Source organism: Nyctereutes procyonoides, unplaced genomic scaffold, assembly GCF_905146905.1.
Source record: "Nyctereutes procyonoides isolate TBG_1078 unplaced genomic scaffold, NYPRO_anot_genome, whole genome shotgun sequence".
NCBI lineage: Eukaryota > Metazoa > Chordata > Mammalia > Carnivora > Canidae > Nyctereutes > Nyctereutes procyonoides.
Window position 1 is genome coordinate 15,217,508 of NW_026575139.1, and position 144,179 is coordinate 15,361,686.

At 40.2% G+C, this 144,179-nt stretch overlaps 1 protein-coding gene across 4 annotated transcripts; it reads right to left on the reverse strand.

The window, feature by feature from the left end:
* Nucleotides 1-4,323: 4,323 nt before the first annotated feature.
* On the reverse strand, nt 4,324-103,233 carry FLRT2 (fibronectin leucine rich transmembrane protein 2). Of its 4 annotated transcripts, none has more exons than XM_055304031.1 (4): nt 102,598-103,233; nt 91,845-91,942; nt 91,538-91,667; nt 4,324-11,825 (listed from the first exon to the last, which is right to left on the reverse strand). In XM_055304031.1, the coding sequence occupies exon 4, from the start codon at nt 11,397-11,399 to the stop codon at nt 9,417-9,419; it is 1,983 nt and encodes a 660-aa protein (XP_055160006.1). In that variant the 5' UTR covers nt 11,400-11,825; nt 91,538-91,667; nt 91,845-91,942; nt 102,598-103,233; the 3' UTR covers nt 4,324-9,416. The 4 variants fall into 4 exon arrangements, with proteins under 4 accessions (XP_055160006.1, XP_055160005.1, XP_055160003.1 ...); XM_055304030.1 differs by lacking the exon at nt 102,598-103,233 and adding an exon at nt 99,039-99,296; XM_055304028.1 differs by lacking the exons at nt 91,538-91,667; nt 91,845-91,942.
* Between the last annotated feature and the right edge of the window lie 40,946 nt (nt 103,234-144,179).

Sequence of the window (144,179 nt, forward strand, 5' to 3'; positions counted from 1 at the left end):
CATTAATACGTTCTTCGATTTGGAAGATCCTAGATCCATAGATCCTATGGTTGGTCATATAGTAAAATGAAACAAAACTATGCCATTTCACACTACACACTTTTTAATAGAGTTATTATCTTGATTTTTAAAATGTTTTAATTTTCTAATGTTTTCCTGAATACTCCATTCTAGGGCACATTAGATACTCTTGAATTAATTTTCGGCAATAATCACACATATACATGTTCAGAAGATCCAATAGGAAATATGCTAGCTACACTACTAAGAAGTTTATTCTTTCTCCATTCACCAGTGCTGGTCAGTGGTCCCATCCATCATGCGACAGAGGACCTGGTATGGTTCTGTGCTACCTTATGGCACTCTTCCTTACCCCAATTTTTCCAGGAAAAAAAGAGAAAAGAATAGGGGGAAATGGAAAAACCCCGTCAGACTTGTATCGATAATGGTCGTACACAGTTACGTGGAATTTGGGATGCTAATTACCTTTAAATAGATGACTCTTACATATAATTCTGATCTTAATACTCACATAGTCTGGTTTCTTCATATAAAGTTGGCAGTGTGTCACCCTGTGCTTGCAAATGAGGTTTGTCTCAAATATACGTGGTGCTCAATGCCATTTATTCAATGCTCCCTTGAATCTGAGACACTGCCAACTGCTTTCCATGCCTGCACTTCTGACAATCTCCATATGTGTCAACCTTCACTATCTCTATTTCAGGTAAAAGAAACTAATGACCATAAAGTGTAACTTATTAACAAAGAGAATTGGCAGAGACAGGTTTCCAAAGTAAGTCAGTCTGTTTCAATTCTGAGTTCTTAATAACTACCACCTCTACTGCCTTCTTCTTTATGGGAATATCATTTCTAGATGAAAACTACTTATTCTTGTAGCAAATAACCAAGACAATACAATGTGAACCTCTAAATGATACGTGTCATATTTTAGATATAAGATATGACACAGTGAATAATGAATGTCCCATTTGATACTGCTGATGGAAACAAAAAAAATATAAAATAACGTATTTCTGGTTTTTACATGTGAAAAATTCATCTTGACTAGCAAACTGTCAAAATGTTTTACTTTGACTTTATGTCTATCCATACTTTGGGTACGTCTCATGATGATGACATTTTGTTGTAAGACAATTCTTCAAGATATCTTTGTATGTCTTTCTGCAAGTTGGCCCAGAGCTTTGAGATTGTAAAATATTTAAAAAAAAATGTTCTTCAAATCATTTGAATAGTTCTCTCAGCCCTCCTTGTGGGTATAGACATATCCTAATTTCATAGTAAAGCTTCCAAGTCAGGTAAATGTGTGGTCATCAAATAATCATGAAAACAAAAATTTCTGTAAAAGCTGTCATGGGTAAACAAGACATTTTTTTTTTTAGAAAATGTATGCTTTATTTATTCTTATAAAGTGCATATTGTGGCATTTGAGCAAGGCTAATTCTACATATCCAGAATTCTACAAATCATTCTGAGGCTTTTAAAAAAATCATCCAGCCATAGAGGATTGACTAAGCAGCTATTGTTTGAGCTGCTGCTGTTCAGGGAAGCCTGACCCCAGAAGGAGCCTGATATCATGGCAGAGTCCCATGTGCTCTGTTCACATTTTACCTAAAATCATGTCCTGAACACCTGCCAAAGGCTGGGCGCTGTACTCAGCACTGGACATGACACAACATTGACAGGGTATGTCCTCTGTCTCCAGGGGGCTCAGAGTATAGGCATGTAACAGATCCATGAAAAACCACAACATACAGATCCCATAAATACAGGTATTTTAAAGTTCTATTAACTGCACACAGAGGGGTCAGATAATTGACATATGTGATTTAAGAGGCTTCCTAAAGGTGGGGACACTTGAGTTGTATCTTGAGGAAGGAACAGGTCACTAAACTAAAGAGAAAGTGAATGTCATAGGATAAAAGATGAACAAAATTACAGCAGTCTGAAGGAGCTTGAGGTCTCTTGGAGATAGACTCTGTTCCTAGCCAGTCTGTGTCTAGTCTAGAGCAGGTAATGAATGAGGAAGACAGACTGGGAAGGAATGTCAGAGAGCAACGTATATATGACATATGTGTCATACAAAGAGTTTGAATTCTCTCTTCAGGTCATGGTAATGGAATATTTTGAAACCAAGACAGTGTCACAATCAGGCTTTCTTTATAGATTATTATCCTTTGTCCCACGGTGTGTAGGAAAGGTGGAAGTGGACTAGAGACGACAGGAAGGGTTTTCACCATGTCAGAGTTCGGAAACTGAGAAAAGAAAACACATTTGAGAAATCTTACAAGTCTTGGAAGTGGAAACACTACCTGATTATGTAAATGTAGGAGTGTGAGCCAGCTCAAAGAAGGCAAAGAAGCAGGAAAAGCCTTGCCCCATGTGTTAAACGCCAGTAACTTCCAGGAAAGATTTTCAATGATGCAAAGTTTACCATCCTGGAAAATAGCCTCATTCAGCACCAAAACTTAGCAGGCCTCAGCAAATATTTGTGGAATAAGAACAAAATGAAACTAAAAGAGGTTCTTACTGCCCAAATCAGCGGACTCTCAACCAGCAGATTTTATATTTGATTAGGAATACATTGGCCCAATATGGAAGTTGATGATGTCACTGAGATGATAAGAATCTCCTCAAGGACGTAATTTATTTTTCGTTTAGTTTAGACTTCATACCAAGAAAATGGACAAATGGGCTCATCAGTTGGAGTGTGCACTAAAAAAGCATCTGTTTTAGAGTGTACCAATTCTTTATCTGTAACTGTCAGTATAACTGCTGAAAATAAAGCTCCTATAATATCCTCTAAAGCACACATTTTCTATTTGTGCTATGAAAAAAAAATAAAAAGCATAAATTCAGAAGCCCGTTTGCTAAGGCCCTAATAGATTGTGACATATGAGCATCTTCAACAGGATCTACAAAATACTTCGAGCAACCTTTCAAGTATGAAACAAATTCATTACTAAAAATAATCTGACTCAAGTCCTTTTAATAGTCCTTTCAGCTCACCCTGTGGGTTTACGCATATCTTGATTCCATCTGAAGCTTTCAAATCAGATAAATGTGCAGCCACCCGATAATAACAAACACAGAATTTCTATTAAAAAAATAAGGATGGGTAACCAAGAGATTTAAAAGTATTTTGGGGATTTTTAGAATGTTCCCTTATTGTGAACAATAATCAGTATATTTCATCCATTGAGTGAAGTTGTGATATCTCCATCATCACAAATTTTAACCACTGATAAAGAAGTTGTCCTGAAGGCTAGTTAGTCTTAAAGCTAGTCAATTTATTAAGAGACAAGAAATAGTTAAGAGTCTTAAGAGTCATATTTAGGATTAATTCCCTGTAATTACTCTTGTCATTTACAGGTTTTGTGATCATGGACCAATCACCATACTTCTTGGGAAGCAGAGTTTTACAATCTGAGAAATAAAGATAAAGTACCTTATATGGTTAAAGACAAAATGTGACCACGTGTATTAAAGCATCCTAAATATGGTCTTACATAGGTGCTCAATAATTGTCAGGTGCTATTTATTATTGTTTTTGATTTATATTCAAGTCCAAATGGAAATTTAAGGTTGCATGTCTAATTACCAAACACAATTCCTAAATGTTCAAGTACGTAGTATATGTTTGAAACTTTAATTCAAATTTAATCCTAATTTTATCAATGCAGTATCACTTTGTGTCATCTATTAAACATCAAGATCATCTAATATATACAACAAATGCATCATCAAATTTACCATGAAGTACATATGTTTCTTTTGTCACCTTAGTTACTCTGCTTAGTTTGAGAGAATGTAAAGTCATTACATGGTCTCTGAGACTCTGGAATGTATTAGAAAATGAGCTTAACGCACCTATGAGCTCCTTAGCAGGAGAGTCATAGTTTTCTCTGAATTCCCAGAAGAACCTAACATAGTACTCTGTAGAAAATACATGAGGAGTAAATACTTTGGGTGGATAGATTTCTTTAGGAACATAGGGAAGTAGAAGATATGCTTAATTTGCCCAAGACTGTATTTTATTCTTCTCTGAAACTTCTGAACTCAGCCAAGAGCCTGGAACAAAGTAGAAGGATTTCAATAAACTTTTTTTTTTTTTTTTTTAATGAATTGTATTCCTTAAATAAGGGTCTGGTCTTCACAGAGTAAGGTCTGTAATTCTTGGTAAAAGTAACTAAGAGTTGCCTGGACATTTCTCGATGTAAAATCACCCAAATGTAATATGAATCACCTGTTACCATTGCTTTTCATCTTAATTTTCCAACAGAGTCTACAAATAATTAACACTAGTTAACTGAAGTGTTGTGATTTTATTTCCTGATTTAATCTATGTCAAGTACATTATTAGTGAGAGTTAAAGAGGGGCTCTGGCAAACCTTGAGATAAATCTGAGTTGCACTGGAGCATATGAATAGATAACATTTTCCATGAGTGCTCATTGGAAGTATGGGTGGATGAACTATAAACAAATCATAAGTAGAAATGTACCATAAGAATTCTAAAGGAAAAGTGACATTTAAAAGCAATAGCGCATGTTATGAAATAGGGGCAAAGACTATTCCGATTGGATAACTACATTGGTATTTATCTCTATGCCAAATAACACAGATTTCACAAATACAAAACAACATGCTTAATGTGTGTGTGTATACTAAAAAGATATTCATAGGAACACACAATCTAGTGGAGAAATAGAAAAGAACATGAAGATGTCATGTAAACCCCTCCCACAAAAAAGGGTCCAATGGCCTTAAAAAATACAAGTTGTCTTCAAAGTAGGAGAAAAGGAAAAATCCTACTACTTCCTTCACCCCTGCCACCCTCTTACATCATCAGGAATCATCCCACATTTCTTTTTAACATTAACAACGCAAGTATTGGTTGTAACCCAATGAACTTAAACACAGTGTGGTTTTCTTTTAAAATAAGCCTTTACTGAATATATCAACAAGGTACTGTATAGTGTAGAGTGAAGTTTGTAGTTAACAAAGTGTGTGACATGGTAGGTCTCAGAGGATGTGTAATGAATGCAAAATCTTCCAGCCCCTTGCAGTTCCTTGTAGTGAGGACACACTAAACATAAACCAGAAGCAAATCAACATATGGTTCGAACAATAACAACTCATCGGGATTAACTTTCAGTGAATATATACTGGTCCTAGGAGGGACAGACGGTGGAGACACCTTCACCTTGCCTCAAAAAGGTCATAAATTTTACATCCCATGGTTATCTTTATAAATACCTCGGTGTGTGTTTGTGTGTGTGTGTGCAAGCATGTGTGGGTTTCATACTAGTTTAAAAATTCCTGTTGCGATGGCCTTGCTTTGTGCTCTTCTGATACATGTGCCACTAGAAGAAGAAAAAAATGAAAACTATAGCACAAGAATCCGATTAGTTTGTTATAACAGCAGTATCATACATGTATAAATCTTTCTCCCCACAATCTGTGACAAGCATCCCTTGTTGCCAGCAATTGTCTTTTGTCTTTTGACCCTGCTGAAGAAGAAATCAGAGAAGGATGTAAACAATAGCTTTCTTCATTTGTATTTTGGGGAAAAAAAAAAAAAAAAAAAAAAGGACATCAGGCCAGTTTTGACAAAGACTAAGAACTAGTAGTTTTTGTGTTGTTCTGTTTTTGTATCTCTTTCCCTTTGGGGCACAAGGAAACTGTTCTGCTTTCCCATTAAGCAGGAAAGGTAAATCACGGGCAAAACCATTCTTCTCATGTTCTAATGTCTCCTCATGGTGGGTTTTAAAGAAAAAATGCTATAAACAAAGATGTCAGTGGAAATTAACCACTTCACTGTCAAAAGTTGCACTGGGCCTTCCAGTTGATGTTCTCTGAACTAGGGCAGCCCTAGTAATTTATGTTCAGATTGGATGTCCGGCTGGCTGCACACAGAGCTGGTTCTCCACAGAGGGGAAGTAAGCTGTGATCTTGTGAAATGACGAAGACCATAGTGATTTGCACTGATAGGAAATGGAGCCTCAAAATGAGCTCCGTCATCAATACTTTTGCCAGATTGGTCACATTACAGGTTTTTTTTTTTGTTTTTGTTTTTGTTTTTACTTCAGGGAATGCATCTAACATATTTTCAACAAACATCCAGATATTTAGAAATTGCATTATTTCTAATGGGATAGAATGTTTCCCACTTCTCACACAAGGAAACTAAGCAGGGAAATGCACTTTTGGTCTCTGCTTGTGGTGTCCATTGCGACGAGCTGTTAATGCATTTGACAGTTTTGAGGGAAACACAGAGCCTCTCCCTATTCAAACACATCTCCCCAAACAAATAAGTATTAATGAAAACCATGGGTGTGAATAATGATCAATAATATCTGTGTGATCATGGTTGTGCCTTTTCCTTTAGACTTTCCTCTGCACAGTGATAGTTACCTAGCTCTGAATGTAGCTCTGTATGATCTGATCACCTTGTTTGGTCAAACAGCATCAAGTTCTTTATAAGCCAGTCGGTATGTATGGCTTTGTTTATGGACTTGGTCTGTGACTGATTCAACTGTGACTCCTGACTCATCTCAAAATAAACAATGACAGCAAAGGAGGCTCAATACAGAGCAGATGTATCAGCAAAACACACCACCATGACTGAAAATGCCAGTCAAAGCCCAACCCAACATCGATGGTTGGCTATTCAGCAGTCTTCTTAAGACATACAAAACATTACAAATCCCATGATGTGCTTTCTGTCCTGGTGTAGGCGAGAGCCCTAGCTTATGCTACGACAAGTGGGAGTTTGATCTCAATTTTAGTAGTCTCTGTCACACTGTGTGCAAGATCGAAGTGAAGCCTATAACTACCTTCTATCTCGTCATAATTCTGTGAATCCCATAAGACGTCATAGAAACCCTTCCAACATTGATCTTCTTGGCCCAAAGCAAAAACATTTCAGCTGCCAAATATCGTGCTGGGGGTTATACGCACAATAGAAATACATGAGAATGATTATTTCGTGGATGGAAGAGAAAAAAACCCTCAAAAGTCAAAGTGCCATCATTTGAACATATAGTTTTATCTACACAGCCAAGGGGAAGAGGACAGTGGAAGGGAATTATCCAGTAAAATACACAAAACCCCATGTCATTGTCCTGAATGTTACATGGCTTACTATTACACTGATCACCTTCACAGACTGTCTTGTCCCTTCGCTGTGTGGAATTAGCTTTAAAAAAGCAACAGCCAAAATTCACTAGCTAATAGACTAAAATGGAAACCTAAGTCACTTTAGGATTAATTCAAATTAATTCGTAGCTAATTTCAGCTCAACTGACTGCAGTTTCGATTCTTGCTTCTACAACATTATAACTTGAGTTATATTTGCTGCTTATTGTGAGGGACAAGGGAGATTAAAACATATAAGTTGGGGGTACATTATTAAAGAAAATAAAGCTCTTACTATAAAGAAAAACTTGCATAGCATTTTATACCTAAACTCTTACAAAGAAGACACATCACAGTTCTATTTTGTTAAGAGAGAGAGAGAGAGAGAGAGAGAGAGAAACAAAATGATTGTGACATTAACTTCATAGGTCCCTAAGAAGTGGCCCGTGGTAAAGGAAATATGCAACACAGGGTAAAAATTGACTTTAAAAGGAATTTTTCCAAGGGTGTGTATTTTTTAGATAATGTATGCGATCGATAGCCCTTCTACATCTAAGGGATGAAAAGGAGTAAGTTATACATACTTTGTGAAGATGGGCATTACTTTGAAAATATGTAAGCACAGACATCCCTCCCTTCTCTAAGCCCTCTGCTCTATGTCCCACTCTGCCAAGGTTGGGGGAACAAGCCTGCACTCTGACTTTGTTCATTTCTCGTGTTATCCGGTTAATAAAAGGTAGATTATCCCTCCACAATTCCCAAAGAAGAGGGGCACTCAAGACTGAAAAGGAATAAACGAAAATTCAAAAATGGAATTCAAGTTCAGTCCAAGGTGGAAACTCCGTATTGCTTTAAAATAAAAAAAATAAAAAGCAAACAAACATTATTTCAGCCAGTTTTGATGTATCTTTACAGAATTATTAGCACTGAAAATCAGTATACATTTTATAGTGTGTAAGTATATATGGATATTTGTGCAACCAAGACTGGCATCTAAAATTTTCTTTCAAATTTTAAGCAGAGTGGGGGAAAAAACCAAACAAATGTAGCATAAATAGCTAATTACGAAAATATATGTGAGGTGATTGGAAGACAAATTTGCAAGGGGATAAAGGTATTAATTCAAGCTATTTCAACATGATACTAATACAGTCATTTGATAAAGTAGAGCAGAACCACTGATCACTTGTTTTTGTCTAAATGGTATCGACGGTTTTCAAATATCAACTTTAGTATATTCCAAACACTCATCTCTTGTTGGTCTACATATCATGTTGACATAGCCTCAGTGAATCTACCGAAATAAGTCTCATTATCAAAAATAATTCCATTCAATATAATTCTTCCCGTTATTTTATTAGCCTCTTCTACAAAAGTATTCTAGAATATATCTCTGTTGAATGTGATTCAACCTGACATATAATTTGAATAGTAACACTTGTAAAGGGAGTTTTCTCGCTGGAACATCCTACGTGTCCCTGCAGATGACCGAAATCACACTCAAGTCTCTAACTCTGTTATCGCATAGGGCCAGGGGAGCATGAGGAGTGATTTTTTAAGCTCCCAATCAGAAAGCCAACCCCTCCCCCACCCCTGGGGTTTGAAGTTCTTTTCCAAACGTGTCGATTTCTGGGTTTTGCCAAGTTGGGTTAACTTATCTTACGGGAACGGGCTTCCTCGTGATGCTTTCTATACATTTCCTGCTCTGGGTCAAATCGGGGTAACTACCTCCTTTCTTGTATTTCGAAATGTTATACTTTTCTTCCAGGTCAGGAAGTGCAGAAATAGCACGGAGGTATCTGGGCCATTTCTTGTTTTACCCACATTATTTAGCCTGCCCTGATGAGGCCACTGTAATCTGCCCTCTCATCTGACCACCGACCGTAAGAAGGGAATTTATTCTGACAGCTTCTACGGCAAAATGGGTAGTGTGCATCATGAGGAAGAATCACTCCTTCTTTTGCCTTGGCATTGGGTTCTCATTGTACAACCCTGTACAGTACTTCAGCAACTATTTTTTTTTAAGATTTAAAAAGCAAAGAGTTACAAAACTGTTTGTAATTAACTTGAAATAGAAAAGATAGCACTTTTTTTTTTAAATCCCATTATATAGTACACCGTATAAATTACAGAGTATTCAAATGCACAAATGCATCTGGGTAACATTTATCAAATGTAATTCGCGTGTCTCTATGTGCACACACGTGTGTGTTCTCGGGAGTCCTAGTGTCCGCCTTCCTGACGCCGGGCCCCTGGCCGTCACGTGTGGCAGTGCTCCAGGTCTGGCACACTGCTGTTGCAGTATCGCATGTTGTTGGAGATATGACAGTCTGTATAATTAATGCCCCCATTCGGGGTGTAAATGGGCTGCAGTCTGAAATCTCCTTTAAGGAGCTGATCGTTATTTAAGGAGACGATCTGAAAGCTGGTCTCTGTCATCTCCAGGATGGAATTGTCCTTCTTGGTGCCGGCCTCACAATAGTCATCTTTCCGCCGGCCTCGGTTGTACTTCCACTTCTGGGACGTGTAGCGCCCCTTTTTGTGCATGTGCCAGCAAAAGACACTCAGCAAGACCACGAGCACAAATATCACGGCGCCCCCGATCAGGCCCGCCAGCAGAAAAGGGGAGCCCATGCTGTGGGACGTCGTCTGCTCGTGGCTGGAGGCCGTGTTGCTGCCATTGTTCAAATAGGAGGCGTGCGTGGTGGCCTCGGAACAAACGGTATCTTCCACCGCTCGGTAGTTAAAAGCATCCAGTGGCACTAGGCAAATCCGATAGGTGGATCTGGGCTCCAAGTTCACCAGGCTCAAGTGCTGCTTCTCGCCGCTGACGATGCGTTCCTGAACGATGCCCCCTACTAAGCTGTGGCCCATTTTCACCCACGTGAGTTTGTACGCCATCACCGTGAAGAGGGACAGCCAGCTGACTTGAATGGACGTGTCATTCACGAAATGGACAGACAGTTGGATCCGTTCGGAAACAGGCGGGGTCACTCTTTCCCTGCCATCCCAGGCCGGGACGGTGGGCAGCCTGGCTGTGGTGGGAGTCTGCGGTGTGTGGCTCCGGCCGGGGGTCGGGACAGACAGCGTGGGGGGCTGAGTCGTCGGGGGGGCCGTACTCGGGGCCGGGGTAAAGACGGGCAGCCCAGGGGTCGTGGTGGGGCACGACAACAGATTCATATTCAGCTCCCTGACAGCCATGCCCCGGACTTGCTCAGGCCCTTGGCACATGAAACCTCGCACGTTGAGAGAGGAGGGGATGTACTTGAGCCACTCCGTGACCCACTTAATGCTGCAGTCGCAGAACCAGGGGTTATTCCGAGCCGTGAGCTGCTTCAGGTTGGCGAGGTTATCGAAGACCCCCTGGGTCAACATGCGCAGCTGGTTGTTGGATATATCCAGCCGTTCCAGCTTGCGCAGGTTTGAGAAGGCCGTCAGAGGGATGTGGTTGATCTGGTTGTCCTGCAGGTAGAGCCTGATCAGATGTGTACCGGGGAGATCGGGGGGCGGGTGGGAGAGGGAATTCCGAACAATGGAGAACTCCTTGAGCTTGGTGAGATGGCTGAAGGTGCCGTCGGCGATGCCCTTGTTGGTCAGGAGGTTGCCGTCCACGATCAGACGCTCTAAGCTCGTGAGGTTCTGAAAGGCCATGTCCGATATGATGGCAATTCGATTTTCGTCCACTCGCAGCTCTTGCAAATCCACAGGAAGCCCCACAGGCACACTGCTCAGGTGATTCTTGGACAGAAACAACAGTTTGAGGCTGATGGCCTCCCGGAAGGCCCCGTCTTCCACCCCCACTGTGGATATCGAGTTGTCATCCAGGTGAAGCTCCTCGAGCTTCAAGAGCTGGGCAAGAGCAGCCCGGGAAATGGTCTGAATGTTGTTTTCCTGCAAATGGAGAACTCGGACGTTCTTGGGAAGGTTCATGGGGAATTCATCCAGCTGGTTGCCATAAAGGTAGACCGTGTGCACCGACCGTACGTTGTGCAGTTCCGCAGGAAATCCAGCATTATTAATTTGGTTGTTGTGGAGGTAGAGTACGGTTACGCCCTCCGGGATCCCAAGAGGCACTGAGGTCAAGCTTCGCTCATTACAGTAGACAAAGTTCCTATCGCAGCGGCACACGCTAGGGCATGCCAAGATTTTTGACACTTGTGAGTAGAGCCCCAGGGAAATGAGAAGCCAAGATTTCAGGAAAAAAGCCCCATGGCTGGGCCACTGTGTGGTCTGCAGGCCCATTTCTGAAGTACAGAAACAAAATACAAGGTGGTGGGGAAAGTAAAAAGGAAGAAAAAAAAATATATATATATATAGCAAAACCAAAATGACTAGATGGGGTTCTGTTAAAGTCCAGAACTCCAAGTGGAGGAAAAGTCTCGAAGGCCTGCGGTAAAAGAATTCTCCTGTGGTCTCTGGTCTTATCAGCCTGTGTTGCCTTCTTTGTTACTGTCCTCCATGTGCAAAAATAATAATAATAATTATAACAATAATAATAATAATAATTTCAATAGGGAGAATTTTCCACACAGGCGATGAGTGAAGCCAAGTTATCAGCGGTCAACAGGGACCCAACGAGGCAGGCAGAACTAGAACTCCCTTCTCGTGCTGGAGATCAGGTCAGCGTTGATGAGACTCTGAACTTCTTGGTTAAGCTCAATCTGCAATCTGTTGTAGGAAAGTAAAGAGAAAAAAGTCATTTAAGGGGAGAGTAATGGATGAAGTGCTGACCTGACTCTATGTCCTTCAAGAACAATGTTATCTGACAAATAACACCAGAGACAAGGGAGCTGACATTAAGTGATGTTTTAAGGAACAATAATTTAGTTGAAAAGGTACTGAGAAAGGATCATGATTTGATTATCATATATTCATTCAAAAGAAAACCAGACAGTTCCCCCTCACCATCAGTGAGTGTACTGTGAATTTTACATCCCAATCAGTATATTCTCTTAAATATCTATTCGCGTATCCAATAGAAAAGCCCACCAGACACACTGTTGAACCCACTGAATCAATAACGATGATCACCTACAAATCTGACTGGCCACACCTTGTTTCAAGATGAAATGACTGACTGACTAATACAACTGGAGGAGAAAAAAATGGGAAGTCCTTTCTAGTTATAAATAAACAAATGCAAGATAGGGGCTGATAAAGTTGTTTAAAAAGATGAGTCCATTTGGTATGATGCTAAGCGAAAATAAGTGGGAGAGAGAAAGACAAATACCGTATGATTTCATTCAGATGTGGAATTTAAGAAACAAAACAGAAGAACATAGGAGAAGGGAAGGAAAAATAAAATAAGAGGAAAATTGAGAGAGAGGCAAACTGTAAGAAACTCTTAATTATAGGGAACAAACCAAGGGTCGCTGGAGGGGAAGAGTTGGGGGGGACAGGGTAACTGGGTAATGGGCATTAAGGAGAGCATATGATGGAATGAGCACTGGGTGTGATATGCAACTGATGAATCACTAAATTCTACCTCTGAAACGAATAAAAATAAATTCAATTAAAAAAAAAAAGATGTGTCCTTTTGATCTGATCCTGCAAGGGAGATGAATAAATGTAATGCAGAGGAGCACGCATGAAGGCAGAGAGACGATTTCTCTTTTCTTCCCCACTTTCCCCTCTTCACATCTTTGTCTTTCTCCAAAATAGCTTATGCTCGAGTTACCAAGAACGACGAAACTCCAGTCCATGATACATTTCTATTGATTCCTTCTTTCCGGGTTTCCAGGTACAGATGAGATCACCATTGTGATCTCGTTGAGAACTGCCAAGCTCATGATTGGGAATAAGTTATTTTTCAACATCACCACCTTCCTCCCATCCGTGAGGATTTTTTTTTCCTGCTTTTAAAGAAGGACCTTCAGCTGACTTTGAAATGACAGAGGACCCAGTTGAGGAAGTAAAGGCAATCCACAGATAGTAATCATGCCTTCATGCTCTACAACATGTTCTATCTGTTTTTAGATCAGAGAGGTAAAGCAGTTAATTGAAAGGTGCCAGATTTGATTTCCTTACAAAATAAGCTAACATGACAGGACATGGCAAGCTATGAATTTCTTAATTCTCACCAACAGACAAAAACTAAAACAACTTATATATCTAGAGCACGGAGGAAGTATTTGAAATTGTTTCCTCAGCTATCCTTAGAAATATAATTAAAAAAAGAAAACAAAGCATTGTAAATGCTATTTAAGTGTCAAGGATATTGTAAATTTGTTCCACGACTTAAAAAAAAAAATTGCGAACCACCTAAAAAAAATGCCTCTGATGACCTGAAACAGTAAAATTCATGTTTTATTGTTCAGAGACCTCAAAAAGGGGAGAGGAGAGATAGGGAATCTTTCTCCAGGCAAACCAGATTGAGATATGATACTTTTAATTTGTTAAAACTTACAAATATACGTTTTACTACTAGACAGGAGCCTTCCCCCCACCCCAGCAAAAACCCTCCTATCTGCTTAAAGAATGATTTATAATACAACCGGGATAGAATAGGAAAAATGAGTTTAGTGTCATCAGCCTGATGTCATCCTTAGCACAGATTTCAAATTTTTAGACCATCTCAGTGTTCCCTAATAGTTTGATTTTCAAGGGTGATCCTGGTCCAGTAGCCTGAGCTTGAGCTGGGAAGTTGTTGGAAAGTAGCAAGAACCTAGGGTGTCCTGTTAAAATTTGAGAGTCATTGCCCTAAACACAGTAACATCTTATTTAATCATTCAAACGTTTTCATTTATTCAATACAAAACAAATTCAAGAGCATGTCAAAGGACTCAAGTAAGAGTAAAAGCATACTGATCCCTTTTGTCCCTAGAAGATAGTCTCAAATTACATCTTACACATAAATGACATCTTGTAGGTGGAGTAGGGGAATGACTATAACATACACTTGGCCTCAACAGACCCTTGGAAATCTATGTCTGAATGACAAGCACTAATGCTCAGTAGGAGTGCAAAAGTTATTTGTAATCATGAGATCCCACTTTATGAAGCAGGATTTACTTAAGAACAAACATTTGTTTGGTGCTATTAGCATTTACTCTTCATAGGAGGTAGGAAAGAGAGACCGGAAGAATGGAACCCAACACAGTTTTGAGTATTCCGCAGGAATCTTCCACATGCAATAGTAACACACAATAAATAGACTTTCCTAAGAGAGAAAAACAGCTGCTCCAGGGCTCTAAGTTCCTAAATAAAAAGGATAGATGTTTCTTGACTGTGTTTACAAGCCAAGTATTAAGGCCTTGGAAACAATGAGCCAATACTTGAGGATGACAGAAATTACTTAGAAAGTTCATCAACCAGAAATCTCAAAGCAATAATTACTGGGAGCTAACAAAGCACTCAGGTTTTGGGACCTGGAGACTATCATTGCTTCCCAATGGCACATTTTCCACTTGCCTGTGCTGTGTCTTTGTTAGGAGGAGGAAAGCCCCATCAGCCAGTCCTTTGCCCCAGGCCTTGCTCTCTAGCCGAGGTACTGGACTTATGAGTGCTTCTTTCGTAATTATGTAAGAAGAGGATGTTGTCCTGAAGAAATCCTCTAATGCGATTACATGGGGCAAACTGTCACTGTTTATCCACCTTAACAGAAGAAAAGTCTCATCGAGATTACAATGTGTTGATCAGCTATGACAAGCTCAATTCTGAATTGGAAACAAACTCTTGTTGTTTTGTTGTTGTTGTTGTTTTTGAGCTTCTTGAAAGTCCCACAAAATTAGAGCAAATAGCAAATCTGTTGTAATCCTTGGATCAATGGTAGCCTAAATATGTCAGCCAATATACAGTATCTTTGTTGAAATTAGTACAAGTGGAAAATTACAAACACGTAGGCAATAATAACATTGTTTTTTTCATTTAAATACGCTAAAATTTCCTCTATATTTTCAGTGCTAATTCCTACTGCATCCTAAGAGCAGTAATCCTTTCAGATTTTAAGTGGGAGACTCTGTTCATAGAGAAAATAGTACAGTATAATAGTCAAAAGCACAGCCCCCGAGTTCTCATCCCACCTCTGACACAGAGTAGCCGCAGGATTTTGACCTTTTACGCCTTCCTTTCCTCACCTGAAAAATGAAGATGAAAATAGTTCCTAACTCATAGTATTCTGGAGAGAATTGAATAGGATAGTATTTGTGGAAAGCCTTCATGATGCCTGACTCACGCAAGAACATAATAAACTGTGATTCTCTACCTAATTATTATGATTTACGTAGTCCAAAGAGGTAAACTCCGATGTATACAGCAAAATAAAACCACCTTGAACCTACCAAGTTCTATGTATTGTAATATACTCCAGAATTTCTCAACCTCAGTGCTACTGGCATTTTGGGCTGGATAATTCTGTATGGGGCTCCCATGAGCATCCAAAAATATTTCCAGGGACACCTGGGTGACTCATTGGTTGTGTCTCTGCCTTCGGCTCAGGGCATGATCCCAGGTCTGGGTATGGAGTCCTGCATGGGGCTCCATGTGAAGAGCCCACTTCTCCCTCTGCCTATGTCTCAGCTTCTCTCTCTGTGTCTCTCATGAATACATAAATAAAATCTTTAAAAACAAAAACGTTTCCAGACACTGTCATGGGCATGTCCCTTGGGATCACAAAATCGCCCCCAGTTATGAACCACTGACCCACACCATCTTATAAGTACCTTAGAAGGTTAGCATTATTATTCTAATTTTGTAGAAGAAATCGAACATAGGTTTCTAAAAAACAGAACCTAAAAGTACTTCTTGCCATGGACACCAAAAAAGCATGAAAATGTAACATGCTTTTATTCAAGCAATATTTATTGGGCACTAAAATGAGGATACAGTCTGAGGCAGAGCTGATATGGATTTTGGCTTCACTGGCTTGACCAGTCAGTGAAGGGAGAGAAATGGAAGCATGGAATTACGTTACTATGTAAAGAGTTCTAAGCTTAACGTATCTGAGAATTACAGTAGTGCGTAAAGAGCTCTAACCTACCTAGTCCCTGGGGTATCAGGAAAAACACTGCAGGACAAAGATTGTCCCTCTGATGATCTGAAGGCTAAGAAGGTGCAAGCAAGAGAAGAGATTCCAGAAGTGTTGCACCTGGACCCAAGCTGGTGATAATAAAGATCAGGAGGTGAAACTCAGCTCCACTGAGAGAAGAAATAAAACTTGGACAGCACAGCACATTCCCCCAAATCTGCCCGCTTCCCACGTCAGGGAGTCCTGTTTCCAGAAGGTAATAAACAAACCCATGTTTCAAGTTCACTAGCCATTTCCATTTACAAGTCGCTAAATATTGGGAATAAAAGATTTTGCTTTACAAGATGATTTCAAATATTGAGAGCAAAAGTTGCCCCCTCCCCTTTTCCTATTTGTTTGAATACGGCACTGAGTACGCTTCCTTTCCAGGAAGCTAGAGATTATGAAGAACGGTTTCATGGAAGGTGCTAAGGAAAAACAGGAATTTTCACTGAAAGTAGAAAACACAGTTTCAAAAGGTTGAGTATAAATCAACACGGAACAAATGCTCTTTGGAGACACCAAGAACCTGGCCCTGCCGGTCTGTGAAAGCTGCCTGTAAGCAGCAGTTACTCAGACTACTTTACCCTAATTTAACTCTTTTCATAGGAACTGAGACTCAAAGCACATAAATCATGTAAAAGCTTTCAGCAAAGTGTTTCTCTCGCAGTGCTGCCTAAGAAGAATTTTTTAAAAAATTAATTCCAGGAGCCTGTATTCCAGGAGCGCTTAATAAACTCAGACTATAAAAATCATAGTACAGAAAAGAAGAATTGTCAATAAGCACTGCCGATTGCATAATATAATGACACCAGGACAGACCTAATAAAATCTTAATGGTCTCAGCATTGGCTGGACTGTGACAAGACAGCACAGCGCATGAAATGCTACGAATGAGAAAGCCAACCTGAAGAGGAAATCTCTACGTAAAGTTTCCCTGGGTACCTGGGACTTAGCACTTCTGGAGTTAGACAATTTGTGCTTAAAATCAGACACGCAGGTGCAGAATTCAGAGGTCCTACTACACTACAAATGTCTCTGTTACAATCTGGAAACACTAAAACAATTTATAGATCTTGTGCACATTTCCACATTCCTGAAGATAGGTTATAAATACTGTTCTTACAACAGTCAGGAGAGTTCTATAGTTAGCTGGCCAAGATGTGGGGATTAGCAGAGGAATTTGGGGAAAAATAAAACAATAGTCAGCCCCTCACTTGAAATCATTTTTCCATCTCATTCGTTGACCCTCAACCAAACCCCTTGAAGTTTCTCATTAGACAAATATTTTTCTTTGCTAAAACAAAGAGAATGAAAGAAGGGAAGAGGGAGAAAAGGAGGAAAAGAGGGAAGGGAAGAAGGGAAACACTTTATATAAACGGTTGACAATTTCCTGGCTCCAGTCAGTCTAGAATTGAAAACATTAAAATTGGACCAAAAAAAAAAAAATTAAAAAGGAGCTATTCTCCTGGCAAACATAAAATTCTCTAACACATTTGAAGAGTTGTTCCCACATGGTTTCCAGTGTAGTTGGTTCATATAATAAGTTTAGAACAAGCAAACAATGTCAAAAACTCAAGAGCATAAACTTTGAGGACATATTCATTACTGTCACTGGCTGTTCTTCATCCACTAGGGAGCTGCCACTGACCGACCATTCTTTGGTTCCATTAAAATCTGCGTATCTGGAGGCAAGACTGGGACTTCATGGTTTTTAAACTCAGTGGTGAGCAGACATGCAGAGAGAAGAATTTTCTTGAGACAACACTGATAGGATTAAAGAAAAGAAATAAGTCTACACAGTGCATAAAGGATGGGTCCCCTTCAGCCCATATCTATATGCTTTTCAACCAATTTCCAAAAGAGAGTTCACTTATTTAGACATCCGTTCACTTGGTCAAACAAACATATACTGAACAGCGCATGTTTCAGGCATAGAAAATAGTGGGTTTCCTTGGCTTTTATCTCTGAGAGAGACTTTTTCCCATCATCTGATTCAGAGATTCTCCAACCCCAAAGGTCATCAAAAACACTAGGGGAAGATGAAAAAAGAGGGTTTCTAGGCGCCACCCTGCATACAGAGTTTTGGTTTGATAGGTCTTTTTTTTTTTTAAGATTTTATTTATTTATTCATGAGAGATACGCAGAGAGAGGGAGAGACATAGGCAGAGGGAGAAGCAGTCTCCGTGTGGGGAGCCTGATGTGAGACTCGATCCTAGAACCCTGGTTTGATAGGTCTTTGAAGAAGGCTGTGCATTTTGTCAATACTTTCCAGGTGGTTCTGATGATCGACCATTTGGGCCACTTTAGGGCTCAATCACCCAGACACCCACCATCAGGATGGAGGCAACTGGTCTTTCTCTTTTTTTTTTGGGGGGGGGGATCAAATTGATTTGTGAGAGGTGGAGCAGTACATGTGGTGGTGTGGCAAGAGGAAAGGGTTTGGGGTAAGGTAGAATTTGGTTTTGACCTCAGCTCAGCTACTCTTCAAAATCATGACAATGGGCATTTGACTCAACATCGCTCAAACTCTTTGTTCATCTCAAGAGGGGAGAATAAGCCATGCTCACAAAATTATTGGGAGCACTAGAGATAGTGGATGTAAAGTAACTAAGAATACCACGTAGGCTCCCAATAAACTGTGCTGGACTCTGGCGACAGGTGACCTGGATAGCTTTCTGACTTGCCAGCTATGCTAACTTGGGTACATCATTTCGCCTCCCTTGGCCCCAGTTAACTCATTTGTCCATTGAAGAAAATGGTAATATGAATCTCTCACAGTTGTTGTAGGGCTGTAAATCATTTCAAGTGTTATCGAACATGTGGAGAACATACACCCCTTATGTGTTGGCCGTTCCCATTTTTAGCTTTAAAAAACAGCAACAATAACAAAACCCTCTTCCACAGGGAGCTTTTGTCCCATATTAGTAGAGAGTTGGATCTCTTGAATTCATCAAATTTTACTTTCCTCTTTCATTTACTGATCATAGTTATTTTCCTTTGGAGATATACACATACATCTTCCCATCAATCAACACTGTGACTATGTGGACACATTTACTGGGTCTCTCAGATCTTCTCCTTTCCTATGTAAATATCCCATATCTTTCATTTGCTTCACAATCTCAGCAATGCTGATGCCTTCATTTCTCAATATGTGCTGCCCGGAATGGAAAACAAGACTCATGTGCACGACCAGCACCAAGTACGACCCAGCAAACAGTGGAGAGTGCCCACTCCCTGCCAGGTGTAGGGCTGATTACTAGAAAGATATCTACGGCACAGACTCCATGTCTGAGTATCAGTTCATGTCAGATAAAATAACTCTTTGCATAAAGCTCTTTGCAATTTCAAAAGCATTTTAATATGTTTCATTTAATGTAATCCCACAACAACCCATAGGAGATATGTATATCAACCTCAGATGAAGTCTACAGAGATGAAGTAATCTGCTTGAAGCCATATTGGTGGTGTGAACAGAGGATGGTATAAATTTTCCATAAGAAAATACTAGCTACTGGGAATCCCTGGGTGGCTCCAGCGGTTTAGCCCCTGCCTTTGGACCAGGGTGTGATCCTGGAGTCCCGGGATCAAGTCCCACATCGGGCTCCCTGCATGGAGCCTGCTTCTCCCTCTGCCTGTGTCTCTGCCTCTCTCTCTCTCTCTCTGTCTCTCATGAATAAAAAAATAAAATCTTAAAAAGAAAAAAAAAGAAAATACTAGCTACTGGTATGATTTTATGAATGGTGTCAGTTATGATGGTATTAAAACCAACATGCACTTCCCTGTAAAAACTAAAGCCTCTCTCCACTGCTTAAATATACAAAACCATCAGTAGTAGCCTGGCACCTGAAGTGAGTAAAATGTCCAAGCTGGACTGGTACATAAATAAAGAATAATTATTCCAGGGAACCCATTATCTGTTCTCCCCCATGTGACTTCAGGGCTCAGCAGGAGTGAGAAACCAAGCAGTTCAGCTTATGGGCAGCATTAAGGTGCCAAGTATTGAAGGAATCTGAAGGACTTGATGGCCACTGACAGGCTGCTAGCAAAACAGACAGCAAAGCTTCCTTGCCTACTTCATCTCAAAGAACCCCAAGGTGGCTGTCACCACATTTTACAGCTTGGGAAACTCTTTATGTGGGGCCACTATGGGAAAAGCTGTTGAAGTAGTAAAGCTAGTCACAACTGCCCAACACATGGCCACCTTGTGTATACAAGTAGCTTGAGATGAGATGCCTTAGGTATCAAGAATTTCTTGAATTATAAGGGAAAAAATCTGTAGAAAGTGAGATCAGTAATATAACAAACAGTAATCTTAAGAAAGATCTTGCTAGATCTGCCCCCCCCAATCCCTCCCTGACCCCTGGCAAGGGACTGTTTCTAAGCAATCCCATAAGAACACTTGACTCCAGAAAGTCTGAAAGATTTCTTCTATTTTTTGCCCTACAACCCAAACATGCAATGCTCACTCTGAATACTTGTATCCCTTTCCATGCTGTCTCCCAGTCCATTATGCCCCCCAAGACATTCTTCCAGCATTCACCTAGAGTGCAGAAGGAAGGAATGAGAAATCATCTTCTTTTCTTTCCTCCTTCCTTTCCTTTTTTGGGGGGGAGGGAGCAAACTATGTTGGGATAGAACCAGAGATTTGAACTTGCTGTTTATACTGTCCTTGATTATTCAGCAGAAGAAATAAGCAGGTGAGTATGACCAGTGTATGCACCCCTAGGCTCTGATATATTTTTAACTTGAGTTCAAATTCCGCCAAATAGTCAAATACCTCTTGAGTGCCGACCACTGCTAGTGACAGTGCCATACTCACAGAGCCATGAGAAAGAAGTCATTATTATCTTGAATTTGCAAATGAGGAGATAAGCTTGGAGAAATCTGTGACTTACTCAAGTTCAAATTGTCGTAAATCCTAGCCACAGAATGCCAGCTCAGTTTTTCTGATGAGAAAGGAAAGAAAAAGAAAGAAAAATGTGGTGCTCTTCCCACCTCATTCTCCTCCTTGAATTATTGGTTTAGGGTGTGCAATCTAGTATATCAAAAATTCTTCTGCCAAGACCCCAGGTTCCCTTGCCCTGTTTTTATCATTGCACCAATCAAGCAAACAAACAAACCCCATCTCCCCTGTACCTACCTGAGTTTCAGATTCTTACCAGAGAAAGTCATGTAATAGCATAGATAAAGCCTACCTTTTTTTTTAAGGTTTTATTTATTTATTCATGAGAGACACAGAGAGAGAGAGAGAGAGAGAGGCAGAGACACAGGCAGAGGGAGAAGCAGGCTCCATGCAGGGAGCCTGATGTGGGACTCGATCCCGGGTCTCCAGGATTGTGCCCCGGGCCGAAGGCAGCGCTAAACCGCTGAGCCACCTGAGCTGCCCCCAGATAAGGCCTACCTTAACTAGGGAATCACCAACTTGCAATAAGCCTGCACTCTGCCTAGCAACTCTGTTCTACTTCTCTGGAATACTTCTTTCTCAGTCTCCTCAAAGATGGAGTCGGTCTTCACTCTCCTTAGGTTCCCTAACTTCTTTCACTTTCAGTAGACAGCATGACTTCAATGTGAAGATAAGCAGAAGACATCAGACAGGATCTCCCCTGTCTTCCTGCTGCCAGAAACCTCAGCCCACCTACATCTGCATCCACTTTCTTTCCCTTAGAGCTGGACCAATCCATCACCTCTGTGGAGCTCTGGCCCTACAGGCCTCTCTAGAATAACACCCTCTATGTTCTCCTTCCCTGTGTACGCAATCTCTCTGTTTCAAAGTGCATCTACTTTTAAACATTCTCTGGGGGCACCTGGGTGGTTCAGTTGGTTTGGCATCCGACTCTTGGTTTCAGCTTAGGTCATGATCTCAGGATCCTTAGACGGAGCTCCATGTGCAGCCTCACCCTCAGTGCAGAGTCTGCTTGTCCCTCTCTCTCTGGGCATCCCTCGCTTGCACTCTCTCTCTGAAATAATTAATTGTTTGATTAATATCATTAAAAATAATAAACATTCTCTGGTATTTTCCATTTAAAAAAAAAATCCCCCCTCCTGATGCTGCTGTTTTCTCCCAACATTTAGCCAAACTTCTCAAAAGAATGGTTCACAATCTACATCTCTGTTTTCTCACCTCTCACCCATCTCCCTCCACCAATCTCTACACTGGTTCCTGCCCCTGCTTTCACACAAGCATGTCTCACTGAGGTCAGCAATCATCCCTGGGTTGGTAAATCCAAAGGGCTTTTGTCTGTCTTCTTTCTTTATCTCCCAGCATCAGTTAGACCTGCTGTGCATGCCCTTTCTGAAACCTTCTCATTCTCTGATCGCTCTGACATCACAGTCTGCTGGTTTTCCTCTTGCTCCTCCTATTTCCTATTTGCAGGCTCCCCTTCCTCAATCTAGGCATTCAGTGTGAGTCCAGTAAGCTTGGATCCAGGTGCTTTTCTCATTCTTCTGCAGGACATGGCATCCAAGCCCCAAGTTTAAATTATCATCTGTGTATGCAAATATTTTTTTAATAATTTATTTATTTATTTATGATAGTCACACCCACAGAGAGAGAGAGGCAGAGACACAGGCAGAGGGAGAAGCAGGCTCCATGCACCAGGAGCCCGACGTGGGATTAGATCCCGGGTCCCCAGGATCGTGCCCTGGGCCAAAGACAGGCGCTAAACCGCTGCGCCACCCAGGGATCCCTGTGTATGCAAATAAAGCATAATCCACAATCTCCATCCTAGCCTCTCCTCTTAGCTCATTACCTGTACAGCGAAACACCCACTTGACTTATGCACTGCAACGTCTTAAGAGAATTTCTGGCTTAGCATGTGCAGGTTCAGGTACCTTTTAAGAACCTTCCATGTGCTGACTCAATATAAAGCAATACATCTGATACTGTTATTACCCCAACAGAGAGAATGGAGCCCTGAGTTATATAGCTTCTCCAAAGCCGATCAGCAGCTCGGGGACAGCAACAGAATTTGAACTCATGCACGAGCCGCAAGGCCTTGCTCCTGACCCCTATCTTTGTCCCCTGTAAGCTCCACATAGGCAGAGGTTGGACTGCTTTTGCTCACTACTGTTTTCCCAGAGCCTAAAATAGCAAATGGCAGATATTCAAGATGTGTTTATAGAATAAATAGATGAATCAAAAATGACCTTCAGATGGATTACTTTGCTTGAAGAGGCAGTCTGTAAAAACTCTTCGACATCTTCAACCTGAGGTCCCATAAGGAACCACCAAGCCAATATTTCGGAAAAGGCTTCAAAGGTTTTAAGCAACACTAACCTACCCAGAGAGATGGAGGGATAGATAGAGAGATAGATGAACAGTCATCAAAGACCAAGAAACTAGGTAACCTTAGGAAAGGGCATAAAACATGCAACGAGAGAACAATTGTAATTGCCACAGCACTGTACTTGTTTTGCAAAATAACATCAAATTCGGTGCTTTTATGAACTGAAATGGGGTCAGTCTGACCCATTATTACAAACTTGGTTTGATGAAAGGCACGTCTGATCACCCTAGATACCTAACTTTTTAGTTCTATGATGATTTTGACCGAAATTCAGGCAAGTCCTTATGGTCTACTACAAAAACTCTGTAAATAAATAAATACATAAATAACAAAACAAACAAAAAAACCTCAAAGCAACAACAAATCTCAAGTGTTTCTTCCCATACAATGCCAATAACTTATCTATATTTATACAAATTTCAGGGTGACAGCTCAACTGTGCTTTAATTGCATACTCCTTTACCATTCTGCAGAGATAGAATCCATACAAAACAGGCCGGGAACTTTGAGAGCTATAAAAAAGCTCATAGAAAAAAATCAACTGAATCCAAAAATATAAACATGACCCATTTTCCCACCAAAATATTGCACCACATATGTAATATGCATAATGAAACAGAAAATCTCGTTGTCTCCCTCACAAGGAGAATACATTTCAGTCAGTGATATTGATCAGCACATGAAATGAAATTACATAGTGTGTATTTGCAGGTGAGTTATCTGGTTTTGAGTTTAAAAAATGAAAAATTCATTGCGCAAGCCTCTTTTGGTATCATAGGGATGGCTCTGAATGTAAATGGTACAAAATTTCCTCACTGAATAAACAGGTTTCACAGTGCGCTTCCTCATCTTCAGAACACCTGTCACGTTGAAGTGTCAGGCTATGTTCAGGGGACTATTTCGGGATTTGAGGGATGGGAGGGAAAAAAGAAACAAAAGAAAGATGATTATTTCCTATCCTTGACCTTTCCTTTTTCTCAAGGGCATCTGCTCCAGCATGCAGAAATAGGGTAAAATAAAATCGAGTTTTTTTTTCAAGACTTAAAATCAAACCCCAGAGGAGAGCCATTAGTATCGTGCCCAGGGTAAGCTTCACATTGCACAAAAGGAATCATTCAAAGCAAAATTTTAAAAATACACAACAGATTTTAAAAGCTATCTTGAAAAGAATCTACACTGGCAGCTTTTCTTATTTGAACGAAATGTTAAGTGATATTTCCCAAACAAAAGAGAATTTAAACATACAAGCAGATCCTTTTACAGGTTTATACACAGTCAGAGCACTCCTTTCAGTTATGAACACTGTGGGCTTCAAACTTTATCCTCAATGCAGAAAGTTTGTGTTTTTTTAATTATATGTTGTCAATCAACTTTAACCACTTAATTCTTTGTTTAAAAAAAAAATGCTTCCCCCACACCCCTGACAAGCATATACATACACACACACCAGAACAGGATCATGATGACTTTTTTTTTTTTTTTTCCTTTCTTTCTTTTCATTAGGGAACGCAAACTATAGGACTCACTGCCACCTGGGGCCATGTACACAAAGCCGCCACAAGAGGGCAACAACACAGCTGAAGGTTTCCCAATCACACACACACACACACACACACACACACACACACACACACACACCTCAGGCAAGAAGATAGTTTGGACTGTTTTTTTCATCTTTGTCTCAGCTACCTAATAGTTGTCCAGAAAATAGTTCCATTCTTCGCTACTAAATAAAATTAAAAACTCAAGTATTCAAGGGTAAACATGATGTTTGGGATGATAAAGCAGATTAAAACATTGAGATTGATCATCTGTAGGAAGTGAGATCAGATTACTTGCTGCTTGCTTAGCTACATTCTCACGCTTGACTAAAAAACACACTTCTCAGGCCTTAGGGAGTATCAGGATTGGTCTGACAAGGTTTATCTTCTAAGGGATTACATCTAAATGGCAGGTCTGCTGTCTGAGACAAAACATTCGAGAAATAGGTCAAGGGAAAACGCACTTTGAGTGGGTAGCCACTTAACATGATACAGTTTCCTCAAAAACCTTTCCTTGCAAGTCCCTGATGCCTAAAATGTCATAATTATAAACCAATTCCTTTGGATTAGAATGCTACTCTCTCTAGAAACCCAAACATTCTTGGCAGACCTTCTAAATCAAGTGAAGTGGATCCCACCTTTGCCTAGGGCTAGTATTTCTCACTCATGCATTCATCAAACAATTGTTGAGAGGCTACTTACCATGTGCCTGGGACAGTGTGCGGTCTTTGTGATGCAAAGGTGAAAAAGATAAATAAAGTCTTTACAATTAAGAAAGTGGCATGTTTAGAAAGCAAGACAGAAAAGAAAAAAAAAACTATACACATGAGACGAGAATGATAAAACTGTGAGCAATGTCATGAAGGAAATAAAGGTGACAGGTGTGGGTTTAGCTATGGCCATCACAGATGACATCTTGGAACACGGGATTCCCAAAAAATGAGGAGTTGTAATGAATGAGGGATCTGGGACAAGGGAGGGCAGTGCATGAGAAGAGAGAGGCCAACAGAACGTCTGGGCATAATAAGAGCAGGTGCAAAGGCCCAAGGGAGGAAGAGCCTAACCTCGTTCTAGAACTAAAAGACCAATGTGGCTATAGCATTTAGTGAGGAGTGTAGCGAACAGAGGGCCACTGATGGGCCTGGTCACACAAAACATCATGACTTGGGCAAGCCATCTGGATTTTATTCTAAGGGCAATGGGAAGCCCAAGATTAAATGGACTAGAGCAGGGAGGGTTTGATGAGAGAAGGTAAGGATCGAAAGAGACAATCTGAATCTGTAAAGCAAAGAGCTGAAAGAAGTTTTAGGGGAAAAAGGATAGAGTAGAACAGAAAATGTTATGGAAAGAGGAGCTTGGGGAGGAAAAGTAAGCTCCATGCTTCTAGCAGAATTTTCTCCTTCAGTGTCCTGTTTTGGGATAAATAAGCCCCACATTTTTCAGCTGTCTCAAATTCTCTTTGGAAATAGATGGAGTATAAATAATAAATAAATAAAAGAAATACAACTTTGACTAAATAAGAACTTTAAAGACAAAGTGAGGTACCCATGCTGGGTAAAGAGAGCCACATAATTAATTAGAAGGGTCTCTCCCCTTCTATCCTGAGCACTGAAGCCAGCCACCCTGTTTAGCATAATGTCCCTTTCACTGGGAAAGGCACAGACCACCCGCTGTTCCCTAGCAAGTAAATTGGTCCCTACTATAAATTATTCTATGTGGTGAGGAAAAGCACTGACTCTTTAAATTTTTTTTTTATTTTTTATTTTTTCCTGAAGCTATGAGCATGGCGTAGCAAACAACCTTAGATAATTTTAAAAAGCAGCTTTTAGTGTTCCTAGTGACAAAAAATTTGCCAGTTCTATCCAGGGTTGGGCAGGGGTACATCCTTCCAGAGAGGCTGTTCTCGCTCACCTGAGAAGGGTGGGCACTGAGGCCTGGCTTCTTGCTGTGGGTGGGCACCACACCAGGTGGGCAGGAACCTGGGTATTTTCTGCTTCCACCTGAAAGCTCATATGCTTCTACAGCCAAATTGTTTCTTTTTTGTTTCCCAAGGGATGAGGGACCCTTTTGTGGGACCTCTGGGGCCAGAAAATGGAGATTTAGGGTCAAGACTTAATGGAGAGAGTCTCAGGTGAAACAACCACCTCTGTTAGCTTCCTTTGGTTGTTGCTAAGCCCTGACCATAATGTTTCCTCAGAATGTTCTGTGCCCTGACTCTCTTGCTCACTCTTCAGGGGAGTCAGAGTATGGGAATAATCTCAAAATCAGTGAGAGTTCCTGAAAGAACTGTGACTGACCACAGTACCACCATCAGATTTGTGACCTGCACCCTCCCACCAGGGCAAGATGTGCACAGGCCCAAAGGCCGTGACCATCTGAAGCCTATATGGCCCCTTCCAGGCTATACTCTGAGTAGCCAGGATGCAGAAACCTTCTCCTAGGGCCTTGGCTGGCTGCTCAGAAGGGTCTGTCTTCCCAAGGTTACAGCACTTCTAGGCCTGTTTATCTGGGTGGAGGGAGTGCAGGGCTGGTGTGTGTGTGTGTGTGTGTGTGTGTGTGTGTGTGCAAGGCCCTTTTCAGGATGGAATCCCTAAGAGCAGAGAAGATGCTTGGTACCAGTTCTCTCCATAGTATCACTTTCCATGCAGAATGTGGTGGAGTTTGAGAATTCTAAATCAGGACATTCTAAGAGGCAGCTCAGTCACATAGGAGAACTGTACACACTTTTTTAAACAATTTGTTAATAAGATTTACAAAAGTCTGGGGCAGGCCTGCTTGTGTCGGTGGCTCTTCGGGTGATTAGGGGACCAGCTTCCATGGAGGGAGCAACTCTGCATAGCCAATGAATAAACACAAATACTGCCATGGAATGTTATCTCTCTTAGTGTGAAAGAAATATACAAGTTTTAAGAAACTTGTTAATAACTCACAAGTATTGATAGAATTACCAATTCAAACTTGACAATAAATAAATAAATAAATAAATAAATAAATAAATAAATAAATAAAAATCCATTCAGTCATTCATCCATTCACTGTGGAATCCACACATGACATGTAGTGGATTGTCATGGACACAGTTGTGCCCGGCTAAGCCCATGTGTTAAAGTCCTACCTTCTTGAACCTCAGAATGTGACCATATGTGGAGGCAGAGTCTTTAACTGAGTAACTAGGTTTGTAGTAGGTCATTAGAGTGGCCCTAATCCAATCCAGCTGGTGCCTTCTAAGAAGAGGAGATCAGGACACAGTTACACAGCAAAGAACCATGTGAAGACACAGAAAGAAGATGGCCATGTACAAGCCGAGGAGAGAAGAGGCCACAGAACCCCACTGACATCTTGATTTCAGATGTCCAGCCTCCAGGATTGTGAGAAAATAAATGTCAGTGGTTGAAACCATCCAGTCTGCAGTGTTTTGCTATGGCAGCCCATGCAGACTGACAGAGATAGCTCACTTCAATAGTTCACAATACAGTGGAAAAGAAAGCTATGCCAGAGTCAATCATAAAACAAGATGATGAAGAAACAGCTCACTTATGCCCCACTCTAAGAGCAGGACTGTAAAGTGATTTATTTGTGTACCACTCAAAAGTCCTCCCTCTGGACCTCCACTCTGAACTGAATCCAGCTCCTAGGCCTTATGCATTTCCTACTTTTGGAATGAAAATCTTTTTTTCTCAAGTGCCATGGTCATATCCCCAGAAGTTCCAAGAATCCATCCACTCCCTATTTTTCAGGCCAGTGAATAAGGACTTTGTACTTTTGATGATAATCATTAATAAAAAATGAAAATTGCTAAGCGGTTATTAAGAAAAGTATATTGTCTATCTCTAATTGGTCTCTCAGGCTCTAAAATTCATTGATATGCTTCAACTGTTTACTGGGTTCTCCGCATCAACAGCTGCCAAATCTAAAGTGTTGGTCTCAGAGTCAGAGCATCCAGAAGGGAAGGGAGCATGACTCCCACATTCACTTGCTCAGTCACATAAGGAGCTGGCCCCACTCTCATGCAGTGCCCAGAGCCTTGGGTGGAGGGAGGCATGATCACTCAACATACAATAGACCATGCATTCTCTAGAAGGGTGATATAATCCCCAAGGTGAGTAAAACCTGGGTCTTGGGAAAAAGAGAAGAAAATCTTAGATACTATGACAGCTTACGGCCTTTCAAGTGACCACAGCATACAAACAGACATACTGTATATCCGCAGTAGTAAAACAGCACAAGGGAAGAGGAGCTTTAGGAAAATATTTGGGCAACCTCCTTAACGGGGGCAATTAAAAAAATGTTGAGTGATACTTTCATAGACTGGAGGTAAGAATACCAAGCATGGAAGTACAAAGAATAAGAGGTAACGTGCTGAGTGGCATGCAAAACTGTGAAATGCACACCACATGCTAGAGATTTGTCAACTCATTTAGTTCTCATGGCAACCTAAGAAGTAACTATTATTATTGCCATTCTAGTGATATAGATTGGAGGCATTAAGTGTTTAATTTTGTGAAGGTTACACATCTTAGATATATAATGGCTGGGATGTACACAGCAGAAAACTCCTTACCAATATTCCACTTAATCAATATACTCAAAAATACTATCTTAACGTACCCTCACTCGCTGTACCAGTGGCATCTTGGGTGTTAGTGGCTGCTCAGATATTCTTGTAGCACCTCTACACCTACTCTTGACTTGTTAGGAGTTCTATGCCTACCAAGAGTTCCGAACCACACTATGTTAGTTATGCTTTTGTACTGTAATTATAGAGTTAGAATAAAGATTTTTTATTTAATAAAGCAACAAAACAGAAGTACAAAAAGGGAGTTACTCATATGAAAACATGGTTGAATAGTCTAGAAAAACTAGTTTGTTTGTTTTAATGGCAAGTCAGTTAAAGTTGTCAGCACATTATGGAAGGCAAAAATGGAGAAAGCAGGTTCTTAAAATCTGTTACGGTTCCATAATCAGATTACTCTCCTAGTGCCTAGACACCTTAATTCCCATATAAGAAAGGAACCTGGAAATCAGAGTTGATGCATTTGGGGAAGAAAACAATATTAATCCAATCAGGTTCCATATGCAGCTGAAACTCTGGACCCTACATCAAAAGCTTGGCAAATTATTGTCCACTTACATGGTTTTGTTTTGTGTGCATATAAGTTATGATTAAATATTTTTACAATTTTTTAAATTAAAATGAAATACCTGTCCTGATTGTGCCTGATTTAGATAAATAACATGTACACTATATACATTTTCAAAAGCATATCATCCTTCTATCAGCCCTAAAACCTAGGAAACCTGTAAGTCATTATTGAGGCAAAAACTTAAGCAAACTTGATAAGCACTATCCAGTGGAGACAGCTACCATAGCCAAAGTAAATACTGCTCCCTATTTCCAACTAGAGTTGTGAGTTCTCGAAAGGCAAATGTAGCTAAAGGAAAACAAAACAGTGGGTTCCCTAAATGACCTTTCTTTTTTTTTCTAAATGATCTTTCTTGATGAAAAAGAGAAAAAAGAGAAAGAGAGGGAGAAGGAGGAGGAAGAGAAGGAGAAGAAGAAGGAGGGAGGGGAAAAGAAAGAAAGAAAAAGAAAGAAAGAAGAAAGAAAGAAAGAAAGAAAGAAAGAGAAGAAAGAAAGAAAGAAAGAAAGAAAGAAAGAAAGAAAGAAAGAAAGAGAAAAAGAAGGAAAGAAAGAAAGAAAGAAAGAAAGAGGAAGAAAAAGAAAGAGAAGAAAGAAAGAAAGAAAGAAAGAAAGAAAGAAAGAAAGAAAAAAAAGAAAGGAAGAAAGAAAGAAAGAAAGAGAAAGAAAGAAAGAAAGAAAGAAAGAAAGAAAGAAAGAAAGAAAGAAAGAAAGAAAGACAACTGAAAGCGGGGAGTGTAAATTTAATTAAATCAGATGGAAACCTGGGATGTTATTAAAGGAAAAGATGAAAAAGCACACTTAAAGTCCGCCCTACCAAGCACTTCTGACTACCTGAATTATTTATCAGGTGCACTGCAGTTATGCACCAAAAGGGCTATGAATCCTTACTGGTGTTTTTGTGATCTGTGATGATTCTGAACCCTTTGTGTCAAAGCGTCCCGTCCTCGCTAACCAGCATTGACAGCCAGACCTAGGCTAAGAGGGCTACTGTGGTCTTCCCATTCTCTTTCCTAACCACTCTCCGCCACGGTCCACCCCTCTGCACACACACACAGCAGGAAAGACTAATTTTGTTCCCATTCACTAAGCCCTCTTTGAAGGTATTTCTCTAGCACTGCTCTGAGCTGCAGTGATTTAGAGCAATTTATTTTATCTGCATCTTTTTATTTCCTCTGCCATTAGTCCAATTTCAAAAACAATAAGAACAAAAAGAAATCCTTCTCTGTTTTTTTTTTTTAAACAATCCTTAGGTTTCTTTATCTTGCATGTAATTATTTTTTCCCTTTTGTTGTTTTCCAACTCTCCCTCAATTTCTTCATCCGTGGCAATTTGTGCAAACAAATGCTGTCCACAGCCACCATTAATCCTTGAAGGGTGACCTACTGTGAATAATAATGTTCAAAAGCTCAGGCTTGCTTGTGCAAGGTCAAAAGAGGTCAAAGATATGATCCGAGTCCTTGAAAAGTTCACAACTTTTGGTTGGGTAAATAAATATGCATGTTAGAGAAGAGTACCAGGCAACAGAAAACCGCAGTGGAGAGAGCATTAAATAAGGTAAAACTAAAGGAAGACCTGGGAGAGTTTTTGGAGATCCTGATTTTACTTCTGCATGTTCTGCTAACACAGGCATGTCACTTAACTTTCCTAGGTATTGTGTCACACATATGAAAGGAACTGGACTTGCTTCTACTTCAAGCTCCTTTCCAATGTTAAAATAAGTGACAATTTTTTCAACCCATTTCACCCCTCAAAGTCAACAACAAAAATTCCACAATTTTTTTTTTAAAAACAGTAAAACAGGGTGGCATTAATTGAGGTAAGATAGCTTTTAAAGTTCTTGAGTTCATAGAAATAATATTAAAGAAAGCAATAATGTGAGCTTGAACAAAAGCAGTGGGCTAGAACAAAGTCAAAATGGTCCCATCAAAAACAGTGGGGGTACTCTTTTTGTTACCCAGAAATCTGTACAATGTACATCTCTGACCTTTTCTCCATTCTTAATCCAGGTCTCAATTACCTGCCAAGATCTGACAAAAAGACAAGAGAAGAAAAATAAAAAGGAACTCCTTCATCTTCTATCAGAAGTTATTTATCTGGCCACAACGTGTCCTCAAGCAGAGGGCTTCAGTCATCAATGAACAATAAGACAGGGTCACTCTTTATATGCTGGCTTTGAGCTTATCAGTTATTCAGTCAATGCCATTATTCTAGAAAGCATTATGACACAAGTCTTTTTTTTTCCCTCTTAATAATAATTGATGCCCAGAACCTCGACTTTCGTCTTTCCTACAGACACAAGCAAAGAGGCCTCTATCTACTGTTCTCTGGGGCTTACCTCATTGGAACAGCTGCAGCAGCTACCAAGTGAGCGAGAGCTAAGTGGAGGGCTCTATACTAAGTGCCTTCAGGGAATTCAGAAATAAATCAGTTCAAGTTCTTGCCTGCACGTTACTTAGGAGAGAAGATGGATAAATGAATAATTGAAGGCAGAAGGTCATAACTGCCATAAATAGAGACATCAACAAAATTATATACAGGCTGAAAAGAAAGAGGGATATTTGGGAATATCTGAAGGACTTGGAAAGAAAGTGTCATTTGAGACCAGTTTCATTTCCAACTCCCTATCTAGTTGTAAAGAAGAAAATCACCTCAAGACTCCCCTCAACATAAACCAAAGAACAGAGATGATCATTCATCTAGGGTTATGGCATATATATCTTCCAAATGGTTATTAGTTTCATTTTCAACAGGAATGAAGGATCTCTACACAGAATTCTCACACATTGAAGGGTATGCCATCCATTTATGACACTGTAGCAACTTGTTTCCTAATAAATAAATTGCCAGATACATTCCGCCACAGGGCAAATGAAGTCATTGATGTGAAGGTATGGTTCTTAAAGCAAAATTACACTCAACTTTTCTATTTCGCTTCTCATAATAATTGGAGCTCTTATCAAATCACAATCTTCTGTACTGAATGTAGAGCCCCCTTAAGCTACTCTCACTTTGAAAACTCTAACTTGTCTTTGAACAATCCCTGATGAAGACAAAGAGAGCACAGAAATGTAATCAATCCTGATTTCTCCAATTTGTTCTCTGAGCTACAGGGTGCTTTGATTAAATTGGGAGCGCCATCTTGCCTTCCAATAGAGGAGCTGGGGCGGGAGAAGAGCCAGGAACATAACAGGAATGATTCTGTAGCAGTGACTCCAAATCTGAGCACAGGGACTATTCCAAAGTTGTTACAGCAAGATGCTTACTTTGAGAAACTGGAAAAAAAATGTATCATCATTTCAAAAGACAGCTTTGTAGGCTAGGGCAAAGAAAATCGGGTAGGTATATTTTGTGTAGCATACATGTAAATTTTTATATGCATTTATACAGTATGTGTGCATATATATGCAAATATATTTATACCCAGAAAATAGACTTCTCTACCCCCTACTATACATAAAGAGAGAGAGAGAGAGAGTGAGAGAGAGCACACAAGTGGGAGGGGTAGAAGGAGAAGGAGAGAGAATCTCAAGCAGATTCCATGCTGAGCACAGAGCCTGACTCAGGGCTCAGCATCACCACCATGAGATCACGTCCTGAGCTGAAACCAAGAGTTAGACGTTTAACCAACTGCACCAGCCAGGCGCACCTAGAAATTAGTATTTAATGATAGATTTTAGATATGGTTAAAAAAATCAAATGTCTATTGTGAAAGATTTTCCTCCATATAGACCAAGAAGCACTATTCGTCATAGACACTAAAGTCTTCTACTTGACTTCTAGGAACAACTGTTTGTATAGCCTCATATTCAGAACATTCCATGGTGGACATAAAAACAAATACTGCATGCCAGATACAGTACTCAGATACAGGGTACTCCTCCTGCTAGTACTGTTTGTTAGCCATCCACATCTCTGTGGCTTTACAAATAATAATGATACTTAGGAAAGAAATAATATTCACATAGAATTTGCAATTTACAATGTAGTCCCCCATACATCTCATTTGATCCTCCCATTTCTATAAGCCAAGTCTTATGGCTGGGCCATTTTATAAATGGCAAAACTGAGGCTCAGGCAGTTCCAGGGATTTGTTCAATCTCATGTAGGTAGTGGGTTGTACAGTTTGGGTTTAAACCCAAGTGTTTTGATTCCAAGGTTACGCTCTTTACTCTGGGGCAGAAAGATCTTTAGGGCTTTTCTCCCCAGGCCATCCATCCACTTCAGCTTGCCAATAACCAGCTGCTACGGCAGCCTGCTGTCTTCCATTATCCAGAGGGCCACACTCTCTCTAGGGAATTGGTGATGTTAGGCATAATTTTAGTCTTGGAAGCCTGGCTGTGCTCCAGGACCTCTTTATTAAGATCACGCTGTGTCATTTAAAGTTCAAAGAGTCTTGTAAGCAATGCTGACAAAATGGCTCGACAATGGTCTATGAATCCATGGAGCGCTCAACCCAGCCCTGATGGGTTTGGACTGTCAGTTTATTGCCTGCCCTGGGCCACATTCTGTTAGGTGGTTTCTTTCACATTTTCCTTCCCTTACATCTCATCCTGTGCTCCCTTCATCACATCAGCCTCTGTCCCTACATCTTTATCACCTTCCTGAGCTGTAATCCCTGATTGGCCGTAAGCGAACCTTCTTCTTTGTGAACTTAACCTTGTGCTCTTCATCCAACTTCCTCCCCTCCCTTCTGCAGGCCAGAGGACATGGCTTCCATTTGTTTATTTGATTCTACGGTGTTCTTAATAAATAAATAAAATGAGAGTAATACCCATCTTTCTGTGTTCATAAAATGCTAAGTGACAATACTCAACAATTACCTACTAAGCACCTGGAATGGATAAGACAAAGGCTTGACCTCCAACTAGGTCTTCTTTGATGACAACGCTGATCAGATCTTCACTATTCCGAAACCCATGTCTCAATACAAGCTCCCTCTTTGCCTTTCTCTTCGCATTTATGTAAATTATATTATCTCTATGTCTTACTCTCTGGCTTCTTCTCATCCCATTTACACTATTTGAAATGACTCCCTAAAAAATCCACTGTATGATTTCCAAATATAAGATCTAATGGTGTATTTCAATCTTCCTTCACCTTGACTTCTCTACAAGGATTGTTACCCTTGACCATGTTTCCTTTCCCTAAACTCTCCTTTCCATCAGTTTCTCTGATATCCTGGTAGCCCTCTTATTTTTCTGACCACATCTGTTTTCCTCCCAACCCCAAAATGTGGACAGTCATTATAGTTCTATCCCCATGTGCCTTCTCTTCAATACATGATTAAATGTATAAAACTGGATTCCAAATCTTCAACCCAGTTCCAACATTGTTACATCTGAATTAATTCCCAAACCCACAGATATTAGCAGTCATGCATCCATCCATCTGGAACTTCAATCTCTTAAGCTCTTCTTCCAACTTCTTCATTTTGACCGATGACATCAACATCCCCTGTTACCCACAGTAGTGGTACCCACTCTTCCTACTTCCTCCTGACTTACCATCCAAATGAGTCACTAGTGAGGGCAATTCTTACTTTACAGATTTCTCTTCCTATATTAGCTATTGCCCTCAAACAGAGCTAAACTACATTTGTCTCATATTTTGTCCCCAGTCTTTCTAGCCACTTTCTACTTATAGGAATATCCTGAGAGTATCATTGTATTGCCCCACTCAAAAGTTTATTCCCACTGCTTGTGAGGATACTGTCATTTAAACATCTTCAGAGCTGGATATAGCCTATCTTTTTTATTTGGGTCTTGGACTGAAATCCCAGATTTGCCACTTTCTAGCTGTATGACCTTGGGGAAGTTACTTAATCTTGCTATGACCTGATTTCCTCACTTGTGAAATGCACAGGGTTTCATTAACTCACTGAGGAGAGAAAGAAAAGATAGATGAACGAATGATGAAACTGAATGTCTAAGGTGCAATTCAAGAAGCAGGAATTAGGGACACCTGGGTGGGTCAGTGGTTGAGCATCTGCCTTCGGCTGAGGGTATGATCCCGGGATTCTGGGATGGAGTCCCACATTAGGCTCCTCAGAGGGAACCTGCTTCTCCCTCTGCCTGTGTCTCTGCCTCTCTCTGTGTGTCTCTCCTGAATAAATAGATAAAATCTTTTTTAAAAAGCCGAAATTAATTTTGTTGTGAGTGGCATTGTTAGACATACTCGATAATTCTTCAATATTAATTAACTTTCATTTTGTTAGGCCAATGTGGTACAGAGGGAAACATTTAAGCTTTATAGTTAGAGAAACCAGTGTTCAACTACTGAATATTCTAACGAGTAGCTATATGACATTGCAAAAAATCATTTAACTTCACTGAGTCATGGTTCTCTCTCAGTAAACAGGAATAATGATACCTGCCTTACCGAGTTACTTTAAAATTTAGCAATAGCAACATAGGGTATTTATGATAGCTACCAGCTTGATGGTGGTTATTAATACTATTCATGGTCTAGGAATGAAGCAGCCAAAACATGGTCATCTTTGATACTGGAAAATATTTTTGGCCTACTGAGGCAAGAGTATTTCATGGGACCAAAAGCGGTTTGCATATGCCATCTGAATTTAAAACAAAAAAAGCCCACTTCCCCTATTTCATCCTAATGTATAGCTGGATGAAATAAGCCATATAAGATTAAATCTATTACTTGACATTACTTTTTAAACAAAGGCTGTCTGATTAGTAGAAAGAATCCAGAGACTTGGATCTTTGTCTTAGTGTTGTCACTAACTAAATGTGTGGCCTTGAGGAGAATCATTTTATTTCTCCTCTTGAATATTAAAACCATAACAGGAAAAAAAAAAGGTTTTCACAATGCCTAATCTAAGGTCTCTATTAGCGTGAAAATCCCATGAGTCCCAAGGAAGGAGTGCCACCTGTTGGGTCCAACTGAGAATTAGCTTTGAAATTTAAAGGAATTTCACTGAGCATCTGAATATTACCACCTGAAGCCAAGCCCCACAATAAATAAAGCAAATATAATGGGTTGATGGGGATGACAGAGAAGACTTGGTTTCCTGAATCTGCTGCTAGTACCTGGGTTGATAAGTATGGCTTGCACACTGCAATCTAAAACTCCCTTGAAAGTCAAAGTTGAGAATTTCAGTAGAATCACTTCACTCAATTAAGAAATATGTGCAATTCAAGGATAAATGAAATACAATCAGACATACTTATATGTCCAGACACCTGCTCTGCCATGAGCGGTGGGCATTTAGTAAATCATTTAACTCCTCTAATCCAAAAATTCCTTACAACATGGGTGTGAAGATTAAATGAGGGGATCTATACAAAGTCTTTACTTAGCAAATGGCCTGAATGGACTGAAGGCACAATAAATGTTTATCATTACTTTCATCATTGGATGTAAAACTGTTCTACATGAAGTATCTAGAGTTAGGAGTTTCAAATGAAACAACTACAGTGAAACACTAACAAGTGTAGGGCTACCAACATGAGTCTAAAGCAGAGATCAAAGGGTTCTTTCCCAACTGCAGAAATTATACTTATGGTTGTGAATAAGTCAATTTTGTTGGCACACAAAAATGCCACCAGAGTATATCCTCTCTGTGATCCCATTCAGCTGTCACATCCTATCAGCATATAATTTAAAGCCACACGTCCGACTATATATTTCACCGGTAACTTTAGGTTTCTGCAGAAGTAGAAGCACGATACTTCCACATCTCTGTGAACAGACAAAATTTCTCACAAAGTGTTTCAGCCCTGAAAACTCTTAAAAACCGACAGCATTTCATTTCTAGTATTAAGTTTAGACTATGAAAATACAACAGTTTAAGAAGAAAATAGCCTCATGGACTTTTGCTATTTAGCTGGGAATAGCAGTCAGGAAAATCCAGTAGAACAAATAAAGGAAACAAACTCAGTAATGACACCACCATGATGGTTTTCCTCATGAGGAAAGCAAATATCTCCAAGTGGCTGCTCTCATTTACTCGTATATTTTTCTCAGTTAATAAAAGAATATGTACTGAGCGCTATATATATAAATGTAGTTCATGCCTAAATAGCTAATATTTCTCTTCATCTTTCTTTCATGGCCTGAACACATTTTCTCTCATTTTCCAGCTCCTTGAACTACATTTTCCTTATTATATTTTAATTGACTTTTCATATTAAATTTTGCTTGAAAGGATGATTTGAGTTCAAAAGCACCAAAGGAGTCATACCTTTTGAGCAAAGCCTTATGTCATATTTAATTTGATCCAAAGTTCGATAGCAAATTCTGGTTTTCCTCTTTATTTTTTCATATTAACACAATAAAATATAATAAAGGCCCAGCTAAAAATAATAGAGAGGGAAGAAATAGTTTCTGTCATTCAAACACTCAGATTTCACCTTGACTTCCGCTATCATGAAACTCTATCATTTTTAAATGTTTGCTTGCTTTCTTAGAATCAAATCGTTAAAGCCATATGCTATCTCCCAGCTCAGCATTCTCATTACCATTTAAAGTGTGCTTAAAATCAATTGAAAGTCAACACATCACATAACAAGCAAGGCACAGCTAGCGTGTTCTGATCTGTGCAGTTGCATAGTAACTGCTTGCCTGTGAAATATCCAAATTCTCCCAGGTACCATGGTGATAGGCAGAAAGAGTTTAAACAGTGGAGATGTTAAAAAAAAATAATAAGCCTTCTAAAAGATGATGGGTTCAGTTACTTCAGAATTTCTAAATCAGAAATTCTTTTTTAAATTTATTTGTGCACTGGAAAAATCCAAAAACTAAATTCTCACATTGAAGTCCTTTTACCACATTAAAAAAAGGAAAGAGGGCAGCCCTGGTGGCCCAGCGGTTTAGTGTCGCCTTCAGCCCAGGGCCTGATCCTGGAGACTGGGATACAGTCCCGTGTCAGGCTCCCTGCATGGAGCCTGCTTCTCCCTCTGCCTGTGTCTCTGCCTCTCTCTTTCTCTTTCTCTCTCTCTCTCTCTCTGTGCCCTCATGAATAAATAAAATAAAATCTTAAAAAAATAAATAAATACTTAAAAAAGGAAAGAAAAAGAAGAGGTTACTTAAAAAAAAAAAAAAAAGCCTGTTTTGTGTTTGTGTCTAATCTCTGGTTTGGTCCCTGATTCTACTAGGCAGAAGCATGACAGATAGCAAATGTGCTAAAGCATCTGAAAAAGGGGGGGGGGGGAGCAAAAAGAAAAAGAACCAACAAACTACATGAAAAACGTGTGTCCAACTGTTTTAATATTTACAGAAATGCTTGATTCATTTTAACCGTCTTGTGAAGGGAGTGATTATTCTTTAGTTGACCCCACCTAAATCCAACTGGATAGGTTTTCTGTCATTCTCCAGATCTGGAAGAAAAGATGGCACGTGAAAAGAAACCTTTGCAGGACTTCAGAGAAACCTGCTTCCTGTCCCCTGAGGGGGAATGCCGCCTCCCTGACCTGTGCAGATAGAGATGGTTTGTTTGTTGGACGCTGGTATTTTAAGAGGTCCCTCCTGAACAATCACAAAATGAACTGTAATTTCCTGAGAGATGCAGGCCTAAAGCCTGTCTGAAGATGAATGAAAATGATCCCAATCTCAGGTACAGAATTCTCAAAGGCCCCCAAGCCCGCCCTTGGGGGATTTGTGGAAGTGGATTCTAAGCCCAGACCAAGCAAGGAACATGCTCACCTCTTGCCAGTCAACTGAACCCCTCTGAGCCTTCTTCATGGCACCAAGAGCATGTGTATGTGGAGACAGGAAAATACAGCAAACCAGAAATGGCCTAGTTTTCCCGCTGGGCCTGTTACTTGATATTAAGAAGTTATCCCCCTATAGGAATAGCTATGGGTTTCATTTCCAGGCCCTTCTGTATTAGGACTTCAAAGAAAATCCTGAATATTAATCCTATTGATGCTCTTTGAACATGGTAGGCACTTATACCTTGGATAAAAGAAGGACATTAATTCCTAAGCTCTTTTCATATAGACTTCAAAGGCTTCTTTCTTCTGTATCTTTGAAATCCATGATTTCTCATAGCTATGTGCATATACACAAACATAAAATAAATAAGCATACATATATATATTCAAAATGTGTGCCTACCAACTACTGAGCATGTTCTTAATGCCAAGCACCTTCTCAGGCATTTTTTTTTTCACATCCTAGCACTAATCCTCATAAATTACTTGTAAGTCATTATGACTAACTCAATTTTGAGAATAAAACAAACTCACTAAATTTAAGAAAAATGAAATAATGTGCTCAAATTAATGGAATTTATAACCATCAACTCTTGAACCTAGGATTTTGTGATTCCCAAAACCCAGGGTCATTTGGACATACCACACACATCTTCTACTAAGTAATTCAGTGTGGATGTGTAAGGAACCATAAAGAAAACTTTAATTTTTTCAAGATTATGTGAACTAAACAGGAGAGGGTCTTAGAATCAAAAGTACCAAAACATAGAAGCCTCAACTGTTCCTCAACTGGAAATGACAGAAATTAGGGCAACTCTAAAGGCCAAACCTCTTTCAAAGCTCAGGGAGCAAATTCCCAACTATTTATTGAGCACCTACTACAGTAAGAGGGATTTAGGGTGTGTGATGAAGGCCTGTGTGGGTGCATTTTATTTTTTTTTAAGATTTATTTATTTATTTGGGAGAGAACATACATGTATGAAGTGGGGGGCGGGCACAAAGGGAGAAAGAATTCTCAAGCCAGCTCCTGTCTGAGTCTGGGGCCCACCTCAGGGTTCCATCCTAGGACACGGAGAGCATGACCTGAGCCAAAACCAAGAGTCAGAGTCACTTAACCAACTGAGCCACCTAGCGACAATGAGTGTGTGCATTTTTTTGAGTGTGTGCATTTTAAAGAGGACCTCTGAGCTGAGACTCGCCGGTGGGGGAACCTGGGTATAGGAATGCCAGGGGAAGCAGTTCAAGGAAGCTCTGCTCAGGCACACATCATATGCAAAAGACCCACATGCACATACCTTCTACATACAACACACATCCTCAGTGTTAGGTATCATGCCCTGCACCCTTCCCTGAAGCCAACTTAAAACACAGATGGGACCTGAGCAAGACCCTTGCAACCATATATGGTCACTCATTCTCAAACTGCATCTGCTAACAGGTCACTTCCCTTTACAGAATTGCAACTTTCCTTAGGGTCAAGCCTCTGCTTCTTGACATACTTAAGGCGTGTCTGTGGAATTTCTTCTAATTTTTCACTGCTGTCCCTATGGGTCAGATGGTTTGTTCCCACTGGCCTCTCCTTTCTGCAGACATCTTTCCTGAGTTTATTCTTATTCTAAGTTAGAAGCCAATTTAAGGGCTCTTTAGTATTAGATGACTTTTTCTAATCAAGATAAATTTTTATTTTAAAATCTATTCTTATCTGGGGATCCAACCAAAGGAAGCCATGCTAACGGGAATTAGACAATATGGGGCTGGGGTTTGGGACAGGTTATTCAGTCTTACATGCCCCCTCCCATCAGTCTGAGCTTCATGCTCCCAGCCATAGGAAAAGGCTCAGCGTGGTTACATGGAGACAAACCTTAGTTTATGTTTCATATGGCTGCTGGATTACCTCAGTCTGTCAATTGCAATATGAATTTTCTTGACAAAGTAGACCAAGGAACTTGGGTCTATAGTCAGTTCATTAAAATACTCAGAAGACCACAATTTGAGTGGACTTAAAATCTCATTATTGTTGAAATATCAATTTTAGCTAATTGTTTTAGGTAAAAAATAATATGATCATTCACTTATTATCAGTTAAAGCTTTAATCACTTGTTTGTTTCATATAATTTAAATAAAATTTAAATATTATATGCTTCAAATGGACTAGTATTGTTTTTAGATAAATTCAGAAACAAATTATTAAGAGATATTTGTGATCTTAATATTCTAAATAAGCAGAGAAATGATGGGATCTTCAGGATATAAGGTTAATAAGAATTTTATTTTATTTTTCAAGATTTTATTTATTTATTCATGAGACACAGACAGAGAGAAAAAGAGGCAGAGACATAGACAGAGGGAGATGCAGGCTCCATGCAGGGAGCCCAATGTGGGACTGGATCTCAGGACTCTGCAATCACACCCTGAGCCAAAGGCAGATGCTCAACCACTGAGCTACCCAGGTGTCCCAGTTAATAGGAATTTTAAAAATACAGTTTTTAAAAATCAGATGCTGAGTACCTTTAATGCTCAGAGCCAAGAATAAAATTATCTCAATTCAAAGAGGGGTGGGGGGAAAGAAAGGTGACTCAGAGCCATGTAAATAATGCTAAATTATCAAAAGAAACAGTTAAAGTTTGCCAATGGTACAGAGAGCAAAATCTATAAAACATTATTAATAGGTTCCCAGGTAGACTATAAATAATCAACAATATCCTTTCAATATTTCCAATCCCCAGAAAGTGCATGATCTATTTAAAATTCTACTATACCTACTGATTTTTGAATCAACATGTTTCAACCTTATCAAATCAACACAGTCCCAATTGTATTTAAAAAAAAAACATATGAAGAATTTGATAAATCGTAAATTAACCTACTGGCCATGCAGCCAGGAGATGAGGTAGAGAAAACTGAGTTTGAATATCATGAGGAAGAGGCAGCTGTTAGCTTCATGGAATTTCAAAAGCAACACAGACTAGAGCTTCACAAACCTCATAAAAAAAAAAAACAAACCTAGAAGTTTTGAGAAAAGTCTAAAAACTCTTTAACTAACCATTTGAAAGCTAAGCTCAAATAAATGAAAACTTAATCTAGATATTTTACATAGACATTTTTCTCCTTTCTTCTGAAGTTAACCTCAATGTTCTTTTTTTTTTTTTTTTTTTTAGATTTTATTTATTTATTCATGAGAGACACACAGAGAGAGGCAGAGATATAGGCAGAGGGAGAAGCAGGCTCCCTGTGGGAACTCTGATGCGGGACTCAATCCCAGGACCCCGGGATCATGCCCTGAGCTGAAGGCAGTCGCTCAACCACTGAGCCACCCAGGTGCCCTCTACCTTTTTTTAACCTCAAGGTTCTTAATGAATCATAGCATAACACAGTGGCAATTGTACAGAAGGATGGGAAAAGAAAATGTTATTTGTATCCAGATGTGAATTAACAGGTAGTATATATAGTAGACAAAGACATATTTTGTGTATTTTCCATCCATTGATTTGAAAATTTTATGCAAAATATTCATGTGATTTTAAAATATTATGGATTGACTACCAAGAAAGCCCTGAGCTCATGGAACTGGCTATGCAGCATATTCTCCCCGTCTGGATCCCCCGGGGCACTCTGCATGGCATCCTGCATGAACAGGTGCAGAATTCACGGGGTTAGTTTTTGACTGAGCAAAAAATGTCAATACTCCTTTGCACATACCAGACCCCATTTATTCTGAGTTGATGCACTTTTATCACCAAAGGGGTAAGGGTGTACCAAGTCTTCTAATCTGGAGGATTAGAAGCAAGGAATGAAAGGTGGCAGTCACGATGTACTGTGTGTCTCACAATTTGCAGCCCAACTGCTACCGGATGGGGGTAGAAAGTGGGGATGTGGTCCCTGGGATGCAAACGGCAGAACAAAGGAGGAGCTGCCGCCTTCCTTCTCTAGAGTCATTTCCTTTTTCTATTTTCTCTTCCGTTGTCACAGGTATATTGATTAGCATTAAGACATAAGAAAGCCATTTTATCCTATCACGTGTTTTCTTTTAAAAAAGTCTTATAAAAGATTTTTGTTTTCTTCCTGTCCCATCTATTTTAATGGCCCATTTCAGGCAGGGTGAAATCAACTACTATGTAGACAAATATTTAATTTGACACTTAAAAAATCAATTTGTAATTTACTTTGTTATTTCAATTTAGTGGAGTGAGTCATTCATTTCTTGACTGTTATATGTGTTTAAAACTACAAGATAAATGTGCATTAAATTTATATAGCATTCTATGTAAGCATAATGCCCCTTTATTCCTCACATCCATAAGAGTCAGGGCTTAGCTCAAGAAATATTTATTAAGCAATAAAAACACCATATATTTAGTAGACAAAACTGAATCTCATTTATAAATTAGGTACTCATGTACACCTGCCACTCAATAAATCAAAAGCAATTAAGAAGCACCATTTAGTTGCCCACTAACCTAGGTATATGAAGATTTGTTTTAATTCCAGGCTATTTATATGCTAATTGACAAGAACAATGTGCTGGCTATTTTGTAGGCTGAAGGTGATGGGATTTCTTTTTTTTTTAATTTTTTTAATTTTTATTTATTTATGATAGTCACAGAGAGAGAGAGAGAGAGAGAGAGGCAGAGACATAGGCAGAGGGAGAAGCAGGCTCCATGCACCGGGAGCCCGACGTGGGACTCGATCCTGGGTCTCCAGGATCGCGCCCTGGGCCAAAGGCAGGCGCTAAACCACTGCGCCACCCAGGGATCCCAGTGATGGGATTTCTGATCACCTAAGCATTCACCTAAGTTACATTTCAAACGCTCCTAAGAACCTGCCTCATAACCTACCAAGCAACAGGTGGGGCGGTGGTCCTTCCCCTGCCTGTGCATCTTCAGATTTTCAGTGTTCAGACTCTTTTTCGACAGCAGACTTTCTGCAGAGAATGAATTCCCACAGGACAAAGCACTTCAAATACACCACACTCGGAAGAGGGCAAGAGATGTCCTCAGCTTCTGTGAAACGAACAGATGACACCAACATCAAGACACCGCTGATGTGTGCTTTCATTCCTTTTTTTTTCAAAATGATATTTGTCCAAATCCTCAGTGACTATAAAGCCTGAAAAAGTGTCTAATCCAGAGAAACCTAAACCAAAATGAAGATAGCTTGGGAGAGCCTGGTGTCGTTACCTCCTGGCCTTCTTCTATACTATATATATCGACAGCCGACAAATGGACCATTTCATCTTGGAAAATCAATTCCACGGAATAATGATCTATCTTTCAAAAATTATACTTAGTTTTCAATAAATAAGATGCCTCAGAATTCTTTTCAAAGCATTTTGCAGTTAACAGCACACGACTCCTCAAAGTCAAAAGTAAGAGGCATTGTGATAGAAGGATGGTTCTCATGTCATCAAAACAACAAAAAAAGAGGAAACATGGATGATTCAGTGACTTGCTCAAGGCCGCTCCGCAATTCATAGGAAACAGTGATTAGAAGTCTAGTCTGTGAACACATGATTACATAACCCAACCACATACTGAGCAAGGCAAGAGACATGAGCAACTTAAAAAAAAAAAAAAAATGCTTACTGTCTGTTTCTCCATGCAGGCTGCTTCAGGATGTGTAGACCCTACACCATTTTTACCGGACTATACCCACAAGGAGAATAGGAAGGAGTTTATCACTGCATTTAGCCCATCCATCACTGAGATGAGCACACAGACGTCAGTGACCACTTACTAAAGGCCAAAACTGTTAAGTTGAGAAAAAAAGAAAGGGCAGAGAGAAGGCAAGAAGCACAGAGGGCTGTAGCTATGTGCTATAGGAACAGAGAGAAGCAATACAATGGAGGATACAGGAGGAAGGGAATTAACCTAAGACATTCCCGACCTTGGCCACATAACCAGTGCAGTGGTTCTCAACAGCGGCCACTTTGATCCACCTCCCCTCGAGGATATTTAGCAATGTTGGAGACCTTTTTAATAGTCATGACTGGGAGTACTACTGGCATTTAGTGGGTGGGGTCCATGGATGCTGTTCAATCTCCTGCAGGACACAGCAACACACTCCACAACAAAGAGCTATTCAATTCCAACTTGAACTAATCATATGACACTGAACAAGTCAGTGACCTTCTGGAAGCCTAGATCTGATTCACATAAAGCTAATAGTAATGCAACAGAACCTATCTTGAAAGGTGGGTGAAGATACTGTAAGACATAATCCAAGCAAAGCACTTCATCCAGGTACTGGAATGTTGACTGCATTGAAAGTATTTTTTAATTAATTTTTATTAGTAACAGTGCTTGTGTCTTTCATTTAGTGACTCATGAAGAGAGGAAAAGGAACACATAAAAGGCCACAAGAGTAATCACTCATTTCAAGTTGTAATAGTACTGAAAAATGTATACAATGGAATATTCCTCAGCCATTAGAAACGACAAATACCCACCATTTGCTTCAACGTGGATGGAACTGGAGGGTATTATGCTGAGTGAAGTAAGTCAATCGGAGAAGGACAAACAGTGTATGTTCTCACTCATTTGGGGAATATGAATAATAGTGAAGGGGAATATAAGGGAAGGGAGAAGAAATGTGTGGGAGATATCAGAAAGGGACACAGAACATAAAGACTTCTAACTCTGGGAAATGAACTAGGGGTGGTGGAAGGGGAGGAGGGCGGGGGGTGGGTGACGGGCACGGAGGGGGACACTTGACGGGATGAGCACTGGGTGTTATTCTGTATGTTGGTAAATTGAACACCAATAAAAATTAATTTATTAAAAAAAAAAAGAAAAATAACATTCAGTACTCAAATAGTCAAATTTGGTTCATTCCAGAATATTTTCATCTAATCCCTTCCCCAATAATAAAAAAGGAAGCTAAAATAAAAGCAGTCACCTCAAATATTTCCTCATCCTTCACCACACAAGGGTTCCAGAGATCTCACTCAAAGGATGATGAAGACAACATAGCTTTGTGGATAGTGTTTAATCAGGAAAAATTTATGGTAAAAGGGGATGTTAAAAATTATTATCAGTTCAATATCTTTGAAATGTGAGCTCTTCTTCCAAAGTTGAGTTTTAATTCCAAGTCTCAAAGTGTTTTGATTTTGTTCTTTTGAACTGTCAACCGTGACCACATCTAAAGAGACAGTTTGCATTTGTCTGCTGAACCTGTGGTAGGGTTTGAGTAACAGCAAAGTGTACACACACACACACACACACACACACGCACACACACAATCCAGTCAAGTCCTTTAATTTGTTGAAATAGTTAGGACTTGAAGAGCAAGTTCCAATTAAAATGACCTAAGAAGCAAGTATGTTCTTCTGCTTTAGATGGTGAAGGGGGACAGAAACCACAAGATTATACATCAAATGAGCAAACAAAACAAATCAGGAAAATCTGAGACAGCAGAAGTAGTTCTTCCACTAGAATTCTTTGGAACCGTTGGCACACTGGTATCTGCTGTCTGGGTCAATTAGAGTGACCAAGATGAGCTCTGCCTTTTTTTTTCATTCCTTAGTCATCTACAAACTGAATGACCAAGCAGTTTCAAGCTTAAAATCCATTTCTTCCCATTTTCTGAAAGGCTGGAAGAATGTAAATGTGTTTTTTTAAGTATAATTTTGAAAACAGTATAATATTGAGCTCCCTTATTTGATGGTAAAACTAGAAATTATAACACATTACTTAAGACATAACCAAAGACAAAATATCAAGTAAGATACTGGTAATATAAAATAGTGAGATTCCCCTATAGCCAAACTGGAGAATACTGATTTATAGAGGAAAGTCAACTCCAAAAATTAAAAAAAAAATCTGCTAACTTTAATATTTACATGCTACCTGTGAATTACTTTGATTCACCTAAATTCCATGAGAGTTAACTTACCTTCTTGTGTTGACATTTTGGATGTGAACTTCTTCCTTCTGACTTTGAGAAATATCATGGCCCCATTGTACAAATGACAGGATCATTACTAAATTGATTCCATGTCTACCATGCCCGGGAGAATTTGCCCGACAGGTGTTCTAACTTTATTGCTTACAAACATTAAACAAAGACTCCTTCATGTCTTTTACTTTTTTACTTTGAAATAAATAGAACAAAACATCTTATTTTCAATTCCTAAACTGTGGAAGAATCGGCACCTAAGTGGAAGTGAGTTTTATCAGAATTATGAAACACCAATTTGGGGCATTGCTTCTTTTTCTTCTTTTTTTAAATTTCAATGTATTGCAATAAGAACAATGAATAAGGTCTCGCTTAACAACAACAACAAAAAATTAGTGTATAAAACTCTTTTATTAGCCATAGGCAAAAAGTTATATAGCAGATCTCTAGAACTTATTCATCTTGCAGAATGTAAATGTTATGCCTGTTAGTTAAGCATTATTTCTTATACCAGCATTGTCAATGAAGTCAGTGGAGTTAATAAAGGCTCAAGTTGCACAACCTCCTGTGATTGAAGCCTGGCTCCACTCTTCACTGGCTGTGTGACCTATAGGCAAGTTACTTAACCTCTCTGTGCCTCACTTATGTCTTCTCTAAAAAGAATTATATATAAATCATATGTATGTGTGATACACATATATATTAACTATATTATATTATATTATATTATATTATATTATATTATATTATATTATATTATATTCATATGTGTGTGACAAGTAGAACCCATGCCAAAGAGGGAAATGATATAAAAATATTTGCTATTATTATTGCTGACGCAATGGCACTCCTGTATAACTTTAAGAAAGGAGAAAGTATATACAACTGTAATTGTCAGTTATTCCTCAGTAAAGTTAGGGGAAGAAAAGAAAGGGTAATGCAACTGTTCATCCTTTGTTTCCCTTTCCCAGCTTTTCACCTGAATCTTGTCATCGCTTCCAGGACCAGATGGCATCGTCAAATCTCTTATGATTCAGATATATCTAAATATGAAGAGAATAAAATCCATCCATCCTTAGTCTCAAAAAACTATATTTTATGGAATCCAGAACTCTAAATAACACATTAAGTAATACAATATGTAATTTAAAACCCACCACATATCGTCTCCTACATATATAAGGTACACACACAAAATGATTCTCTATACTGAGATTGTAACTGTTGGTTATTTTACTCTTTCACTTTAGTTTTTTTTTTATCAGCAATTAGATGTGTCTTATATTGTGATCATAAATAAGTTTCATGTTTCTAAAATAAGGATCATTTTAGTATTTCTATCATAACCGAACACCATCGAGCCTCTTTTGAGTGGAGAAGGCAGGATTCACGTACCAATAAATATAAATATTGTCCTGGAAAACCGATAGTCTGGGATGAGCAAAATCGGAGAAAGATTAGTAAGAGAAAGAAAACATTTGAACAAGCAGTATTGCTCTTTCAGCCCAGAGGGGAGATACTGAACTCAGTCATACCTGCAAACGGATGGCTTCAGAAGGCTCAGGGGCTGGAGACTCTTATTGGGTGTTGATGACAGATGGCCTGCCAAGCCTAGCATCTCCATGAATCTCACCTCCACCTTACAGGTAGCTATTTAGACTACCATTCTACCAATAAGGAAAGGAGGGTTCAAGGTCACAGGGCCAGTCAGCAGCGCCCAAAGGCCAACCCCATTTCCTGGCTCTAAGTTAACTATCCTTTCACCATGCCACAGAAGCCCTTGCCTGGCTCTCGCCTTTCCTAGGCCCTCTTATGGCTTTATTCATTGCCTTTCCCATTCCCCCTCCCCCAAGTCCAGCCCATGCTTTCCTGTCTTTTTGGACGATGCCCCATTTGCAATGAAAAGTAACAGGTGAGGGGGGGCACAAAGGCCTCCTAGAGCTCCCACACAGAGGGCCTGAGGAAGGTAGGGCCAGCGATGCCCGGACACACCAGTGTTCTCACAGACGTGCAGCTGCAGACATGCACACCGACTCTGCGAGGCTCATAAAGCAGCTTTCAGCACCACTTAGAACCCTGTGTGAGCGGGCATCTGCAGGCAGCCACTGCACAGTGAGGAATTCTCTGCTCGCCCAGGCCTGCCGTGTGAGCAGAGGAGTGGCCACGGGAGCCCAGAGAAGAACGTCTGGCCTCTGTGGCTCTGGAGGGCATACTGTCACGTCCCCCCAAACAGGAAGGGAACAAAGAGCTGCAGAAAGGGCGAAGGAAGACTCTCTGAGTCTCACCCTGGCCAGTCACCCAACCTAGGTCCTCGAATGTCGACTTCCTTATTACACAAAGACAGAACAAAGACACCATAATAAAAGGCCTTTGGGGACACCTGGGTAACTCAGTGGTTGAGCACCTGCCTTTGGCCCAGGGCATGATCCCGGGGTTCTGGGATCGAGTTCCACATCAGGCTCCCTGCAGGGAGCCTGCTTCTCCCTCTGCCTATGTCCCTGCCTCTCTCTGTGTGCCTCTCATGAATAAATAAATAAAAATCTTTAAAAAAAATGTCTTGCACTGACCCGACATTTTTCTTATTTATGTTTCCAGCATTTCTTGTTCATGTCATTTCTTCTAATTACCTAATCAGGGAAATAAATGCAATGTCCCCAATCAGTACGGTGCAAGCTGCCATGGGCACGTCCCATTCATCAAAGACATTTCTTCGTCCTGTGCAAAGACTAATCAACTCTTGCATTTGGTAAAGCAAGTAGCTGAGGAGACCTAGGTCACTGGTGCTTAAACAGAGAGGTTGAGACAAGAGAGTAATTTAATTGTGGAGGCCTCCCTGGATTGGTCGCCCACAGGTTCCAGGGAGCCAGGGACCCCATATTCTCAAAGGGATAAATAAATAAATCCTATTGCGGGGGATAAAGATAGTCCAGTGCACCGCAAGAGTTGATCAATACTAAAAAACACTTGCAGCAATCACTGCCTATTCTTAACACATCCATCTATCCATTGTCAGATTCTGATTAGCTGAAGAAAGGCCCACTTCCTCTTTCTTGGGTACTTGTCAGGAGGTTCCCACTTTTGCTCTCTCCAGAGCGCTGCAATCAACATGCAGTGCTCATATCATATAAAGGAAGTGATATTTTCTTCTTTGCCTAATGCCTTGGAGAGATATCCCTTAAGCCGACCCGGGGTCTGATCTTGACTTCCTCCTTGGAGGAGTTCTAGGATGGGCTTGGATCTCCTCCCCATGGCATCTAATCCCTTCTTCCGGGCCTATCGATGGGAGTGTTCTGCTCCCAAAATGCACCGCTTTAACCCCCATCTGAATTCTGTTCACAGCAAAGAGTGCCCATCAGCCACTCAAATAATTAATTATTTGATTGCTACCATTTGGGAAATGGGATATCTGCCCATTTCAGCTCACCAACAGCAAGGATTCTGAAAGGGTTAAAAGTGTTGCCTTACCTTCCAATATAACAAAAAGTGGGGACCTGGTATATTTTTTCTCATGACCTCTGTTTCTTTAAATATTATAGCACAGCTTAAACATTATATGAATTAAAATTAATCACACACAAACAAATGACCCTCAAGTGTTTATTTCTGGAAATACTGAGAGAGCCAGTCGTACCTTCAGGGTCAATCCCTCCACCACCCCCACACCACCGAGTAATTTTCAGCATCTTGCGGAGATCATCCATGTGATGGTTTTCTGCATACAAGGGCTCGAGCCCTAACCTTTCACAAGGACAATCTCACTCCTCAAATGGGCATTGTCTGTAGTTTCTTTTCTTTCAGATGGTTTTCTATGTTTGATAAGTGCAGAGGAAGGGGGTGTGCAGGAAGCCTAAGTTTAACCTCCCAAGTCGTGCAGTGTCACAATGTGCAATTTTCATTCTGAAAAATTATGCAGAATATTGTAGAAACCTATAGCAAATAATTAAAATATATCTCACATAAACAGAACCATATAAAATGATGTTTTTTTTTTCTACAGCCACTGCTTAACATCTCTTAAAATTAGGTGCTTTCATCCTGAGTTAATAGTAAAAACAGCTAGACTTTACCCAGCACTTTCTTTGCAGGACACATCTGCACGCGACCGACCAATCTCATGCAATCCTCACAATGACTGCATCCGATTGGACTACCATCCCCTTTTTACACATCATAGTCAGGATTCCAACAACAGTAGCTATGATTTATTTACTGAGTGCCTAACTATGTGCCGGACACCTTACTACAAATGTCTTCACAGTTAATCTGTGCAATAGCATTATACGGTTGGTTCTCTCGTTATTACCATTATACCAATGAAGAAACTGAGCCCACAGTGGATAAGTAACTTACCCAAGATAAACACGAATAAATGCCGGAATTCCAACCCAGATTGGCCCAAACATACACTTCTTAACCACTTTGCTCTACTGTCTCAAACAAATGCTAAATACAAATGAAAATCAGTAAGTGGGGCTGAAAAAGATTTCCAAGAGTAATTGAGTAAATTATTTCTATTTCTTTCTTAGTTTCCCAAACTCAAGCTTTCTATCACACGCATAGAGGCTCCTAGATCAGCACAATCCATTACCTGCCCAGCCCCTCATCCCTCACATTCACACACACACACACACACACACACACACATCATATGATGTAGGGGCATATTACATCAAACAAATGCTGATCTAGCTATTGAATAGAATGATATCAAGCCTCCACTCATTTTGCTTTACCACCAGCCAGCACATCTAAGAGCAGGACTTGACTATACTTAGGCTTGGTATATATCACACAGAGTATGAGGTGGGAGCTGTTACTAAGTAAATATCTTCCATCGTTAGAGGTGCTGTTCCCTATAAATATCAAACTTCCTAAGAACATTCCAGAAAGACTTCTTATGTACAGCTTAGAGATTCAGAAAAATAATGGTCAAAGAAATATTTAAAATTCATTCTTCTGGGGCCTCCAGATGGCTCAGTCAGTTAAGTGTCCACCTTCAGCTCAGGTCATGATCCGAGGGTCCTGAGATTGAGTCCTGTGTTGTGGGACTCTGCTCAGCAGGGAGTCTGCTTCTCCCTCTCCCTCTGCCCCTCCTCCGGGCTTGTGCATGCTTGCTCTCAAACGCTTTCTCTCTCTCTCTCTCTCTCTCAAATAAATAAAAATCTTAAAAAAATTTTAAAAATATATGAAATTAATTATTCCTTTCCAAAGCCTGTGTTCTTTCCACTGACAGGCTGCTACACTGATGACATTCTCCATTTGCCAACCCTCCGAGAAAAAAAAAAAAAAAACAGCCACACAAATGAGGAACTCCACAAAAATAAAACCATGCTCCTCACTGTAGAGAAACACATAACTTAATGCCAGATTGCATCCATGCTCACAGGTACCACCATCATCCACAGCCAAGGCGTCATCGCTTCAAAGGCTACAACCCAGTTGAAATGAAATGACAGGATCATTTTTATCACACATCCTAACTCTAGATGGCGTAATACGAAGAAATAACCCTGTACGATGACCCCAAATACTGGATCTTTTTTTTTTTTTTTTTTTTTTTATTCCAGTGAAATGTGGCAAAGGAACTCTGGGCACCATCTTCCTAATCCCCCTAGATAGACACTACTTTTTTTCCTGAATAAAAATAATCCATTTTCTTACTAAAATTGGTTTCTAGGGACCCCTGGGTGGCTCAGTGGTGGAGTGTCTGCCTTCAGCTCAGGGCATAATCCTGGGTCTTGGGATCGAGTCCCATATTGGGGTCCTTGCAAGAAGCCTGCTTCTCCCTCTGCCTCTGCCTCTGCCTCTCTCTCTCTCTCATAAGTAAAAAAAAAAAAAAAAAAAATAGATCTTTAAAAAATAAAAATAAAATCGGTTTCTATAAACTTAAAAATAATTGATAGCATTAAACAAACTTTATCATCATTGCAAAGGAAGACTTTAACCTTTTGTTCCAGAAGAAAATGCAAATCTTCATCCTGGATCAGTCTCCAATGCTAACATCACTGCGCTCATCACTATGAATGTCCATGAGGACCAGGGCTTTGAACCAAAGGAAGGGAACAACCATCAATTTGTTCCGAGAAGTGGAGTTGTGGTAGAATTTTCTAAACCGTGTAAACTAGGATTCAATGGCACTGTCAAAGCATTGTTTTCCTTTCTTTGACCACTAAATATAGAGGCCGGTCTTCTCGGGAAAGCGGCATCCTATAATGAGCCATGCGAAGCTGCGGGCTTGTCATTCAGAGCACTGCTTGCTCTATTCTAGAATCTGGTCGTGGCCCCAGGACTATCTCCAAACAAATGGGAAGCTAATTTGCATAAGCCTCATTTCCATTTTATTCATCCTCTGCCCAAATCTAGATCAGGGGGTGTTTAATATCATCCCACTGTGGGAGGTCATAGGAATGGAAAGGGCATTCCTGGTCAAGGATGAGAAAGCATAGGTTCCAGAGTTGAGTGTCCATTTGAAATCCAAAGCTCCTACCAGAGAAAGCCTGTCATAAGATACAGAGCAAGAAAAACAAAGGAACACACACAAAAAAAGATAAATGAAAACATAAGCAGGGAAGTAACTAGAACCATCGCCGTGGTCTTCTCTCTCCATTCTCCATGGATGAGCTAGAAAGCCACCACTGAGGCAGTAGCAGTGAGGTACGCCAGCTACTTAACTTACATTTCCATATTAGTCTTTTTTTTTTTTTTTTTACTCCCTGATACATAAGTAAAGACCCAGAGGAAAAGAAAGTCCAAAGGCAGGAGGTTTTCTCAATGTTAAGCATCCTCTAAACAGCAAGACTGAAACACAGTGGTCCCTGTCTGTAGCTCCTTTGCCTTCACCCAGGGGACCTCCCTTCTGCTGACCTGTTGTTTTCTGACACCGCTCTTCATACAACAGGAATGTGTCCTAATAAGTAAACAAAAGCCTCAGAGGTTCACTCAGCATTTGTTTGTTTTCTTCTCCTTGAACACTAAGCAGTCTGAGACAAACTGTTAACTTAAACTCAACTCTATTGAGGTGTATGAGCCCGATTTTTAGGTGCGTGGTCTCAAGGTTATTTTCCAAGCATAAATCAGCCTGATGTCACAGTAAATGTGTACACACACAACACACACAGGCATGGGCATCTACATGAACGCAAATTTCTTGAGCAAACATGAATCCCATTTGAAGGAGAAAATGAAATTACTTCTGAAAACTCTGCAAAAATCCTGCAACATCAACAGCACCTTCCCTGGCTCATTAATTCTGGCCTAAATTTGCTACTGTCAGGCACACTGTCCAGCAGACACCCACCTGCTATTAGGCTGAATGTGCCTGGCATCTTGACATTCTATTGATTCCAATCCAAGGCTTATGTAAAAAAGGCAGCTCAGAGTCCAAAAGGAATTTTAGCCACAAATACTTTGGGAGAAATCCAAACAACTAAAAACAGAAAGAAAGACAAGATGCAAATCTGAGTGACAAAATTGAGACAACCCAAACCAGACTGCTGAGCGTTCAAGGACAAATCTACAAATGGCCCAGGCACCCCCTTTTGAGAACTACTTAATTTTAGGTAATTTCAATAGCCTGTGCATTGGACGACCATCCCCTCCCCTTCTGGACTATTGGCACATAGATTCACAAGGGTATTCATTATTATTCCAATGGTGTTGCTGTTAAGGAAGACCCCGTCAATTCTTGCCCTCTAGATCCCTATACATATTCAGTAAAAAATATGCCGCACTATAAACATGGTCCTGATAATGACAAAGGATTCAGGTTCTTGAGCTCCTAATATAAACCAGAAACTATGTAAAGTGCTTTAAAAGGACTGTGTCCTTTATTTTTATTATTATTTTTTTTTAGGACTGTGTCCTTTAATCTTCAAAACAGTCTGATGTGCAAAGAGTTTGATTTCCATTCTACAGATGAGAAATATTGAGGTTCTGAGAGGTAAAGTAACTTTCTCCGGGCAGCTGGAAAATGAGACACTGGGGAAGAGAGAGCATCAGGATGCATTTATAAATTTTCTGACACTTCCCAGCCCTTGTCCAACCTCCCTTCCCCCCAAATAACCTACGCCTAAATAAAAGGGGTCTACGTCCAATTTCCAAATCCTGGCACTGGTGGCTTTGGTGGCAGCTGCTTGTCATAGTCAACTAGGCATAAACAGGATGGCTCTGGGGATGTTCCTTAAAACCAGACCAACTCTCTCTTACTTCAGCCAAGAGAAGGCATATATTTCAGAATAAAAGTAAATTTAAACAGAGAGAGAGAGAGAGAGAGAAGGAGAAACCTGTAATCCCACCGAGCAGCACACAAATTTTAACTGACTCCCACTCCTCCCCGCTGGCCCCCCACACCCACCAGCCACTGCAGTTCAAAGACAGCTCTTGGCCAAAGGGGGGCATGAGATCCATCGGGGCCAGCTGGAAGAAGGACCTCACGCTTAGGGGAGAGTAGAAAAGGAGTGGAGACTCACTGCAGATGTCAGTGATCTCAAAGAAAGAATTCAGTCTTTTCCAAAAGCTGGTTTCTATCCGGGCTGCCGGGAGGATCAGAAGATACGAGGTTTCCACTGGGAGGGATGTGTTTCTGCTGCGCTGATATTCCCAAGGTTTCTTTCTTTTTTTTTTTTTTTTTATTCCCAAGGTTTCTAAGATGACTGCAGGTTGCTGAGTGCCAGTCTGGGTTTAAGGAGCAGGGACAGCCATCGAGATTTCAACGAGACTCGACTTTACCCCCTTTGCTGTGACAAGACAGGTGTATTTTACCCTGCAATCGAGCATCTTTGGGTGCCTTTTGAGCATCTCCTCTGCGACTTTGTGCATATCTCTAAATTTGAAGCAATACTCATTTTTTTTTTTGTAAGCGAATACTCCTACATGGAGCTATGTAAAGTCAATATGTGAAACAACCAACACGTTCCTCCAAAAGGTTTGTGACACCCCCTGATCTTCATCTGCCCTACCCTGCGGTGGCATCTGTATGTTTCCTGCTGGTGTCAGGGGTAGGAGGCACTGCCTGGAAGTCCGGCCAGCGCATCCTTCCTGCCGCTCTGTCTCTGATTTAGAAGGTGACTTCTCAGAGTCAGCCACTTAGCCATCTCGCCCTGGTTTATCATCCATCAGTGAGCGGTGCTACTGCTGCCATTATTATTCAAAATGGTTATGGACTTATAAAGATGTTCTCATCTGATAATAATGTTTGCAATATGCTTTTACACTGCCTAGTTAACAAAGTGCGCCTGCGATTTTCTTGTCGGTGCAAGTCCCAAAAGCTGCTGCCGTGGAATGGTTAGCAGCGTTCTCAATAGTTACACATGGAAATGCAGGTGTGTGTGTGTGTGTGTGTGTGTCAATGTATCAAAAAAAAAAAAAAAACACAACCGATCGGGTGTCCTTTTGTGCATAGTTGACAACAAAAAAGGCAGCACCCCAGGAAATATTAAAAAAATATCTCTTTCCCCCTCAATTCACAACTTAACAGACTCTCCAAAGGCAGTGATTGTCATTTGCTGAATAAAGGGCCCAATGTCTGTCCTCGACTTCCTCGCTCAAGTCCTATTGACAGGAGAGGAAGTAGAACACACATATTGAAGGCAGGGGATGGTCCTTGGAGGCTAAGGAGCTGACTAATAAAAAGCATACTGCCTAGAAAGCAGAATATTGAAGGGGAGCACAGATGCAGGGAATTAATAAAAATCCGAGCACCTCTTTTTTAATGACGGCAACAGTGGACTTGTGACTAGAATTCTCCTCTTGGTGATGCACTCAACTCTCCTTAATGTCAAGAGGAGTTCTATAACAGCACTGCAGGAGAAAAAAACGGATGCATACGTCATTTAAAATGAATCACATTTCACTTCCTCCATTTTCACATATACAGAGAAAAATATAAAACTACATTTTTAAAAAATCAATTCGGCTTTGTAGTTTTCTACTCCAATAGCAGACATAGGCATCAGAATGATAAGACTTGATAGCCTTTGCATGACTATTTAAATAGGGTCACCCACCATGGGATCCCACAGGCTGCAGATGTGCCAACCCAAAATGAAAAATCCAAGTGGCAACACATTACAAATCGCTCCTTCTTTATTGTGAGATTTGAATTTCCTTTTTGTTTTTAAACAAGAGCGTCATAGTTCGCTGGCAAATGTCCTGAGCTATATATAGAGAGGAATAACAATATTTAAGATCGGGGCAGAGCTGGCTTTTCACTTCTGAACAGAAATACAAACTATGTGCTCATTTTATGACTTTCAGGTCAAGGATTCGGGTTGACCATCAGAATGTTTGCTGCCTTCCAAGCACAGGGTGTCCATGCTCTTGGGGATCTGGAATGCCTTCAAGGTGTGTCTACAAATGCCCTTCCTCCACTACAATAGACTATAACCATCGTGAAGCAAGCAAGGGGTTTTAATATGGAGAGCTGTAAATCTGAATGAGTTTGATAAGAAAAAAAGACAAATGGGTTATTAATTTACCCCCAAAAGGTACAAGCAGTTTGTACTGCCATTGCTTTAGAGATTAGATTCTCTGAGAAACTGGAAAACAAAATCTTTGGCTTTCCTTGGAAGAATACTAGAGGCAATTTGCTGATTATTTTTCAAAGGAGGAAAAGAAGGTGTTGAAAACTCTTAACAACATGTAAAGTTCTGAGTTTGCAAGCACCAAACACAAAACAATGATAATGTTGTAGCACTTTATAAATGTAAGTCACTCTAGTCTTCGGAGATATAAATACTTTTCAACAAAGTACAGGATCCCTGCCTCTATGCCCAAATAGAGGAAAACAGCCAAATACTTTAAAGCATCAGAAGATAACCATGGTGATAAAATACATAGCTCTTGTCCTGAGAGGAAAATAAGAAAACACACGTAATTAAAATGGCAGTAAAACTGAAAGAAACCCAGATAACTATGGTTTTGGTCATGAGTTTCTGAGACTGCCTCTGATGGCTGGAATTTCAAATAATAGCACAGATTGTAAAGACAGGAGGATCATTTTATCTCAACATTGGTCACTGGTGAACCCAATGGGAGGTAACTAGTCAGAGAAAGTGCAGACGATAAATAAACAAGGTCCTGAATGAATAATCTCTCAAAGAGTTAGTACAAGAAGCATTCTGTCCAATTCTACAATATATTCTCACAAATGGAGTTTTACCAACAAGAAGGAATTAAGGTTTACACAACTCCTTAAAAGCTATGTCTCCCCCAGACATGGTGCTAAGTACTTAACATATATTCCTTGCTTTAATCTGCTGGATACCCCAGCCAAGTGGGTAGTATTATCACTTCTTTACAGATGAACAATTTGATACTGGGCAGTGAAGGCGCTAAGCACTGGAAGGAAGGCGAGATGGTGCCTGAGGTGACGCAAAGGCAGGCCCCATTGTGTCCTCCCTTGTGCATACAACTCACTGGACGGACAGTGCTACCACAGCCCGCTCCTGCAACAGTACACGCCCCCAAAGGGAGAAGGACAGTCCGAGGCAGGGTTTTCAATACTTCACTGGAAGCAATGTTGGTTGGTGGCCTTGGGAATCCAAACGGCTCCTCTCCCCGATGACAGTGAGCTGCCATTTGCCTGGGATTACTTCTGGAGAGACCCACACACCTGTTCCCAAAGCTGAGAACTATCTCATTCCCCTCGTTCCAACCCAGCTTGTACTTACAAAAGTGGTGAGTCAATTTGGGGACATCCAGTTTCTGTTTCTTGAGCTGCAGAAGCCCTTAATCCATTCTCAAACAATGTTTTGAGGAACAGACAGAGGTACTAGTAAATATTTTTTGAGTTTGAAGAAATATTTATGTGAGCCCTTAATCAAATTCCCGTCAGCTCCAGAAAATGAGAAATGAGGTTGTAAGTCACAAAGTCCCTTGATCCACCCACCCACACTCCACCCCAAGGCACACAGAAGTATCAGATATACACATTAATATTTACCTGCAGTATAACACTGGGCCCGTTTCACACCTGAGGACTGTGTGGGATGATCTGGGTCCAGGTTTTGAGATCTCAGTGAGACAGTAAAAGTCCAGGGGCAAAGGTTGGGAATGAACCACCTTCAGGGTTGGGTTTTAGCCAGCTGAACCACTCCCTTGGCAATCACAACCACCTATTATTACAGGCTCTGTGCTAGTATCTGCCCAATTTATAAGACAAGTGCACCCATTAAGTGTATGAATAATCTTGTCTGATAACTTTATTAAATAAAAGCCAAAGGGAAAAATATTTGCTTACCCAATGACTAAGGCCTTTCCTGCCAAGTAAGTCTATAATCAGGTGGGCAGTATCCAGAGATCAATTTCAGTGGAAATGAATCTTAGCTGTGTTGGTAATGACCTGGTCTCCTCTTGAATGATGGCCAATGCCTTTGTTGCCTGCTGAACCCAGTTATGTCCTGGGTGAATTTTTTCCAAAGGAGAGTGAAGCGATGCAATTCAACAGTGGAAAATATTCCATTTGGAAGAATAATGATTTGGGAAGATAACAAATTGCTCAACAGGTTCCTCATAAGCCTCACATCAAAACAGAGCTCTATAATTAAGGAGAAGGTGGTCGTACCCACATGAGAAGCCTCGGAACAAATTTCCACATGAAGTGATGGCTTAATAGGAGCCATGTAGCTAAATTCCTTTGCACTCAAAAACAAACAAACAAACTCTTCAATTTATTTAAGAAATAAAAGTGAACGCAACATTGGCAAAGTATAGCATAAAGGCACAAAAATGAATAAAAGATTAAAAAAAAAAAGGAATCTTGAAACTTCTAATATCCTTCAAAAGGATTAAGATGTTAGTTAACGAGCAGTACCAAGCCTCCACACACCTCTTTTTGTATCAGGATCCTTTCTGACCTCTTAGTATTAACAGTTGTGAAACAAGCAAGACTACCTTGAATTTCTATAGCATGAGAAGTTGCCAGGTAAAATAAAATAGGATACAAACAGAGCATAGGACATATGTATACAAAAAAAAAAAAAAATCACTGTTTATCAAGAATTCAAATTTAACTGAGCATCTCATATTTTTATTTATTAAATCTATTAACCATATGATCAAGCAGTCATGAACAACTTTTGAATGAACTGTTTTTGATCTGGTGAATGGTGCAACCAGAGGTCATTAATCACTAGTGTGCTTTGTGGTTTCCTAAGAAGCTCTTTGAAAATGCTGACTCCTGAGACTTTCCCCTACAGATTTGTCCTTCTATGGGCCAAACAGCACTACACTGACCTACTCCTAGGTGAGTCCTGATACACATACATTTGAGAATGACTGTTTTAACCCAGACTAATAAACAAAAAAATGAAGACACAATAAGCTTGGTTTCTCTGATGGTTCAAATCACTCCATTAAGCCTTTGGAGGCGGATCAGATAGATGTCTGAAATCTTAAGATAGTGTTAACTTGAGAATGCCAAAAGGAGATCATGGAAACCCAAATGTTGCTTAGGAAAATATCATCATGGAACACTTCTTCACTAACCAGCTGAAGACACTGAGGGAAAATCATTCACTTTAAATTAGCAATCCAGAAGCACAACCAAGAATAGCATCGCTGACACCTGATGCCAGCATTCACCCCATGCTGTCATTTCTAAACAATTTCTCCTTACATCCTTTCTTGAACAGCTGAAAGAGTTGGCACACCCAACAGAAGGAGCTGAGACATTTTTCTATCCTTAGCTAATGCGTAAACTCCTTAGCTACAAAGTAACTGTCCAATCACAATATAACATAAAGAAATCCACATTTGAATCAGGAATTATCTCAACAGATGTAAGCTGTTTCTTCATTGTATCAGTAAATGTTAACATAGCATTAAAAGTGAGTAAAGAAAAATCTAATTGCACTTTACTGAATATAAAACCCAATTACTATTTGCTTCCAAGGATATGAGGAGTGTGTGTGTGTGTGTGTGTGTGTGTGTGTGTGTGGTCTGTGGTATGAGTGATGGAGGAGAAAGTGTTTCCTTCTCTTACTATTGGCAGAATTTCTTTTCTGTGATATTCTGGCCATTGGCTACAACTCCCCAACACCCATCCATTTACAATTAATGAGAACTTACCTCCCATGAAGGCTATGTCTGACCATGCGAGGTAGCTGACTATGAAGTTCAAATGTCCAGAAACATGACTCAGTCATGGTAAGATGGTAGCATAGAAACTGTGGCTACTCAGCTCTGAGTGGCCAAAAATTGGAGAGCTAATACTGCAACGTGGACTATGTGCAACAGAACTTTGGTTTAGTGGAAAGGAGTGATAAAAGCTCTCTCTTGTGAGTTATTCTGACTTTGGTTCAAATCCAAGTTCCACCCTGATGGGCCATGAGACCTTGGGCAGGTGACTCAAACCCTCTGAGCCCCTTCACCATCTGTAAAATGTAAATAAGAGCATCTAACGGAAAAAGCTACCATGAGGATTAAATACATTAAAATGTGTGAAGTATCTACCACAGGGCAGGGCACATGGGTCACTAAATGGTAAGAATGAGAAGCATGAGTATGTGGTTCTCTGGGCCCATGGGGTCACCATATACATCCTGATACTGAGGAATGGACCAGCTCTGTGTCTGGCTAAGTGCAGAACAAATGAACAATAAAAGAACATCAAGATCTACTCACTGTCCGTTTATAATTGTCTTACAATCAAGTAACCAGTACATGTTTCATAACCCCTGCCGTGAACATTGGATCTGATTAATTAATGCTAATACAAAAAATTTCAAGCCATGCTGCCCTGGTTCCCCATATCTCGATTAAGGAGATGACCCATATCTGCTTGAGAAGCACACAAAAACGACACAGGTCATATACCACAAAAAGACAACACAGAAATACAAATGCCAGTTGATGAATAGTGGGAGAAGTGGTATAACTGATAACATCTATGAGCTCAGAGGAAGAGGGAACCACCACAGCTGAATTCTTCAAGGCAGATAAGCCACTTGGAACTGGCCTTGGAAAAGAAGTGGGATTTAGATAAGCAGAGAAGAGGAAATCCTGGGTCTCTGATACAAGTAAAGCTGCAGAAATGAGGAAGCACAGGGCTGTGATGACTTTTTGATAGGTAGTGCATTATCCAGGTCATTTGCAGCACTGAATGCCAGGCACAAAAAATGGCCCATTGCTATTTAGGCCTGTGGTTCTCAAGATTGTACTGTGTGTCTCAGCATCATACAACTTTCAAATAATCACAGGGATCATCTTCAAGACTCCACCCAAAAAATTTTTGGAGCTGCTTAGACAAGATTGGCTGTAGAGTACATATGGTCTTAGTAAACTGGCACAACATGTTCCTTCTCCAACACACACACACACACACACACACACACACATGCGTGCATTTCCATTCCACTGACTACAAAACAATGGTATTTCTTGATAAATTGTGTATATGATAAGAAACAGGGGCCATGAAGAGCTTTGGCAAACCCAATCAAGAGACACTTGATAAAGAAAGAAGGTGCTAACTGTATTCTTCAAATGTCAAATGCAGAGTCACAGAAGGAGAGTTCACTATAGCTCTGCCCCAGTGGACTCGCCTCAGTCCACCTTGTTACTCCACTATCTTAGTACTCACTTCCCTTTCCACCATGGTAAGAAAGTTAATGAAGTACCAAACAGATAATTATCTTTGATTTCCTTTTTTTGGCATCAATCTTTGGCATAGCCTTTGGAACTGTCAGTGGAAGGGATGAGCTCAGAGTTTAGGCAAACTATTCCTTCCTTCTTATGCCTACATCAACCGGCCCATCCACTGGATTACAGTCTTCAACTGCCAGTTAGGCACCATTAAATGAAAATGTCACAGTATGCACTGCCTGGTCCCCTAATCATTTAACATTCTCCATATCCCATACTGTTCTTTATGCTTATAGTCTGTTACAGTTTCTGAAACCAATATATGAGTGTGATGATTTCCATTTTAAAAGAAATTCTAGAAGATAAAAAATATTACAGCAGATACAAATATAAAAACATTATAGCCAACCCTGAGCTAATACCACAGTGACTGTTAAAATGATGTACTCTTCCAAAGGCGGGGGGGGGGGGACATTAGCAGAAAGCATCCCATACTAAAACAAAATATATCCATTTGCCACTTGGACTAGAGCAAAAGGGATGAAGGAAAGCTCTGGGTTCCAAATCCTTCAGATATCACCAGGGACCAAGACACACGGTTACTATTTTATACCACCCAAACACAGTATCACTAAGAAACCTAAACAGACACAATTTCAAGAGATACGTCTTACAAAAACTTGAAGAAACAAGGCTTTAAAATCTAAACTCGGGGATCCCTGGGTGGCTCAGTGGTTTAGCACCTGCCTTCGGCCCAGGGCGTGATCCTGGAGTCCTGGGATCAAGTCCTGCATCGGGCTCCCTGCATGGAGCCTGCTTCTCCCTCTGCCTGTGTCTCCACCTCTCTCTCTCTCTCTCTCTCTGTATGTGTCTCTCATGAATAAATAAATAAAAATCTTAAAAAAATAAAATATAAAAAATAAAATCTAAATTCTAGACTCAGCATACAGTGTGACGAAAAAAATTAAAAAGTGAAATGGAATATATTAAACTACTGGAGTTGTTTTCAAAGAAATAATGAGAATTTAAGGGAAAACACAAACATAAAGAATTCATTAAAACCATACACTTCACTCTTTGCTCTTTGAGCAAGAGTACAAATTAAAGCATACCCATGCAATGCTTTAAAAAATAATTGACCTCTAAATGTGAATTCATTTAGTTGCTTCCAACACTGTGGCCAGTTTGAGGTAAGAAAGTACAACCATGAGTCCTAATACCTGAAATGAAAAAGAAGAATTATCACATGTGCGATTTTTGTATCTACCGAGTATTTACAATAGCCTCACATAGATTCTAATCTAGAGTTGAAATGTGAAACCTATGGACACGAAGTCCTTTCACTTCTACTGGTCAATGCAACGTTGGCAAAAAGAACAAGAGAACATTTTTAAAGGAGTCAAGGTATAATTTATGTGTCAACGTGACGACTCGCCCCCCATTGGATGATGGCTGTCAATCCCAAAAGCTAGAGAGGGGGATGGCAGAGGTAGTGTCTTATTTGGCGTGAAGGCAGCTTGTCACTTTCTGCTCTTGATTTTTCTCTTCGGTTGAAAGATGATAAGCCCATGTGGAGAAAGCCTGTTTAAAGAATACTGTGGTAGATGAGATGGACCTCCCAGCAGTTTATAAAAGCCACAGAGATTCACTGTCACATTTAATTAGCACGATCTCCGAATTGAACTGACCAGAACTTTTAAGAGAAAACATCTTGGTACCTACAGCACTTGCGATCATTTTTATTGCTAATGCAAAATCTCCCCAAAAGCCGAGAAAAAAGAATGCTTTCATGACATCACTTCAGAAATGTATTTTTCAGTAGCTCTGATAAAAACCCCAACAAACCATGGTAACCAGAGGGCTTGGGGACAAAACAAACCTCATCTGAAATTCTTAAAACACATTTCCTACTGTGACCGTCTGCAGACTTTTTTTTTTATCAGAACTCTCAAGTGCACTGGCAATGGCCTGGCTCCTAATGTCTCCCTTTCTCCAACGTTCCTCCCCAAGGGACAAGTTGAATGCCTCCAGTGTGATGTTTGGTGCAGGGAATGATCTCTTGCCTGTGCTGTCCTTGCCCTGCCCCAGTTCCATGGTCCCAGCACAGAGGACTCCATGCTGGGTTCTGGGCTCCTTGTTGCTCCTACTGTCATTTATGTCTCTGGTCAACCCAGGGAACCAGGGAGGCTCACATTTCCCCTTCACTCCATCCCAGACTAGAAAAAGGAAGCCTGTACTGACTGTCACTGGTAGCCTTAACAAAAGATGGTCAGCTGCCAAGGATGCGTGGTCATGACAGAGTCACCTTGGGCAGAGTTTTACTCTTTCTAGAAATCCCAAAGCAGTGCTCAAAGGCACTACAGTCATCACCAATAGTGGCCACAGTGCCTCCTTGTGCCCCACAGTCCTCACTCATTTGCCACAGCGTCCCCACAGGTCCATCATGATACAGTCCTTCTTTTTCAAAGAAGGAGTGTAGTTGCCAAGAAATTACTGTTAAAATGTTAGCTATTTATCATAAAAGCGTTTACTGATCAGTTGGTATCATAGTTGGAATTTCTAAGATAAAAGACTGCTCTGCTAATCTTTAACAGAGTAAGAGGCAGGGAGGGGCAGCTAAAGTATACCAGGCACTTACATACCATGTCCCTTGACCTCTGCTCCATTTCACAGACCATGAAACTGGGTTTCAAGAGATTATGCAACTGACAGGAGAAAGATGAGTAGCCCAAGAATGAGAGGTGAGAGCAGCCAAGGTGGGGCTCCACAGAGAGCAGAAGAGGCGTGATAGGGTCACTGGGTCCCAGACAAGATTTGTGGAAAGGAAGAAGAAAAGACGAAGGAAACAATGGGTATAAACACAAAAGAAACTGAGTATAGAGCTGAATCACCTTTTTGTGTGTGTGTGTGTGCCCCTCCCCTCTGGTCCAGAGCTGCACCAAGTCTCCTGAACATGAGCACATGTTTAAGGAAAATCCCCATTCACATTATATAAGGCAAGGGAAGTTAATTTGGAGATGCACCTAGCAATGACTGTTGTCTTGGTCTATCAGTGCCTCACATACGGTCATTAAGGTTTTCCAATCATCTTTTAATTTCAGTGCTCATGCATATAATAACCCCTTCGATTGCCCAAGCAGGGCCCTCCTACTCAATGAGAAACAGAGTGACCTGCCTAGCAGCGAACTAGAATGAAGCCGTGTGCCTTGTCGCACGGGCTCGTGTTCTTGCCCCCACACCTCCTTCTCCCAAGTCAACAAGGTCCTGATTTCACCATCCCATCCGTATTTATCCCATTATGAAACGAGGAAGGGGCCAAATTCTCAAGGGACCAACCACAAGGAGAACATGGATGACTGATTTCCAAATAAGTGGTAAGACTCTTGGCATAGCAGCTCTGGTTCAAGCCTTCTCTAATCACCTGCTGGGGAGGCAGAGGGGAGGGTAACCCACGTTGTTCACAGAAGTTGATAAAGCTAAGCATTCCCTTGATCTTTAGAGGAAAACAAAATTCACTGAACAAGTTATTTACTTTGTTCTAGGCTCCATTCTTTACAGATACTAACACATTCAATCCTAACAGCAACTCCATGAGTAGGTACTATGAGTACGTGCATTGTACACGGCAGGATCCTGGGGCAGGGTGATAAAGGAGCTTGTCCAGTCAGTCTTCTACATACCTCTCTGCAGTGGCACAGAATTGAGGTCTGAGTCCAAACAGTCTGGCTCCAGAATTCACGCTCTTAATCCACACAATATGTCAATAGGGCAAACGCACCCATGGCATATAGTGTCCTAGAAACTAGTTTTCCCATATATTTATAGTTTTCCTAGAAACCACAATTTTAGTATAACAGGGACAGTATAGAAGGAAACTTAGAGCTTCTAAATACCTTTGGAGTGTCTATTATGTGCAGGCACCATGCCAGTGGTGGGAATACTGTGATGTTCACACCACTGTGCAGGTGCCCACAGAGTTCTGAGTGGACATGTCCATGTGGGAGCTGAATTAGGATGGTTCTACTACTTCTGTAAAGCTCAAATCCACAATTCTGCTCCCAATTTATTGGATGTATTTGCACACTCCTTCCCTGGCCCAGCTGCTGTGGGAAAAAAAAAAAATTGGCCCCTCAGCACAAGATTCATCACATTTTTTCACTTAAATAGGTTCCAATAAATGTGTCCTTCCTGCAACTTTCAACAATACTGGTTGAATCATGAGAAGTTCTGCATGACCTATGGAAACTATTTTCATTACTTTTCAGTCACAACACAAATATGAATACCGTTTGAAAGTTCTGCACTGGATTACCTTTCATCTGGCAGAAACAGACTGTGTTGTTGTTGTTGTTTCATAATGACTAATTCACAAATGACCTAATTGAAAAGTACTTACACTTGCTTCATTCCTGGGAAGCCGATACATGGAAGGGTTATGTTCCTTTTTATTCAGGCCAAATATTTGATAGGGCCCAATACTGAGATTGCTTTTCAACCACCAGATGACATTTTCTTTGGATGCAAGTAGTCCAGGAATATAAACCCTGTGTATTTTAACTACATATTTGGATCAGCTAACTGAACAATACCAAATACTGCACTTTCCAAAATGTTTTCACCAGAAATTTCTCTCTCTCTCTCTCCCTTACTCTCTCTCTCTCTCTCTTTCTCTCTCTTTCTCACACACACACACACACACACACACACACACACACATTCACAGAATGGTAAGAATGACTCCTCTAGGATTCGCCTTGATAATTTACCAAGTGTTATCTTATGGGTTGAAAATCAGGATGATCCCTGGATTCTTTTAAAAAGCCATTTTATTCTTGGAGAGCAAACTTTGATTTCAGTCTTGAATGGAGTAAGAATCTGTTACATTTATCTCTCAATGAAACTTTCCCTTGAAAGTTTCTACAATCCTACCCAGTCATCATCCACTGAATACTATCTCCCCTGACCATGCATGGTTCATCAGGGTGCTCAGTCCACAGCACTGACTCCTCCCCCACCCCCGATAAACACATCTAGAAACTATAATTGGCTCATGCGCCCTCTTGAAGGCTTCCAACCAGAAGGAATTAGGCAAGTGCCAATATGAAAGTGGATCTCTAGCCAATTATACCCTCCCTTGTCTTCCAGTCTCCATTGTGTAAATAATCAAGATACTTCATCAGGAAACTATTGGCACAGTGGCATTTGCAAATTTCCCTCCATTTGTGGTTTTCCTACTCTGGTTCACCTGTCAGCATGGCCTAGATTTGGCAGGGGGCAAAGACCCATCTTTCTTATTCTAATGGTTGGAGGTGGAGGAAAATCTTACACAAATTGGTGCATTTTGCTTATTCATCCTCTATTAAAAGCACTCCACAAGCAGTGAGGTTTCTGTCTGGAGGACTAATAAAAAAAGACTTTTCCCCCCTAAGATATGGCTTTTTGGTTGGCATTTTGTAATAAATTCCATTATAGGCTCTAAACCTTCCCAAGGACCCATGGATTCAATAGGTACGAATACATCAGTGTCATGTCAAGCACATTTTCTCTCATGACTTGCAACAGCTCTTTCAATGTAGGAGTATTTTTTAATGCTATTTCCAAATGTCTTTTAAGCATGACAACCCCAAAATAGCAACTTTTTAAAAAGCTAACAACCTGTATTTTAAAACCAATAACCTGAGCACAAGAACTTTCAAGCATATACACCTTAATACATCCCCATGTACATGGTTCCTGAAATCATTTGAAAATTTTAAAAATAAAGAAATTTGGTCACTGGTCATGTATGTATTGGAGAGCTGGTACTATTCCTATTAATAGGATTAAGAAACTACTGGGGTTCCAGAGGCTACATAATACTCTGAATAGCTCCATCAAGATCATTATTTTTACATCCAGCCCACTAAAACAACTGCAGAATCCACTTGTCTCATATTCACATTGTAGCTTAAAATGAAGGTGACAGATTTCTTATGAGAAAAGGAAGAGCACGCAATAGATATTATGACAAAAGCTATTTTTTGACTCTATACATACTGGAGGTATTAATATCACTCTTTCTATGCAAAAACAATATAGGACACCCCAAACTGCATGTCATTTGGGACAAGAAGATTTTCATTATCCTCATCCTGTACCATCACCCCCAAAAAAGCCCCCAGAGACAAACAAACAAAAGCAGTTTTTAAAACAGGATATTTCATTCCCATTTTCCTAAGATCCCTGAAAGGGATAGAAGTGACAGAAATGGAAGTCTAGTTTAAAATAAAACTCAGGAGGGGTGCCTGGCTGGCTCAATCAGTAGAGCATGTGACTCTCGATCTTAGGGTCATGAGTTCGAGCCCATGTTGAGGTAGAGTTTACTGTAAAAAAAAATAAACTCTAGGATTTCTATGGCTTTATACCTTGACTCTTATATATATTATTAATTGTGTTTCTACTAACTGCTATAGTTAATAACTCCACTACTCTCTTCTTACTGTCATATAAATGGTAAGATAGAGAAAGATAAAACCAGGGATCTCATGATTAATTTCATCTCTCCTTCTTACTATAAAATGACTGGTGTATGTTCAACAGCTTCTCTTTTAATATCGTATAAATTATGTACCAAATAATTCAGGAGTTTGAATTCCCTTTAATATTGAGGAAGTAACATTTTAAAAATCTCCAAGCCTTGACTGAATTATAAAATTAAATTGTTTGCTTTTTGGTAGAGCCAAGATTCCATGTGAGAACTAACTCATGATTATACAGGAAATATGAAACAGGAAATTAGTGAAACCAGGAAATACATTTAAATTTGCTATTATTGTGCAAACTTCTTATGACACGACAGGCCACATGAAATAGCACTTAAAGTATGAACTACCCCATAATAATCACCACCAGGACTTACACATGAATAGTACCCTTCAACTTACAAATCACTTTTAGAAATAGTCTCACATCTGATCACTACCAAAAAATCCTTTGAAAAAAAAATCCTTTGAAATCAGCACTATTATAATCCCCATCATATAGATGAAGAAGCTGATCTGCAGGATGATGCAGAGCTGCACAGTTTAAGAACTATTACATTAAATTACATATCATTTGTTTCAATCATGATAGGTAGATTCATATTTTTCTGTAATAGTGTTACCTATGTCTACAAAAGACACAGAAAATAGTTTTATGTGGTCTACAAAAGACAGAGAAAATGACAGAACCCAACTTTCAAATACTTTATTTTTATATTATCTACGAGTCCAATGGTGCACTCCGAACCCCAGCCCTTTTTGCCAAAGACAAAGTGTCTTCACACAGATCCTCCATAAATATACTTGGAGTGATCTTCATTGGCCCAGTGGAAATGTAATGATTTAGGCTTCTAGTTACCTAAATATGTTTCTAACTCAGGTTGTCAGTGATAGATATTGTTTATTCAATTTTTTTATTTTCCTCTATTTCTCTAAGTTAATCCATTTGTATTAAATGAGGAAAACATCTCACTTTTAACATTGCCAAATTGCTACTCACTGTGATTTTTTTTTTAAAATCACTAAAGTTTCTAAACATATCCATCCAACTCAACTAATATAGAGTCATTGACCAAATCAATTCATGAGACATGAAAAAAATGCCATTTGGTTATAATATTCTAGAGGTACAGGCAGAGAAGTGTAGTTTTCCAAGTGCCACTTTGGTTTTCTGTCACATAAATATTGAAAATGGAGTCGCCGAAAAGCTTGTGCCCGTCCTTTACTTCTTCTGATAAATATCATCTTATGGAAGAGTATCAGTGCCCTGACTTCCAGTTGCCCTTTTGAGTACCACATGTAGGACTACTTTTTTTCATGGCTTTTTTATGCTAAGATTTTTACACCATCTCCCTTTAAACTCCAATGCAGAGTTGAACTCCAATGTCTTTACTGGGATTCAAAATCAATTATTAGCTGTTATGTACAAATAAATACCAGATACATCCATACTCTCCACCTAAGCCATTTAACTTTTTTTTTTTTTTTTTTTTTTTTTTTTCAAGAGAAGTCCGCTCTTTTTTTGGTTTTCTTTTCTCGGGTCACATTTAAGTATTGCGGTCTGGAGATTACAGAAGATCTGAAACACGTCAGTCACAAAAAGTAGGACTTGGATGGGGAGATAGCATTCAATGCATCTGCTATTTGTTAAATAGCACAGACTCTGGAGTCAGATACAGCTGGTCCCATTCCAATCTCATCGCTTCCTCATTGTGTGGCCCTGGCGACAGTGTGATATTATTTGGGACAACCATCATAATTCATAATTGATAAGCCTTCTGGAAAGACTAAATAGAGAAAGGCAACAGTGTCTAGAAAACTGTAATTCTCAAAAACTGATATGTGTTTTTTCTCTTTAAGGAGTGTTATAGATGCCAGTGGATGTCTAATTTTATGTAAGAAAAAATAGATTTAAAATACATTTATTTATTATTTCTTTTTATATTTAACACTGTGAAAATAGCCTCACAAAAGGAAACCAAAAAGCTCAGGCTCTAGTCCACATGGGTACTCAACTGCCTCTAGTCTGGGACTCAAGAGCTCTGTCCCTTCATGCAGAGTTCTGTTGCAACCCATTGATTTCTCCTCACTGTATAAAATTTCCTTTGTTTAATTTCATTGGGCTGTTTCCCTTGGGTCCTTCTGACCATTTATGTTCCTTGTTGTTTATACTGTTCAACCATCAATAGATTTCATTTTGAAGAACATGATGCAATCCTGTGATGCCATTCTTTCCTGTTATTGAACTGTTGTTGCCTGAAGAATGTCCTAAAGAACAGGAAAATAACTGATGTCCATGAGCATCATAGTCTTCAAGACATTTATGAAATAAATTAGATATCTTGTATCTGGATTTAAAAAAAAAAGAACAGTGGGTCAAGTTGCAACCAGCTATAAACTATCTGATGTTTCATACCGGTCTATTCTCTTCCTCTCTCCACTACTTAATAGCACCTCAACTGATGTTCAGAACAAGCCCATGAGTGGGTATTATGAACTTCAGTTAACAGAGATGGAGACTGTACTTCTAGAAAACCAAATAACCCGCATTAGATCCTCAAAACCCAAAAAGTGGTAGAGATTGCACTCAACTCTGGTTTTCTTGACACCAACTGCCTGGGAAACACAGGAATCATTAAAGAAGTTTAACTTTCTTAACATAACTTTCCAATTACGTTGGGTTAGAATTTCAGAAATGTCTACATCTGTGCGAAATGAAATATCCTTTTGAAGACCTAAGTGAGTCTGATGGATTTAAGAAGCTGACCAGGTGTCCAGTGAACTTTCAATAGGAAACAACGCCTTTCCTCCCATGAACCCTCTTCCCAGTTAGTTGTTCAGAAGCTGCCAAACATTCCACTTCAGAAACTACTTATATTTAGCCCAAGGCTTTACTCATAGTTTTAAAAATGTAAATACTTTTTAAAAAAGTAACCTTTAGCAATGATGGCAGTTATATTCCCTATAGCGGGAATGAGTTTTCAGTTTATCTCAAGACTGGTTTTATTGGTAGGAGCTTGAGAACTGGGGAAAAAAATGATGATGACCAAAGTGTCCCAGATAAGTAAAAATGGGGAGTTCTGGAATTTTAAGAGCACTGAAGGCAGACAACAATAAAATACAAAGACAACAATATCAGCCACCCTCATGATTCCATAATTTTACCAAAGGCTGAGGCTGTTGAAAGAACAAAATGATTTTCAGGGCTACAGTATTATACATCTTAAAATAAGGGAAATTTACCATTCTACTTGGAAAGACTTCTGTTATGAATCTATTTTATCTCACCCCTACATTATCATTATAAACCAGGCAGCCATTCTGCAACTTTATTGGTTGTCAGTAATATCACCTGCTATAATAACGGAGGGAGAATGTCCACGCAGGCAAGACTCATGCATCAGGACGCCTAGTTGTCTACCTGCCAGGGTTCTGTGAGTGTTCAAGTAGAATTGCAGCATTCGCTCTGCACAATTCACAATCTAACAGATGGTCCCATCAAGCAAGTGTCCCTGGTAGTCCGTCTCTTTGAAAATGAGGGCAAAGAAACACAGACTAAAATTAAGTCGACTAGAAGAATGCATGTCCTTATTCATCACAGTATGTTGACAACGGCTGACAAATTTCTAGTGGATATAATCTCATAGAACATGCACAGTAACGTTTTACAACAACATAAACTGAGATTGTAAGATACCTTGATAAATAGCTACTTTTCACCCCAGGCTGTGCTCTCCTCTCTCCTCTCTCCGGATACATGCACAGCTCCCGTCACCATCAAACAGCCAGGGGAGAATTACAGACTGCTCCAGAGATAGCTTTGGAAGCTGTGAGGAGCTGTTAAAAAGTTGCATTCAAATTATGGGGTGGTGGAACACAAACATGCTCTACAGAATGTAACATCATTTTTGGAGGCAAAGAAAAAAAAAGAAAGAAAAAATAGACACCATGCTACTGAAAGGTAATGGGGGAAAATTTAGTGCTCTACAAACTGACAGTGAGCTGTTAACAAGGTAAAATTACCAAATATTGGTGCAATTTGGAGCTTGCATTTTCTGTTTGGGGAATTATGATAATGTGACAAGGTTATCGTTATAATTAGGAGAGTAATTAAAGTAACGGAGTAATTGCTCTTCTGCATTTTTTCTTAGTCAAAAAGATCTTAATTGTAGGGAAAAAAAAAGAGAGAAAAGAATATTCTTCTTCTTCTTCTTCATTTTTTTTTTTTTTTTTAGATTTCTCACAAGTGTCAAAGAATCCAAAATCAGGGAGACTAGTCACATTGGTACGTATAGCATCACTCAACTTTTTTTTTTTCCCTATGAGCAACTCTTTTTTATTTTTTTTCTCCTAAGCCGTTACAAATTCCTCGTTCCAGAGCACAGATTTTACATGTGAAGACTATTAGGAGGCAGTCCCTTCTTGTGTGATATCATTTTTAATTTTTATAGGTTAAGGTGTTTGTTTGTTTGTTTGTTTTTCTCCTCAATACTTTCTCATTCCAGACTTAGTTTCAATGAATTATACAGTCACACTGGCTCACCTTGCACAAATGAGGAAAATCAAAATCGTTCCCCCCAGGTGGGTGTAAGTCCACAGGTAGTAGACAAACAACAATAAAAAGAAAAAGAAAGAAAGAAGAAAGAAAAAGAAGAAAGAAAGAAAGAAAGAAAGAAAGAAAGAAAGAAAGAAAGAAGAAGAAGAAAAAGGAAAGAAAGAAAGAAAGAAAGAAAAAGAAAGAAAGAAAGAAAAAGAAAGAAAGAAAGAAAGAAAGAAAGAAAGAAAGAAAGAAAGAAAGAAAGAAAGAAAGAAAGAGTATCCATTCCTGAAGAGTCAGAGCTAGAACAGACAAGGTCTGTCTGGCAGATATACTTTGAAGTACGGAAATGATGATGCAGTATTAAGAGATTTGTTTAAATTCCTGGGGGGAGAAGGGAACCGGACCTGGCAGAGCTATGAGAAAGTCAACATTTTTTGCTCAAATCCTATGGGCTTCCTGAAACAGATAGAAAGCCTTGCCAATTTTACATGAAGTGAGAGTGATCAAGACAGGCCCGCTGACTAATGCTAACCTGTTATGCATCACTAGTGACTAATGATTGAGGAAAACCACTGAGGAAATGCGGCCAATGCAGGGGATCCCGGGATCTTGGACCTAACCTGGAACCTGCCATCTATCCTCAGGGTGGCCAGGGCAGCGCAGACCTGGGTTCCAGCCGTGAGTCCCAGGAACAGCACTGCAGGGAAACTGAACCAGGTGACCTCACGCAAGGGAGATCACGACTATGAATCTTCCTTTCCTTACCTGAAAAATAATGATCTGATTCCTCTAACGTGCTAAACCGCCCTGAGGTAAAAAAAAAAAGGGGGGGGGGCGATCATAAAAGAGCTTTATAAAGGGTTTTATTTAGGTCATTGGTATGTATATATTTCATATAATGCAAATTGGCTATAATCTTTACTGCAAGCAACGGTGTTCTGGCTCCCTGACTCCCCTTCCTCTGGGCAGTGAGAATGATGTATTCAAAGAACATCAGAACTATTTGGAAACAAAAGAGCTCATATTCATTTTGGTGTCAATTTAGCCCTGGAGTGATTAGACACTGCTCCTGCTAGACTGTTTGCTGCTTATCTGCTTAGCTAAGCCATATTCTTTCATCAAAGATCAGCTCAAAGGTCACTTCCTCCTGGAGCCTTCCCAGGGACCCAGAGTGGAAAGGAAGCTCACTTTTACTTGCTTATGAAGCCACTGCTTACACCCACCTACCATCTCAGGTTATGATACTTGCTCCCCTGTCTGTCCACCTCCAGGCCAAGAGCAACTTGCGGAAGAGGCTGAGTCCTCTGTGCCTCTGCCACCCTAGGCTGAGCACATGTTCCAAGTATAAGTTGACCAGGTGAATAACAGATTCTTCAGCATGAGTGATTATGAAAGTTATAAATGCACGGATAGGTGGGGATACGTGTAGATAAGTACAGATCCGGGTGTCTGTATGTGCTCCTATGTGTATTCATCTGACCAAATCTAGGTCTAGATCTCTATTTTAAATACAAGCTCGCTCCTTTGATTAGGATACTGCCCTCTTAGGAAGCCACTAGCCACCCGCATTACCCTATCCTGAGAAGAGAGTGTGGGAATAAACAGTTCCTTTATTTCAGGAAACATTATTTCCCGAAGGTTATTATCTGCTCCGGCAATAGCAATATCACAGCAATTACTCTAAAGAAACCTTGTGTCCGATATGCAGGATACAAAAGCATTCCAAAAACACAATGTGGATCTCTAAAGGAATCATGAAGAGGGAACTCCCCGGTGGATAAACACCTCGAAGCTTTTGCTATGGCTGCTGTTCTTCTGAGCAATTGCATCTTCCCCTTTTGTGATGTGATTTTAAACTGAAAGCATTAGGTAGCAAGCAGCACTGTAATTAAAGCTTCAAACAGAAAATGATTGAAGAAACACTGAAAGAGATGTCTCCTTTGAAAGCGCATTTCAATTCTCCCCATGTCTCCAGAAGAAAAATGCTTCTGACAGTCTATATTTTACCACTGTTTCACTTAATAATGCATATCGACATTTATCCAGGAACATCGGTCGTTGCTTGGCTTCTCATTAAAATCAGCTAAGCACCCGCCCATGACTCTGACTTCCCCTCCACACACCCCGGCTATCCCCCACTTTGTTTTCTCTACCTGTTCTCATTTACTTGTTTTGAAAATTAACTTTTTAAGCAAGGATAAATGATGTAGAGTAGAAACACAATTTCCCTGGAAAACCTGAGTATAACTCAGGGAGGGGAATGAGAACCTTTTGTCTCTTGTTGTTTGCAAAATAACTATTTCATAACCCAAATGAAAACACATATGTGCACAGGACATATATATTCCAAGATCAAAACAGACTACATGGAGGGTTCATTATTCTTATGCTCTGTGCTTAGAACATCGCAAGATACTTTTTTATAGATGCCCATTACCTGCTTAACTTTCTAAAACACATCCCAGATTAACTATTTGTACAATCAGCATCGTCTAATATGAATTAGCACTATACCGAAACAAACAAAAAAAAAAAAAGAAGAAGAGAAGTTTCTTTTTAAAAAGTTTGCTGTTGTTTTTATAAATCTCTGGGTCTGTGTAGGGACACAATCAAGTCTATCTCCGTTCAGAAAATCGAGGTATTCTACTCATAAAACCTAACATTCATAATGTAAGTCTAAAGCAGATTTCATTCAATACTTGGTTAGGAGCTATGGAGGTATTACAAGAGGAATCTGATACACACACTGCTCTCAAGGTAGCTGGAAACTAATAATGTAGCTACCTAATTTAAAAAGAGCTTAAAAAAAAAAAACACCGTAAATTAGTCATGACTTTAGCTTCCAATTGAGTAACAGGGTCTCGTGCTTTTTTTTTTTTAAGTTTATCACTTTGAAAATAAGAGTTCACAAAGTTGTTTACTAGATGATTTCAACTGGTACAAAATTTGTGCTAGTAAAGCAATGTTTATAGGTAATATAAATAGCTAATATTTAATGTGCATATACTACACACCAGGCCCTGTTCTGAGCACATTGTAAGTATCAACTCATAACATCTCCTCAACAACCTTATAAGGTGGACATTATCTCCTTGCTGCACATAAGAAAACTAAGGCACAGGAACATGGTAACTTGTCTAAAGCATCAAGTAACAAAAAGAGATGGGATTTGTACCCAAGGTGTCTGGCCTCAGGGCTAGCTTAACCGTTTTCTACTACTTTGTCTAGGTAGAAAGGCATCTCTGCAGAGGAAGGTATGTGCAACGTAAGTGGGTTGAAAATAAGATTCTGTCCAAAGGACGTGTGGTTCTCAAACCAAGCTCAGGCTACAATTCCATTTTTAAATTAAAACATTTTCCCAGTAGAGTTTTATCACCAGCTTTTTGCAAAGAGTGGAGTGCCACTTGTAGGTAAAAATCAGTGTAAGAAAGCAGGGTGTTTGGGATGTAGGCTAGAGCTTGTCAAAAGGTTAATAAGCTTTATTGTAATAAAGCTCTTGCCAATGAAATTTCTGCACATTGCACTTACCCTTGTATACTTAATTTTTAACAACCCAGTGGGCCTTCTCTCAAACTGGCAAATATTGCAGATAAAATCTATAAAAATATCTCCAGAATACCAAACTTTGAGGACATCTTAAATGTCCAGACAGCACTGCCTATATTATTGCTTTAATTTTAAGAGAATTATATGCATATTCCAGACATTTTTAAGTACAAAGAATCTATATTCACAAGACTGAATTTATCAACTTAATGGTCAATTTCTTAGTTATATGCCTTTGATCCATATTGTATTAACATCTCACATGTAAAGTAGCAACATGTCTAAATCTTAACACTTATTTTCTCCCTCTAATCGTTAAATGTTCAAACAGCTATTTCTTTTCCAGTTTTCAATAGCTGGCATCCTCCACTTTTGTCCTCTTCTTACCAGGTTCATTTTAAGATTTTCACCTAGGGGAGAAATAGTTACGTCACCGATCTGTGGTGTCTTGTAGGAGTCTGGGCATATTCTAACACACAGTGACTAGTTCATTTCTGAAGGCACAGCAAGATTAGGAGGGGCTGCCCACCTCCTTTGGCCCCTTCCATCAGGATGTGAATCTACTGTGACTTTCGATATGAAATGCCTTCAATACCTTGCCACCTGTAAACTTTCCATCTTTCCCTTTCAATAAAGATAGCTTTTACACGAAGAGTAAAATCAAATTTCTAACTTGCAAGTGTCTAAGGACCACAATTACATTACCAGAATGATGCCTATCTCCATTAGACAGGCATTATTAGATGATGTTATAGGGCTTTACTCTACATCAGTGCCTTCTGCAGGGTGTGATGTATACCCAGGGGGTGAGGACGTGTGGGGCTGGCTCATGACAGCGCCACCTCTGACACCGCCATACAGCTCGGCAGCCGCCTTCAGGGGAAAAGAATCTCAGAATCACCTTACCAGCATCCTGTAGTGACACGGTACTGTTCTCTTCACCAGGCCAAATGTATTGAAATTCATAGCAGCAGTTCTCTGTTTTTACCTTCAGAAAGAAATGGCTACAAAGACATAACCATTCCTTGGATCAGGTCAAACCTGACACTCCTATTCACAATGCTGACTGTTTTGCTCAAAGCCAATGAATTGAATTTTACAAATAATGGATCAAGTAGAAATACCACAATTTTTACAAGGGAGGGATTCTCAGCTCGATTAAATGCACTGAATTCATTGTCAGCTTTAATTGGAATGCCAGCTTTCAGTTAAGGAAAGGGGTGGAGGATTCAAGAACGTATTCAAACAGCAAAGACTCAGTCTGATAGGACCTCAGAGACCTCCGTAGGCCGCTGGCAAGCTTCAGAAAAAAAATGAAAATATTGTACATCCTGGACTGTATTTCTTAGCTGCGTTAATATTTCAGGAAATGAAGCACATAATACTTCTATTCTGTAGAAAGGGCATTTGCAGCCTGTGACCACTCACTGACAAATGTTTGTCTTCTGCAGTGATTTTTTTTTTTCCTTTTGCAAGATGACAGTTTATTTAAATCCCTCAAGAAGACTAAACTAAACTGGCACTTGGAACTTTCTGGTGTTTGGGACTTCAAAAAAAATAGTTATTCTTTGCTGACTCAATCATGCATCTTTTTTAAACTAATTTTTGTAGTGTCCTGCAGAGTAAAATGAAGCCCTTTTATAGGTAAGTTAAGTACTTTGAAAAAAGAATAAAATAAAATGTGTTCTCCTTTCTTCTATATGAGAATGGAAAGAGAAGAGAGGCCTGACTTTCTACTTCTGATGAGCTTTTCTTTCCAATTTAAACCCTCAACATCATGTTTGAAAAGTATGTGCCCTACCCTATAAGCTGATGAATATAAAACTGAATCTATTCTGTTTGTATAGTAATTTGGATAACCGCGTCAAGCACGTGGGTAGAGCTGAGTTTCAATGCACTCCAAAAGTCATCTGCTACACAACTTCTTCAATAGGACAAAAGATTCTGTCCTTTTTGAAAATTATAGTGCAGAATCACCACCATCAACAAAATTATTCATAATCACCTGCGGAGGTAAACTAAAATCTTCTCGCTTCCCCCTCCCCCTTTTTCCTCTATCATTTTTTCTTTCCCCCTCCTCCTCTGATTCCTTCTTGCCTTCCACTACAATGTGTTGAATCCCTAACTTTATAGCCGACTAGTGTTGGAACTGGGGTGAAAATATGAATTAGACAGTTGTCGTTCCAAGGGGTTCAACAAGGAGAAATGACTCTTTGATGATCCTATTGGTATCACTGAGAAAGAGAGGCAGACAAACAGAGTGAGCAAGTGCGAGAGCACATGTGGAATATTGGGGGCAAGCCTTTAAAAGTTGGCCACTACTAAATACACTGTTTGCATTCTAAGGCGATTTGATTATCACATTTTGTCCTGATTTCATGTTTCTTGGCCAATAAACTTTTACAGCCTCATTATCCATTCTTTTTTTTTTTTTTTTTCTGTCTGAGGGCTGCAAAGGAGATCGGTGTGCATTTCATAGCAATGACTAAGGCAGACACCCATACAAGCTTACTTGACTCAGAAGAAAAGAGCCACGAGATGGAAGGTGGCCACTCTCTAAGTTTTCTCTGCCTTATCTGCTGTATGTGTTGAGGCTAGACGCCTTTAATTTGAAAGAATACCATAGTAAAAATTAAACATGAGAGTCAAATCCTGAGCCTGGCATCAAAAAATGCCTTTACTTCTGTAGTCCTCCAAAACTAGATTCGGGTGGTTATACTGGTAAATTTCCAGGAACTTAATGAATGGCAGACACATCAGATAAAAGAGAAAACAAGACTTGTTAGACTTGTAGAGTTTCGACCTCTAGGAAGGACTACTGAAATTGCTCCCTCACACCAAAGGTTTCACAATCAGCCTTCCAAATGCTGCCATAAACCAAAAGGTCCCCATGTCTTACCTGTCTGCACCAGGAAACTCTAAGCTATGACAGTCATCAACATTATCACTGCCAAACATGTACGAAGCTTCTAAAGGGAGCTAGAGGGACTGTATCTCTCTTTGCACAGGCCAGTGGGATGTTCCTCTGTGATCATCTGCCTTGGTAGCTTGGAAGGGCATGACCTAGGCCATTGGGTCAGTAATGCGGGGACACGTTAACAGTGATGTGCCTGGATCTTCTCTAAGCTTCTGTCCCCCAGACAATATATTGTATGCGGGGACACAGTATGCGGGGACACGCTGCTTTTTGAAAATATCAGCGATATTTACCATACTTTATTTATTTTTTTGAATAAGCCATGTTGGAAAACCTGTCCGTATTTATTGAGCACATAATTGACCAGGTACTAAATGCTCTCCATGTATTACCTCATATAATCCTAAGGCAACTCTTTAAGGAGGTTTTAATTTGGCTATTTTCACTGCACTGATAAAAAAAAAAAAAAAAAAAGGAAGATGCTGGTGTAGATTAAGTTTCTTGCTAAGGTGCCAGAGCTGTCAAGTAGGGAAGGCAGCTCCAAGTCCTAGAAGACAAAATCCAGAGCCAAGCTCCTAATCACTAATGCTAGCCTCCTAGATTCTGACCATTAGAGAGTTACTGGAACCACCCAGTGTTAAACAGATGAGGAAACCGAGGTTCAAGAATGTTGAGTAACTTGACAGAAATCAAAAGAATTTTTAGAGACAGCATAAAAACTAGAACTCAGACCCTCCGCCCACCCACCTAATGTTATTTCAATAACCTACACTGCCGGTCCAACTCAACTCATAGCACAGACTGTTGACAGAATGACCATCTAACATATAGATACACAAAAGAGAGGGGCATGCCCTTCAGCATTTCATTCTCCTCTTGCCAATTCTATGAGAAAGGGATAATGAAACATGCCCTACCTATAGGGAAGTAGGACCAAACTGAGTACTTTAAAACTTAAGAGGAGTATGAATTACAACAATGACAGAAATATGAAGAGTGGTTCCCTTCCGCAAGTATCTCACTTCATACCATACTTTCTCTCTTGAGATGATTAAATCAAATCTTCAGGTATTCCAGTAGTCCATTGCAATTTTAAATATAATAAATCTTTTAGACATTTCAGGGTATAACCTCTACACATATCCATCCAGTCTATGCAGCTATCCATTCATCCATTTTTTTAAAGAACTTAGGATACAGTAGTAATTAGTCAAACACAGAAAACCAACAACAATGCACTAAGATCCTATTGTGTATAATGCTTTTCATCTCTTACGTCACTTAAATTTTACAAGAACACTAAAACAAATTAGTATCTTCATTTTACAGAACAGGCCTCAATGAAATATATAATTTGCCCCCAATTTCACAGTCAGTTAATAGTAAAGCCTGGGTTCACACTCAGATCCATCTAATTCCACATGGAACAACCATGCTATACTTGACATTCCCTCTGGGTGGGGCAGTTCTTGGATGGGTCCTTAACCACAGAGAGCTGCCCCTCCCATCCCTTCTTGTTAAACAGGACAAGTGGGGGCAACACTGGAACCTCTACTACTGTCATTTGGGCTTTACAGTGTTACATTACGAAGTGACGTGAAAAAAGCAAACATTTCATGTTTTTATAATGTTCCAGTAACTCTCCACTGGAGAAGGGTAAGAGCTACTGTATGCAGAGAAAGAGGTTCTGGGACTTTACTCTACCAGTGATGTGCCTGGATCTTCTTTAAGCTTCTGTCCCCCAGGCCTCATTTCCTAACTTTTCCAAACAATCCTATTCCTTCTATCAATTACGACCAAAGGGTCCTGTTCACCACAGTTCACAGAAACCAGCTACCACTCTTCCATGTGCAACATGCTCTTTTTCGAAGAGTGGAAGGGCATGAGGCTTGAATTCCAATCCTTTCATCCTCTTGTTAGGAGTCCCAGTGAGAAGGTGGAGTGAGAATCAAACTCAAACTACCAGTTAAATCAGAGATTTCCTCTGGATCTCATTATTTACAGGTCTCTCTGTCATTTAAAGACAAAGAATTATCTGATACTCTTTTTTTTTTCAGGAAGATATTAGCTATACATTTTTATAGAAATTCTGGTAAGGATTTAGAAATACAAAATCACAGAACAAGAGGAACAATGGCAAGTCAGCTTGTTTCCACGCCCATCATGAAAAGACCAAACCTAAGCTAACTCATCAGGATTCATTATTCTTTTTTTTTAAAAAAAGATTTATTTGTTTGTTTGTTTGTTTATGAGAGACACACAGAGAGAGAGAGAGAGGCAGAAACACAGGCAGTGGGAGAAGCAGGCTCCATGCAGGGAGCCCAACTTGGGACTTGATCCTGAGTCTCCAGGATCAGGCCCTAGGCTAAAGGCAGCTCTAAACCACTGAGCCACTTGGGCTACCCTATTCTTATTTCTATTGATTAATAAAGGGAATGCTACAATTTTCCCATGGATGCCTTCCAGATTTCCAGAGTGTTTTACATAAGGAGATTAATATCTCTACACAAAGGAAAGTAAAATCAAGGGTAAGCTCCAATATCTGTTTATTAAAGTTTTTTTGTTTGTTTGTTTGTTTGTTTGTTTTTTAAATCATGCTGTATGGTGTAGATCTTTCTTTATCTTCTAACACTGTGTTTCCAGACTATGGAAAAGCCTCTAAATAGAAATCTAGGTAAAGGCTAAAACAATACTGATTTTTCACCAGGAAAGAAGTTGATAAATATAAAATTTTGTATGGCTGTGGTGTTTTGATATGAAAAACACCTTCATAACTGTGGATGACACTAATATTATGCAGAAAAGGAAAAAAAATACTCATTAGCCAGTTATAATTACATTGGTCATTCAGGCTAAATGAACTGTGTCTCTATCACATCATATTTTCCACAATGTGGTCTACAATGAAATTATTCACTTAATTTGCCTCTTTCTTTCCTCTTTGTCATGGCTTTCGTTTTGTTGTTTACCTGTTTCCTAATAGACATTCCCTGGGGTTCTTGGAGAGATCATGTTCATTCTTAAAAGCTCTTAGTTGAGAATTTCACCTAGTGGAAACATTCACAGCACTGTCCCCAAAGAATATATTATGAATGTTACTATTTTCATGTTTGTAAAGACAAGCTGAAACTTAGTAGAAAAATCCCATTTTTTGCCTTTTGATAAGCCACACTCCTCTGCAGGCAGTTGTTTTTAAGAGCACTTTCTTTGGATAATTCCTTTCTAATAATCCATGATACCTACTGCTTCTGAAGCGATGAGACTGCTGGAAGGATTTTTTTTCCCATAAAACATGTGATTTTAAGAGTTTTTCAGCAGTGAGTGTCCTAACTGAGACAGAGTAATGACTATTTCTGGAGTATCGTATCCTCTTCTGGACCCTGGAAATAAATAGTGTTATGGAGAAACTGGGTAGGAAGCACTGTGTCCCTACAGAGATCCTTTGGGGAACAAGTGACACAGTATTACAGAACTGTCTTCTCTGGGCAGGAAAAAAAATAGCCACTTATATAAGCCACAGCATTCATATTATTTCAAGTCGGAGGGCAAAGGGGAATGGAACTAACGTTTACTAGTACTTGATGTGTGTCAGGTATCACCTGATCTATTTGCCAAATGATCCTATGAGAAGCATATCATTTTTCCTTCTTTAACAATTGAGAAAGCAGATACAAAGATAAAAACAAAACAAAAACACCATGCTCTAGTTACCCTAGCTGGCTGAGGCAGAACCGGGATTCAAATCCATCCATCTGAATCCAAACTCCATGGCCTTCCATTACCCCCCGCCCTATGTCTTTGTGCAGTTCCCTTTTAAAAAGAATACAATTATGGAGATAATAAAAAACATGTGATTGCTGTATTTTTCAAAACATCCAGATGTCGTCAAAGATTCCAGCAAGCTGAAGTCTATGGTTTTGCAATAATGCAAGCATCTCTTTCAGTATAAACTAGCACACCACTAATTTTGGCTATCAAGCCTCAGTTATAAGAATCCAATTCAACATAATCAAGTTCTAATGCCTCTGATTATGTCTATTTGCTCTTGCCTAGAGGGCTGGAAAGACGACAGGTTTTACAAATATAAACAAAGGGTTCATGATGCTGTTGGAATGTCCTACCTTCCTGTTTTCAAAGCAAGAGTGCACTGCTTTGACAAAGAATTCCACAGACAGAACAAAGGGAGCCTATCCCATTAAATACTTTTAAAACTCAAATATGTAAGAGTTATCTGTGCAAACTTTGCTGATATCAATTTGCCTCATATTTAAAATCTGCTGCAAAGCAGTACAGATAGAAGGAGACACAGACTTGTGCTGTATGGGAATTTCACAGAGGTGGGTTGGGGTCAGATACCTGAGCTCAGTTTAGCACCTCAAACATTTATTGGGCATGACTTTTGCCCTAGATGAGCTCACAGATAGTAGAGACAAAGAACTTGGTGAAATTTCATACCACAATAAGACTACTACAAAGACAAAAGTCAAGACATACTCTAAACGTAGCTCAGAAGAGAAGATAAACTTTCTTTGGGAAGATTAAGGAAAGCTACAGAAAGAACAGCCCTGAGTAGTGAGCTAAGAAGTTCAGACTTGACCTTGGAAGCAATGGAAAGTAATGTCGTCAGTACTGGAAGGAGGGAGAGTAAGGTGACTGCGGTGTGCCAAGTCAGGGGAGGAAAGACATACACGGGCCACAGTGGAACCAAAGTGCAAGGTAAGAAGGACAGGATTTTGAAAAGATGCATAAAGCCAGAGACAGAATACTTGAAAATGAATGAGAGGGAGTAATCAAATATGGCTCAAAATAGCAGTTCTAGACAACATGGCTTGTGTGCTAAGGAAATATGAGTTACATTTTTGTTGGGATTTGTTGCAAACAATCAGCTCACACTGACACACACCCCACACTGAAGTTCAGCAGAAAATCCGATCAGCTCAGCACTCCAAGTGGAGAGGGAAGAGGGACACGGGATCATAGGCTGATGTGTTACAGATGCATGTGGTCCGGACAAACCAGGCAGTCATTCCTGATAGGAGCGACACGAGCATGTTGACATTTCGTTCACATGGCCTGATAGCAACTTCTCAGTAGGATAGCAAATGTTTGGTTCTACCCAATTCAGCCAAATTCAAACTATCACAGATAGAAACGTCACAGAATTCCCTGAAGGGCCAAACAGAGCTGGTGTTTTCATGTGGTCATGGAGTTGGCTGGCCATAGGGCCGTCCACCAAACTGCTTCCACTCCTGGGCAGAGCCTGCTTTCACAACTCCATCAATGAGCTCATCTAGAATGACTCAAGAATGCCACCCACCCACAGTTGCCTCATGACAGATAGTGGGCATACAGGGACAAAAGAACACAGAAACACTGATAGTCCGTTCTAGCTGTCTAAAGGGAAACAGAGAATCAGGGAGTGGGAAATGAGGAATTAAGGCAACATGGATAATATTCACATGGAATGAGGAAGGACAGATGTTTGGAAGGTCTTCACTGCAATCCCTGAATTTGTAAAACACAACTTTGCTATATGCAAATATGAATGCATTGGTACAAAGGGCACAAAGAGAGGGATGGCAAAGAAAAAAAAAGGAGTAATTGCCAACAGGGTGAAGACTTTCAAACATATCTGTGCTTCTTTTCAAACCATCAATGTAGAACAGCCTTTTCCAGCCCATCTCTGGGTCATTCTTCTTCCCCAATAAAATCTACTGCCTGAACAATTACATAGATCTAGAAAAGGAGAGAATCTGACCTATTTATAACACAGTCAATTCTCCATTATCCCCAGGCTCTCTCAGAGGCCACTAGCTTTACGCTATTACCTGCCCTCTGGTCATTCCACTGTCCATTATCACCTCCACAGGGAAAAAGAGGTGAACCTCAAATCAATTCATTTAACTATTTATTAGTAGTGCTGGTAAAGGAAAGAATGGAGAGTGTTCTCTGCCATACACGTACCTCACAATCTGGCACTTATCTACAGACTTGCATTAGTACAGAAAATAGGATCTCAGTTGTCATTCTTTATTTTCAAAGTAGTGATTCAAAGTAGTGATTCTTCCCTCTTCCCATTTTACAGAAATACTTTGAGAGACCCAAGAAACTTTTTCACTCAAAAATGGCAAAGAGCAAATAATAACTTCTTACTTAGGGATGTTCAGAAAAAAAAAAATCTAAATCAAAATGCTGCATCACAGATTATCTACTGGACAAGAGCAATCACCTCTGAATTCAGTTTTCAAGGCATGGAAACATAAATGTCAAGTTGATTTTGGACATCACCCAGTGCTCACCTCTCCTATAAAGATAATTAATAGCTACAAAATAAGCTAAGCAACCTAGGGCAATTCTCTCTGCTTTTCTCTGTATGTACAATTGGATTATGAGCAGTATTACTAAACGGAATCCACCTTATAGGTTTTTATGAAGATTTAAATGTGTAAATATATATAAACTGTATAAGCAGAACTCTAAGTAAATCTTGTCTATGACCCACACCTTTATTTATTGTTTACTACTACTATTGTTATTGTCATTATTATTATTGCTAATCCCCTAGATGAGAACATGGCTTTGTTGATTCTCAGTGTGATTCAAGAATAAGGAGAGAACACTGTTTCTAAACAGTCCCACAAATTAACCTTGTAAGATCTTCTGGCTAGTGTTCTAAGCCTCTTATATTAAAGCAGAGTGGCTTATCAAAAATCATCTCAGGTATCATTTCATGCATCTCCTATTGGTATTGAAAGTGTTGCCAGCATATAGACAGCCCAGAGGCAATCAAGGGTTAAGGTAGGAGCATATCAAAATAAACTCCACCATCTTCGACCTACTTAGCCACTGGAAATTTTGCTGAAATTTTGCATACATCCAGCCCACAGGCATGAAGTCATCCCTGTCCATCCATTGATAATTCACCATGAAAGTAGCAAAGTATTGTTAGTATCATCTTTTGGCCAAGAAGGACGAAGGTCCAACTTTTGTCAGCATCATGGCCATACGAAACCACCTAAGTTTAGAATTCATTGTACCCTTCAAATACTCTTCAGTGCTCATATCATGAAGACTAAGGTGGATCCTACTTTGTGAAGACAGAGGGATTAAGGAGTTCTGATTTCTAATCTTCTTGTCTTCTCTCTGGAGAGCCCTGGCTCCTCAGATATCTCCATCAGGAAATAATGTGCCTGAGATAAAATCAACAGCATAAAGGCAAAGGGAAGAAAAAAGAAAGCTGAAAGAAAGTGCAAACACACAAAATTTTCACACGTTCTTTGCTTTGCTCTCTTTAATTATACTAAGAAAGATACAGAGTTAATGCTATGAGTTAAATGTCTCCTTCTATGGTTAACCATATCTGAGTGCACATCTACTTAAGTGATGGTTCCACTCAGTGCCAGAAGATTTATCATCAAGTGGAATGATTTCTTCTCTAAACAGATCTTCCTGTTTGGCAACTGAATTGCCTCATGTGTGGTTTGGAGTGCTTGATGCTGATCAAAATTGGGTTAACCAGCAGGCACTGACCTGACAAGCCTGCTTAGAGGAAGGTAGAAAGGTGGTGGTTGTATTTTCCCCCCATTGGGCAACCAATCTAGAGGAATGAAAACACACTTCTGAGGAAGGAGTCCCTATCACTAGATTATGAATCTTCTTGTCTTCAGGATTGGCCAGCCCAATTATGCATCTATTCATTCAATTACATTTGTGCAGAAGCCAGTACACCTGCCATTACTGTCAACCCAAGGGAGATGGAATGAATAAGCCACGGGTCTTAGAGTCCAGTGAAAAGACAGACATTAAAATAGACATATTATAAGACAACATGAGCAGGGAAATAACAAACGTATAAACAAAATGCTGCAGAAGCCCAGAGAAAGGAGTGAGTAATTTTGATTGGGAGAGAAGGTGACATTCGTGCGGGTCTTAAAGGAAAAGAGTTGGCCAAATGGAGAGTGAGAGGTTATATTCTGCATAAAGGATAAGCAGCTAAGCATCAAGAGGCCACGCCTTGTCATGAATGTGGGTGCAGGCGATGGGTGCTTTGAGAAAGAGGCTTGAGTGATGGTTTGAGACCCAGAAGGTCATGGATCTCACATGTCGCGATGACACGTTTGGATGGGCATAATCCAGAGGCACAGGGAATCTGAGTGGTATGACTACAGTAGTATAATTCGGTTTGTAGCAGAGGAATTGTGAATAGTTTAAAGGACACAGATGCATGGTGGCAGCATCACACAGGAGACCGTGGCTACCAAGAGAGAAGCCAGCCCTGATGTCTGGCCTCTCGGAAGATTCTTTACGAGAACAGCTGGGTTAAAGGAAGCAACATTTCCTGTGACAAAATACACAGAAAAAAATTATGTCAGAAATTCATGAATGACTATCCAAGAGATGATTATAAAACTACAGAGTCTCTGGGTCAGAAAAAATTCTAAAAATTATGGAGGTCGGTAAACTCCAGTCCTGGGAGGTTTTGTGCATCCATATTTCCCAGGCTTCATCACGGGCTTAAGGAATCAGAATCTCTAAGCCTAGGGCCCAGGAACTTGGGTTTTTAACCAACGTCTCCAGTTAATTTAGGCGGGTGAGTCAAGTTTGGAAAAAGGTGTCTCTAGGTTGACCCATCAGATTTCTTGATGCTCAAGGATGTGGTCCTCATTGAAAGAATATCCCAAATGCCAAAACAGCATGGTGCTTGGCACATGGTAAGGATTCAACTTTTGTCAAATCCTTGGTTACCAGCATGTGACTAGAACGGATGTCTGTCGTGCATTCCTTCGGGACTCAGAGATTATTAGACTTGAGTTTTAAATTCCACTGCTGTCAGCACTCTTGGACTTGTTCCTTACCTATTTGAGCAAAAGAATTTTTTAAAAAACTATTTTCCAAAGAATTTTAATCTCTCTTACATGCTCTAAAGTAGCAAAACAAAGTCATACTGTTTTACGCTGGGTGGAATGTTGGTTCGGAAGCTACTTACTGAGATGCTAACACTTTACAAAATATACTGTAGTGCCTGCTTCTCTCTGCTCCCATTTGGTTAATTACATGTATATATATTACATTATATATTATGTGATCTTACCAGGAAAACTTCTCTGTGTTTCTGGACTTGGAGTCTGGGACATGCCTAACATCTTGTTAAATATAACTGTGTAATAGCAAAAAATGTACAGATTCATAGTGGAAAGCAAAACCTATATTTTAATTGTTGAGTAGAAAGCAAAGGAAAAAATTATACTATGTATTCAACCAATTACAATGATAAAGGAAAAATAATTCCAGCACTGTGTATTTTGACCAATGCCTTTGAGCGCTGCATTTGTTCAGAGTATCTTCCATAGAAGTAGTTAGAAATCATTTTACTTAAATTCACTGAAAGTTACTTCCTAAAAGAAGTATTTCTAGGGCACCTGGGTGGCTCCGTGGTTGAGTGTCTGCCTTTGGCTCATGTGGAGACCCCAGGGTCCTGGGGAGCCTGCTTCTCTCTCTCTTCTCTGACTCTCTCTCTGTCTCTCACGAATAAATAAATAAATAAAATCTAAAAAAAAAAAAAAAGAAGTATTTCCACATTAAACTGATAATCCAGTAGCATCATTCTGATTCAGACATGGAGCATTGTACCAGCAAGGTACAATCATTCCCTAATGCAAACTAAGTGCTATATAAACATGACAATAATTTACATGTTCATCTTCTACAGTAAAATACAGTAAAATACACTGCCAAGAGTCATGTGTGAGATGAACTGCGTGAAACAAGTATTTAAAATTCATTCTGATAAAAATCTCTGTACACAGGCAGAGACAGTGATAACCACAGTGCACCTGTCATAGTGTAGACACAGCACTCGTTGCAAGCTGCAGGCATTGGTCGCCCAAGGAAAGGGGCACAGGGGTGAACAGGATTGTGTGCAGAAGCACTCCTACACCGTCGGAGCCTATGCTTTCAATGAACAACAACAATGACAACAACGACAGCAAACCACAATTTAGACAGGGCCCGGCTGACACCGCTTTCTGGTTCCCCAAACTGAGTGAGTCCTCTTTTCTGTTCTCCCTCCCTTTTCCATCCCCTATGACCCCAGCAGCCTGCACTATATACTACCAGCTCTGAGCTCATTCTGCCACCGTATGAAGTGCTTATTTCCTTTGCTGTCCTTTTCATGCTCTGTTACATGCATAAATACCGAAATTTTCTTTAGCAGGAGAGGCTGTACCCTGTTAGTGAAGAGGTTCAAGGGGTCCAAAGCCTTTTTTGGGGATTCCAGAGAAATGGCAAAGGTGTTTGCTGAAGGGGAAAGTAACATCGTGGAATCATTTTGGAGAGAGAAGGATCCGCGGTCAGCATTTATTAAGCCTCTACTGTATACCAGACAGGCAGACATTTTAGGCTAGACACAAAGATTAAAAGACATTTAAAGATGTGTCTAAGTTTACCAAATTAACAAGTGACACAGCCAGCATGAGAACCTGAGACAAAGTCTCTCCAAACATAAAACTTTCTTCCTTAACACGATGTATTCCCAGCACACTTATCAGGATTGACCGTCCTCCGTCATGTACAAACCAAATGCAATTAGGTTTGGCATCTCCCTCTCTCCTTCTCAGCCTAGACAGCTCCAGGTGGAGGGACCCTGCATTGTCTCTCCAGTCTCACTCTGTGCCTGGCATACAGTAAGCGTTAAAAATCACCTCTTGGATGAATGGAAAAGCTTACTTTATCATCTGGTGTGTACCCTCTGCCTCGAAAAGAATCATGTCTCCTTCATGAGTTCCAAGCCATTCACTCAAAAATAAATTCCCCCATTGCATTTTGTTCTTTTCTTTATTCAGAGTTTCCTTAGGACCTATTTGGAAAAGAAAATGTCCAATTAAAAATAACTTGGGCTATCTCATCCTTCTATTCTGTTAGGAACATATGGGCTAAATTAGCACCACCAAGCTTAGGAATAGAATAAGTACCCCCTCCCGTGGTATCCAAGACTTAGATTTGTTAGTGCGTTTCTGACTCCCCACACATATACCTCCAAACTCTTCTTGTTTTATTAGCAGAACTCTTCAGAGCAGTACGTTTCAGGCAAACATTTTTCTTCTTCAAGTATTATTACTGTATCATTCAACACTGCCAGGATAAAAAGCACTCAGATTAATTTTGCCAAACTACAAAAGTAATTTGTCACACAAAAATAGAGTTATATGGCCAGGTACTTTACAATGTATTGCAAAAATTCTCATCAACTTAAAAAAGGGGGGGGGGCAAGTGTCAGAACTTTGGCAAATAGTAAGTCAGAAATGGAAAAGAATGCTATTAGATACACGTGGTCATACATCCAAATAACGGATAAAAACATTCCTTCTGATCAAGAATCACAACCTAATCATACATTTTATAAATACACTTCACATACGCATGTGTTTTCTGCAAGCTTCATTTAAGCAACCATAAAATGATTAAAAATTAACCTTTACAAAGACTTACATGTATACAAATCAGGAAAGTAAAATAAACATGCTCACTCTTGGAACATTTAAAATTAAAACCACCTCAGATTGGACAATTAGAAAAATGCAACTGAACAAAGTATGGAAAAATAAGTAGTAAAATATGGCCACACAAGGGTTTTGTGATACTAACAATGTCAAAATAAGGCCAAGCTTTGGGGTATGTCGGTTTTATAATAAATCAAGGCTTTCCATTCATTAAGAATGAGCTCTGGAGGTCTCCCACACTAAAAAGGCAGTTTTTTGCACCAGCCCGCCTCATGTTGCAAGACCAAAGTTTTAAACATCATCCTATACTCTATTAAGGGATTGTGTTTTTGTGAAAGGTAACTTGGATGGCTAGAGTATAAACCCAGCCAAAAAGAGAAACAATCTTACTGCAGGGAATGTGGATGGTTTCTCCTCAAAAGAGCCCCAGTGGAATCCATTTGTAATAAATTCAGTTTCCAACATCAAGCCAATCTGTCAAGGATGGAAAGTCTGGCCCCTGCACAGATCTCACCCTAATTACTCTTGATCCTTGAAAAAAATACCTTCATCAAAACAGAGCAAACTCACAAAGGAAGACAAGGCACCATGAAATAGATGGAAGAAATGATGTAGAGGGCCACCAGACACTTTACTGCTTGGCTGATACCCCACTGTATTCACAAAAGCCAAAGTTCCTGGAGGCCAGGCCACTCTCTCTGTCTTAGTATAAGACTTAAAACTATCCTGGCATATGACAGTCCTGCAGGGATAAATTTTATCAATCTGAATAATGAATCTTTATAGGAATATAACACTGTATGATTATCAAGGTATTTTCCCACACATTAATCTCTTCTTACCCTGCAACGACCCTGTTGAACTCTGCAGAAAGGAAATTAAGTCTCTGGGAGATTAAGTAATTTGTCCAAGGTCAGAAATGTACAAAGGAGTGTGCTGACATGAGAATGCAAGTTTTCTCTATATAAACACATATTTTCTTTCTTCCAAAACAACCTCCCTACTGCTCATTCCCCACTACAGTTTAGGTCCCAAATCACAAGGCCTACATCAGAAAATTATACTCATCCATAAGAGGAAAACTTGTATCTACTATAATGATGGGGAGACAATGAAATGCTATTTTTTTTACGACTACACAGTTATGTAATTGAAATAATTGTTACTCTCTCAATAAAAAAAAAAAATCCAACTGATCATTTCGGGTGGGTTGGTAAAAGAAGAAACTTATAAACTGTACCTGGAGAATACATCTAAGTGACTAAGCATAATATTCATAATTTTTTGCAAAGCCAAGTGGTCTCAAGGAGAACTTCTCAAGCAAAAGCCATAGGTAGCCTTCAACTTGTTTGGCTCCAGTTATTATTATTGTTTTCCAGTTATTTATCCAATGAGAGGCTAGGCTAATAAGCTTTCTCAGACCAACTCACAAAGGCAGTTGTGAGCGATAAAACCCTGCATATGATAACTGGGAAAGGTAAGACAGGTAGGCCTAGTAAAGGCTTGGTATGGATCAGTTTCATCCTTCAGGGACTAAAGAGAATTTCCTGGAACCTCCAGGGAGTAGAACCATCCATTCTACTCCCATTGCCTTCAATTCCTCTTTAGCTATGAGGGATATCAGAATTCCCTGCGTTATTTCCTTCTTCAAAATATTTCAGTCCAAGTTCTGGAGCAAAGGGGGAGAGGAAACTATCACAGAGGCTATTTTGACACTGGATTTTCATGAAAAGTGATGCCCATAGGCAGCTGGGGCTGAGAGTGACACCAGCACATGGACCTATTTCGGGATTGATATGAGTCTAATGTTTTCCATTCAGCTCATGACCTCTGTTGACTTCAAGGGACACTATATTTGTGAGCAGACTTTGGGAGCCACTGTTCTTTCACTCTCTGTGGAAGAGGGTTTCAATATTCCAAGGACCTCATAGCATCTATGAACGGTGAGAGCTGATGCTTTTTGGTGGGTTTAAATCCAAAAGCCCTCAGGTTCTTAAAAGGTTCAGATGGAAGATGCTTTTATCTGTGTCTTGAAAGCTCTAATAAAAAGAACTGAAATATAACACATGACCCGTGAACTAAGGGGGACAGGGGACCTTTTGCCAAGTTCCCTGCACATTCCCTTAAAAGCAACCTGGGAAGAAAGTGAGAAAAACTGCTCAGCTCTAATGAGCACCTAATGGGTACGAGCACCAGAGATTTATTTTCGTGAATACTTCAAAAAATGGCTGAGGTCTTTAACCACTAAACTGCCGGAAAATGTGTGGCCTTATTAGGCATCAGCAGAATAACTGACCAGTGTTTGAGGATCATGAATGTGGCCTTTTGACTTCCCAAAGTACACAAGGATATTTTCTTTTGACTTTCCCTTATTACAGATCCATAAAAACGACACTGCTTTGTTCAGGAGACTCGGGACACATGGTGCTGCATGCTTCCGCAGAAACACATCCCACATTAAATTAAGTTAGAGGTGGTATTTGAAAAATAAATAAATAACGGAGTTCCAATTCACTGCAAATGGTACAGGAGGCCAGTAAGTGGGAAGCCTACAAGAGAAGGACTTCTTTTAGAAAGATGTTTTACAGGACTTTTTCTGCATCATTAACTCTTCTGGAATCCTGAATATAGCATGATGAATTTCCCTAAAAAAAGTAGCTACTGTTTAATTTTGAATCACTTCAAAGAGCCTCAGTAGAAGGAATCAAAGAAAACCAAAAAGACCAGTAGATGTAAAATCCGCCAAGAAAAAAAAAAAAAAAAAACCATGAAGGTTCTAACAGATTTTGACCATGTACTGAAAATACCACTGATTATTTTGCTAATACAGTGTTTTACTGTTCCATGTGGCTGAAATAAGTCTCTGTATTCATCGGAACACGGGATATTTTTATTACAATATTTGTGTCATAGCTCTTTAAAAGGAAACATACTTAAAATCTTGAAAAGAATCTCTGTCTTAAAATGGTTCTTGATGTGTAGGTGAGTGCATGTGTTTTACTACAAACAGATACTTAATTGGAGTTCATATTGCTAAAAAGAGTAAAGAGATACAGGCAGTCTTAGTCCTGTCCCCAATACGTAGTTCTAGAAAAAAATACATAATTTCTAAAAAGCCAAGCAATTTGGAAGGTGGGGAAAGGAAAGAAATTTGGCTGAGGTATTATAATGGTTGTTTAATCATCATCATCACCATCATCATCATCATCATCATCATCATCACTGGTCTTTAAAAATGGCTTTTTCATAAAACCTTCCCAAGGGAAAAGAAAGAAAACCTCCTAAAAATTCCACATCCCTGAACACCACTACATCAAAAACCATCTGGAAAACGTCAGATAATGGTATCCACCCACCTAAGAAATTCAGTAAACTTTGTCTTCAATTACCGTTTAGAATAATCAACTCAAATTGAAATTTCAATTTGAAAACCCTCAGAAGACAAAGCTGGGATTAGGAATCAGATTTTAAAAGTCTCCTTAAAAGACCATCTGTTTATAGACACCCTCCTCACATCCCACCTCGTCCTTGATCTGTACCATAAGTTCACAGCAGAAGCACAGCTGAATTTAAAGACACACACACACGGCTACTATGAAGTCGAGTTATCACATGTATGTTCTGAGCTTGTCTCACGTTTCCCTTGTTATGTAAGCACTTGGGGGCAATAAAATTTCACTTCCATCCAGCAGCATCGTGAGTCTAAAAACATTAGTCTATCTGACTGTACAATCCTTTTCCTGGCAGTGGGTAGCACTGGTATTTTATTTATATTGATCATATTGTCGATGCTCTATGGAATAACCATTTAGTAGCCTATTAGCCTGTAACGTTTTATTACTTGTTGTTAAATATCATTACCCATACTGAATTCCACATTAGAAAAATCAGGTTTGAAAATCTCAACATTTAGAAAGAACTACAGAGCTGTTGGGGTCCCCCCCCCACCCCTCACCACATAACCTGCAAACTGATGAGAAGAAAGAAAAACAATGAGTATCCACTTCTCACAGATAGAGGTCACTAATGGACTGGATTTGAATCACAGTGGCAGAAACCACAAAGTTATTAAAGTGATCTAGTGAAAAATGAACTTGAAATTAAAGTGAAAATACCTAAAGATGATTATTCAGAAAAGTCTGACCTGAATAGAAATAAAATTGTCACCTTGACCTTTTTTAAATCTTCTGAACACTGAGAAAAACCAAGAGCCCCCCCTGCCCTTTGCTGTTTGTCTATTTATTTAATTATTTATTTATTTTTCCTTCAGAAACTGCTGATCGCAGAAGCAGCAATTCTTCCTTTTAGGGTACGAGACTGAGGAGTCAAACTGGATCAGATATTCTTACTGAGTCTCTACAGAATAAGGCTTCTGGACATACATACTTGAGCCTTTCTTGAAACCACAGCTTCAAACTGGGAAGATATAAGGTTGCTTCAGGGAGATATGTCTAAATCCTAAATCAAACTCTCCAGCAGGCCAGAATATAAATGTAACGGGCATCAGAGGAGGTTCAAATTAGATCCAGCCGGTCAAAGTCAAACTCGGATAAGATCACATCATCTGAAACCTAGCATATTGGGGAAAAATCATGACTGCCTAGGGGACCTCAAGGCAGCCCAGCATGGTGTCATTTGGGAATCTACTTTTCTTCTGTTAAAAGCATCCCCTGGAATTTCTAAAACTGCAGTGAAACTACTGAAGTGTTAAGACATGGGCTTTAAAAAAAAAAAAAAAAAAAGCATTCTTTCCATGCTAGGTTTGTAATAGGTTCTGCTACACAGCTAGCCCAATTCTTTCTACAGTTTCGTGTACCTACTGGCAGAGACATGGAATAATGCTCGAAATTTCATCTTCCAACCTCCTCCACTCAGATATTTGCAACTCAACATGACAGTATGGCGCTACACAGACACCAGCGATTATCACAGATTCTTAAATGGTTTAACCCTATCCTGTTTGGGGGTTTTGAGCAGGGGAGAAAGAAAAGTTGTATTTGTGGGAGCAATAACATCACAGGGAAATAAGCAACTTTTCTTCTATCGTGGTGGCCTGTCGATCTTATATATCTGGTGCATATGGTTTAGTGATTTAAAAAGAAAAAAAAAGTCCTGTTCTAACACTTTAGACACTGACCTAAAATTTTACATTCATACTGCAACAACCAAATACATCCCTGGACGAATGCCAACCTGCATTCTATTCCCTCAAAATGTTTGGGGGATCCTTTCATTGGAGACTTAGGAAGGTCATATCGCTTAAATCCACAGACAATAGGGGTTCCTATATGGAAGCTAGCCTACATAGTAGCTTTTGGCTGGGGGGAGTTAGACATAATAAATTTAGCAATAAGCCTGTGCGAAAGGGGACATGCCCCAAAGCTCCCTGAAACCCTGTATGATTTAAGAGCCTCCCAGCTGAGTGGGAAGCAATAGCTCCCATTTAGATAGGGCTTTGCATAGCAAATGCAGCATGTGAAGAAATCTAATCAGCACCTTGCACTCCTGCGCGAGCATTTACACGGATTTGTGCCTTGCACTTGATTAGCTTACTGCAAGCTTTACAAGAGATTCCCTCCACCAAAATTAATCAAAAGCTCTTGGAGAAGGCTTTCCATTTACAAGAGAAGTCAAGATGAGCTTCCAGGTGAATAAATAATGATCATAATAATGATGACAGCAGCAGCAAACATTGAGCTGCTCTGAAACTGGGCTGGGGGACAGGGGACGGTGGAGAGTTAGGGCTGGAATCTCTCTGTAGCTCTCTGAGGGAAAAGCGGGAGCTATTTTCTTAGTTAGCCTAAGTAAGGCTGCTGTTGGGAAACGTGACCATGTTCTCTCTCCGCTGCTCCTGGCCTCAAGTGCACACACGCGACCACTCACTGCCCCACACACACCACGGGTGGAACATCAAGGAACACCTGGCCTCTCTCCGCAACACCACCAGCCACCCCCTAACACACACACACACACACACACACACACACAATCGCTGTAAATCCACGTCGCCCATGGCTAATGCATTTCATCTCATCCTGCAATAAAAAAAAAAAATGTGACTTCTAAAGTTTTTATTTTATGACGCCAGAAGGTGAAAGGAAGGAGGGAGAAAGGGAAGGCTTCGGATGTCAAAGGGAGGAAAGGCAAAATTTCCCCTTTACTTGAAATCCTCTCTCTCTCTCTTTCACACACACACACACACACACACACACACACACACACATTCAGATTTGCTTTCCTGCACCACCTAAACGAGGTGGGCGAGTGGGAGTGAGTTCCTCTCATTTTTAAAAGATGCAAAATAAGGCTGAGAGAGAGAGAGAGAGAGGGTGAAGGTGAGGAGGTGAGGGTGGGAGTGAGTGAAATCCATGCATCACCCCCCCACACACACACACACACACACACGGAGGAATACTAAAGCCCCTGAATCCACATTCTCCATTTCCAGCACGCTACAGGAGGAGGCCCCAGCTGGGGCCGAGGGTTCTCCTCCATCCCCAGCGGAGCCCCACCTCCCTGCCCAGCTGCCCGCCGCTGGCAGAGACGCCCCACGGGTCCCCCTGACCTGCCTGGAGAGCTCTGCGCGCCAGGTGCCCATCCCCAGGATCTCCAACTTCGCCTCCCTCCCACTTTCGCTCGGATCCGGCGAGCGGCTGGAAGGCGCCGCCGAGGCGCGGGAGCTCCGCGGCGGGGCTTGGAAGGGGCGGAGGGTTGGGGGCGCGCGTTACCTGCGGAGATGCTCCAGGTCTGCTCCGGGCCCCGCTGGTCATCGGGCTCAGCGCCGCGTCCTCCCCCAGATCCAAACTTTTGCCGGGTCCTCCGGGTGGCGGCGGCGGCGACGGTGGCGGCTGCCGGAGCCCGGGCTGCTCGCCCGCAGCGTCGAGGCGCGGGGGTGCGGAGGCCGGAGCCTCAGGGCGGCCGGAGCCCCTGCGCCCCGCTCGCCTAGCTCGCTCTCGCCTGTGTCGGCTACGGGGCCGCGGCATCGTCCCCCCCCGTCCTCCGCCACCTCCGCCTCCAGGGCTCGGGCATGCCACTCTCTCTCGGCCCCGGCCCCGCGGCCCCCGCCTGCCCGCCTCCCCTGCCTCCCCCGCCTCCCCCTCTCCGCCTCCGCCGAGCCACGAGTGCCGGGAGCAGCGGAGCGAGCGGGGAAGGCAGCGGCGAGAGAGAACCCGCAGCGCCGGGGCTCCCCAGGGGCGGAGGACCTCGAGGGGCGGCCGGAGAGGCCGGCGGGCGCGCCCGGGGCGCCTGGAGGAGCGGCGGGGAGCCGGGAGCCCGGAGCCCGGAGCGGGGAGCCCGGAGCGGGGAGCCCGGAGCGGGGCTGCGCGGGGCCGCGCGGGGGCGGGCGCGGGGCTCGCTGCGAGGGCTGCGCCCGCCCGGCGTGGGTCCCGAGGCTGCTCCCACCTCACTGCTGCCGGGGTCGGACGCAGCCGGGCTAATGTAGACGCCGCGGCCCCCACCCCCACCCCCACCCCCGCCGCCACCCCCGGGAGATGTTTACAGTAATGAATTCGCGGGACGGCCGGCGCGGCTCCCGCGCTCCTCCTCGCGCTCCGTCCCTCGCGCTCTGGCGCGCTCCCCAACTCGAGCCCTCTTTCTCTGTCCCCTCCTTCCCTCCCTCCCTCCCTCTCGGAGTCCCTCCCACATTTCTGCTTTAAAGAATGCTTGGGAGGCGCGGCTGCAACCCTAAGCTTTCCGAGAGGCAAAGTCAGACTCTGGCTTTTAACCCTCTCCCCCCCGAGCGGAGGTGCAGAGCGCCTGGGCCAGCGCCGCGGAGGCCACCCCGACCGCGCACGCCCGGCCTCTCCAGCCGGCGCCACCCGACCCCCCACTCTTAGGGCCCGCGCCACCGCCCGCCGCGGCTGTACTTCCAAGCCGCAGCATCTATTACTTAGACCCCCGAGAAAGGATCGAAACGTGAATTTGGAGAGTCAAAATACAGCAAGTCTCTCAACCCAAGATGGCGTTATTTTAACTGGAGGCCACCCTGGTGATCTGCGCCCCCCCCCCCACACCTCCCCACACACCCTATATCACCCGTTGAGTCCCTGATCCCGGACCTTAGGAAATAACTTTAATTGGAAAAAGAATCCGAAGTTTAACGTGATTATTCTGAACACCTATTTTCTCCCTTCACTCTGGCTGCTGGAAAAAAAAAAAAAGAAAAGAAAAGAAAGGTTGTTCACCCCCCCCACTCCCCCCCCCCCCAGATTACAACGGACAACTAAATTCACCCTCAAAGATTCAGGAAACAGACTTGACAGCCAAAGGAGGCTGATCTGTATACAGGCAACGTTTCCACTTCGCAATCTCTTTGCAAAGGTTAAAGAGCAATGTAAGAAAACCAGGTGCACGTCTCTTTCTTGGAAAACATATTTTAAAAGGTTCTGGTTTTCTCCTCTCGTCGCGTTGCCGCGCCTCCTGCCTCCAGTAAGTTGCTGTCATGTTTTAACAAGTCTGCGGAGAGGCCGCGTGTGAACAGAAGAGGGAGAGCGAGCTCGCGCCAAGGTCCAGGCTGCGCCCAGGCGCGCCGTCGGTGAGGCCGCGCGAGAAGCAAGCCGCGAGCCTCACACCAGCCGGGGGCCAACTCTCCGGGGACACGCGGCGTCGTCGCCGTCCAAGAGTTGGGCAGGGGCGGTGCCCACCACGGGGCTCTGGAGGATTTCCCCGTCCTCAGTGCAAAGCCTGAGTCACTTGGCACCACTTTCCCAATTGTTTTTATTTCCTTCGCATCCCTGTTGTGTCTACCACCTTCGCGTATTTGAGCGCCTTAGTCGTGTTAAAAACGACTTGGAGAAACGCCCCAGATGCCTCCCAAGCACAAGCCACGCACGGATCCACCCAGACGCACGGCCGGGACGCACGCTGGCACACGCTCTCACACGCGCGCGCGCACACACACACACACACACACACGACCTGGGTTCGTGCCCGCGGGTCGCTGGTCCTGGTGCATTAGGCAAAGTGGCCAGGAAAATACTTTGATTTACATCTACAGAGCCGCTCCTGCCCCCAAACGCAGTGCGTGACTAACAGATATCCGGAGGAGGAGGGGGCGCGCGGCGGGAGAAGTTAATGGGACTGGGACAGACGTGGAGGGCCATCTTGCTGGGAGGTTCCAGGAGCGAGGCGCCAGCGACGACAGCCACGGTGGCCTCCACCTCCACCAGCAGCTGCTGCCGCTGGCCGGAGCCCCACGCGATCCAAGAGTTTCCAGGGCGTCCAGTGAGAGTCCAGGCGGCCCCAGTCACCCTCTTCCCCCCCGTACTTAATTATCCCCGGTTAACACCCCGACCCCGACCGGCAACCTTGATCTCCGGCCCGATTAGGAATGAGAAGTGACCGCGCTGGCGCTGAAGGCGCGGAGACGAGCCCGGGACCGGTCAGCGCGGCGGAGGGATCTTTCCAGGCGATCCGGGGCCCGCGCGGGGACGGGATGGCAGCTCTGCTCCCGCCCTCCTCGCCGCCGCCAGGCCCCCGGCTCTGGGGCGCGGGTGGGCGGGGGACGGGCGCTTTCCGCCCCCTCTCCGCGGCGGGCGCACGCGGCTCCGCGGCCGCAGCCCGACTCCAGCCCCGCGAGCCGCCTGCGCCTCCATCGCCCCCCGCGGGCGCGCCGGGAGGGCGCGCGCGCGCGCGGGCCGGGGCTCAGGGCAGGGCCCCTGAAGCCCAGCTAGGGCTGGAGAAAGACTTGGTTTTGGAAAAAGTAGCCCTCTCCCCAACTCGAAGGAAAACGCAAGGGCATCCTCCCGCATCTCCTGAGCCAGGAATCGATCCAGGATTGCGGGCAGGAGGCGGGCTGGTGGCTTTAGGTGCAACCGCTTGATAGTATCGGTGACATTATCTGATATTATCGGCAGATGGAGTGAGCGCGGGGGTGGGGGACAGGGGGGTGTCACTCCTAGAAGTTACGGTGTTCATTCTGGGCAAGTGAGACGCTGAATACCAGCAAGCTCAAGAAACCCCAGTTTGGGATCCATCCCCCCCCCCCGCTCCCCCCAAGCCGACTGGCAACAGTGCGTTTTGCCCCAGAGCTCAGTTACAAAACTCTTGAGGGAAGAGGTGAATTCTACTTGCAGACAGCCCTCCCTGAAGTCCAGCGGAGAGTTAAGCAGCCTATGCTCTTTCTGGAGGAAAGAAAAAGCCAAAACCATCCCGTCGCGATGACCACCTTAAGCTGATTCAAAAAAAAAAAAAAAAAAAAAAAAAAAAGAATTGTCTATCTGACCCCAACCGCGCAGCAGCAGCCCCGGCGGTTACTGGAAACGCCCCCTGGCACCCCCGTCCCTTTACCTGGAGGCCGCCGTGTCTCCTCGCAGTGCGTTCATCCGAATCCGACCGGGTCGGGGAGGTGGAAAGGGAAGAAGCTGGCGCGGCAGCAGCGGGGCTCCCGGGGCATGGTATTGTTTTAGGGGTCACCGCCAAGGTCCCTCCTGCCCATCGTTGAGAACCGCCGACCTGATCCCGGGTCTGGGTGGACACGGCGGCGGGCGCAGCTGCTCAGACACCCCGGGCGGAGGCGGCGCAGCGCCTTGGGGCGGAGACCGGGGGCCCCCCCGATGGGCTCCGAGCGCTCCTTCTTCCGCGGCCACCACGGGAGATGCCCAGCTCGCCAAGTGACAGCGACAGGTTTCGAACGTACAACTAACTACAAGGTACCCAGCCCCAGACTGTAAGCTGCCTGCCCCCTCCCCCTTGTCTCCCTCCTACCGGGGAGGGAACTAAATTAACCCTGTGCGCGCCCTGCACTCCCCGGCGAAGCTGGAAGCGGCTGGGAAACCGCGAGCGGCGGCTCCCAGGGCGAGCGCTTTGTTCACGTGCGTTTCCAGCGGGCGTGTTGCTGTCTGGGGGCACTCGCGTGGCGAGACGCCAGGGGCAGGCTTCCAGCGCCAGACTCCGGCATGGGAAGGAGCCCTCGCTAGCGTTTCATCCGGACCAGACCCAGCCCTCGAAATCTATTTTTTGCCTCCAGTTACCAGATTTATTGAAGTTGCCAGCAAAGTTGGGTCTTATTCCTTTATTTCTTCCTCTCTCCCGTCCCTCCCTTTCCCCTACCCCCCTCCTCCCCACCCCGGTATTATTTCCTTTCCTAGCGGTGCTTTGAAGATGTGGAACTCTCGGCTCATTTCTAAATCTAGCTTATAACCGTTCTTTTGCGTGTGCCAGACGGATGGTGGAGGGGACCCGTGCACCCAGGCAAAATTTAGACGAAACCGCAGGGAAAGCTGTCTCCCACCCACTCACCCGGTGTGGGCAGCGGCAAATGACCACAGATTCAGATAAGACCAAGACTTACCCGGAAGATAGGGAGGGGGCGGGTTATGAGCTGTGAATGGCGAGATGGGAGAGAGAGAGAGAGAGAGAGAGAGAGAGAGGAGAGAGAGAGAGAAAGCGCCTTAGAATGGGATAAACAGGGGAAACACAGACAAGAATGATGATGCAGAAAATAGATCTGAATCCCAAGACTGAAAAAAGCAGGTCAGCTTTAAGTGCCTAGATTTTGATCGACAATATTCCTCAGCTCCTTTGAAAGCAGAATGAATGAATGAATGAATGAATGATGAATGAGTGATTCAAACAAATTTTTTTTAATGAGCAAGAAAGTGAATGCTCAAGGCTCTGCCTTGGCTCCCCAGATGCTTTGCATTTTGTAAACAGCTTTGTCGAAGTGCTCAGGACTCCCAAGAAGTTAACGGGAGTTGGAGGCGAGTCATCTCCATAGACGTGGAATGGAAGCTTCGGCCAGAGAAACTGACAGCCAGACGCCTCTGCTGTCACCGTCACACCCTAATGAGCCAGAACTTCGCCCACAGTGCAAACTCAGACAATCTTCAACAGATTCCCTTTTTCTCCAGCTCCCTCTGGACGAAAGAAAGAAAGAAAGAAAGAAAGAAAGAAAGAAAGAAAGAAAGAAAGAAAAAAGGAAGTCTTTAAAAATCGTTTAGAGGGTAACACGTGGATCTTGCGAAAACTGAGTTATTTTTAAAAGAAAAAAAAATGTGTTTCTCCAGAGGATAGATGTTCTAAGTTCTCTCTGCAGCATACGCAAGCCAATGGGAATCTGTAATAGCCATTTCCAACGCCTCCAGGAGCCAGGCCGGCCCACAGAGGCAGTAGGAACAGTTTCCAGCCGGCCTGGTGCAGAATTTCGTTGTAAATCCTTTTAGTTTGCCAAGGTGGCAGCAAAGCATAGGGAGAGCTTGTCAAGCTGCAGAATAAACACTGAAGACCACATTTTAGGGCAAATACTCATCTACCTGCTTTTAAATAGTCGTCTTCATGTTGTGTAAGTGTCCCTGAGTACCCACAGGAGGTTCTTTCTTTGAAATCTTGATCTGAGATGCCATTATCATGATTTCATATGAAAGAATACTTTTTGGTTTAATAGAAAATGGAACTCTGCACAGGTTTTGCTTTCTGATTTATGCTACCAGAAAGTGAGTGAGATTGAGAAAGTGAGATGAGGTGGCTGCAGATGTACACAATTTGTGTTTTAGATTATTGCTGTCTATAAATTAGAAGGACACACTATCGTGGGGCTGTGCTCCCTACCCAAGGCTCTTGATGGGATGACTGTAATCAGGACAAGGAAAATTAAGTACAGAAAAACATCACATCAAACATATGAACAGAATAACTGTAACAATTTTCTTAGCCACATGACGGGTAAGTCAGCTTTAGAAATGTGTGATGGCATAGCCCCAGGAAGCAAAAGAGGAGTAAATGTGGTACAGGGGCTCCAGAGTGTAAGAATTTGGCAGATTCACAAAACTGTTATTTTATTTTTATTAAGACACCATCGCTAAGGCAAAAGGGTAGAAGAGTAGAGAAATGAAAAGCAAATCTGTGGCCTTCAAAAAACGGAACATCATGAGGCATCTGGATGGCTCAGTCAAGTTGTGTGTCTGACTCTTAATTTCCACTCAGGCCATCATCTCAGGGTCCTGAGAAACGGTCCCCTGTGGGGTTCTATGCTCAGTGCGGAGTCTGCTTGAGGTACTCACTCTCTCTCCCTCAGCCCCTGCCCCACTTGTGCATGCTGTCTCTCTCTCACATAAACAAACAAACAAAAAAACAAATAAATAAATAAATAAATAAATAAATACATACATATATACATACATAAATAAATACCAGAAAGTTAAAAAACAAACAAACAGGAAGTTAGTTCCTTTGCTATTCTTTGGAATTCATTCCTCTATAGAGTTTTCAGGTCAGCTGAAACTTGGCTGCCATCTCAAATCTTTTAGGGCCTCCTCTCCATGTTTTTTACACTCCCCCCATCTATACATGGCATGTACGTTGGCCTGTGTTTCTAATACTGTCTGGAAGTAAAGATAACACAGGATTTGGGTTTTTAAGATCGTGGCTTAAGCCCAAGGCCCTGAAAATTTTGATCTTGGGTAAGTTTGGCTCTGAGCCACTGTTTACTCGTTAATAAAATGGGCATAAAAATACCTGTTCTACCAGCCTCATAATATTGTCACATCATGAGTCAGTGCATGGGAAAGTGCTTTAGAAATTTCAGTTGTTATTCGGTTATTGCTAACAATATTATCATTGCATCACACGGTCCCAGCCTTCAAAACATTGGAAAGTTACATCAACCTGAACAGTTTCCCCTAATGCTATCATCTTACATTGCCTTGGAACATTTATCAAAACAAAGAAACCAACATCGCTACGTGGCTATTAGCCAAACTCCAGGTTTTATTGGTATATCATCAGTTTTTCCACTAGTATCCCTCTTCTGTTTCAGGATCCCATCTAGGATACCACATTGCCTTTAGTCATCATATCTCCTGTGCTCTGTGATGATTCCTCAATCTTTCCTTGTTTTTAATGACCCTGGGAGTTTTGAAGAATAATGGTCATGTATTTTGTCTTTCCATTTGGGTTTGTCTGATTCGACTCTAGTTCCGGGCTTGGGGAAAAAATACCAGGGAAGTGGAGTGCTGTTCTCATCTCATCGTGGCAGGTGGTGCATGATATTGGTATGATGTCACTGATGAAAACATCATCACTCTCTAAGGAATTGTGTGCAAGATTTCTCCACTATAAAGTTATCTGTCCTTTTCCATACTCTGTTCTTTGGAAGTGAGTCACTGAGTCCTGCTGACCCTCATGAATTTAGATTTTTAAATGCACAGAATAAGCCCTTAGTGCAACTCATTAACAGCCCAAATATTGAACTCACCCAGGAATAATCTCCCAGGAAATTCCTCCTGTATTCTATAACCTTAGAAAATTGTTCAACTATCTCCTCTTGGCTGTGTATTATGAACCCATCTTGACTACTCCATGCTTACAGTCCCCAAACCCAGTCTCCAAATCCCGTTGGACTCTTTTCTGAAATGTCTCCTACCTTTCTATTTCTCATTGTCACATCTGATTGGTTTAGAATTCCAACTTTCCTACAAAAAGATGACATCCATGACTTCTGATCCTTTCCTCCTTTTCATCATTTTCTAATAGTTTGGAGTTCATTTCATTCACCTTCCAAGGGAAAATAGTGATATACTAGTTTGTCTCTGGATTAGTCTAAGGGTCTCAAATAATTTAGTTGGTCTTGTCTTTCTTTTAGGTAAATATTTGAAGCATGCATGTTGACTTCATTAATAAGCTTCTGTAGCAACTAGAAACCCAACCTTTCTTCTAGAGAGCCACTGTAAGAAAATCCACGGTTAACACACTGTGCATAGATGGCTATTCATTTCTCTCATGAGTGTAAAATATTCCTTAAGCTTTTTTTTTTTTCTGTGAGTGTGGTGTGATTCATGTGACTCTGTGACATTGAAATACATACTCTTCTGGTTTTGAAACATAAGATACAGTTTATCCAACAAACATTTGTAGAAAACACAAAATATGTGGCAGAACCTTGATAAATAGACTTAGTCCCTATTCTATCAAAACTCTCAGTGTAGTAGAGAAACACTACTAAATAGTTAAATAATTTACACTCATTAGGTAAATTAAACACCTTGGATACATGCAAAGCACGTTAATATCCTAAAACAGATTCTCTATAGAGGGAAAGTCTCTCCCAAGTGATGAGGAGGCTTTCTTGATAATGTACTGATTTTTATAGGGGAATTGTGACATTATTTTTACTTCCAGCCTTCTGCATACAGCAACCCCAGGAACCAACCTGAGACCTCTGTCTCAGGGAAATCTCTTTGGGCCAAGAATTGGAAAAATCAGTTAGAAGTAATTGCTTGCATATCCATTTCCCTTAAGCCTTGGTTTCTTTGCCTCTCCATGCTGGTTACAAGACGATTATGCGTGAACAAAAACAGAAGGTACACACTGACAGGAAACAAAAGCACGTTAAACCATGGAGATTTCCTCATACATAAACCTGCCATTTGTCAAGCACTTGCTCTCTGTTCCAAAGGGAAGCTGGCAAAAACTCGAAGTGAACATTCTCCAACAGCACTGGGGAAGAGTAAGTGAGGGAAATGCCCTTTTCAAAAAGGGTATATGGTTGATGTAAAGATGTAAGCCATTTTAAGAAGAGATGAAAGATCTACCCAGAGAGTAGATCTTTGGAATCTGGGTGCTACAATTGTAGTACATGTTTCTGAGCCTGACTATAGTTCTGATGAAGAAGGAAGTGCCATTTAATCTGAGAAAACATACTTAATTGAGTATAAAATATTCCGAATTAGAATATATATATCTAATACAAATAATAAATATACATAATTTCCCACTATATTACATACATACATATGCACATTTATGTATATATATGTGTGTACATATGCAATTCCTACTGTTTATTGATATATTAGAAAAATAAAATTGCATTCTTTAAAAGGTCAGAGAGAGTTTTCAAGTCTGAAAACTCTCTTTCATAAGAACAAATACTACATCAGTTTAGCTATGTGTAGTTGCAAAGGGCCTGAAATTGGCCTTGGATGGTGGTACTTCAAGACTCTACACTTTATCAGAGAAATCTCTTAACAGCCCAAGGCCTCAGTTTCTCTTTTATCCAAAAAAGAGAAGCAAAACTACTGCCAGGGTAAATATATAAACAGTAAGTGAAACGGGTTATTTTGAAGCTCAAAATAAGAACAAACCATTATTAGTTATCTACTTACTGTGGTTTACAGAACATAATTTCATGTGAGATCTATTTTACTCTGTAGAATCTTAAGACATGGGTTTTATTTGTGTTGCCATTCCTGGCTTTTCTGGTAACCTGCTGTACACAGAGTTTCAGAGCTTCAAAGATACAGAGTTGCTTCGTTCTTGCAAAATTTCAGGTGCCAACCCTTCAACCAAGTTTTGAACTATCTAAACAATAAATGTCCCCAACATAGGGAATTCTTAGATCTCTTCTCACTGTATCATTGAAAATCTCGTATAAATTCCTATTGGCCAATTTTGTTCTGTAGTTCCTCCACTTAGCTACTAGAAGCAGCTAAAGTTTTCCAAGTGATTCTTTTATTGTGTTTTTTAAATTTAATTTAATTTTATTGTTAGATTATTTTCATGCTTGAATTTTCTGGATCTAGTCATCTCATTTGCTTACTTGGTTAGAACAACCTGGATTTCATGCTTTCCCTCTCTCCACTTGAAACATTTTTTAAAAATTAAGTTGTCTTTAAAACTTAATAGTAAAAATTCTAGAGAGGTAGCTTCTCATAAGTAATGTCTCTTCCTCTGTCTTTGTCTTACCTTCAAAAGTTTCCATTCGTACCATACTTTGTTGACACATTACAAAGTCATATGCTATGAATTAAGTGAGCTTATTTGCATTTGATTTCTACTCTTTATCAATAGTGAAAGGGCGTACATTGAATTCTTCTTCCTAAACACTGAAAGGCCGTTGTTGATCACAGTCTGGTTTCTAGATTGACAAAGGCCATGACATTCCTTTCTCTGAAGAAGGCATCAAAAGCTTGATTTTCAAAGGCTTTCCCACTTTCCTTGATGTTTTGAAGAGGTAGCTAATGAATCTCAAACATAATATAAAACCATGAAAATATCGGAATCATTTTGTTCTTGGGTTATGTATTTATTTTTATTTCTAGGGATTCTGCTGCAGTTTGGAGTTTAAACAGTATAGTTTCCTCTTCCTTTTACTTTAATGCTTTATAAATAGAATCATGTTAGATTATTAAGTGTAACAGATACAGGTATATGGGTTACGGATCAGAGTTAGTAGAAAGACAAGAACTTAACCTTCAGAATACCTCTATTTGTAGAGTGGTTTGTCCCTTAGACCATTCCCAAATGGATAACTGTATCTGAGAGCTTCCTACCCTCCACCCACATGTCCAGGTCACAAAAGCAGTGAACCAGCTAGTAGTATATGCCAAATTTCCAGAAACCTGTCCAGAAGTTAGCCACTAACTGGCTGTCCATTTTATTCCCTCATTAGCAGGAAATATTTTTCTTCTTATCACTATGGATAAAACCAAAGTTAATTATATTTACTTCTAAATCTCTATAAATTAAGACAGTTTCCTCAAAAGATCGTGTTTTTCTCATCTCTATCCTAAGCAGCCAGACTTAAAAATCACAGAAGTAAGCCTGTGAAAGCTAAGGAAGCCTCAACATCATTAGGGAAACAAAACCACAGTGAAACCAGTTCACTCTTGCTAGAATGGGTATAATAAAAAAGACCGAAGAAAATAACCAGTCTTAGTAAAAAAGCAGAGAAATTGGAATCCACATACATCAATGCTGGCATCAAAAAATAGTTCAGCCACTTTGGTATGAAGATTTCTTAAAAAGTTAAACATAAATTTACCCTATAACCCAGAAATTACACTCTCAGGTATATCTACCCAAGAAAATGGAAACATACATCCACACAAACACTTCTACATGAATGCTCTTAGCAGTATTTTTCATTTGGAAACAGCCTAAGTGTCTATCAGCTGCTGAATGTGTAGATAAACTGTGGTGTATTCATGCAATGGACTACTATTTGAACAAAACAGGGATTCATGGTAAAGCATGGGTGAACCTCAAAATGATTTTGCTCCATAAAAAAAGCCAAGCTCGAGAGATCACATATTGCATGACTTAATTTATAGAATCTTAAGGAAAAGCAAAGTTTTTGAAGACAGCAAATCAGTAGCTGCCAGGAGAAGAAAGAACAGAGATGTGCATAAGAGATCATAATGCAGTGATTAAAATGTTTTAAAACTGATTCATGGTGATGTATGCATAACTTGGCAAATTTACCAAAAATAAGAATTAAATTTTACACTCAAAAGGAGTGAATTATATGATATGCAAAATATATCTAAATAAAATTATTTTTAGAAGCTAAGAGGATTGTCAGCATCTATGAATATTTAATATTGGTAATATTCTTGCTAGATCCTCTTACATCATTAATAAATAGGACTTGAAGTATCTTAAGACTAATAAATAAAGAATATAGAGAGTAGGAGAAATAATAACTAATATATGAGTCTAAACATTCTTCATATTCTCTACTCTTTCAAAAGAGCAGAACATTTGCTATCTGATTAAACCCACCCAAGCGATCTGTAAAAATTCAAAAGTATAATAAACAGAATACAGGGGACCCATCCTTTCCACTCCATTCTCTGAAGAAAAAAAAAAGTAATATCTAAAAAATGTCCATGAGTCAATGAGGGAAAACAAATTGTCTGCTTTTGTATTAAGTTCTCTGCTCACCAGACTCCTCTGCCAAAAAAAGATTCTTCTATTTTTACAACACATGGTACATTTGTTTACTATGGCTCAAGGAAACATAATGTTTTACTAATAAAAATCTATTTTTGATAACAAAATGATCAATTATTTTAATATATCCTTTGAACAGTTTCATTCCTTTAGATACTCATCAATCAGGAATCTTCTTTCTTTCTGTCCAGTTAGGGCAATATAATTATCATTTTGTGAGGATGTCACATTTTTCTTTTTTTCTGGCAAAACAAGAAAGCGTAAGACAGATGGGTTAAGACGAAAGTCAGACACAGTATCAGATGCCAAAGGAAAAAAATAAAGACAACATCTTGTCCATCAAGGAGCTCAGATCAAGAGTCTTTCTTTTCTCAAACGATGACAGCTCCAGAGCTATGAGCAACCAGAAAATAAATAAAGCAAAACCACCAAAGGTGTTTCTCCATGGTTTCCACTGTAATGCCTAGAATAGACAAACATGTCATTTTACTAGGAGGATTATCTGAAAAAAAAATTAGCTAAAGCCGACCAGAAAAAAGGAGAAAATAGAATAAGGCCATGTCATGTCTATTACCGAGGGATGAACTGTATCATGCTTTTCTGGGTACTGCTGATGAAAATGTCTAGGAAGAATAATCTACATCTACCTTCAACAGTATAAAAGGATCCAAAGTACAGATTTATAATCCTTACATGAGGAGCTTCAGGACAACTGACAGAGTTGTTCTCAGTTGAAAATGGACCCTGGTTGGTATTCAGCATTCATTTTTCTTCAACAGGAGCTTGCCCACTACACATGGTGAAATCGAGTTTATGTACTCTTTAATAAATTTTCTACATCCAGGAAGTTCTTGTTTTTCAGGCCTCCAGAAATTGGTGATAGAATAAAGGAGGTTGGAAGTGGGGCTGGGTCTACTGGACTTGTGAGCTGTCCATCGTGCATTCACAGCAGCATCCCAGATGGAAGAGAGATGAGGGGGAGCACATTTAATGAGGTGTGAGCTCGGAATGGTCAGAAAAACACAATTTTGAAGGTTATGAGATCAATGTCTTGAACTGACACGATGAAAAATCTTTTTATCATAGAAAAATCACTTTTTTTTCATTTTTAATATTGCTCTCAGGCTTTAGGAAAAGAGTAGAGACTAAGTTTGAAGATATTAAGAAAATTTGCTAATTGGCCAATTTCTTCATCAATGCCTTATAGGATGTGTTTAAGTATAAGAGCACGTTGAAGTCTATTTGGAATAGAAACAGACAGAGTTCTGCTATCAAATATGTTCCCAACTAGCTGAAGATATAGGAAAGCCACTCAATTTTCTTAGGCCCCAGATGTCTCTTCTCAGAGGTGATAATAATTTCTGGCAAACTTGCTTTGCATCGTTTTGTAAGCATAGAATAAAATGGTAAATGTAGAAATATCTCTTTATCTATGAGAAAAACATTTCCCTAAGCAAAAGTGTCATTCTTATTTAAAAAATGTGAATGTCTCCTCTTTAACCCCTTAGCTTACTTGAGGATGAAAACCAGGGTAACTCCTCTAGGAAATGATCAGGTTCTGGTTTACATTGCTTCTGTGATGAGGGTGATAAAGGCTGATCTTTAGATATGACAAGTACAAAGTTCCATGCTTGCGCTAGAGTTTGGAGAGCCTCATTAATCACGTTCCATTGTGTTAGAGGTTCTGTAAACATTGCAAAAACATAAAGTGCAGCCCTTCTATTCACATCTTTCCAACCTAACTCCAGGAAGCCTTTGAGATTTTCTTAACTGACTGGATTTCATTTCAGTCATTAGTTAACCCTGCTTAGTGGGTGACTCTGAATCCCACCAGGGAGGAGTAAGGGGATATGTATTCAAACAGTACAAACATGGCTTGTCCCAGTCACATAACCATTAAGAACAGTAGGGGGGATTTCCTTTCTCAGGATAAGTCAAATCATTTATGTGAATCCCATAATATTCCTTTTTTTTTTTTTTTTGCCTTTGGAAACTAATGCTATAAATTTATAGTTAGAAAAAGAATACTAACAGTACTTCCTATGGATACTTTAGGCAAAGTCTTTTTATGTATGAACGGGCCACTTCAGACAGTTAAGAAGTCAGGCCACCTTTGGGATATAGATCAGAGTATGTTTGGTATCCACAAGGACTAATCTGCTCAAGGTTCCTCTAGATATTTTGGTTACATTTAGCTTCCAAGGTCTGTAAAATCCTCTCATTTATAAATATTTTATTATTTATTTATTAATAGTTTCCTTCATGGAAATGTTTTAAAGCATATCTATCAGTTGGAATGTAGTTCTTTTTAGCTGTAACAGGGAAGATCACAACAGAATTAATGCAAACAAAACCATTTAAATAGCTGTTGGGTGAAATTTGTGCAGAAACAAAGTATATTTTAATATTACTAATTTTATAATTTAGTTGAAGAAGATAATACTAATTCCCACTTTCAAAGTTTTTTGGGAGGTTTAGGTACAGTAAACAATAAAAACATTATTTTTTTTTTTGGCCACTTATCTTCCTTTTGACCCCTTCCATTCATTTACACCTCAGGAAAAGCCCTGGCTTTGATGGTTAGACGGTGATCTAATAAGGCAAATGTTGGAGCTTATATGAAAGCAAGGTATCTTCCTTCTGTATAGACAGAATGGAAAACTTGATGAGTCTCGCAGCAGGATGACATTTATACACAGAAAAGGAATATATGGCTGGATAAGAGACAATCCTTAACCATCTCTACATAAACAACTCAAGTCATAGAACATACTGATGATGGGTGACAATTAATACAATGTTTATGGATAATGAAGCATGTATTTCCTATACCTATAGCAATACTTTTCCTCAGATTCAAAGTTGATCCTATTGTTTCTCTTTTTATCTTCTAAAAGTTTACTTTTCTCATACTAGTATTTTATACATATTTCAAAATAAGTGTGATTCAAATTGAGCAATTACTAAGAATAATAATAATTAATCAAAATGCGTATCTAAATAATTGCAGAGAGTAAGTTAGAATCATTAATAACACGGTCATATGGATGTGATAATGTCGACATGCTTGTAACAATGGACTAAGCAGTGTGAACTACAGCTATGAAACTGTTTCCTGGTGCTTGCATATCAAAATCCAGTAAATATATCTGGTTATTGCCTCGTGCTTTCTCATAGTTATACCATATTTCCAACTCAAATTCAGCTAATTTCCCAACAAACCCATATTCTTTCTACCACTCTTGGGCCTTGTCTACCTATCTCTAAATTTGGTTGTTCTCTTTGTACTTTTACAAATTTCACATGGTAAGTTTCTTTTTCCCTTAGTATGTGCATGGCATCCATCTTTTATTTTTTGCATAATTAAATATTTCTGACACTCCATGATATACTATATCTGCCAGACACTGTAATTTATGCTAGTAAATGTGTCAGCAAGAAGTAGATTATTGCAGAGTATTCAGATAAGTAAATGAAACTACAGTAAGATTGTAGCAAGTGCTAGATTAGGAGAAATATAACGTTTTATTACGAAACAGAAGAGGCAACTAACTCAGTCTTTTGGAATCAGGAGTCCTTTCTGGTTGGGTATGGAATATTACAGAAACTTAAAGCTCCTTTTGGATGGAATATTTATTGTTGAGGAAGGGCTAAAGAGAAGAGACATAGATGGTAATAGCACTTGAAAGTTGTAGTTAGGAAGTTGAGCTTTATCCTCAAAGAAAGGAATCTCTGAAGGTTTTTAAAATAGGGGAGTGATAAGAACCAATTAATGCTTTTGCTACTTATCTCTGCCATAGACAATCTACAAACAAATGAGTGTGGATGTGTTCCAATAAAACTCCATTTAGAAAACAAGACAGCTGGCAGGAGTTGACCCCCAGGCCAGTTTTCAAAACTACAAAGCTGATGATGAGGTAAAATTGCAAGGGTTTGGTCACTGACTAGAAGGGAGAAAGAGGAAAATGTCAAGTTTCTAGCTCAGTCAGTATGAGAGAGGTAATTACAATGGATGACCCCAAGTTAAAGGTGTACGTGTTCATGTATCATGTAGAACAGTGTTGAAGAAGGCAATGACACAGTAAGAAGAGTGACTATAACCTGGAGCAGATCTTTCAGTGGTTGTTCCAACACAAGTTAGGTGAAGCACTGTAGAATCTGTGTGAGCTAGTCATTCTCTCTTTTTTACAAATTATGACATGGCTTTATACCTCTAAAATGAATAATCACTTTTCAAAACATAGTAATTAGGAAGACACTATTTGTTTGAACACCACTGAGTTCTAAGAATAAAAGGTGCTAGATACAGGCAATGTATTACGATGCAGTAACATGTAATATTTTGAAATACTTAACAAAGAGTCACACATAAGCTGCAGAGAGAGAAGGTAAATATGGAAACATTTAAAGAAAGGATGTGACTCACAGGAAGAGAGCCAATCTGAAAATGCAGGAGAAATATAGGGAGGAGACCAAGGAGAAATCCAGAGTGAAATGGAATAACTGTTTGGGGAGCAGATGGTGCAATATCTCATTCTTAAGAGATAAGACTAGTGAAGAATCTGCCTTTTCTCCTCAAAAAGTTACATTGGTTATATTTTGTATTCTGTTTCTTTCCTTTTGGGAGTGGTTTCATCTATAATTTATCTTTATTCAAGATGGGAATTTTACCAATTTCCCGTATAATGTCACTGCTGTCATGTTAAAGATCTAGGCTTCTCATGCTATTTTTTTTTTTTTACTTTCTCCATGTCCGTATTTACTCCCATCCTTCCTGTTCTGAAGATGAACATGAAGTCAGTGAGGTCGCACCATAATTTGATGTTAAAGTATTTTGGCAACTCCTAATTATTGGTTTCTGCAAGACATTTGGGAGATATTATATACTACGAGTAAAGGAAATCCCTTCACCCCTCCTTTTTGGCATGCTTCTCTTGGGCTATCACAGTTAGGCCATCAATGGGAGAAGATGTAGCTTTTAAATGCTTGGCAAATATAACTTGGAACTTCAACTTTTCATTGGTTTTAGCATCTAAAATCCAGATATCCTGCCCACACTCCTCCTTCTTGCCACTTGGCCAATCCCCATTCTCTGAAAACATGGTGTCAGTGTCTTCAGTGTCTGGAAACTTTTGGCATGGAAACCACCACCAAACAATGAAACATTTCCTTTTCATGTACATTGAGTCACGTCAATGTGCTTTAGATCTCAAGAACCCCTCCCAGAACTGTCTAAATGTCCCATTTTAAAGGAGGGCATGGATACAAATGTTAAAAACCAATGACAGCAAGGTTGATGCCATCCCAAGTTCTTAATCCCAACATGACAAGCCCTGAGTATGTCCAGATGTATGTGGATAAGGTTTCGTTTAACTGACTTAGAAAAAAGAACTTGGAAGAATACAATTGAAGGCTGTTTATTTAGAGTTTATATATATATACTTTCTATATATATATATATATATATAGTGGTATACGTTTCCAGAGGGGGAAAAAATCCATTGTCCAGAAGGTAAACTAGAATGCATGGATTCTTTACTTCCAAAAGCAGATCCTAAGGTTTACTATTTTAAAAACTCTCATTAACTTTGAAAAATTCTCTTGGTTAGGTTACACTGTCATGTGGAAACAAGAACACATCTAACAACAAATCCTTGTGCATTTGTCTTTAAGGAAGTGGTTCATTTTAATAAAAGAGGGTATAGGTTAAAAATAAAAAGAACAGAAAAGGGGCACATGGGTAGCTCAGTGGTTGAGTGTCTGCCTTTGGCTCAGGGCATGATCCCTGGGTCCTGGGATCGAGTCCCATATCAGATCCCCACAGAGAGCCTGCTTCTCCCTCCGTCTGTGTCTCTCATGAATGAATAAATAAAATCTTTAAACAAATAAAAAATAAAGAAAAGAAAAAAAATGATGCTAGCTTTCAATTCAAGTATGTTGTTGGTATGAGGCAGAGACTATCCAGGTGTAACTATAAGTACCCCTGAAAGTGGTTCACTGTATTCAAAGTGTAAGGAAAATTTCCATTCTACCACACCTAAAACAGTTTAAAAAAATCTCATATATATATATATATATATATATATATATATATATATATATACACACACACACATACATATACACATATATATGAATATATGTTTCTTTTGAAAAATTCTGAAGATTCATATATAACAATGTTTTATTGTCTTAAGTTATGTTAATATATCCATTACTCTGACTAAGTAATGAGGGTTAATATGGCTTAATCCTAATTTAATTTTCTTACAGCTAAGTGCCTGCAGAGAGCAGGCAAATTACCATATCTCTTTATTAGGTTCATTAAAACCACTGAAAGGTGATATTTACAATTAGTTGTAAAAACTTATTACTTTGGCTGAAACAAATCCAGAGAAGGTGATCCAGATTGTAACTCGTCAACATTTCATAGCCACAGTGCATGGAATATATTTTAGATAATTCAAAACACAAAGCTTAAAAAAAGATAGAACACTTTAAAGTCTTGTCTCAGGAGGTAACTACCCAAGTCATTGGGGAATGTTCAGAGATTCACTGGTTGAAATATGCTTATGAAGATGTTTCTAACCTGTACGTTGCGATTTTTAATGTAGCAGGATTACTCCATCCCTGTCAAGTTTGCTAAGTAGACAAGTGTATTGATGGAAACACATTCTTAGTTCATGACAATTTTCTTCAAAGGGAACCTCTTCTAGAAATGTAAAATGAACAGATAAAAGCAATACTGAATAAGGTCTAGAAACTCCACTATTCTCCCTATCGGTCTTCCTCCTCATGGACATAACTAGCCATGATAGCTTCTAGAGCTAATTAACCGGTTGAACAGGGTAAGGCTGGCAGGTGCCAAGGGAAGCTAGCATCTTTTATCTTTTTGGGGTTGGGGAGACTTCCAGTTTTATTTTCTAATATAGTCCCCATTTGTTCTCTACTAATATTCAGGAAAGATTTGAGAACTTCCAAATTAATTCAGTTTTACCAACAATCAAAGGGAAGGCTTATTGCTGAAAAACTGGCAGAAAGCGGAATCCACATGTGCCTCCAACTTTGCATCTACTCGTACATACATCTTATGCCCTCAGAGGTATTTACAAGGCCTCCAAAATGAAGACTAGAATTTCTTAGCCTCCTTTTGTCAAGTCTCTCCCAAGTAACATGCACATGATCTAGAGAGATACTCAGAAAGCATACCTTTTGGTCAGCAAATAATACCTGGGAACTTAGCACAAATGTGCCACACTTCTCTATTAGGTCCTGGGGATGCAAAACTGCATAGGAAGTTCTCCTAGCTGTGATCCTTCAGGGTTTATTTGATTGAAACTGGAGGAGAGAGAGGACACGAAGTTGCTTTAGTTGACAAGACTGGTATGTATGTATCAGATAAAACCCATCAATTATCGTCTAACTACAGAGTATTGGTTTGCTTTTGTTCCAGATCTAATATGTCATAAAGAGGTATCTAGTAATTTCATTGGCTATCTGTAGCTTGTCAAAGTGACAAATTATTCTTGCAGTACTTCTCTGTTGATTCCAAGATAGAATATTGTCTTAAAATATCTTTCCTTGCTCTGAACTCTGCTGTGAGTTTACAGGACAAAACCATGAGGTTAACAACTGGGACTGCAAAGAAATCATTCTCTGGTAACTAAATAAATCTCAAAACCTCTAAAATCAAGCAAGGGTAATTGCCAGGAAGAGATGGTGGACTCTGTCTGTCACAGAGATATCTTCCTCATAGGCTTCTCTCACTTTCCATTACTGCTGCCAATGTACTCCCCAGCATCGACTGGGTCCCTCAGTTGTAAACTCCAACCTTTTCCCTGAATGGGTACTTGTGAACTGAAAAGCCCTCCCTTTGATTGTCTGTTGGTAAAACTGAATTAATTTGGAAGTTCTCAAATCTTTCCTGAATATTAGTGGAGAACAAATGGGAACTAAATTAGATAATAAAAGAAAACAGGAAGTCCCTCCCCCAAGGAGATAAAAGATGCTAGCTTCGCTTAGTACCTGTGAGCCTTACTCTGTTCAACTGGTTAATTAGCTCTAGAAGCTATCATGGCTAGTTATGTCCATGAAGAGGAAGACCGATAGGGGGAATAGTAGAGTTTCTAGACCTTATTCAGTATTGCTTTTATCTGTTCATCTTACATTTCTAATTTTTTTTTTTATAAATTAATTTTTATTGGTGTTCAATTTACCAACATACAGAATAACACCCAGTGCTCATCCCGTCAAGTGTACCCCTCAGTGCCCGTCACCCATTCACCCCCACCCCCCGCCCTCCTCCCCCTCCACCACCCCTAGTTCATTTCCCAGAGTTAGGAGTCTTTATGTTCTGTCTCCCTTTCTGATATTTCTCACACATTTCTTCTCCCTTCCCTTATATTCCCTTTCGCTATTATTCATATTCCCCAAATGAATGAGAACATACACTGTTTGTCCTTCTCCGTTTACTGTGGCCAAGTTCAAAAAGGGTGTTGCCTGAGTTCTCCTCTGGGATTTTGATGGAATCTTGTCTCACATTTAGATCTTTCATCTATTTTGAGTTTATCTTTGTGTATGGTGCAAGAGAGTGGTCCAGTTTCATTCTTCTGCATGTGGATGTCCAATTTTCCCAGCACCATTTATTGAAGAGAGTGTCTTTCTTCTAGTGGATCGTCTTTCCTCCTTTATCGTATATTAGTTGACCATAAAGTTCAGGGTCCACTTCTGGGTTCTCTGTTCTGTTCCATTGATCTATATGTCTGTTTTTGTGCCAGTACCACACTGTCTTGATGAACACAGCTTTGTAGTACAACCTGAAATCTGGCATTGTGATGCCCCCAGATATGGTTTTCTTTTTTTAAAATTCCCCTGGCTGTTTGGGGTCTTTTCTGATTCCAAACAAATCTTAAAATAATTTGTTCTAAGTCTCTGAAGAAAGTCCATGGTATTTTGATAGGGATTGCATTATACGTGTAAATTGCCCTGGGTAACATTGACATTTTCACAATATTAATTCTGCCAATCCATGAGCATGGAATATTTTTCCATCTCTTTGTGTCTTCCTCAATTTCTTTCAGAAGTGTTCTGTAGTTTTTAGGGTATATTTTGAGAACCATTTGAATGGTAAATGGTTCTCCAACCTTTTATTTTCAGGTTGTAGGTGTCCTTCTGTCTAAAATGAGTCTCTTGTAGACAGCAAATAGATGGGTCCTGTTTTTTTATCCAGTCTGAAACTCTGCGCCTTTTGATGGGGTCATTAAGCCCATTCACGTTCAGAGTTACTTGAACTTCTTCTTAAAGGGGAGTTTTAAGAGTCCCCCTTAAAATTTCTTGCAGAGCTGGTTTGGAGGTCACATATTCTTTCAGTTCCTGCCTGTCTTGGAAGCTCTTTATCTCTCCTTCCATTTTGAATGAGAGCCTTGCTGGATAAAGTATTCTTGGTTGCATGTTCTTCTCATTTAGGACCCTGAATATATCCTGCCAGCCCTTTCTGGCCTGCCAGGTCTCTGTGGAGAGGTCTGCTGTTACCCTAATATTCCTCCCCATGAAAGTCAGGGACTTCTTGTCTCTTGCTGCTTTAAGGATCTTCTCTTTATCTTTGGAATTTGCAAGCTTCACTATTAGATGTCGAGGTGTTGAACGGTTTTTATTGATTTTAGGGGGGGATCTCTCTATTTCCTGGATCTGAATGCCTGTTTCCCTTCCCAGATTGGGAAAGTTTTCAGCTAGGATTCGTTCAAATACATATTCTGGCCCTCTGTCCCTTTCGGCGCCCTCGGGAACCCCAATTAAACGTAGGTTTTTCTTCCTTAGAGTGTCATTTATTTGCCTTAATCTGTCTTCATGGTCCCTTAATTGATTGTCTCTTTTTTCCTCAGTTTCCCTCTTTGCCATTAACTTGTCTTCTATGTCACTCACTCGTTCTTCCACCTCGTTAACCCTCGTCGTTAGGACTTCTAGTTTGGATTGCATCTCATTCAATTGATTTTTAATTTCTGCCTGATTGGATCTAAATTCTGCAGTCATGAAGTCTCGTGAGGCCTTAATGCTTTTTTCTAGAGCCACCAGTAGCTGTATAATGGTGCTTCTGAATTGGCTTTCTGACATTGAAGTGTAATCCAGATTTTGTAACTCTGTGGGAAAGAGGGCTGTTTCTGATTCTTTCTTTTGAAGTGAGGTTTTCCTTCTAGTCATTTTGCTCAGTGCAGAGTGGCCAAAAACAAGTTGTATTGGAACACGGGGGAGTATCACTGGTCCCTCTAGCTGGTCTTCTGGGGGAGGGGCCTGCTGTGCTGATTTTCAGGTGTTAGCACTTGGGGGAGCTGCTCTGCCCCTGCCTGCTGCAGGGCTCAGCGGGGGTTGTTTACCCCGTGGGGCCCCAGGAGGAACAGCCGCAGTTGCTATGGCAACTCTGGAAGCCTGGATTCAGCCTCCGCAGGAACTACGGGCTCGGGGCTCTCGGTTCTCCGTCCGCAGGGCCTGGAGGCTCCGGGGCGGGGCCGCTGATCTGCTCAGCTCGGGGCAGGAGCGTCCTCGCTGTCCTGGGCCCTCCCGGCCTCTGCCTGTCCCGGGGGAGGCCGGATCTTGGGCTGTGTCCCGGCGCCCTGTGCTCCGGGGCCTGCGCTGGTGGATTCGCGCTCCCGCCCTGCAGCTCCCTCCCTGGAGCCGCTCCCGAGTCCCTCCGAGCTGCTCCGGTCGGTCCCCGCCGTGCGCGCTGCAGCCCTTAGGGAGCTCGGCCGCGGGGTGTGGGGCTCTCCCCGGGGCGCAGGTGTCTGTTAGTGTCCCAGGGAGCCCGAGGGCATCCCCGCCCTCCTGGGTCCTGCTCCACCTCCCTGCGAGCCCCTTTCCGCCCGCCCGGGAAGGTTGGTGCAGCTCCTGCTCCTCCGGGACGGGGCTCTCCTGTCCTGGGGACACTCGCCCCGGCCTCAGCCCGGCTCCTCGCGGGCCCCTCCCCCTCGGAGGCCTTTTGTTCCTTTATTTCTTTTTCCCCGTCTTCCTACCTCGATAGAAGCGCGGACTCTTCTCACTGTAGCGTTCCAGCTGGTCTCTCTTTACATCTCAGGCCGAATTCGTAAATTTTCAGGATGGTTTGAAGGTTATCTAGGTAATTTGGTGGGGACAGGCGATTTGAGGACCCTGCTCTTCCGCCATCTTGCCCCTCCCCCCCCTCATCTTACATTTCTAGAAGAGGTTCCCTTTGAAGAAAATTGTCATGAACTAAGAATATTTAAAACCATTTCTTGGGATCCCTGGGTGGCGCAGCAGTTTAGCGCCTGCCTTTGGCCCAGGGCGCGATCCTGGAGACCCGGGATCGAATCCCACGTCGGGCTCCCGGTGCATGGAGCCTGCTTCTCCCTCTGCCTATGTTTCTGCCTCTCTCTCCCTCTCTCTCTGTGTGACTATCATAAATAAATAAATAAAAATTTAAAAAAATAAAACCATTTCTTAAGCCACATTGAACTAGCTACTTTCTGGTCCACGTATGGCCAACCTGTGACATAAGTACTACATAGTATGTTCCTTGGTCCCATGGAAGGCTTCACTGTACTCATGCAATCCCTCACTGATTCCCTACAAAGCCTGAGGATCCTTCTCAACTGGCACATCAGATAGCTACAATAATTGGTTAGTAATCAGCACATTAGTTTAATCCAGTGCATCATCTGTCTTCTAGCCCTTTCTTAGAATTTCTTACTTCCAGCTCCAGGTCTATCATGATTTGTGTGCAAGAATATCTCCTTGCCTAAAACTCTTCCTTAGGATATCACTGTCTGCCCAATGTCTTAAACTGCAAGTCTGAAAGTCAGTTCCACTAGCTCAATAGCTCTTATGTTAACCCAGTCTCAACAATTTTTTTTCTGAATATTAACTTACATTTCTTAAGAAGTGTTCTTTGGAACAGGATTCCTATTGTATATGCCATGAAAAATATTCCTGAGGCAAATACACTTGGAAAATGTTACATACTATAACCCCTTGTGAAGAGTAACAATGTATAAAAGTTAAGGAAAGAGTCCAAGGAGGACTGTATTGGAGAAACCTGTCTGATTTAGTTTAACCAAGAATTTCCCAAATTTATTTGACCACAGAAAACTTTTATTTAATGACAGTTTTTAACAAGTCCAGGAACACATTTTGAAAAGTGCTCTAATAACTTGACCAGTTTCTTTATTCAAACTTCTCCCTTCAATCCATCTTACTTCTGCCACCATAATTATCTTTCTATCGTTACATCTCTGAGCATATCATCCCTGTGTTCAAAGACTTTTACTGGCTTCACAGTAGTGGTAGAATAAATTCAAAATCTTGATTATGGTATTCAAGACTCGAGCTTTCTTCTGCAATTCATCTCTATCAGCTGTAATGACAAGGTAGGCAACAATTCTTTGATCACTCATAGGTACTTTATGAATGGATCTACCTCTCTTCAGTTCCAGGTCTTCTGATTGCCATTCAGCAGGCATCAACATTCTCACTCACTTTTCTGCTTTGGATCAGTTCATCCCCTCTTTTGGAATATCCTTTTCTCTGTCAACCAAAATTCTTTAATACACATCTTAATGAACGCCATGGGTTTGAAGAATTTCCTTTGCTTTCTCCGTATCCCTAAAGAAACTAGTCACAATGTTAGATATAGTCTCATCATACTTTATCTTTCTTCCCCTGTTTTACTCCTTGTACGTAGATGGAAACTTCTTTCTTTACTTTTTAAAAATATTGTATTTACTTATTCATGAGAGACACAGAAAGAGAGGAGGTAGAGACACAGGCAGAGGGAGAAACAGGCTCCACGCAGGGAGCACAATGCAGAACAAAATCCCAGGACCCCGGGATCATGACCCGAGCCAAAGGCAGATAGATGCTCAACCACTGAGCCACCCGGACATCCCTGATGGAAACTTCTTTAAAGGACTGGTCCAAGACATCTCAGTCTTTGCACTCTTGCCATTTTACACTGAATAACTTTTTATTGTGTAGAACCGTTCTGTGGATGGTATATAAACAGTGTATTTAAGGCAATCCCTGGCCTCTACCTACCAGATACCAGTAGCACCCATCTCCTGAGATTTTGCCAAATGTCTCCTGTGTGTGTGTGTGTGTGTGCAAAATTGCCACAATTAGGAACTACTGTTCTAGACTAAACTTTTGCATCTCTTTAGCTTAGTCTTCTGCGCACCAAATAGCCACTGAATTCAACATCATTGAATGTTCATATCCCTTTAGGATTTAATTGTAGTTGACAAGGAGAGAAGAAAAAGGAAATAAGATATTCCAAAAACGCTGTCATTTGGGAATCTTGTAAGCATCGTTATTTTCTAGTTTTGGGTCTCTCAGAATTGAACCTGATTTTAAGGGTTCCCCATTTAGCGGGACCTATTCTCCACATTCAAAGAGTAGCTAGACTTTTGAAGTCTGCTTCTCATTTCTAGGATTTTGTTATTCAAAATCCATCTTTTGTTTTGTGCTCTCTCAAGTATTCAGTTTTGGTGAAGTGACTGCACAATTGAGCCATTAAGACTCATTAACTGCATTGATTTGTCTTTTTCTTTCTGTTTCTCTTTCATTAATGATACATAGCGATTTGTCTCCAGAGACTTTTATTTTTTATCCTTTAGGAAAAAAAAATCTCATATTTTATTTCTTACAAAGAATTGTCTTGTGGCATGAAGACTCATCAAAGTCATAATTACATTTCATTTGTCTGCATTGAACTGTCATCTGTAAGCATTTGAGCCTGGCACACATCTTTCTGCGTTGGTACCACATTTTTCCAAGTTACTTACCAATCTGAGATGATTTGTTAGTGAGTAAAAGATACCTTTGGCACTCTCTGCCTTTAATTTTTCCTGGCTACATAACAAAGTTGTTTATAATCTCCTAGCTGTCCCTAGGCTAAAATTATAAAGATGCTATTTGAAATTTTATTTATAAAAATTGCTAAAAGATATTGTTTGTCATCAACCTTGATGCTTGTCTACATACTCCATCTGCACTGGCAGTTTCTATGCTTTATTCACAAATACCCAACTCCTACTTAGGTGGAGAGGATGAGTTTTATCTTTATTTATTTTAAGATTTTATTTATTTATTTATTAATGAGAGACACACAGAGAAAGGCATAGAATTGGGACCTCTGGGTGGCTCAGCGGTTGAGCCTCTGCCTTTGGCTCAGAGCATGATCCCAGGGTCTGGGATCGAGTCCCACATTGGGCACCCTGCATGGAGCCTGCTTCTCCCTCTGACTGTGTTTCTGCCTCTCTCTCCCTGTGTCTCTCATGAATAAATAAATAAAATCTTTTTTAAAAAAAAGAATGAAAGAAAGGCAGAGAATTAGACAGGGAGAAACACGCTCCTAGTGGGACTCGATTCCCTGGACTGGGATCACTCCCCGACCCAAAGGCAGACACTCAACCACTTAGCCACCCAGGCATCTCCCAAGAGGATGACTTTTAAAGGCTCACCCGCATCCATATGTTAGGATCTTTATCTAAACCTTATCTGAATGATCTGTGCTTTCTAAAACCCCGAAAATCTGAGCTGGAAATTAGCAACCTCTCTCACTAGGCTTCCTAGTTTCAAGAAAACTGGCTAATTGGTAACTGCACAGAAATTCTGTACATCCGCCTCTGGTATTTGATTAAAATTACAACAGACACTTTATCACTTGGCTTTGTTTAGCCATGACATATCCTTTGGACCCAGAAAGAATCTTAATTGAGGATCCACTTGAGAGTCTTCAATCTGCAAATGAGGGGACCCTGGTCAGGAGGTATTAAATAGTTTGCACTTTTAAAAGAAAAATTAAAATCAGTTAAAAGGAAAGAAAGAGTTCCAAAAATATATTCTACCCTTCTAACTTGACTCTCCAAGTTCACAATCCTCAGCAGACACTTTTTATTTTATCTGACTTTGCCTCAGCAGATATACAGATGTAATTTTAACCTAAACCCAAAATAATGGCAAGAGAATAGGCAAAGAGTCAGTTTCTCCCTCCCCTTGTTTTGTTTCTGCTTTTACCTCAATTTTTATATTGCCCTTTAATTCCTTTTATAAAGACAAATAAATATATTTTCCTAGGCATCCCCAGTCCTTTTGTCTCTTATATTCGCTAGAAGAAGAAAGCATGACTTGTAATCACTCCATGGTTGTCACTGCATAATTTTCCCCATCTTACAATTAAAATGCAGTATTTGCCTCAAGATTTTCATTGGCTTTTTCTAGTTTAATTGCATTTCTTCCAAGAATGCTAACAATTTTGAAAATATTCACCTTCTGGATCAGGATTTCTTGAAGGATGGTTGTATAGACCATTTGGGCCAGAATTATCATTTTAGATAATTTATATTTTTATAAAAATTTTATAATTTTATAAAAATTTTGGTAATGCCTACCAAAAATATAAATTTCAGAGAAGGCTCATCCACTGCATGAAAATCTCTGTGCATAGATATCAGGTCTCTGCTTTTTCTTTTCTTTTTTTTTCATAAATGTATTTTTTTACTGGTTTTCAATTTGCCAACATATAGAATAACACCCAGTGCTCATCCCATCAAGTACCCCCCTCAGTGGCCATCACCCTGTCACCCCCACCCTCCGCCCACCTCCCCTTCCACCACCCCTATTTCATTTCCCAGATTTAGGAGTCTCTCATGTTCTGTCTCCCTTTCTGATATTTCCCACTCATTTTTTAACCTTTCCCCTTTATTCCTTTTCACTATTTTTTATATTCCCCAAATGAATGAGGTCTCCGCTTTTTCAAGTCCCTCCCGGGGTTCTGGTGTTAACTAACGTTTGAGGTGACTTTTGGATGCTGTTGAACCAGATGACCTGTGCACACTCTTCTGGATATTTTTTCCACATCCAGATCTGTCAGTATATTCAAAACAGATCCTGAGTTGGACTCTTTCAGCTCTTTCCACTCTACAAATCAGGCCAAGCCACCACCATGTCCTGTTGCAAGAGCCGCTACGCCTTCTAGCTGGTCTCCATCTTCCATCCTTGCTCTACTTCAGTCTGTGTCAACACAGCAGAGAGAATGTTTTCTTTTAGAGTAAGTTAAGTCATATCCCTCACTGCTCATATCCCTTCAGGGGCTTCCTGTCTCGCCAGCCAGCGGAGGTCAAAGTCATTACAATGGCCCACAAGACCCTTGTGTTCTGGACTCGGTGAACTCCAGCCCCCATCCTCTGCTGCTTGCCCTTTGCCCCTTACTCTCCCATTACACTGCTCCTCTCCTCTTCCTGGACATGTCAGACCAGCTTCCATCTCCTGGTCCCCAAGCCTGACTGCCCTTCTCATCCTGGTCTGCTCAGCTTGCTCCCTTACTTTCCCCAGATCTCTGTTTAAGTTCTCAGCCAGGCTTTTCCCAGCAATCCTGTTTAAAATGGAATATAAGGGAAGGGAGAAGAAATATGTGGGAAATATCAGAAAGGGAGACAGAACATAAAGACTCCTAACTCTGGGAAACGAACTAGGGGTGGTGGAAGGGGAGGAGGGCGGGGGGTGGGGGTGAATGGGTGACAGGCACTGAGGGGGGCACTTGATGGGATGAGCACTGGGTGTTATTCTGTATGTTGGCAAATTGAACACCAATAAAAAATAAATTTATTATAAAAAAATAAAATGGAATCTTTCTACTTTTGGGCACTTCTTATCCACCTACTCTGTTCTTGGGTTCACCCAAACGTATCAGCATCTGCTATTCTGGATAGCTTCCTTATTTTGTTTATTGTAGTCCCTCCCCCAACTTTAATCCATAAGGGCTAGAATTTTTTTTTTTTTTTTTTTTTTTTTAGGGCTAGAAATTTTTGTAAGTAGAGGTGTTCAGTGCTGTAACCCAGCCCCTAGAACAGTGGACTATGCCATAGACTCAATATATATTTGTTGAATGAAATGAAGAAACCATCTCATCTTAACGACTCTGGACTGCAGGAGTGATTATCATTATTGCCAGACAAGAAAAGCAAAGCCTTTATAAAAGAGAAATAAATGACTCAACCAAAGTCACATGGCCCATGCTTAGCCGGGCAGAGCTTTGCTCGATGCCACAGCATCCATTCTTTCTGTGAATCCTCAATGCTTCTCTAGGATCCTTTTTTTCAACTTCTTCATTCTCCAAATAAGAGTGCTGTCAGCCCAAAAGCACATTTTCAGATCGAAGGAGAGAACCAGACAGCACATGGTTCTAGTGACTAAGACAAAGTGCTTCTTTGCTTTCTGCCACCTTCTCAGGCCCTTGAGTACCCACTCACAGTCCCTCTCAAGAGTTCCTTATTATGTCAGTCTAGGTAAAACTAGTTGAACCTAAAACACACTTTATTGTATTGTATTTACCGTGTCACTATCCTATGCAGTGCTTTCTGGAAGACCCAAGATCTGTAAGGCATGTTTCCCGTCCTCTAAGAAGCTTGTCATCTACAGGGGATGCTGATGTAACACACAAGAAATAACAAAGTGTGGGACACCTGAGTGCCTCAGAGGTTGAGCAATTGCCTTTGGCTCAGATCATGATCCCAGGATCCTGGGATGGAGTCCCACATCAGGCTCCCTGCAGGGAGCCTGCTTCTCCCTCTGCCTATCTCTCTGTGTCTCTCATGAATAAATAAATAAATCTTAATAAATAAATAAATAAATAATAAATAAATACAGACAGTGTTTGAGTGTATTATACCATTTCATTTATTGAAAGCCTATACTGTTTACTGTTTTGATATTAGTTTGATATTAAAATATTGTGCAAAATAGCCATTTTTCCCCCAAAATTACATAGTTCCCGCAGACTTTAAAAGCAGTTTGTGTGTTTTTTTAAAAAATTTTATTTATTTAATCATGAGAGACATACAGGGAGAGAGATAGGCAGAGATACAGGCAGAGGGAGGAGCAGGCTCCATGCAGGGTGAGCCTGATGTGGGACTCCATCCCGGGTCTCCAGGATCACACCCTGGGCTGAAGGCGGCACTAAACCGCTGAGCCACTCCGGCTGCCTTTTCAAAGCAGTTTTATCTCTGTCTTTAACTTGTCTCAAATTTTAAAAGGAGGGATCAGGAGACCTAAGTCTCTACTTGCAGCTATATCACTGACCTGTTTTCTGATCTTGAGCAAATCAGTAAGCAATTTTAATGGTTATCATTTTAGAGTAATAATAGTGATAGCAACAATAAAAGTTAACATTTTAACTTATCCATACCAGGTGGCCAGGTGCTACACATCTTAATCTTTACTATGCTCTAATGAGGTCGGCACTATCATCATCCTCCTTTACTAGTGACAAAACTGAAGGACAGAGAGACCCAAGGTCACCCAGCTAATCAGAGGCAGAGCCAAGATATGGGCACTTGGACTCCAGAATTCCATTCTTCCAACTACTGTGCTATACTACCTCTGAAACCTATCTCCCATTGCATCAACTATATTCTTTAACCACTTGCTTTATTCTTACTCTTCAAAAATTCTTCCCAGATATCCATGGCTCCAGACAAATGACACTCTTTTCCATCCATAAAATATATTCCAATCTTTGCAGACTTTGGATTTCCGCTAAAGCCTGCCCTCTGACTGGAATGCTCTTTGTCTATCTCTAACATTCAAGTCCTGTCCGCACTTCAAGAACTAGTTATTCCTAGTAACAACCAATTGGAGAATAAGTGCTCTCTTCATAAAACCAAAACTTCATTTACAAAATCATGAAAGAAAATTTGAATAAACAATGATAAACCATTTATCTGGATGAAGCAATATATCATGATAACATCAATTCTCCCCAAATTGTTCTACAAAATCAAAATAATTACAGTAAAAAAATTCAGCAGATGTTTCTAGAAAATTGTTAAAACTACTTCTATACTTAATCTAGAATAATGAAGGTCTACAAGTAATTATGTCAGTTTTGTAATGAAAGAAACAGTAATTTAAACTTAGTTTAAATTACTCCACCACATATTAAAATATGTTATATGATTATAATAAGACAAGCAGTATGGCATCGGTGCAAGAACAGAAATCTCAGTGAAACAGAATACATAGTTTATAAACAGACCTATTTATACAAAGAAACTTATATTATACTAAAAAAAGTGCACTTTGTGCAATATTTTAATATCAAACTAATATCAAAACTGCAAACAGTATAGGCTTTCAACAAATGAAATGGTATAATACACTGTCTGTCTGTCTGTGTATTTATTTATTTATTTATTTATTTTTAAAGATTTACTTATTTATTCATGAGAGACACAGAGAGATAGGCAGAGGGAGAAGCAGGCTCCCTGCATGGAGCCTGATGTGGGACTCGATCCCAGGATCCTGGGATCATGACCTGAGCCAAAGGCAGATGCTCAACCACTGAGCCACCCAGGTGCCCCTATTTACTTATTTGTTTTATTTATTTTATTTATTTATTTTATTTAGGTTTATTTATTTATTAGAGAGAGAGAGAGTGAGCACATGCAAGCATCCAGGGAATGGCAGAGATGGAGGGAGAAAGAGAATCTCAGGCAGACTCCTTGCTGCGCATGGAGCCTGACATACGGCTCCATCTCAACACCCCAAGACCATGACCTGAGTGGGAATCAAGAGTTGAACGTTAATGAGCTGAACCACCCAGGTGCCCCAAGTCTACATGCATTTTTAAATACAAATGATATTTATCTTATCAATAATTGAATTTACATAAAACACTGTGAAAATAAGTGAGAACTTCCTTGTTCAGACATGTAAAGATGAAATGGGTATACTTTTAAAAATCAAATTTACTGAAATATGCTACCCTTTATTATATTATGAAGACAACAATTCTTAATCACATATTTACTTTAAACCAGGAAATATTTCAGTGGTATTTATCTTTAGGAGTAGAGGGCCTCTTGGAAACTGAGAACAGAGCAGTAAAGAAGGATTCAATGTGAGGTTTGTTCACCTGAACATAATGACCATGTCATTAAAATTAAACTCAAATTGGTGAAGGGATGGGGTAACCGAGTGATGGACATTAATGGGCATGTGATGGAATGAGCACTGGGTGTTTTATGCTACTGAAGAGTCACTAAACTCTACCTCTGAAACCCAAAAAAACTCAAATTGGAGACCTTTATAGAAGGTGGCATATCAAGAAAAGCTGGCTAGCACTGACTAACTATGGAACAGGTTTTAGGTTTGTTTTTTTTTTTTTCCAAATTTAAAAAACATAAACTATTTTAGCTTCTCTCATGAGTACAGTGAACATGAATTAGCTTATATGTCACTATCATAACACCCCAGATCCACTTACATATGGATTATTTCAGAATTGAGGAATTAATAGTAAGGAAATTTCCTTTGCTTTTTTTTTAAGTCACCATTACAATTTGCTCCTCTCTCTCTCTCTCTCTCTCTCTCTCTCTCTCTCTCTCTCACACACACACACACACACACACACACTTTGTTATTCCTTTCTTTTATTTTTGTAAAATATTTTATTTATTTCTTCATGAGAGACACAGAGAGATGCAGGGACATAGGCAGAGGGAGAAGCAGGCCCCCTGCAGGGAGCCCGATGTGGGACTCAATCCCAGGCCCCTGGGATCATGATCTGAGGCAAAGGCAGATGCTCAATCTCTGAGGCACTCAGGTGTCCCACACTTTGTTATTTCTTGTGTGTTACATCAGCATCCCCTGTAGCCTGTAGATGACAAGCTTCTTTGAGGACGGGAAACATGCCTTACAGACCTTGGGTCTTCCAGAAAGTACTGCATAAGATAGTTACATGATAAATCCTCAATAAAAAAGTAGCAACTGGAGCCAGAGAAGACCCAGATGATTTATGCTCAGTGAGAAATAACTAAAGTTTGGTTGAAGAGGCTTTAATTTAGTTCAAGATCCAGAGAGCTTGAGGACCTGTGGAGTATTATTTCCACAGGAGTAGAAGGTCACAGAAAATGTGTGGGTTGGTACAGAAGGTGTGGCTCAGTATAGAGGGTGGTTAGTGGCAGTTCATTTGCAGATCTACCAGATAAGGTTTGGAGTTGTATAAACTAGATGTTATGACATCTCTGTGCATATAGCATTTGCCAGGGAACCACTGAAGATGAATTCCACCAACATTTCTTTCTGTTTTTTCTTCAGACCACTAAAATCCCAGCTACTGTACCCCTACTCTCCATCATGCATACACAATCTTAATCCTTTTTTTTTCCTTCCTTTTTTTGGTTATTTTCTCTCAAACATTGACAAAATAAAGTGTTGAAAGCCTGAATGGCTTGCTTTGAACAGAACAGCACAAATTCATACACAAAGCTGTTTCCCCTGAATTCCCTCTGGGCCTGATTCTAGGACCTCTATTCTTTGGGTAATAACTCTAATTTGGTTAATAACTAGGATGGGAATAGAAAGAAAGGAAAAAACAATTCAGATAAAGCAACTACCTCCTTACAATCTATCTTTTAATGGATATGAAATTTGAAGTCTAAAAACAACTTTTTTAAAATTCCATTCTTCTTTACATTTTACTTTTGTTACTCTCGACAAGAAATGTAAACCACGTGTACACAAAAATATGAATCAATTTACAGAAAATTGGTTTCTCTTGGGGTCTAATACTCATTTAAATTTTTAACTCAAGATAGCAACAAATGTGTCAAACTTTCCAAATAGCCACAATACTCTTTTGAAGATATACAGAATAAATACTACTGATCACATTTAAAAAATTTTCAACTAGCAAATTTATACCTCAAGCTTTAAGAGTTTTAACCAGAGTTTTAAAAATGATTCATGTCAAAATACAAACTGACAAAAAATACGAAAAGCAATTTTGAAGAAATGAGTGCAGTCCATTCATAAATGCCTTTGTTGCAAATGGAGAAAATAGATCTTTAATCTGCCTTGGCTCCAGTTTTTAACAGTTGGCATCTAATTAATGAGTTATCAAGGGTGGAATCACACAGTGGAACAATCCCCTTTTCTCTGATTATGGATTGCATTTTGATGATAAAATTGTTGGTTGTGTCCCTCTTTAGTGACAGATTTTGTGTGATTAATGTCTTGAGTGTCTATTTTTCTTTGTTCCCTTCGCACAAAAGATGCCAGAAAAATCAGCATCACCAAAGAAAATGTAGCTTCTATCCCCTTAAAAAAATCACCTTCCACCTTCTCTTGATCTTCAGCTTAGTGTATTTGAAAATGAAAAGCAAAATGAAAGACCACAAAGTTGCTATCCCTATTACTGGTGGTTCAGTGTAAATTATGATGCATAGTTCTGAGCTTCACTAGACGTTTTTACGCAGATGAGATGATTTATAAAGAGTAGTTCATTAAAAGCACTTGTTTTAACAAAATGCCAGTCAACAAAACATTGTTTTCTTCAATAGGCATGAACATTTAGTCATTTAACCATGGTTCTGTATGTACATTGTTGTTTGTTGACACTTGCAGGCAGATACACTTGATTTCACAATCATGTGCACAAAGCATGAGTAAGATCTTTTTTTTTTACATAGTTAATATAAATATAGCCTCATTGTGCACTTAATTGATGAGTTGGTTATACTAGCTTGTTTGCAAGGAAAAGAGATCTATTCAAGTCACCTTAAAAAAAGTGATTTATAGACAGATTGGTATGTTTTGGAAGCAAGACTTCTCTGGGGATCTTATTTTATTATCACAGTTTTTGTGTTCTTCTCTTGCTTCAGTTTCATTTCCCTGTAAATTGATTTCCTGTGCACATTGTGCTCAGCTCTCTGCCCCCCCCCATCTTCGTGGTCCCCATGAACCTCCATTGTCATCTCTAAGTCATTCTCTATCTTAAACTCTATGAGGTGGCTCAAACTCTCAGCTTCTCCAAGCCAAATGCTCAAGAGGGGATTCTTCCTGACTCATCTCACCTCTTAGGTGAGGCTTCAATGACAAGAGGTCAGTTAACATGATTGTGGATTTCTCTGTCCTGGAGTTGTGGCTCATTCCTGGTCTAATGAGGCCCATTAAGAGCTTTATCATGTGGAATACTATATTGCTTTTGCAGCCAACTCTTTAAAGTTGTGTGGGTAAGATATATTCCCTTAGGAGAGGAGTCTTATATGAATGATGCTACCTGCTAAATGTTTGTGTTCCTCCGGCCCCTGCAAATTTATATATTGGAATCTAATTCCCAGTGTGATGATATTTGGAGGTGGAGCCCTTGAGATGCCATTAGACCAAAAGGGTAGAGGCTTCATCATGAATGGGATTAGTGTGTGGTAGGAAGGGATGGCAAAGCGCTTGCTTCTTACCTCTTTCTCTGCTTTCTGTCATGTGAAGGTACAAAGAGAAAAATGCCATCTGTAAACCAAGACGGAGGCCTCACCAAGAACTCAGAGGACCACAGCTTTGCTGATAGACAGGATCTGGGATGTAAGTAAAATACAATTATTTTGGCTTCAGCAGAATTGAGTTTTTATTAATTGAGATAGGAAAACTGCAGGAGGCCTAGGTTAGTTGAGGAGTGGTGGTTTATCAGAAGGTTGGTTTGGAATATGTTAAATTTGAGTTGCCTGTTAAACATTCAGGTGCGAACATCTTGCCAGAATTTGGGTATTTATTTTAGGTCTGGAGCTCAGGAGGGAGTTACAGGTTGGTGATATAAATTTGGTAGTCAGCCTATAGGTGGTAACTAAATCCAAGAGACCAGAGGAGATTCCCTAGGGACTGAGTTACTTAGTAAAGACAATGGGTTAATTGATGTGGATGACACCAACATTTAGAAGTAGAGACATGACTGAGAACTAAGCACCAACAAAGAGTTAATAGAAAGATAAAGCTTTAAAAAAAAAAGGAAAAAGAAAAAGATAAAAGCCTGTTAATTGTGGTGTCCTAAGAGACACAATTTAAGAGAAGATTCAACTGTATGAAATGTTCCTGATCAGTAAAGTAAGATGCCCGACAATAACAACAAAAAATGATGATTGTATTTAGTTAACATGGAGGTTATATTAGCCAGCTCAGGCTGCCATAACAAAATTCTACAGATGAGGTGTATTAAACAACAGGATTTTTCTTCTTTTTTTCTCACAGTTCTGGAAGCTGGAAGTCCTCAATCAAGCTGCTAGCTGCTTTGATTTCTCATGAGTCCTCTTGTCTTGGCTTGGAGATGGTGCCTTCTTACTTGTCCTCATATAAACTTTCCTCTGTGCTCACATACTCTTGGGGGTCCTTCCCTTTCTCATAAAGACACCAGTAATGTTGGACTGCATCCCCACCCTCGTGGCCTCGTTTAACCTCATTGCCTGCTTCAAGTTTGATCACCAAATACAAATACACTGGGGAGTAGGGCTTCAGAAAATGATTTTTTTGGGAGGGAGGGATCACTACTCAGTTCATAAGAGAGGTCATTGATGCGTTGAGAACTACAGTTTTGGTGTTAGGGATTGTGTTAAAACCTGATGTGAGTGGCTTCAAAAAAGAATGAAAGGTGAAAATTAGAGGCAGTGGATACAGACAACAACTATAAGGAATTTTCTTATTAAGAGAGGGCAAGAAATGGTGGTAGACCTGAGAAAAGACAGTAAGGGATATATTAATTAAATTATATTTCCTATAGTTATATTTTTCTTTCTTTCTTTCTTCTTTCTTTCTTTCTTTCTTTCTTCTTTCTTTCTTTCTTTTCTTTCTTTCTTCTTTTACTAGACAGAAAAGACACAGTTTGATGTTTGATTATCTCAAGAGTGAGCTGCCTCTTACATTGGAGAATTTTCTGCATTTACATTGTGTAGACATTGGATAGTGACCAGCAGAGCTGCGGGAGGCTACAGGGCAGAGATGGAGCTTGGGAGATGAGTGAAGGATAATTGATGGATTTCATAATTCTTTTGAGTATTTCAAATGATAGTTATTTATAGGACATTTTAAGATATTATTGTAATATATCTTCTATTAGTTGGTTTATATAAATGTAGCATATATTGATATAAACATGGTCTTGTTGTTTTATAGAAGATCTCAAAGGATGACTATTTTTGAAACACTTGTACATTTTGTTCCCTAGTCAACTCAAATGTACATAATTGCCATATGTTTAGGTGCTTAAATTGCATTTGCTTATGATTGGTGGTGAGTACATCAATACTTGATTAACTGTATATCCTCAGGGAATTCCAAAGTATTAATACTCTTTGTTCCTTTCTATACTCAGAGGAGAAGGGAAATGTCTGCTTATCTGGTGTTGGATACTGACTGTTCTCCATGAGTGTTTCTCTCTAGAGGTAAAATGCTTTATTAAAAAGGCCATGGAATTTGGAGTCAGCAAACCCAGATTTGCCTTTTACTAGCCTTACAAGCTAGCCTATCTTATTTTATTTCTTCTCTTCAGATTATTCATGTGCACAGAGGAGATTACAATACACAGTACTATATATATGGTTCAAAACTACTCTTGTCTGGCCCATACTTACACCAACATGGTCCTGAAATGAAGGCAAACTTAACATATATGATGGGCCTTAGTATTTTCAATCCATTTGTCAATAGTATGGACTGAGATTTCCTGTGAATTACTGCTCATCTCAGGAATGTAAACCGGGGTCCTCAAGATAGAAGTTGTTATTGAAAAGAAAAAGGGAAAGCAGAATTTCAGTGATCACTTAAGGAATGGGGCTCTAGTAGGGATCAGAGATTTTAGCTGGGGAGGGCTAATAACGAAATATGGAAAGGCTGGTCCTGAACTTTACAGTAGAGCTACAAAGACAAAATCAACTAGAGAACTCTGCTAATTCTACCACTGTAGGGCAGCAAATCTGGATGATTTTGCCTTGGTTTTTCTGTTTTATAAAACTACAGTAGCAGATCTAGAAGAAATTGAATGAAATCAATTTTATTCTTTGCTTTTATTGACAAAGGGATGGTAGGCAGTGAAAAAATAAAAAAAAAAAAAAACCTGGGAAAATACATATCTAACAAAGAAATAACAAAGAAAACTCCGGCATTGTGATTTATCCCTCCTTTAGTTTTTGGATATAGTAAAAGGTCACTATAGAGAAAAAAGAGGAATGTAAATTAAAGTTCTTTTAGAGAATGACATTATTTAGGTTTTCTATTATTCTTTCATTATTTTTAGCTACTTGCAATGTATCAAGTTTCTTAATTATTCAGGTAGTGCAAATATACGCTTTATTCTCATATACAGAATAAACTTCATTCTGCAAATAATAGGCAAAGCTAATTAGCAACTTATCACTCTTATTTAGGCCAGAAGCCACTTCTATTGAACTCTCTACCTTGGGAATATAACCTAGCTCTAGGAGTGTTAATTAATCTGTTCTTTCAATAGCCATACACTTTTAAAAGGTAAGGTTAGTGTATTGTCACAGAGCCTAAGGCTTCTTGTTCCTCTTTCTCAAAAGAATTGGAAGCATTGTATTGTATTTCTTTATAGGTTTTTGTTAAAGAACAACTGTGACTTTGAAAGCTGAGAAATTTGGAATGTTTTGAACAACTGAGAAATCTGGAGGTTTCTGGCTTATATGTGAATGACAAGGAAAGAAAATGCCAAATGTTGATGAAAGTTAGAATCTTATGACATAACTAGATAAGTAATTCATTTATATTCTATTTATGGAACACAATGGAACACATTTTGTGCCAGCCACTTGGGGATACAGTGAATATAGTGAATACAATTAATATAGTGGCATCCATTAGAGCAATGGTCTTCAAAACAGTTTCCATGTACCTTGGAGACGTGCAGACTTTGAGCTTGGATAAGACAGACTGGAAGGTTCTACAGATATTCCTGTCTAGACAGTCTACTTAATCTGCACACATTCCTAAAATTAATCTGCCTGAGATAGACCTTTCCCACCCACCGCTTCCCTGAGGTCCTTCTTCTTACAAAACTGCCTCATAAGTCCTGCTTGGAAGGTTAAGACTTCCCTTATCAAACAGTGATAATAAAAAAAAATGAATCTAAGGATTATATAACACATTTCTTTGCAAGTCTGGTGGTTTTCAATTATTTGCTTAAAAACAAATGGGAATCTGATCGAGTTGCAGGCGGATGGATTGTAAATGTTTTTAGATGGTAGATCACTACGTAATTTTTGTGTAAAACTCAAAAGATAGGTTTATAAATTGAGTCTCCCAAATCTCTCTCATTTCCAACTACTTATTTATGATAATAAGGTTTCTCAGTGCCACATCTAAAATCAAAGGTAATAATGAAAAATAAGGGAGAAAGTTCAATGCTGAGCCCTGAGGTTTTCTATGCATTCATGACACATGAACCCAGGGAAATAATAGATGAAAATATCACAGTCTGCCTCATTGTGGATCTTTTTTACAATAAAGCTTTTCCTTTAATTTTTTTTTTTTTTTTTTTTAGATTTAATTTATTTGGCAGACAAAGAGAGAGAGAGCACAAGCTCTCCTCTGCCGGGAGAGCGGCAGAGGTAGAGGGAGAAGCAAGCTCCTCACTGAACAGGGAGTCTGATGTGGGGCTCACATCAGGACCCCTGGGATCATGGCCTGAGCCGAAGGCAGGTGCTTAACTGATTCGGCCATCCAGGCCCCTAAGTTTTCCTTTTTTTTTTTTTTTAATCTTTTAATATTCAAAAAATATTTATTAAAAATGCAATGGGCTAAGTTTATGCTGAGAAATGTAGCAATAAATACAGTTGAAGAAAACAGAGCAGCTCTGCACTGATATATTGTCACAAACAGGAAGAGCGAATGCATCACCCAGACCTAAACATCTGCATGCTGATTTTGTACATGCTCCTTTAGAAACACCTTGAGGAAAATATCTTGTCAGTTTAGTTAAGAGAATGAGATTACACATGTAATCACAAATGCATGCTGATCATGACTATTTAAAATTTAGCAAACAATACCATAGAGACATTGATATGTAGATTTCTAAAATGCTGCATCTTAAATTTAGTTGGCAAGGACCACATTTAGCTATAAACATGAGCTTAGTCTTCCTGGTAGAAGCCAGACACTAAACTGTAAAACAAACAAACAAACAAACAAACAAACAAACAAACACCCCTCCTATGGTTTGAAAATTCCAGTTTAGGGGATCCCTGGGTGGCGCAGCGGTTTGGCGCCTGCCTTTGGCCCAGGGCGCGATCCTGGAGACCCGGGATCGAATCCCACGTCGGGCTCCCGGTGCATGGAGCCTGCTTCTCCCTCTGCCTCTCTCTCTCTCTGTGTGTGTGTGTGTGACTATCATAAAAAAAAAATAAAAAATAAAAAAAATTCCAGTTTAAGTAAGTGGTAAAAATGCATAGGTCTTTAATCAGGGAACTGACTGTATGAAAGTACTTCCTTTCATAGTATTTCTTTTTACTTTGTATGTGGGTTATTGCTTATGTTGTAGGATTTAACTGTTTCAGCACTAAAAGGCAACTATTCAAGGAATAGGCAGAAAAAGGAAAAGGGAATAAAAAAATTAGTTTAAAAATTATAAATTAGTCTACTCTTGTGGTCAATTGAACATTAATGATAATTGTGCTAATATCCCATTCCAGAAGGAAAATACATAATATTTGTAAATGTACAGTTTTTGGACATTTTAAAATAAATTTTAATTTATCTATGTGTTTATGTTGTAGGTTAGTATTACTGGGCAATGACTAAAAGACTTTCATTCATAAAACATATTACATTAGGATCAAATTCTGCAAGAGAAGAAAAGAAATGGAACTATAAGGTTAAGGCTGAATGATTAAATGATTTAAAATGGATGATGGGGGCTTTCCGATTGCTGTTATTTAGTTCCAATGGATACACTTAAAATAGACATTATAATACACACATGACACACTCTGCAACTATTTCAACTTAAATGGTTAGCAATTTTAGATACCATTAAAAATTGTGCGAGGTTTATATGGCTTTACAAATTATTTGATGGGGTTCATGAGCGAAAGCTTAGAAGACCACCACAAGATAGACAACACAGACCAATGAATGGTTAATTTCCATATGTGCAGTGGGATTTAAGGGTAAGGAGTTAGGCACAGTGAAGATGAGGGTGTGTCGGCATGAAGTCCAGTTTTTAGGGTAAGAGATACTCTCCTAAAAGGAGTGGTGAGCAGGATTTAGCTGATAAGAGGATAAGTAAGGACAGGAGGGGAAAGTGTTCCCGGGAGGCAACACCATGATTAGAAACTCAAAGTAAAGGGACGTTATGTTCTAGGTTGAAAAAATAACTGAGCATAACCAAGATTGAAAATGTTACTATGCTGAAGAAGAAGAAGGGATAAAGGGGTGGAAAGGGGAGGATTTTCTCCAACAGTTCAGAAGCTGAAGTTTAGTCATTTACCATTAGGGCCTACCTTTCAGGAATTATGAACGATTGTCTTGAGTTATGGTTTTCTATCTTTCATTAAAAGCAAGGGTTACCAAGAGTTTCTGTAAAGGGCAGGAGAGTACATAGTTTAGACATTGAAGTCTCTGCCACAACTATTTAACTCTGTTGTTGTAGCATAAAGGCAGCCATAGGCAATATATGAATGAATGAACATGGCATGGTTCCAATGAAACTTTATTCAAAGACACTGGATTTTCAATTTCATATAATATTCTCAAGGAAAAATATATTATTTTTGTGTGTGCTTTTTTTTATCCCAACCATTTAAAAATGTAAAAATCATTCTTAGTTCATAGATTATACAAAAAAAAAAAAAAAGAAAAGAAAGAAAGAAAGAAAAGAAAGGCAGTGGACAGTATTCAGCTTATGGGCTTTGCTTGCCCGCCACTGATTCAGAGTATTTCAAGGATTTTTGTCATCCTCTAACTCTACTCTTGAAATCAGAACACCATGAATCCAGCTTTTTTCTTCCCTCCTGACACCGGAATTGCATAAAAACCAGGATTCCTGGACACATACGTTTGTTTTGCATTTTAAAAGTTTGATCTATTTCTTTATTCCTATGTCTGTATAGGAAAATCTTAGCAATACTGAAGTCCTACTCCTTCTTTATTTTGGCAAAAATCTACTGAAAGAGCTTATTCTCCTTAACCACTTGCATTTTGAATTGAATAGCTTTTAGTCCCCCCATTGGTCAGCATCTAACATTTTATCTGAGGCTTGAAAAATGCATTTGAACAATATTATATCGTGGAGAGACCACCAACTTCAAAATTGATGATCTAAGTTTGATTCTTATTCATACTGCCTGGTACTTGGACAAATTACATCACATCCCTGGGCCTCAGTTTCCTTGTCTGTAATAATAGATGTGATTATAATAGTTTTTTGTTACTGTTGTTGGGTTGTTGTGAGGGTCCAGACAATGACTGTAAAATGTACAGTATATGCCACATAATAAGACGTTATGTTTCAATTATTAAATCAGCAGCATTTTATGAATATTTTTACTTTTAATCAACAGAGAGCTCTAAGTAATAATATATCTGTAATAAATTCTATTCTAATAAATAAATTCTAGAAGGCCAAATAATCTAGATATTTGAAACTTACTGATGACCTCCATCTTGATCACTATTGTCTGTTAAGAGGAAAATTATTCTCCTGGGACAGAGAAGAGTCTTCTCCTCTTACTGGATTGAATCAAATGGCCAAGGAATTTCTGAACACATTTCTAGCTAATTTCAAGTATATCTGATTCTCTAGCCTCGGCAGCCTCTCATTCCTTACAACTGCAGCTTCTTCATCGCAGTCTTATAAATTAGTTCTTTCCCCACTTCCAGGGTCTATCGGAAACTGAAGTTGACTAAATCTGATGCAATTCCAAGGTATTTCCTGGTTTTTTGGCCTGGAGTACCCCAATTATTCTTTGATATACCCAAAGCCTTTCCCCAGAAGACCCTATTCACTTCCTTCATATTTACATTGCATTCCCACTGTGGTCATCTTCCTTAATTTCTCGTTCTAGGAATTTCTCTACGTGCCCCATTTCCTTCAGAACTGAGGTTTTGATGCTTGGAAGATGTCTTTCCGGAGTATTTGCATCTTGCTCATGAATTCTGGTGATGTTGGCTAAAATCCTGCCAGTTGTTAACAGAAGTCCTATCTCTTCCTACAGGCTATTAAGTCTCCCCTTCTGGGAAATATTGACTTCCCCAAATTTTTCTTGGCTGTGCTTTGGGTGTGTGTACTGTGACATTGCTCTGGGTATTTGTTGTGGACATTTTTGCCAAGACTGATATCTGATGTTATGTCCTTATGTCCTGCTAAGTTTGCTCATCTGCAAAATGTAACCAATAATAGTACTTCCCTTATGGGACTGATGTGAGGTTGAAAAAAATTAAAGCGCATAAGTACTTAGTGAAACACCTGCATAACCAGTGGTTAGTTGTGGTCGATAAATAATAGCCATGCTTGTTAAAACTCAGATCAGTGTTTCCAAACTTGTCATTTGAGTCATGTAATCATTTTGCCTCATTGGCATACTACCCGCATTACTATTTCTTAATATATATTTCATAGACTTTTAAAAAATTAAATAAAAATAGTCTTCTCCTAAGCAGTTATTAGATTCAGCTTGCTTTGATATACTGGTGATTATAAAACATCATTCTTTTTTGTAACATGAAGAAAAAGCACTGTCAATTAATCTAGGATCTTCCATTAATTTTAAGAGGTATCCTGATATCAGAGATGTTAAAATGCCAATATCTATCTTTGGAATTGTTATCAGATTTCCCTTAGAATCACAGCCTAGCATTTTTTTTTTTAGCGCTATACATACTGTCTCTAGGAGTTCTTGATAACTCCTGCAATGTAATAACCACTTACACACTGTCGACTCCTAGCTCCGCATGTCCTCCTAGCTCCAGGGATGACCTCTGTCTTGATCTTCCAAAGAGCTCTGTTTATCAATCTGCTTGACATCTCTGTGTAGACACCACAAAGACACACCAGACTCAGTGTGCGCAAAATCAATTCCTTCTCTTTTCCCTCATCTGCTTCTCGATCTCTACTCCTTCTCTTGATGAACAGCAGCACCAGGGAATAACTGCCCAAACCCCAAAGCTGGGGCTCATCTCTGGCTCTATCTCACTGATCTGCAGGTACTGTGATTTCATCTCCTCTGCTTGTTTCTATATCACTCCCTCTATGTTCTCACGATGGCAACTTGGGTTTTACTGCCCCTCTTCCCTTTATGGTATATCTGGGTCCACCTCCTACCAGAACACCTACCTTCAATATAACTGCTCTCTCCTATCATCCCTTCCACACTGCTCCAGCCAGACTTCCCTACCCCAGTCCCAAAGGTGCTCCGTTAGGTCTTTTTAGAGAGATTCACTGGCTCCCCGTTACCTTCAGTTATAAAGCCTGCCACCCTTCACCTGCCACCCAAGACCTGTTATGATCTTACCTAGGCCTCCTGTAACCCAGTCGCCCTCTAAATGATTAACCCTCTGCCTCCCCCTGCACCCCCAAGCACACCCACCACACTCTTCTCTTAGCGAAGCTGAACTCCTCCTCCTCTTCTCCCTCACCTGTTCCAGAATGAGCCAAGGCCCCTCTTGCACTCCTTTGCATTAGCTTCTTCCCTCTCCTTCCTTTCTCTCCCATCCCTTTCCCTGCCACCTGCTCCTCTCTTCATTTTTTCCCACTTCTTTCTTCTTCCCCTTTTTCTTTCTGAGCTGTTGCCACTCCTAAGAAGCCTTTGCCACCTCCAAGTCTGAGGTAGTAGCTGTTTCTTTATGCTTCCAGAATCTCTTGTGTTTATTATGATGATACCATATACTTATTTCTAGGTCATCCCAGTAGAACTGCTTGCAGGTGGACAGTTTAGTTTTATATGGTTATATAACAAATCACTCCAAATTTAGTGGTTAAAACCAACCAAGCATTTATTATTATTTATCATGATTCTGAGGGCTGACTGGACTCAGCTGGAACATTCTCATTTGGCATCTCATTTGTATGAGTCAGATGACAGTTGGGGCTGGAATCATCTGAAGCTTCTATTGGGCTCATTCCCATCTCTGGTAGTTGATGCTGGCTATTTGGCTGTGAGCCCAGTTGAGTTTGTCTACCAGAGAACCTACCATTATTCTGCCCATGTGGCCTGGACTTTTCTCAGTATGGCAGCAGGTTCTTAGAAGGCCCCAAGAGTGAGCATTCCAAGAGGCCCAGGCAAGAGCTTCTGGTCCTCCCAGGATCTGGATTAAGAAGTTCAAAGCTCCAGACCTTCTGCTATATTCTTTTTTTTTTCCTTCTGCTATATTCTATTGGTCAAGGTAGTCGTAGAGACTACTCGAGTCCCGCGGGGGTT

Coding starts and splice junctions, on each gene's coding strand:
- FLRT2 (XM_055304028.1), bottom strand. CDS start 11,399: ATGGGCCTGCAGACCACACAGTGGCCCAGCCATGGGGCTTTTTTCCTG.